Source organism: Oncorhynchus clarkii, chromosome 3, assembly GCF_045791955.1.
Source record: "Oncorhynchus clarkii lewisi isolate Uvic-CL-2024 chromosome 3, UVic_Ocla_1.0, whole genome shotgun sequence".
NCBI classification, from domain to species: Eukaryota; Metazoa; Chordata; class Actinopteri; order Salmoniformes; family Salmonidae; genus Oncorhynchus; species Oncorhynchus clarkii.
The window spans coordinates 3014367-3155473 of NC_092149.1; the positions used below are offsets into that span (position 1 = coordinate 3014367).

General features: G+C 47.9%; 2 protein-coding genes, 1 non-coding gene and 1 pseudogene across 5 annotated transcripts; 3 read left to right on the plus strand and 1 right to left on the minus strand.

The window, feature by feature from the left end:
- Positions 1 to 2: 2 nt before the first annotated feature.
- Positions 3 to 176, plus strand: LOC139406216 (U2 spliceosomal RNA; annotated as a pseudogene).
- A 59642-nt stretch (positions 177 to 59818) lies between these two features.
- On the plus strand, positions 59819 to 60009 carry LOC139406213 (U2 spliceosomal RNA). Its single transcript, XR_011633943.1, has one exon. It is a non-coding gene; the product is annotated as a U2 spliceosomal RNA (small nuclear RNA).
- A 2299-nt stretch (positions 60010 to 62308) lies between these two features.
- Positions 62309 to 118331, minus strand: LOC139386587 (NIPA-like protein 2). Of its 3 annotated transcripts, none has more exons than XM_071132259.1 (11): positions 118029 to 118331; positions 93473 to 93541; positions 92633 to 92804; positions 81609 to 81668; positions 80857 to 80978; positions 74842 to 74938; positions 74096 to 74231; positions 73264 to 73382; positions 67877 to 67940; positions 67304 to 67401; positions 62309 to 63332 (listed from the first exon to the last, which is right to left on the minus strand). In XM_071132259.1, the coding sequence occupies exons 1-11, from the start codon at positions 118143 to 118145 to the stop codon at positions 63226 to 63228; spliced, it is 1161 nt and encodes a 386-aa protein (XP_070988360.1). In that variant the 5' UTR covers positions 118146 to 118331; the 3' UTR covers positions 62309 to 63225. The 3 variants fall into 3 exon arrangements, with proteins under 3 accessions (XP_070988360.1, XP_070988370.1, XP_070988380.1); XM_071132269.1 differs by having other exon boundaries at positions 73264 to 73352; positions 118029 to 118297; XM_071132279.1 differs by lacking the exon at positions 118029 to 118331 and adding an exon at positions 117579 to 117782 and having other exon boundaries at positions 62315 to 63332.
- Positions 118332 to 128199: 9868 nt separating this feature from the next.
- Positions 128200 to 131434, plus strand: LOC139405640 (delayed-rectifier potassium channel regulatory subunit KCNS2-like). Its single transcript, XM_071148056.1, has 2 exons — positions 128200 to 128657; positions 129393 to 131434. The coding sequence occupies exon 2, from the start codon at positions 129433 to 129435 to the stop codon at positions 130870 to 130872; it is 1440 nt and encodes a 479-aa protein (XP_071004157.1). The 5' UTR covers positions 128200 to 128657; positions 129393 to 129432; the 3' UTR covers positions 130873 to 131434.
- The last annotated feature ends 9673 nt before the right edge of the window (positions 131435 to 141107 follow it).

The following is a 141107-nucleotide window of genomic DNA, read 5'->3' on the forward strand; positions in this document are numbered from 1 at the left end:
ATAAAACTTTTCCAAAAGAAAAATCTGTTCTTATCAGTTTAATATCTGATACGTCCCCTATCTGGGGACCATATATTAAATTGATTTTTGGAATAGGGAGATGGAATAGGGGCTTGCTCCGTCCACTCCACGCATCGACCTGGTATTGCAGTACCTCCAGGAACGGTGCACCCCCTTTCATTGTAAAGAGAAATCACAACGAGTTGCTTCGTTGATCTATATTGTATCTTCACATTGAGCAACTTCATTTCAATGTCAATAGTGCTGGTCAAATCGGTCACCGTTTTACTGACTACGATAGCTGTTGGGAATGGGGTGCGTTTATCTTATAATCAAAGATTTTTTGTCACACGGGATACTTACTTGCAAACTTTCCTCAACATTGCATGATCAAAAATATACACACAGAGCTAAGTAATAAAGTAGATCGCTTCTCGGCCTTTTGGCTAAGATCAAGTGTAGTCTTTGACAGTGCTGCAGTTGATCGGAGAAGCGATCGCAGGCCGGAGGGCGCCCGGGAAATGTGCCATTTATTTTTTTGTTGAAAATCATTATAGTTGTTTTGTTTTTCCTTGTCCTGGGTTAGGTGGTAGTTTATGCCGGTAACAGGTATGACCTACCAGCTTCAGTCCATACCGCACCAGGAGTAGAAACTCCCCAAATACAGGTGTACCAAGCCTGTAGCATCATCCCCAAGAAGACTCGAGGCTGTCATCGCTGCCAAAGGTGCTTCAACAAAGTACTGAGTAAATGGTCTGAATACTTCCAATGCATTCAAGATAACTGGGAACTCAGAAAAAAATATATATCATTTTCAATGGTCAACCAACTTGGAATTCCCAAGTTGGAAACTCCGGCATTTTTCCAAAGCTTTAACTTTTTGGACCTGATGTCACACCCTGGTCGAAGTATTTTGTGTTTATCTTTATTTATTTGGTCAGGCCAGGGTGTGGCATGGGTTTTTGTATGTGGTGTGTATGTATGGGGATTGTAGCTAGTAGGGTGTTCTAGCTAAGTCTATGGCTGTCTGAAGTGGTTCTCAATCAGAGGCAGGTGTTTATCGTTGTCTCTGATTGGGAACCATATTTAGGCAGCCATATTCTTTGAGTTTGTCGTGGGTGATTGTCCTTAGTGTTAGTTTGCACCAGTTTAGGCTGTTTCGGTTTTCATTACGTTTATTATTTTGCACTGTTTGTATTTAGATTCGTGTTGCTATAGTCACAATAAACATGGATCGTAATCTACACGCTGCATTTTGGTCCGACTCTCCTTCTCATCAAGAAAACCGTTACAGAATCACCCACCACAAAGGGACCAAGCAGCGTGTCAACAGGCAGGAACAGCCCAAAGTGGAGTACAGTATGGACTATACTTCTTGGGAGGAGATAGACAGGTGGGCGGTCGACCCAGGGAGAGTGCCGGAGCCCGCCTGGGATTCGATGGAGCAGTGCGCGGAAGGATATAGGAGAATGGAGTTTGCGAAGCAAGCAAGGCGGCGCGGACGGAGGCCCCAGAGTCAGCCCCAAACATTTCTTGGGGGGGGGCTCAGGGAGAGTGTGGCAGAGTCAGGAGCCAGACCTGAGCCAACTCTCCCTGTTTATCGTGAGGAGCCAAGGAGGAGACCAGAACCAGAGCCGGTGTTGGAGGTGAGCGAAACAGAGACTGTGAAGGAGTTAATGGGGAAATTGGAGGAGAGAGAAATGAGGGAGTTGCTGTGTTGGTGTTTTAAACATGGAATTCGCCCGACGGAGCGTGTCGGGGATTTGATGGCACCTGGGTCAGCGCTCCATACTCGTCCTGAGGTGCGTGTTAGTCGGCTGGTGAAGATGGTGCCAGTCTCACGTACCAGGCCTCCTGTGCACCTCCCTAGCCTTGTACGTCCTGTGCCAGCACCGCTCTCAAGATCTCCAGTACGCCTTCACGGTCTAACCCATCCTGTGCCACCTCCACACCCCAGCCCTCCGGTAGCAGCTCCCCGCACCAGGCTTCCCGTGCGTGTCCTCGGCCCAGTACCACCAGTGCCAGCACCACGCATCAGGCCTACAGTGCGCCTCGCCTGTCCAGCGCTGTCGGAGCCCTCCTCCTCTCCAGCGCTGTCGGAGTCTCCCGCCTGTTTAGCGCTGTTAGAGCCTTCCTTCTCTACAGCGCTGCCGGAGTCTCCCGCCTGTTCAGAGCTGCCAGTCTGCAAGGAGCTGCCAGTCTGCAAGGAGCTGCCAGTCTGCAAGGAGCTGCCAGTCTGCAAGGAGCTGCCAGTCTGCAAGGAGCTGCCAGTCTGCAAGGAACCGCCAGTCTGCAAGGAACCGCCAGAGCTGCCTGTCTGCAGGATGCCGCCAAAGCTGCCAGTCTGCAAGGAGCCGCCAGAGCTGCCAGTCTGCAAGGAGCCGCCAGAGCTGCCAGTCTGCAAGGAGCCGCCAGAGCTGCCAGTCTGCAAGGAGCCGCCAGAGCTGCCAGTCTGCAAGGAGCCGCCAGAGCCGCCAGTCAGCATGGAGCAGCCAGGGCCGCCAGTCAGCATGGAGCAGCCAGGGCCGCCAGTCAGCATGGAGCAGCCAGTCAGCATGGAGCAGCCAGAGCAGCCAGTCAGCATGGAGCAGCCAGAGCTGCCAGTCAGCATGGAGCAGCCAGTCAGCATGGAGCAGCCAGAGCTGCCAGTCAGCATGGAGCAGCCAGTCAGCATGGAGCAGCCAGAGCTGCCAGTCATCATGGAGCAGCCAGTCAGCATGGAGCAGCCAGAGCTGCCAGTCGACCAGACTCTTCCAGATCTGCCAGTCGACCAGACTCTTCCAGATCTGCCAGTCGACCAGACTCTTCCAGATCTGCCAGTCGACCAGACTCTTCCAGATCTGCCAGTCGACCAGACTCTTCCAGATCTGCCAGTCGACCAGACTCTTCCAGATCTGCCAGTCGACCAGACTCTTCCAGATCTGCCAGTCGACCAGACTCTTCCAGATCTGCCAGTCGACCAGACTCTTCCAGATCTGCCAGTCGACCAGACTCTTCCAGATCTGCCAGTCGACCAGACTCTTCCAGATCTGCCAGTCAGCCAGGATCTGCCAGCCAGCCAGGATCTGGTAGATTCATCAACCTGCCTGAGCTTCCTCTCACTCCTGAGCTTCCTCTCACTCCTGAGCTTCCCCTCAGTCCCGAGCTGCCTCAGTCCCGAGCTGCCCCTCAGTCCCGAGCTGCTCCTCAGTCCAGTGGGGTTCTGGATGAGGACTACTAGGCCATGGTCGGCGGCGAGGGTGGACTATCCAGGGACGCGAGGAGAGGGGACTAAGACATTGATTGAGTGGAGTCCACGTCCCGCGCCGGAGCCGCCACCATGGACAGACGCCCACCCGGACCCTCCCTATTGTTTTGAGGTGCGTTCGGGAGTCCGCACCTTAGGGTTCTGTCACACCCTGGTCGAAGTATTTTGTGTTTATCTTTATTTATTTGGTCAGGCCAGGGTGTGGCATGGGTTTTTGTATGTGGTGTGTATGTATGGGGATTGTAGCTAGTAGGGTGTTCTAGCTAAGTCCATGGCTGTCTGAAGTGGTTCTCAATCAGAGGCAGGTGTTTATCGTTGTCTCTGATTGGGAACCATATTTAGGCAGCCATATTCTTTGAGTTTGTCGTGGGTGATTGTCCTTAGTGTTAGTTTGCACCAGTTTAGGCTGTTTCGGTTTTCATTACGTTTATTATTTTGCACTGTTTGTATTTAGATTCGTGTTGCTATAGTCACAATAAACATGGATCGTAATCTACACGCTGCATTTTGGTCCGACTCTCCTTCTCATCAAGAAAACCGTTACACCTGAAGATCACTGACATTGATCTGTTTTTGTTTGTTTGTTCCCAGTTGTCTTAAAAGCAGAATCATTCTCTTTGCTGAGGCACGTTTTGACCTTGAATGTGAATTTGCACCACCTCATCTCAGCCAATCAGAAAACCGGACCGGCCCATCTTCGTAGGTCAGTCAGATGCTTAATACAGATTATTATGACAACAGAAAAATGGTGCAAAAGTCATTAAAACAGGCCCATGTCACGATTATTATTAATATATATATATATATATACACTGACTGGACAGAACATTAGGAACACCTGCTCTTTCCATGACAGACTGACCAGGTCAATGAGGAGTTCCTATAGGCCGATACACTGACTGGACAGAACATTAGGAACACCTGCTCTTTCCATGACAGACTGACCAGGTGAATCCAGGAGAAAGCTGCGATCCCTTAAATCCACTTCAGTGTAGATCAGAGCTGCCCAACCCTCTTCCTAGAGATCGACTGTTCTGTTGGTTTTCATTCCAAGTAGATCTCCAGGAAGAGGGTTGTACTGAAACCCACAGGACAGTAGATCTCCAAGGAGAGGGTTGTACTGAAAACCCACAGGACAGTAGATCTCCAGGAAGAGAGTTGGACTGAAAACCCACAGGACAGTAGATCTCCAGGAAGAGAGTTGGACTGAAAACCCACAGGACAGTAGATCTCCAGGAAGAGAGTTGGACTGAAAACCCACAGGACGGTAGCTCTCCAGGAAGAGGGTTGCGCTGGCCTGGTGTAGATGAAGGGGTGGAGACACGTTCAAGAAGAATTTTTAAGCCTCGATACAATTCAGACATGGACTGTTTGTGTGCCCCATTCAGTGGATGAACGGGGTATGGTAGTAGGTGCCAGGCGCACCGGTTTGTGTGAGTGTGTGTGTGTGAGAGAGAGTGTGTGGGGTGGGGGTTGGGTAGGTGTGTGGGTATTTAGTCCAAGTAATTCTGTGAGCAGCTCTGGAGGTTTTGTGGTTCGGGGGGTAATAACAGGACGACTCCAGACATGAGTGATTCAGAGAGAACAGTAGTTCCAACCAATTGTTTCCTGTTTTGTTTGTGTGAACCAGCCAACCTGGACTGTTTTGCAGTATGCCGACCTCTTTCATTTCATACTCTGGATTAGTCACCGAGTTGCCAGACTGGGTCACCGAGTTGCCAGACCGGGTCACCGAGTTGCCAGACCGGGTCACCGAGTTGCCAGACCGGGTCACCGAGTTGCCAGACCGGGTCACCGAGTTGCCAGACCGGGTCACCGAGTTGCCAGACCGGGTCACCGAGTTGCCAGACTGGGTCACCGAGTTGCCAGATTTGTGATCTCTTACCAAAGGCGTTGAGGGGGGAAAAAAACCTGGAGATTAAGAGCTCTAAAATAATTCAGATCAGACAACGTAAACTTTTAAATTATCTTTTTAATTCCACATACATGAAATAACATTTCCCTCCAGATAACAGTTATGCTTTAGGTGTTTCGTATGAAAATTTCCAAAAAAGACATGGACAAAGACAACCAGCCCAACAATAACCTCCCTTTTCTCCCCGTTAACTAGTTCTCAACCACAAGTATCAAAAGAAAACCTTAACTGGGGAAGGAAAGAAGAAGCAGCAACTAGATGAAGCAACGAGGGGAAATTCTTCCTTGCTCTGCTGGTTTTAAAACAGTCTGAGTATTAGGAGTCCTCTTTGTTCTAGACTTTTCCCAAACCTCCTACTTGACACAGAAATACAAAATGACGTTAGCAGGTCAGTGAAACTGAAGAAGAAGAAGAAGCTGGAGCAGAACAGTGACAGTTTAATGGAATGTAACATCACTATCCAAGGTTTCCCTCTCAGCTGGAACGCTATTCCCTACATAGTGCACGGGTGTTTGACCAAGGTCCATAGGGTTCTGGTCTAAAAGTAGTGTACTTTATAGGGAATAGGGTGCCATTTTGGGGAGCAGCACAACGACCACGCCAACCCACCATCGATAAGACGCCATCAGGACTATCCCCTAATGCTCCTGCCGTCAGTCGCCTGGCTACAGACTAAAACCGCTCGCTGCTGCCTCCTCCAATCAAGAGAGACTGATGTCGAACCACAAATGAATCAAGCAATGTTGTCAAGCACAAGATCTTTACCATGTAGACAGGTAGAGGACTAGACCAGGTTCATTCCCAACCTGAACACAGGTAGAGGACTAGACCAGGTTCATTCCCAACCTGAACACAGGTAGAGGACTAGACCAGGTTCATTCCCAACCTGAACACAGGTAGAGGACTAGACCAGGTTCATTCCCAACCTGAACACAGGTAGAGGACTAGACCAGGTTCATTCCCAACCTGAACACAGGTAGAGGACTAGACCAGGTTTATTCCCAACCTGAACACAGGTAGAGGACTAGACCAGGTTCATTCCCAACCTGAACACAGGTAGAGGACTAGACCAGGTTCATTCCCAACCTGAACACAGGTAGAGGACTAGACCAGGTTCATTCCCAACCTGAACACAGGTAGAGGACTAGACCAGGTTCATTGCATGAGTTGAGAAGTTCCCCTCCCCCGTCAACCTACATGTAACACCCTGTTGCTCCGCCCACAAATAATTATTTGCTCAGTAGACAAGTCCCTCCCCCCAACATACCATAATATACGTCCCAAAACCCCTCCCACAACCAAGTCCTGGAACGAAACCCCTCCCACAACCAAGTCCTGGAAAGCAACCCCCCCCACAACCAAGTCCTGGAAAGCAACCCCCCCCACAACCAAGTCCTGGAAAGCAACCCCCCCCCCCCACAACCAAGTCCAGGAAAGCAACCCCCCCCACAACCAAGTCCTGGAAAGCAACCCCCCCCCCCCCCCCCCCACAACCAAGTCCTGGAAAGCAAGCCCCCCCCACAACCAAGTCCTGGAAAGCAACCCCCCCCCCCCACAACCACGTCCTAGAAAGCAACCCCCCCCACAACCAAGTCCTGGAAAGCACCCCCCCCCCACAATGATTCCCGAAAGAAGAGTAAACGCATGGAGAGACGCCATGACAGACAGAACTAAAGAGAAGCGTTGGGCAGGATGAGGTGGTCAGTCTGTCTGTCTCAGTGTTGATAGATAGAGGATGATGACAGTCAGTCAGACAGACAGACCAGGAAACAGGAACCAGGTCAGTCTCTACCCTCCTCAGCTTCCTCTCCATCTCCCTGGTTGTCTGAGGTCCACAGCTACAGAGATGAGAGAGGACAGGGATTAACAACATGTTAAAAAAGACTGTAGGTCAACATTCACATGACATGTCAGTAGAGCTGACCTCGGACTGAGTACATTCGCTCATTCTACATTCTAATCATTTAGCAGACTCTCTGATCCAGAGACGCTAACAGTAGTGAGTCATTTAGTAGACTCTCTGATCCAGAGACGCTAACAGTAGTGAGTCATTTAGTAGACTCTCTGTTCCAGAGCCACTTACAGCAGTGAGTCATTTAGCAGACTCTCTGATCCAGAGCCACTAACAGCAGTGAGTCATTTAGCAGACTCTCTGATCCAGAGCCACTAACAGTAGTGAGTCATTTAGCAGACTCTCTAATCCAGAGCCACTAACCGCAGTGAGTCATTTAGCAGACTCTCTGATCCAGAGCCACTTACAGCAGTGAGTCATTTAGCAGACTCTCTGATCCAGAGCCACTAACAGTAGTGAGTCATTTAGCAGACTCTCTGATCCAGAGACACTTACAGTAGTGAGTCATTTAGCAGACTCTCTGATCCAGAGCCACTTACAGCAGTGAGTCATTTAGCAGACTCTCTGATCCAGAGCCACTAACAGTAGTGAGTCATTTAGCAGACTCTCTAATCCAGAGACATTTACAGTAGTGAGTCATTTAGCAGACTCTCTGATCCAGAGACACTTACAGTAGTGAGTCATTTAGCAGACTCTCTACTGTAGTGAGCAGAGTGCATACGTTTTCATATTTGTTCCTACTGGGTAGACAGGTTACATAGCTCCTCTACCTTTGTCTCAGTAATATGTGACCGAAACAAATGGAGTGAGAGACACCAGTGACTCTCCGACATCATAAGTCAACCCAGTGACAACAGGGAACTATGATTTCAGTACCCGACACTTACTGTCAAGTTGTCTCTCAGTAGCTGCATGATCAAGGTGCTGTCTTTGTAGGAGTCTTCACTCAGAGAATCCAGCTCTGCAATAGCGTCGTCGAAAGCCTGCAGGAGAACAGAAGTTAACAGTAAAAATAAAACAATCACAGTGTTGTTCTACATTTCATACTGGATGACTGCGTATCGTTGGGTTTGGAGCTGGAGAGAAAGGCATCTCTCACTGTTACTTGGTCACGTGACATTAAAACCTGGAAGGAGAGAGGGGGTCACGCGCTTAGCTAGAACCTTCTCACCTCGACTCTGATAGGCCCTCATGTCGTTCATCAGGTTCTCCTGTAGGTGACAGGGCGACGTGTGGACAGAAACCGGGTGGTTCACAAAGCACGATCAAATTAATTAGCCAGTCATTTTGAGAAACATTAAGAAAGTTTGGTTAATTTGACTAAAATAAAATAAATAGACCAGTTATCTACCTTTGATAAGCAGCTAGTTAACTCCCATACCAATTTCAAATGTTTCTGAACTAATATCTGACTAACTCAGAAATATGAAAGTGATTTCAGAATGAAAGTTAATTATGTTAGCTAGCTATCCCCAGTTAGATCATGCTCTGTTATGTTAGCTAGCTATCCCCAGTTAGATAACGCTCTGTGACATTATGTTAGCTTGCTATCCCCAGTTAGATAATGCTCTGTGACATGTTAGCTAGCTATCCCCAGTTAGATAATGCTCTGTGACGTTATGTTAGCTAGCTATCCCCAGTTAGATAACGCTCTGTTATGTTAGCTAGCTATCCCCAGTTAGATAACGCTCTGTGACATTATGTTAGCTAGCTATCCCCAGTTAGATCATGCTCTGTGATGTTATGTTAGCTAGCTATCCCCAGTTAGATAATGCTTTGTGACATTATGTTAGCTAGCATCAATTCCAATGATTTTACTGAGCTACGGTTCATATAAGTAAATAAGTAAATTGAAAATCAATTCATTAGGCCCTAACCTATGAATGTCACATGAATGGGAATAAAGATATCAATCGGTTGGTCACAGATCTCTTCAAAAAAACGTTAGGGGGCGTGGATCAGAAAACCAGTCAGTATTTGGCGTGACCAACATTTACCTCATGCAGCGAGACACATCTCCTTCACAGAGTTGATCAGGCTGTTGATTGTGGCCTGGGGAATGTTGGGTAGCCTGTCTGGTAAGTATGCAGGCCATGGAAGAACTGGGACAGGAATTGTGACCAGATCCTTGTGACATGGAGCCGTGGATAATCACGCTGAAACGTGAGGTGATGGCGGCGGATGAATGGCACGACAATGAGGCCTCGGGATCTCGTCACGGTATCTCTGTGCATTCATTATGCTGAAACATGAGGTGATGGAGGAGGATGAATGGCACGACAATGAGGCCTCGGGATCTCATCACGGTATCTCTGTGCATTCATTATGCTGAAACATGAGGTGATGGAGGAGGATGAATGGCACGACAATGAGGCCTCGGGATCTCGTCACGGTATCTCTGTGCATTCATTATGCTGAAACATGAGGTGATGGAGGAGGATGAATGGCACGACAACAGACCTCAGGATCTCGTCACGGTATCTCTGTGCATTCATTATGCTGAAACATGAGGTGATGGAGGAGGATGAATGGCACGACAACAGACCTCAGGATCTCGTCACGGTATCTCTGTGCATTCAAATTGACATCAATAAAAATGCCATTGTGTTCGTTGTCCGTAGCTTACGCCTGCCCCATACCATAACCCCACCACCACCATGGGACACTCTGTTTACAACGTTGACATCAGCAAACACCTCTCAAACACAACGCCACACTGCCCGGTACAGTTAAAACCGGAATTAATCCGTGAAGAGCACACAGGGTAGCCTAGTGGTTAAAGTGTAAAGGCGCCAGGGTAGCCTAGTGGTTAAAGTGTAAAGGTGCCAGGGTAGCCTAGTGGTTAGAGCGTTGGACTAGTAACTGAAAGGTTGCAAGTTCAAATCCCCGAGCTGACAAGGTACAGATCTGTCGTTCTGCCCCTGAACAGGCCGTCATTGAAATTAAGAATTTGTTCTTAACTGACTTACCTAGTTAAATAAAGGAAAACTTCTCCAGCGTACCAGTGGCCATCGAAGGTTGAGCATTTCCCCATTGAAGTCGGTTACAATGCCAAACTGCAGTCAGGTCAAGACCCTGGTGAGGACGACGAGCACACAGATGAGCTTCCCTGAGACGGTTTCTGACAGTTTGAGCAGAAATTCTTCAGTTGTGTCAACCCACGGTTTCGTCAGCTGTGCGGGTGGCTGGTCTCAGATGATCCCTGCGGTGAAGAAGCCGGATGTGGAGGTCCTGGGTTGGCGTGGTAACACGTGATCTGCGGTGAAGAAGCCGGATGTGGAGGTCCTGGGTTGGCGTGGTAACACGTGATCTGCGGTGAAGAAGCTGGATGTGGAGGTCCTGGGTTGGCGTGGTAACACGTGATCTGCGGTGAAGAAGCTGGATGTGGAGGTCCTGGGTTGGCATGGTAACACGTGATCTGCGGTGAAGAAGCCGGATGTGGAGGTCCTGGGTTGGCATGGTAACACGTGGTCTGCGGTGAAGAAGCCGGATGTGGAGGTCCTGGGTTGGCGTGGTAACACGTGATCTGCGGTTGTGAGGCCCGGTTGGACGTAGAGCAAACATTTTCTAAGACGACGTTGGAGGCGGCTTATGGTAGAGGAATTAACATTAAATTATGTTTTGTGACAAAACTGCAAATTCCCTCTAACCACTAGGCTACCTGCCTCCCCCCCTCTAACCACTAGACTACCTGCCTCCCCCCTCTAACCACCAGGCTACCTGCCTCCCCCCTCTAACCACTAGACTACCTGCCGCCCCCCTCTAACCACTAGGCTACCTGCCTCCCCCCTCTAACCACTAGACTACCTGCCTCCCCCCTCTAACCACTAGGCTACCTGCCTCCCCCCTCTAACCACTAGGCTACCTGCCTCCCCCCTCTAACCACTAGACTACCTGCCACCCCCCCTCTAACCACTAGACTACCTGCCTCCCCCCTCTAATCACTAGACTACCTGCCTCCTCCCTCTAACCACTAGGCTACCTGCCTCCCCCCTCTAACCACTAGGCTACCTGCCTCCCCCCTCTAACCACTAGGCTACCTGCCTCCCCCCTCTAACCACTAGGCTACCTGCCTCCCCCCTCTAAACACTAGACTACCTGCCTCCCCCCTCTAAACAATAGACTACCTGCCTCCCCCCTCTAACCACTAGACTACCTGCCTCCCCCCTCTAACCACTAGACTACCTGCCTCCCCCCTCCCGCTCTAACCACTAGACTACCTGTCCCCCCCCCCCTCTAACCACTAGACTACCTGGCCCCCCCCCCCCTAACCACTAGACTACCTACCTCCCCCCTCCCCCTCTAACCACTAGACTACCTGCCTCCCCCCTCTAACCACTAGCCTACCTGCCTCCCCCTCTAACCACTAGACTACCTACCTCCCCCCTCCCCCTCTAACCACTAGACTACCTGCCTCCCCCCTCTAACCACTAGACTACCTGCCTCCCCCCTCTAACCACTAGACTACCTGCCCCCCCCCCCCCCCCTCTAACCACTAGACTACCTACCTCCCCCCTCCCCCTCTAACCACTAGACTACCTGCCTCCCCCCTCTAACCACTACCCTACCTGCCTCCCCCCTCTAACCACTAGGCTACTTGCCTCCCCCCTCTAACCACTAGGCTACCTGCCTCCCCCTCTAACCACTAGACTACCTGCCTCCCCCCTCTAACCACTAGGCTACCTGCCTCCCCCCTCTAACCACTAGGCTACCTGCCTCCCTCCTCGAACCACTAGACTACCTGCCTCCCCACCTCTAACCACTAGACTACCTACCTCCCCCCTCCCCCTCTAACCACTAGACTACCTGCCTCCCCCCTCTAACCACTAGACTACCTACCTCCCCCCTCCCCCTCTAACCACTAGACTACCTGCCTCCCCCCTCTAACCACTAGACTACCGGCCTCCCCCCTCTAACCACTAGACTACCTGCCCCCCCCCCCCCCCTCTAACCACTAGACTACCTGCCTCCCCCCTCTAACCACTAGGCTACCTCCCCCCTCCCCCTCTAACCACTAGACTACCTGCCTCCCCCCTCTAACCACTAGCCTACCTGCCTCCCCCTCTAACCACTAGGCCACTTGCCTCCCCCCTCTAACCACTAGGCTACCTGCCTCCCCCTCTAACCACTAGACTACCTGCCTCCCCCCTCTAACCACTAGACTACCTGCCTCCCCCCTCTAACCACTAGACTACCTGCCACCCCCCCTCTAACCACTAGGCTACCTGCCTCCCTCCTCTAACCACTAGACTACCTGCCTCCCCCTTCTAACCACTAGACTACCTGCCTGCCCCTCTAACCACTAGGCTACCTGCCCCCCCCCCCCCCCCCCCCTCTAACCACTAGGCTACCTGCCTCCCTCCTCTAACCACTAGACTACCTGCCTCCCCCCTCTAACCACTAGGCTACCTGCCTCCCTCCTCTAACCACTAGACTACCTGCCTCCCCCCTCTAACCACTAGGCTACCTGCCTCCCTCCTCTAACCACTAGACTACCTGCCTCCCCCCTCTAACCACTTGACTACCTGCCTCCCCCCTCTAACCACTAGGCTACCTGCCTCCCTCCTCTAACCACTAGATTACCTGCCTCCCCCCTCTAACCACTAGACTACCCCCCCCCCCCGCCTCTAACCACTAGCCTACCTGCCTCCCCCCTCTAACCACTAGGCTACCTGCCTCCCTCCTCTAACCACTAGACTACCTGCCTCCCCCTCTAACCACTAGGCTACCTGCCCCCCCCCCTAACCACTAGGCTACCTGCCACCCCCCCTCTAACCACTAGACTACCTGCCTCCCCCTCTAACCACTAGACTACCTGCCTCCCCCTCTCTAACCACAAGGCTACCTGCCTCCCCCCTCTAACCACTAGACTACCTGCCTCCCCCTCTAACCACTAGGCTACCCGCCTCCCCCCTCTAACCACTAGACTACCTGCCTCCCCCCCTCTAACCACTAGGCTACCTGCCTCTCCCCCTCTAACCACTAGACTACCTGCCTCCCCCCTCTAACCACTAGGCTACCTGCCTCCCCCCTCTAACCACTAGGCTACCTGCCTCCCCACCTCTAACCACTAGGTAAATAGTCCGGGTGGCCATTTGAGTAATTGTTCAGCAGTTTTATGGCTTAAAAACAAATGGGGGGGGGGGGGTAAATAGTCCGGGTGGCCATTTGAGTAATTGTTCAGCAGTCTTATGGCTTGGGGGAAGGGCAATTAATCAAATGGCCATCGGACTATTTACATTGACCCCCCCACCCCCACTACCCCCCCCCATTTGTTTTTAAACTGCTGCTACTCACATTTGAGTAATTGTTCAGCAGTCTTATGGCTTGGGGGAAGAACGATTAATCAAATGGCCACCGCCCCCCTCCCCTGCCCCTCATGAACATTCCCATGACATTCTGATTCAGAATCTAGTGCTCACCAAAATTCATAGTGACAAACAGCATAGTGCTCAGCAACATTCTAATGACAAACAGAATAGTGCTCAGCAACATTCTAATGACAAACAGCATAGTGCTCAGCAACATTCTAATGACAAACAGCATAGTGCTCAGCAACATTCTAATGACAAACAGCATAGTGCTCAGCAACATTCTAATGACAAACAGCATAGTGCTCAGCAACATTCTAATGACAAACAGCATAGTGCTCAGCAACATTCTAATGACAAACAGCATAGTGCTCAGCAACATTCTAATGACAAACAGCATAGTGCTCAGCAACATTCTAATGACAAACAGCATAGTGCTCAGCAACATTCTAATGACAAACAGCGTACGAGAGCTTTTATACCGTGGCCCTACTTTCAGCGTTCTACGCCGTCCAATGGGAGCAGCCAGATCATGTTGGATACTTTTATACCGTGGCCCTACTTTCAGCGTTAAAACAACAACTGCCCCCCCCCCCCTCTAACCACTAGCCTACCTGCCTCCCCCCTCTAACCACTAGACTACCTACCTCCCCCTCCCCCTCTAACCACTAGACTACCTGCCTCACCCCTCTAACCAATAGACTACCTGCCTCCCCCCTCTAACCACTAGACTACCTGCCCCCCCCCCTCTAAACACTAGACTACCTACCTTCCCCCCTCCCCCTCTAACCACTAGACTACCTGCCTCCCCCCTCTAACCACTAGCCTACCTGCCTCCCCCCTCTAACCACTAGCCTACCTGCCTCCCCCCTCTAACCACTAGACTACCTGCCTCCCCCTCTAACCACTAGACTACCTGCCTCCCCCCCTCTAACCACTAGGCTACCTGCCTGCCCCTCTAACCACTAGCCTACCTGCCTCCCCCCTCTAACCACTAGACTACCTGCCTCCCCCTCTAACCACTAGACTACCTGCCTCCCCCCCTCTAACCAATAGACTACCTGCCTCCCCCCTCTAACCACTAGACTACCTGCCCCCCCCCCTCTAAACACTAGACTACCTACCTTCCCCCCTCCCCCTCTAACCACTAGACTACCTGCCTCCCCCCTCTAACCACTAGCCTACCTGCCTCCCCCCTCTAACCACTAGACTACCTGCCTGCCCCTCTAACCACTAGACTACCTGCCTCCCCCCTATAACCACTAGACTACCTGCCTCCCCCCTCCCGCTCTAACCACTAGACTACCCCCCCCCCCCCCCCACCTCTAACCACTAGACTACCTGCCCCCCCCCCCCCCCCCCTGGTGTTGAATATATGTCTAAAAATGTAACCGTTTCCAGACTGAGATTTACTAAAACAACAACAGATATACCTCATTGGTATTGTATTATTATGGAGCCCCATTAGTTCCTGCCAAGGCAGCAGCTACTCTTCCTGGGGTTTATTATGGATCCCCATTAGTTCCTGCCAAGGCAGCAGCTACTCTTCCTGGGGTTTATTATGGATCCCTATTAGTTCCTGCCAAGGCAGCAGCTACTCTTCCTGGGGTTTATTATGGATCCCTATTAGTTCCTGCCAAGGCAGCAGCTACTCTTCCTGGGGTTTATTATGGATCCCCATTAGTTCCTGCCAAGGCAGCAGCTACTCTTCCTGGGGTTTATTATGGATCTCCATTAGTTCCTGCCAAGGCAGCAGCTACTCTTCCTGGGGTTTATTATGGATCCCCATTAGTTCCTGTCAAGGCAGCAGCTACTCTTCCTGGGGTTTATTATGGATCCCCATTAGTTCCTGCCAAGGCAGCAGCTACTCTTCCTGGGGTTTATTATGGATCCCCATTAGTTCCTGCCAAGGCAGCAGCTACTCTTCCTGGGGTTTATTATGGATCCCCATTAGTTCCTGCCAAGGCAGCAGCTACTCTTCCTGGGGTATTATGGATCCCCATTAGTTCCTGCCAAGGCAGCAGCTACTCTTCCTGGGGTTTATTATGGATCCCCATTAGTTCCTGCCAAGGCAGCAGCTACTCTTCCTGGGGTTTATTATGGATCCCCATTAGTTCCTGTCAAGGCAGCAGCTACTCTCCCTGGGGTTTATTATGGATCTCCATTAGTTCCTGCCAAGGCAGCAGCTACTCTTCCTGAGGTTTATTATGGATCCCCATTAGTTCCTGTTAATACAGCAGCTACTCTTCCTGGGGTTTATTATGGATCCCATTAGTTCCTGCCAAGGCAGCAGCTACTCTTCCTGGGGTTTATTATGGATCCCCATTAGTTCCTGCCAAGGCAGCAGCTACTCTTCTTGGGGTTTATTATGGATCCCCATTAGTTCCTGTCAAGGCAGCAGCTACTCTTCCTGGGGTTTATTATGGATCTCCATTAGTTCCTGCCAAGGCAGCAGCTACTCTTCCTGAGGTTTATTATGGATCCCCATTAGTTCCTGCCAAGGCAGCAGCTACTCTTCCTGGGGTTTATTATGGAACCCCATTAGTTTCTGCCAAGGCAGCAGCTACTCTTCCTGGAGTTTATTATGGATCCCCATTAGTTCCTGCCAAGGCAGCAGCTACTCTTCCTGGGGTTTATTATGGATCCCAATTAGTTCCTGCCAAGGCATCAGCTACTCTTCCTGGGGTTTATTATGGATACCCAGTAGTTCCTGTCAAGGCAGCAGCTACTCTTCCTGGGGTTTATTATGGATCCCCATTAGTTCCTGCCAAGGCAGCAGCTACTCTTCCTGGGGTTTATTATGGATCCCCATTAGTTCCTGCCAAGGCAGCAGCTACTCTTCCTGGGGTTTATTATGGATCCCCATTAGTTTCTGCCAAGGCAGCAGCTACTCTTCCTGGGGTTTATTATGGATCCCCATTAGTTCCTGCCAAGGCAGCAGCTACTCTTCCTGGGGTATTATGGATCCCCATTAGTTCCTGCCAAGGCAGCAGCTACTCTTCCTGGGGTTTATTATGGATCCCCATTAGTTCCTGCCAAGGCAGCAGCTACTCTTCCTGGGGTTTATTATGGATCCCCATTAGTTCCTGCCAAGGCAGCAGCTACTCTTCCTGGGGTATTATGGATCCCCATTAGTTCCTGCCAAGGCAGCAGCTACTCTTCCTGGGGTTTATTATGGATCCCCATTAGTTCCTGCCAAGGCAGCAGCTACTCTTCCTGGGGTTTATTATGGATCCCCATTAGTTCCTGCCAAGGCAGCAGCTACTCTTCCTGGGGTTTATTATGGATCCCATTAGTTTCTGCCAAGGCAGCAGCTACTCTTCCTGGGGTTTATTATGGATCCCCATTAGTTTCTGCCATGTGTAACTCTGTGTTGTTGTTTTGTGTCACACTGCTTTGCTATATCAGGTCACAGTTGTAAATGAGAACTTGTTCTCAACTGGCCTACCTGGTTAAATAAAGGTGTTCTCACCCGGCCTACCTGGTTAAATAAAGGTGTTCACACCTGGCCTACCTGGTTAAATAAAGGTGTTCTCACCTGGCCTACCTGGTTAAATAAAGGTGTTCTCACCTGGCCTACCTGGTTAAATAAAGGTGTTCTCAACTAGCCTACCTGGTTAAATAAAGGTGTTCTCACCTGGCCTACCTGGTTAAATAAAGGTGTTCTCACCTGGCCTACCTGGTTAAATAAAGGTGTTCTCACCTGGCCTACCTGGTTAAATAAAGGTGTTCTCACCTGGCCTACCTGGTTAAATAAAGGTGTTCTCACCTAGCCTACCTGGTTAAATAAAGGTGTTCTCACCTGGCCTACCTGGTTAAATAAAGGTGTTCTCACCTGGCCTACCTGGTTAAATAAAGGTGTTCTCACCTGGCCTACCTGGTTAAATAAAGGTGTTCTCACCTGGCCTACCTGGTTAAATAAAGGTGAGATAAAATAATAAAACTCTTCCTGAGGTTCAGCAAAATGAAAGCCGTTATAGAATAGAAAAACATTACAATACAATGATGAATTTACTGTGTTTTAAGTGAGGCCTCACCTCCTGGTTACACTAGTGACCATATGCACCTGGAATTCCAACTTGGAAACTCCGGCATCTTTCCAGAGCTTTAACTTTTCGACCTAAAGATAATTTACATTGATTAGGTTTTCATTCCAACCCTCTTCCTAGAGATCTACCGTCCTGTAGGTTTACAGCCCAACCCTCTTCCTGGAGATCTACTGTCCTGTGGGTTTACAGTCCAACCCTCTTCCTGGATATCTACCGTCCTGTAGGTTTTCATTCCAACCCTCTTCCTGGAGATCTACTGTCCTGTAGGTTTACAGCCCAACCCTCTTCCTGGAGATCTACTGTCCTGTGGGTTTACAGTCCAACTCTCTTCCTGGAGATCTACCGTCCTGTAGTTTTACAGCCCAACCCTCTTCCTGGAGATCTACTGTCCTGTAGGTTTACAGCCCAACCCTCTTCCTGGAGATCTACCGTCCTGTAGGTTTACAGCCCAACCCTCTTCCTGGAGATCTACTGTCCTGTAGGTTTACAGTCCAACCCTCTTCCTGGAGATCTACTGTCCTGTAGGTTTACAGCCCAGCCCTCTTCCTGGAGATCTACCGTCCTGTGGGTTTACAGTCCAACCCTCTTCCTGGAGATCTACTGTCCTGTAGGTTTACAGCCCAACCCTCTTCCTGGAGATCTACTGTCCTGTGGGTTTACAGCCCAACCCTCTTCCTGGAGATCTACCGTCCTGTGGGTTTACAGTCCAACCCTCTTCCTGGAGATCTACTGTCCTTTAGGTTTACAGTCCAACCCTCTTCCTGGAGACCCACCTACCACCACCGTGCTCCCCTTCACCACCACCTGTGGGGTCTTGATTAAAATGGCAACACCGTCGTTCTTGTTAAAATTGGAACCACTCCAAATGGAGGGCCTGTGCTGCCACTTATCCTCCCATTTGCTGTAAGAGGATAAAAAGGGTAGACACTCCTGTAATAAAAACACATCCGAGTTAAACCTTTCTAAAAAGGCTAGAAAAAGTGAAATAGTGAAAACAGTGCTAAAAGAAAAGGCATTGAACAGTTAAAAGGGGGTTAGTTTTCAGGGACTTTCTCTCTCTCCCTCCGGGGTAAGGGGGTTAGTTTTCAGGGACTTTCTCTCTCTGCCTCCGGGGTAAAGGGGGTTAGTTTTCAGGGACTTTCTCTCTCTCCCTCCGGGGTAAAGGGGGTTAGTTTTCAGGGACTTTCTCTCTCTGCCTCCGGGGTAAAGGGGGTTAGTTTTCTTTCTCTCTCTGCCTCCGGGGTAAAGGGGGTTAGTTTTCAGGGACTTTCTCTCTCTCCCTCCAGGGTAAAGGGGGTTAGTTTTCAGGGACTTTCTCTCTCTCCCTCCGGGGTAAGGGGGTTAGTTTTCAGGGACTTTCTCTCTCTCCCTCCGGGGTAAAGGGGGTTAGTTTTCAGGGACTTTCTCTCTCTCCCTCCGGGGTAAAGGGGGTTCGTTTTCAGGGACTTTCTCTGTCTCCCTCCGGGGTAAGGGGGTTCGTTTTCAGGGACTTTCTCTCTCTCCCTCCGGGGTAAAGGGGGTTAGTTTTCAGGGACTTTCTCTCTCTCCCTCCGGGGTAAAGGGGTACGTTTTCAGGGACTTTCTCTCTCTCCCTCCGGGGTAAAGGGGGTTCGTTTTCAGGGACTTTCTCTCTCTCCCTCCGGGGTAAAGGGGGTTAGTTTTCAGGGACTTTCTCTCTCTCCCTCCGGGGTAAAGGAGTAAGTTTTCAGGGACTTTCTCTCTCTGCCTCCGGGGTAAACGGGGTTAGTTTTCAGGGACTTTCTCTCTCTCCCTCCAGGGTAAAGGGGGTTAGTTTTCAGGGACATTCTCTCTCTCCCTCCGGGGTAAGGGGGTTAGTTTTCAGGGACTTTCTCTCTCTCCCTCCGGGGTAAAGGGGGTTAGTTTTCAGGGACTTTCTCTCTCTCCCTCCGGGGTAAAGGGGGTTAGTTTTCAGGGACTTTCTCTCTCTCCCTCCGGGGTAAAGGGGGTTAGTTTTCAGGGACTTTCTCTCTCTCCCTCCGGGGTAAAGGGGTTTAGTTTTCAGGGACTTTCTCTCTCTCCCTCCGGGGTAAAGGGGTACGTTTTCAGGGACTTTCTCTCTCTCCCTCCGGGGTAAAGGGGGTTAGTTTTCAGGGACTTTCTTTCTCTCCCTCCGGGGTAAAGGGATAAGTTTTCAGGGACTTTCTCCCTCTCCCTCCGGGTTAAAGGGGGTTAGTTTTCAGGGACTTTCTCTCTTCTCTCTCCCTCCGTGGTAAAGGGGGTTAGTTTTCAAGGACTTTCTCTCTCCCTCCGGGGTAAAGGGGGTTAGTTTTCAGGGACTTTCTCTCTCTCCCTCCGGGGTATAGTGGTAAGTTTTCAGGGACTTTCTCTCTCTCCCTCCGGGGTAAAGGGGGTTAGTTTTCAGGGACTTTCTCTCTCTCCCTCCGGGGTAAAGGGGTAAGTTTTCAGGGACTTTCTCTCTCTCCCTCCGGGGTAAAGGGGGTTAGTTTTCAGGGACTTTCTCTCTCTCCCTCCGGGGTAAAGGGGTAAGTTTTCAGGGACTTTCTCTCTCTCCCTCCGGGGTAAAGGGGTTAGTTTTCAGGGACTTTCTCTCTCTCCCTCCGGGGTAAAGGGGGTTAGTTTTCAGGGACTTTCTCTCTCTCCCTCCGGGGTAAAGGGGTAAGTTTTCAGGGACTTTCTCTCTCTCCCTCCGGGGTAAAGGGGGTTAGTTTTCAGGGACTTTCTCTCTCTCCCTCCGGGGTAAAGGGGGATAGTTTTCAGGGACTTTCTCTCTCTCCCTCCGGGGTAAAGGGGGTTAGTTTTCAGGGACTTTCTCTCTCTCCCTCCGCTGTAAAGGGGTAAGTTTTCAGGGACTTTCTCTCTCTCCCTCCGGGGTAAAGGGGGTTAGTTTTCAGGGACTTTCTCTCTCACCCTCCGGGGTAAAGGGGTAAGTTTTCAGGGACTTTCTCTCTCTCCCTCCGGGGTAAAGGGGGTTTGTTTTCAGGGACTTTCTTTCTCTCCCTCCGGGGTAAAGGGATAAGTTTTCAGGGACTTTCTCCCTCTCCCTCCGGGTTAAAGGGGGTTAGTTTTCAGGGACTTTCTCTCTCTCCCTCCGGGGTAAAGGGGTAAGTTTTCAGGGACTTTCTCTCTCTCCCTCCGTGGTAAAGGGGGTTAGTTTTCAAGGACTTTCTCTCTCTCCCTCCGGGGTAAAGGGGGTTAGTTTTCAGGGACTTTCTCTCTCTCCCTCCGGGGTATAGTGGTAAGTTTTCAGGGACTTTCTCTCTCTCCCTCCGGGGTAAAGGGGGTTAGTTTTCAGGGACTTTCTCTCTCTCCCTCCGGGTAAAGGGGTAAGTTTTCAGGGACTTTCTCTCTCTCCCTCCGGGGTAAAGGGGGTTAGTTTTCAGGGACTTTCTCTCTCTCCCTCCGGGGTAAAGGGGTACGTTTTCAGGGACTTTCTCTCTCTCCCTACGGGGTAAGGGGGTTAGTTTTCAGGGACTTTCTCTCTCTCCCTCCGGGGTAAAGGGGGTTAGTTTTCAGGGACTTTCTCTCTCTCCATCCGGGGTAAAGGGGTAAGTTTTCAGGGACTTTCTCTCTCTCCCTCCGGGGTAAAGGGGGTTTGTTTTCAGGGACTTTCTCTCTCTCCCTCCGGGGTAAAGGGGTAAGTTTTCAGGGACTTTCTCCCTCTCCCTCCGGGGTAAAGGGGGTTAGTATTCAGGGACTTTCTCTCTCTCCCTCCGGGGTAAAGGGGTAAGTTTTCAGGGACTTTCTCTCTCTCCCTCTGGGGTAAAGGGGGTTAGTTTTCAGGGACTTTCTCTCTCTCCCTCCGGGGTAAAGGGGTAAGTTTTCAGGGACTTTCTCTCTCTCCCTCCGGGGTAAAGGGGGTTAGTTTTCAGGGACTTTCTCTCTCTCCCTCCGGGGTAAAGGGGTAAGTTTTCAGGGTCTTTCTCTCTCTCCCTCCGGGGTAAAGGGGTACGTTTTCAGGGACTTTCTCTCTCCCTCCGGGGTAAAAGGGGGTTAGTTTTCAGGGACTTTCTCTCTCCCTCCGGGGTAAAGGGGGTTAGTTTTCAGGGACTTTCTCTCTCTCCCTCCGGGGTATAGGGGTAAGTTTTCAGGGACTTTCTTGCTCTCCCTCCGGGGTAAAGGGGGTTAGTTTTCAGGGACTTTCTCTCTCGCCCTCCGGGGTAAAGGGGTAAGTTTTCAGGGACTTTCTCTCTCTCCCTCCGGGGTAAAGGGGGTTAGTTTTCAGGGACTTTCTCTCTCTCCCTCCGGGGTAAAGGGGTAAGTTTTCAGGGACTTTCTCTCTCTCCCTCCGGGGTAAAGGGGTAAGTTTTCAGGGACTTTCTCTCTCTCCCTCTGGGGTAAAGGGGTAAGTTTTCAGGGACTTTCTCTCTCTCCCTCTGGGGTAAAGGGGTAAGTTTGCAGGGACTTTCTGTCTCCCTCCGGGGTAAAAGGGGGTTAGTTTTCAGGGACTTTCTCTCTCTCCCTCCGGGGTAAAGGGGTAAGGTTTCAGGGACTTTCTCTCTCTCCCTCTGGGGCAAAGGGGGTTAGTTTTCAGGGACTTTCTCTCTCTCCCTCCGGGGTAAGGGGGTTAGTTTTCAGATAATTTCTCTCTCTCCCTCCGGGGTAAGGGGGTAAGTTTTCAGGGACTTTCTCTCTCTCCCTCCGGGGTAAAGGGGGTTAGTTTTCAGGGACTTTCTCTCTCTACCTCCGGGGTAAGGGGGTTCGTTTTCAGGGACTTTCTCTCTCTCCCTCCGGGGTAAGGGGGTTAGTCTTCAGGTACTTTCTCTCTCTCCCTCCGGGGTAAGGGGGTTAGTCTTCAGGGACTTTCTCTCTCTCCCTCCGGGGTAAGGGGGTTAGTCTTCAGGTACTTTCTCTCTCTCCCTCCGTGGTAAAGGGGTTAGTCTTCAGGTACTTTCTCTCTCTCCTTCCGGGGTAAAGGGGTTCGTTTTCAGGTACTTTCTCTCTCCCTCCGGGGTAAGGGGGTTAGTTTTCAGATAATTTCTCTCTCTCCCTCCGGGGTAAGGGGGTAAGTTTTCAGGGACTTTCTCTCTCTCCCTCCGGGGTAAAGGGGGTTAGTTTTCAGGGACTTTCTCTCTCTACCTCCGGGGTAAGGGGGTTCGTTTTCAGGGACTTTCTCTCTCTCCCTCCGGGGTAAGGGGGTTAGTCTTCAGGTACTTTCTCTCTCTCCCTCCGGGGTAAGGGGGTTAGTCTTCAGGGACTTTCTCTCTCTCCCTCCGGGGTAAGGGGGTTAGTCTTCAGGTACTTTCTCTCTCTCCCTCCGTGGTAAAGGGGTTAGTCTTCAGGTACTTTATCTCTCTCCTTCCGGGGTAAAGGGGTTCGTTTTCAGGGACTTTCTCTCTCTCCCTTCGGGGTAAAGGGGTTAGTTTTCAGGTACTTTCTCTCTCCCTCTGGGGTAAAGGGGTTAGTCTTCAGGGACTTTCTCTCTCCCTCCGGGGTAAAGGGGTTAGTCTTCAGGTACTTTCTCTCTCCCTTCGGGGTAAAGGGGTTAGTCTTCAGGGACTTTCTCTCTCCCTCCGGGGTAAAGGGGTTAGTCATCAGGGACTTTCTCTCTCCCTCCGGGGTAAAGGGGTTAGTTTTCAGGGACTTTCTCTCTCCCTCCGGGGTAAAGGGGTTAGTTTTCAGGTACTTTCTCTCTCCCTCTGGGGTAAGGGGGTTAGTTTTCAGGTACTTTCTCTCTCCTTCCGGGGTAAAGGGGTTAGTCTTCAGGGACTTTCTCTCTCCCTCCGGGGTAAAGGGGTTAGTCTTCAGGGACTTTCTCTCTCCCTCCGGGGTAAAGGGGTTTGTTTTCAGGTACTTTCTCTCTCCCTCCGGGGTAAAGGGGGTTAGTTTTCAGGGACTTTCTCTCTCTCCCTCCGGGGTAAAAGGGGTTAAGTTTTCAGGGACTTTCTCTCTCTCCCTCCGGGGTAAAAGGGGTTAAGTTTTCAGGGACTTTCTCTCTCTCCCTACAGCGTAAAAGGGGTTAGTTTTCGGGTACTTTCTCTCTCCCTCCGGGGTAAAGGGGTTAGTCTTCAGGGACTTTCTCTCTCCCTTCGGGGTAAAGGGGTTAGTTTTCAGGTACTTCTCTCACCCTCCGGGGTAAAGGGGTTAGTTTTCAGGTACTTTCTCTCTCTCCCTCCGGGGTAAAGGGGTTAGTTTTCAGGTACTTTCTCTCTCCCTTCGGGGTAAAGGGGTTAGTTTTCAGGTACTTTCTCTCACCATCCGGGGTAAAGGGGTTAGTTTTCAGGTACTTTCTCTCTCCCTCCGGGGTAAGGGGGTTAGTTTTCAGGTACTTTCTCTCTCCCTCTGGGGTAAAGGGGTTAGTTTTCAGGTACTTTCTCTCTCCCTCCGGGGTAAAGGGGTTAGTTTTCAGGTACTTTCTCTCACCCTCCGGGGTAAAGGGGTTAGTTTTCAGGTACTTTCTCTCTCCCTCCGGGTTAGGGGGTTAGTCTTCAGGGACTTTCTCTCTCCCTCCGGGGTAAAGGGGGTTCGTTTTCAGGGACTTTCTCTCTCTCCCTCCGGGGTAAAGGGGTAAGTTTTCAGGGACTTTCTCTCTCTCCCTCCGGGGTAAAGGGGTACGTTTTCAGGGACTTTCTCTCTCTCCCTCCGGGGTAAAGGGGTTTCGTTTTCAGGGACTTTCTCTCTCTCCCTCCGGGGTAAAGGGGTACGTTTTCAGGGACTTTCTCCCTCTCCCTCCGGCGTAAAGGGGGTTAGTTTTCAGGGACTTTCTCTCTCTCCCTCCGGGGTAAAAAGGTAAGTTTTCAGGGACTTTCTCTCTCTCACTCCGGGGTAAAGGGGGTTAGTTTTCAGGGACTTTCTCTCTCTCCCTCCGGGGTAAAGGGGTAAGTTTTCAGGGACTTTCTCTCTCTCCCTCCGGGGTAAAGGGGGTTAGTTTTCAGGGACTTTCTCTCTCTCCCTCCGGGGTAAAGGGGTAAGTTTTCAGGGACTTTCTCTCTCTCCCTCCGGGGTAAAGGGGTAAGTTTTCAGGGACTTTCTCTCTCTCCCTCCGGGGTAAAGGGGTAAGTTTGCAGGGACTTTCTGTCTCCCTCCGGGGTAAAAGGGGGTTAGTTTTCAGGTACTTTCTCTCTCTCCCTCCGGGGTAAAGGGGTTAGTTTTCAGGTACTTTCTCTCTCCCTTCGGGGTAAAGGGGTTAGTTTTCAGGTACTTTCTCTCACCATCCGGGGTAAAGGGGTTAGTTTTCAGGTACTTTCTCTCTCCCTCCGGGGTAAGGGGGTTAGTTTTCAGGTACTTTCTCTCTCCCTATGGGGTAAAGGGGTTAGTTTTCAGGTACTTTCTCTCTCCCTCCGGGGTAAAGGGGTTAGTTTTCAGGTACTTTCTCTCACCCTCCGGGGTAAAGGGGTTAGTTTTCAGGTACTTTCTCTCTCCCTCCGGTTTAGGGGGTTAGTCTTCAGGGACTTTCTCTCTCCCTCCGGGGTAAAGGGGGTTAGTTTTCAGGGACTTTCTCTCTCTCCCTCCGGGGTAAAGGGGTAAGTTTTCAGGGACTTTCTCTCTCTCCCTCCGGGGTAAAGGGGTACGTTTTCAGGGACTTTCTCTCTCTCCCTCCGGGGTAAAGGGGGTTAGTTTTCAGGGACTTTCTCTCTCTCCCTCCGGGGTAAAGGGGTAAGTTTTCAGGGACTTTCTCTCTCTCCCTCCGGGGTAAAGGGGTTAGTCTTCAGGTACTTTCTCTCTCCCTTCGGGGTAAAGGGGTTAGTCTTCAGGGACTTTCTCTCTCCCTCCGGGGTAAAGGGGTTAGTCATCAGGGACTTTCTCTCTCCCTCCGGGGTAAAGGGGTTAGTTTTCAGGGACTTTCTCTCTCCCTCCGGGGTAAAGGGGTTAGTTTTCAGGTACTTTCTCTCTCCCTCTGGGGTAAGGGGGTTAGTTTTCAGGTACTTTCTCTCTCCTTCCGGGGTAAAGGGGTTAGTCTTCAGGGACTTTCTCTCTCCCTCCGGGGTAAAGGGGTTAGTCTTCAGGGACTTTCTCTCTCCCTCCGGGGTAAAGGGGTTTGTTTTCAGGTACTTTCTCTCTCCCTCCGGGGTAAAGGGGGTTAGTTTTCAGGGACTTTCTCTCTCTCCCTCCGGGGTAAAAGGGGTTAAGTTTTCAGGGACTTTCTCTCTCTCCCTCCGGGGTAAAAGGGGTTAAGTTTTCAGGGACTTTCTCTCTCTCCCTACAGCGTAAAAGGGGTTAGTTTTCGGGTACTTTCTCTCTCCCTCCGGGGTAAAGGGGTTAGTCTTCAGGGACTTTCTCTCTCCCTTCGGGGTAAAGGGGTTAGTTTTCAGGTACTTCTCTCACCCTCCGGGGTAAAGGGGTTAGTTTTCAGGTACTTTCTCTCTCTCCCTCCGGGGTAAAGGGGTTAGTTTTCAGGTACTTTCTCTCTCCCTTCGGGGTAAAGGGGTTAGTTTTCAGGTACTTTCTCTCACCATCCGGGGTAAAGGGGTTAGTTTTCAGGTACTTTCTCTCTCCCTCCGGGGTAAGGGGGTTAGTTTTCAGGTACTTTCTCTCTCCCTCTGGGGTAAAGGGGTTAGTTTTCAGGTACTTTCTCTCTCCCTCCGGGGTAAAGGGGTTAGTTTTCAGGTACTTTCTCTCACCCTCCGGGGTAAAGGGGTTAGTTTTCAGGTACTTTCTCTCTCCCTCCGGGTTAGGGGGTTAGTCTTCAGGGACTTTCTCTCTCCCTCCGGGGTAAAGGGGGTTCGTTTTCAGGGACTTTCTCTCTCTCCCTCCGGGGTAAAGGGGTAAGTTTTCAGGGACTTTCTCTCTCTCCCTCCGGGGTAAAGGGGTACGTTTTCAGGGACTTTCTCTCTCTCCCTCCGGGGTAAAGGGGTTTCGTTTTCAGGGACTTTCTCTCTCTCCCTCCGGGGTAAAGGGGTACGTTTTCAGGGACTTTCTCCCTCTCCCTCCGGCGTAAAGGGGGTTAGTTTTCAGGGACTTTCTCTCTCTCCCTCCGGGGTAAAAAGGTAAGTTTTCAGGGACTTTCTCTCTCTCACTCCGGGGTAAAGGGGGTTAGTTTTCAGGGACTTTCTCTCTCTCCCTCCGGGGTAAAGGGGTAAGTTTTCAGGGACTTTCTCTCTCTCCCTCCGGGGTAAAGGGGGTTAGTTTTCAGGGACTTTCTCTCTCTCCCTCCGGGGTAAAGGGGTAAGTTTTCAGGGACTTTCTCTCTCTCCCTCCGGGGTAAAGGGGTAAGTTTTCAGGGACTTTCTCTCTCTCCCTCCGGGGTAAAGGGGTAAGTTTGCAGGGACTTTCTGTCTCCCTCCGGGGTAAAAGGGGGTTAGTTTTCAGGTACTTTCTCTCTCTCCCTCCGGGGTAAAGGGGTTAGTTTTCAGGTACTTTCTCTCTCCCTTCGGGGTAAAGGGGTTAGTTTTCAGGTACTTTCTCTCACCATCCGGGGTAAAGGGGTTAGTTTTCAGGTACTTTCTCTCTCCCTCCGGGGTAAGGGGGTTAGTTTTCAGGTACTTTCTCTCTCCCTATGGGGTAAAGGGGTTAGTTTTCAGGTACTTTCTCTCTCCCTCCGGGGTAAAGGGGTTAGTTTTCAGGTACTTTCTCTCACCCTCCGGGGTAAAGGGGTTAGTTTTCAGGTACTTTCTCTCTCCCTCCGGTTTAGGGGGTTAGTCTTCAGGGACTTTCTCTCTCCCTCCGGGGTAAAGGGGGTTAGTTTTCAGGGACTTTCTCTCTCTCCCTCCGGGGTAAAGGGGTAAGTTTTCAGGGACTTTCTCTCTCTCCCTCCGGGGTAAAGGGGTACGTTTTCAGGGACTTTCTCTCTCTCCCTCCGGGGTAAAGGGGGTTAGTTTTCAGGGACTTTCTCTCTCTCCCTCCGGGGTAAAGGGGTAAGTTTTCAGGGACTTTCTCTCTCTCCCTCCGGGGTAAAGGGGTTTCGTTTTCAGGGACTTTCTCTCTCTCCCTCCGGGGTAAAGGGGTAAGTTTTCAGGGACTTTCTCCCTCTCCCTCCGGGGTAAAGGGGGTTAGTTTTCAGGGACTTTCTCTCTCTCCCTCCGGGGTAAAAAGGTACGTTTTCAGGGACTTTCTCTCTCTCACTCCGGGGTAAAGGGGGTTAGTTTTCAGGGACTTTCTCTCTCTCCCTCCGGGGTAAAGGGGTAAGTTTTCAGGGACTTTCTCTCTCTCCCTCCGGGGTAAAGGGGGTTAGTTTTCAGGGACTTTCTCTCTCTCCCTCCGGGGTAAAGGGGTAAGTTTTCAGGGACTTTCTCTCTCTCCCTCCGGGGTAAAGGGGTAAGTTTTCAGGGACTTTCTCTCTCTCCCTCCGGGGTAAAGGGGTAAGTTTGCAGGGACTTTCTGTCTCCCTCCGGGGTAAAAGGGGGTTAGTTTTCAGGGACTTTCTCTCTCTCCCACCGGGGTAAAGGGGTAAGGTTTCAGGGACTTTCTCTCTCTCCCTCCGGGGTAAAGGGGGTTAGTTTTCAGGGACTTTCTCTCTCTCCCTCCGGGGTAAAGGTGGCTAGTTTTCAGGGACTTTCTCTCTCTCCCTCCGGGGTAAAAGGGGTTAAGTTTTCAGGGACTTTCTCTCTCTCCCTCCGGGGTAAAGGGGGTTAGTTTTCAGGGACTTTCTCTCTCTCCCTCCGGGGTAAAGGTGGTTAGTTTTCAGGGACTTTCTCTCTCTCCCTTCGGGGTAAAAGGGGTTAAGTTTTCAGGGACTTTCTCTCTCTCCCTCCGGGGTAAAAGGGGTTAAGTTTTCAGGGACTTTCTCTCTCTCCCTACAGCGTAAAAGGGGTTAGTTTTCGGGTACTTTCTCTCTCCCTCCGGGGTAAAGGGGTTAGTCTTCAGGGACTTTCTCTCTCCCTTCGGGGTAAAGGGGTTAGTTTTCAGGTACTTCTCTCACCCTCCGGGGTAAAGGGGTTAGTTTTCAGGTACTTTCTCTCTCTCCCTCCGGGGTAAAGGGGTTAGTTTTCAGGTACTTTCTCTCTCCCTTCGGGGTAAAGGGGTTAGTTTTCAGGTACTTTCTCGCACCATCCGGGGTAAAGGGGTTAGTTTTCAGGTACTTTCTCTCTCCCTCCGGGGTAAGGGGGTTAGTTTTCAGGTACTTTCTCTCTCCCTGTGGGGTAAAGGGGTTAGTTTTCAGGTACTTTCTCTCTCCCTCCGGGGTAAAGGGGTTAGTTTTCAGGTACTTTCTCTCACCCTCCGGGGTAAAGGGGTTAGTTTTCAGGTACTTTCTCTCTCCCTCCGGGTTAGGGGGTTAGTTTTCAGGGACTTTCTCTCTCTCCCTCCGGGGTAAAGGGGTAAGTTTTCAGGGACTTTCTCCCTCTCCCTCCGGGGTAAAGGGGGTTAGTTTTCAGGGACTTTCTCTCTCTCCCTCCGGGGTAAAAAGGTAAGTTTTCAGGGACTTTCTCTCTCTCACTCCGGGGTAAAGGGGGTTAGTTTTCAGGGACTTTCTCTCTCTCCCTCCGGGGTAAAGGGGTAAGTTTTCAGGGACTTTCTCTCTCTCCCTCCGGGGTAAAGGGGTAAGTTTTCAGGGACTTTCTCTCTCTCCCTCCGGGGTAAAGGGGTAAGTTTGCAGGGACTTTCTGTCTCCCTCCGGGGTAAAAGGGGGTTAGTTTTCAGGGACTTTCTCTCTCTCCCTCCGGGGTAAAGGGGTAAGGTTTCAGGGACTTTCTCTCTCTCCCTCCGGGGTAAAGGGGGTTAGTTTTCAGGGACTTTCTCTCTCTCCCTCCGGGGTAAGGGGGTTAGTTTTCAGGGACTTTCTCTCTCTCCCTCCGGGGTAAAGGGGGTTAGTTTTCAGGGACTTTCTCTCTCTCCCTCCGGGGTAAAGGGGTAAGTTTTCAGGGACTTTTTCTATCTCCCTCCGGGGTAAAGGGAGTTCGTTTTCAGGGACTTTCTCTCTCTCCCTCCGGGGTAAAGGGGTAAGTTTTCAGGGACTTTCTCCCTCTCCCTCCGGGGTAAAGGGGGTTAGTTTTCAGGGATTTTCTCTCTCTCCCTCCGGGGTAAAGGGGTAAGTTTTCAGGGACTTTCTCTCTCCCTCCGGGGTAAAAGGGGGTTAGTTTTCAGGGACTTTCTCTCTCCCTCCGGGGTAAAGGGGGTTTGTTTTCAGGGACTTTCTCTCTCTCCCTCCGGGGTAAAGGGGGTTAGTTTTCAGGGACTTTCTCTCTCTCCCTCCGGGGTAAGGGGGCTCGTTTTCAGGGACTTTCTCTCTCTCCCTCCGGGGTAAGGGGGTTAGTCTTCAGGTACTTTCTCTCTCTCCCTCCGGGGTAAGGGGGTTAGTCTTCAGGGACTTTCTCTCTCTCCCTCCGGGGTAAGGGGGTTAGTCTTCAGGTACTTTCTCTCTCTCCCTCCGGGGTAAGGGGGTTAGTCTTCAGGGACTTTCTCTCTCTCCCTCCGGGGTAAGGGGGTTAGTCTTCAGGGACTTTCTCTCTCCCTCCGGGGTAAAGGGGTTAGTCTTCAGGGACTTTCTCTCTCCCTCCGGGGTAAAGGGGTTAGTCTTCAGGGACTTTCTCTCTCCCTCCGGGGTAAAGGGGTTAGTCTTCAGGGACTTTCTCTCTCCCTCCGGGGTAAAGGGGTTAGTCTTCAGGGACTTTCTCTCTCCCTCCGGGGTAAGGGGGTTAGTTTTCAGGGACTTTCTCTCTCCCTCCGGGGTAAAGGGGTTAGTCTTCAGGGACTTTCTCTCTCCCTCCGGGGTAAAGGGGTTAGTCTTCAGGGACTTTCTCTCTCCCTCCGGGGTAAACGGGGTTAGTCTTCAGGGACTTTCTCTCTCCCTCCGGGGTAAAGGGGTAAGTTTTCAGGGACTTTCTCCCTCTCCCTCCGGGGTAAAGGGGGTTAGTTTTCAGGGACTTTCTCTCTCTCCCTCCGGGGTAAAGGGGTAAGTTTTCAGGGACTTTCTCTCTCCCTCCGGGGTAAAAGGGTGTTAGTTTTCAGGGACTTTCTCTCTCCCTCCGGGGTAAAGGGGGTTAGTTTTCAGGGACTTTCTCTCTCTCCCTCCGGGGTAAAGGGGGTTAGTTTTCAGGGACTTTCTCTCTCTCCCTCCGGGGTAAGGGGGTTCGTTTTCAGGGACTTTCTCTCTCTCCCTCCGGGGTAAGGGGGTTAGTCTTCAGGTACTTTCTCTCTCTCCCTCCGGGGTAAGGGGGTTAGTCTTCAGGGACTTTCTCTCTCTCCCTCCGGGGTAAGGGGGTTAGTCTTCAGGTACTTTCTCTCTCTCCCTCCGGGGTAAGGGGGTTAGTCTTCAGGGACTTTCTCTCTCTCCCTCCGGGGTAAGGGGGTTAGTCTTCAGGGACTTTCTCTCTCCCTCCGGGGTAAAGGGGTTAGTCTTCAGGGACTTTCTCTCTCCCTCCGGGGTAAAGGGGTTAGTCTTCATGGACTTTCTCTCTCCCTCCGGGGTAAAGGGGTTAGTTTTCAGGGACTTTCTCTCTCCCTCCGGGGTAAAGGGGTTAGTCTTCAGGGACTTTCTCTCTCCCTCCGGGGTAAAGGGGTTAGTTTTCAGGTACTTTCTCTCTCCCTCCGGGGTAAAGGGGTTAGTCTTTCATGGACTTTCTCTCTCCCTCTGGGGTAAAGGGGTTAGTCTTCAGGTACTTTCTCTCTCCCTCTGGGGTAAAGGGGTTAGTCTTCAGGGACTTTCTCTCTCCCTCCGGGGTAAAGGGGTTAGTCTTCAGGGACTTTCTCTCTCCCTCCGGGGTAAGGGGGTTAGTTTTCAGGGACTTTCTCTCTCCCTCCGGGGTAAAGGGGTTAGTTTTCAGGTACTTTCTCTCTCCCTCTGGGGCAAGGGGGTTAGTTTTCAGGTACTTTCTCTCTCCTTCCGGGGTAAAGGGGTTAGTCTTCAGGGACTTTCTCTCTCCCCCGGGGTAAAGGGGTTTGTTTTCAGGTACTTTCTCTCTCCCTCCTGGGTAAAGGGGGTTAGTTTTCAGGGACTTTCTCTCTCTCCCTCCGGGGTAAAAGGGGTTAAGTTTTCAGGGACTTTCTCTCTCTCCCTCCGGGGTAAAAGGGGTTAAGTTTTCAGGGACTTTCTCTCTCTCCCTCCGGGGTAAAAGGGGTTAAGTTTTCAGGGACTTTCTCTCTCTCCCTCCGGGTTAAAAGGGGTTAAGTTTTCAGGGACTTTCTCTCTCTCCCTCCAGGGTAAAATGGGTTAGTTTTCGGGTACTTTCTCTCTCCCTCCGGGGTAAGGGGGTTAGTTTTCAGGTACTTTCTCTCTCCCTTCGGGGTAAAGGGGTTAGTTTTCAGGTACTTTCTCTCACCCTCCGGGGTAAAGGGGTTAGTTTTCACGTACTTTCTCTCTCCCTCTGGGGTAAGGGGGTTAGTTTTCAGGTACTTTCCCTCTCCCTCCGGGGTAAGGGGTTAGTCTTCAGGGACTTTCTCTCTCCCTCCGGGGTAAAGGGGTTGGTTTTCAGGTACTTTCTCTCTCCCTCCGGGGTAAAAGGGGGTTAGTTTTCAGGGACTTTCTCTCTCTCCCTCCGGGGTAAAGGGGTAAGGTTTCAGGGACTTTCTCTCTCTCCCTCCGGGGTAAAGGGGGTTAGTTTTCAGGGACTTTCTCTCTCTCCCTCCGGGGTAAGGGGGTTAGTTTTCAGGGACTTTCTCTCTCTCCCTCCGGGGTAAAGGGGGTTAGTTTTCAGGGACTTTCTCTCTCTCCCTCCGGGGTAAAGGGGTAAGTTTTCAGGGACTTTTTCTATCTCCCTCCGGGGTAAAGGGGGTTCGTTTTCAGGGACTTTCTCTCTCTCCCTCCGGGGTAAAGGGGTAAGTTTTCAGGGACTTTCTCCCTCTCCCTCCGGGGTAAAGGGGGTTAGTTTTCAGGGACTTTCTCTCTCTCCCTCCGGGGTAAAGGGGTAAGTTTTCAGGGACTTTCTCTCTCCCTCCGGGGTAAAAGGGGGTTAGTTTTCAGGGACTTTCTCTCTCCCTCCGGGGTAAAGGGGGTTAGTTTTCAGGGACTTTCTCTCTCTCCCTCCGGGGTAAGGGGGTTAGTTTTCAGGGACTTTCTCTCTCTCCCTCCGGGGTAAGGGGGTTAGTCTTCAGGTACTTTCTCTCTCTCCCTCCGGGGTAAGGGGGTTAGTCTTCAGGGACTTTCTCTCTCTCCCTCCGGGGTAAGGGGGTTAGTCTTCAGGGACTTTCTCTCTCTCCTCCGGGTCTTCAGGGACTTTCTGTCTCCCTCCGGGGTAAAGGGGTTAGTTTTCAGGGACTTTTTCTCTCCCGGGGACTTTCTCTCTCTCCCTCCGTACTTTCTCTCTCTCCCTCCGGGGTAAGGGGGTTAGTCTTCAGGGACTTTCTCTCTCTCCCTCCGGGGTAAGGGGGTTAGTCTTCAGGGACTTTCTCTCTCCCTCCGGGGTAAAGGGGTTAGTCTTCAGGGACTTTCTCTCTCCCTCCGGGGTAAAGGGGTTAGTCTTCAGGGACTTTCTCTCTCCCTCCGGGGTAAAGGGGTTAGTCTTCAGGGACTTTCTCTCTCCCTCCGGGGTAAAGGGGTTAGTCTTCAGGGACTTTCTCTCTCCCTCCGGGGTAAGGGGGTTAGTTTTCAGGGACTTTCTCTCTCCCTCCGGGGTAAAGGGGTTAGTCTTCAGGGACTTTCTCTCTCCCTCCGGGGTAAAGGGGTTAGTCTTCAGGGACTTTCTCTCTCCCTCCGGGGTAAAGGGGTTAGTCTTCAGGGACTTTCTCTCTCCCTCCGGGGTAAAGGGGTAAGTTTTCAGGGACTTTCTCCCTCTCCCTCCGGGGTAAAGGGGGTTAGTTTTCAGGGACTTTCTCTCTCTCCCTCCGGGGTAAAGGGGTAAGTTTTCAGGGACTTTCTCTCTCCCTCCGGGGTAAAAGGGTGTTAGTTTTCAGGGACTTTCTCTCTCCCTCCGGGGTAAAGGGGGTTAGTTTTCAGTTTCTCTCTCTCCCTCCGGGGTAAAGGGGGTTAGTTTTCAGGGACTTTCTCTCTCTCCCTCCGGGGTAAGGGGGTTCGTTTTCAGGGACTTTCTCTCTCTCCCTCCGGGGTAAGGGGGTTAGTCTTCAGGTACTCCTCTCTCCCTCCGGGGTAAGGGGGTTAGTTTTCAGGGACTTTCTCTCTCTCCCTCCGGGGTAAAGGGGGTTAGTTTTCAGGGACTTTCTCTCTCTCCCTCCGGGGGTTAGTCTTCAGGGACTTTCTCTCTCTCCCTCCGGGGTAAGGGGGTTAGTCTTCAGGGACTTTCTCTCTCTCCCTCCGGGGTAAGGGGGTTAGTCTTCAACTTTCTCTCTCTCCCTCCGGGGTAAGGGGGTTAGTCTTTCTCTCTCTCCCTCCGGGGTAAGGGACTTTCTCTCTCTCCCTCCGGGGTAAGGGGGTTAGTCTTCAGGGACTTTCTCTCTCCCTCCGGGGTAAAGGGGTTAGTCTTCAGGGACTTTCTCTCTCCCTCCGGGGTAAAGGGGTTAGTCTTCATGGACTTTCTCTCTCCCTCCGGGGTAAAGGGGTTAGTTTTCAGGGACTTTCTCTCTCCCTCCGGGGTAAAGGGGTTAGTCTTCAGGGACTTTCTCTCTCCCTCCGGGGTAAAGGGGTTAGTTTTCAGGTACTTTCTCTCTCCCTCCGGGGTAAAGGGGTTAGTCTTTCATGGACTTTCTCTCTCCCTCTGGGGTAAAGGGGTTAGTCTTCAGGTACTTTCTCTCTCCCTCTGGGGTAAAGGGGTTAGTCTTCAGGGACTTTCTCTCTCCCTCCGGGGTAAAGGGGTTAGTCTTCAGGGACTTTCTCTCTCCCTCCGGGGTAAGGGGGTTAGTTTTCAGGGACTTTCTCTCTCCCTCCGGGGTAAAGGGGTTAGTTTTCAGGTACTTTCTCTCTCCCTCTGGGGCAAGGGGGTTAGTTTTCAGGTACTTTCTCTCTCCTTCCGGGGTAAAGGGGTTAGTCTTCAGGGACTTTCTCTCTCCCCCCGGGGTAAAGGGGTTTGTTTTCAGGTACTTTCTCTCTCCCTCCTGGGTAAAGGGGGTTAGTTTTCAGGGACTTTCTCTCTCTCCCTCCGGGGTAAAAGGGGTTAAGTTTTCAGGGACTTTCTCTCTCTCCCTCCGGGGTAAAAGGGGTTAAGTTTTCAGGGACTTTCTCTCTCTCCCTCCGGGGTAAAAGGGGTTAAGTTTTCAGGGACTTTCTCTCTCTCCCTCCGGGTTAAAAGGGGTTAAGTTTTCAGGGACTTTCTCTCTCTCCCTCCAGGGTAAAATGGGTTAGTTTTCGGGTACTTTCTCTCTCCCTCCGGGGTAAGGGGGTTAGTTTTCAGGTACTTTCTCTCTCCCTTCGGGGTAAAGGGGTTAGTTTTCAGGTACTTTCTCTCACCCTCCGGGGTAAAGGGGTTAGTTTTCACGTACTTTCTCTCTCCCTCTGGGGTAAGGGGGTTAGTTTTCAGGTACTTTCCCTCTCCCTCCGGGGTAAGGGGTTAGTCTTCAGGGACTTTCTCTCTCCCTCCGGGGTAAAGGGGTTGGTTTTCAGGTACTTTCTCTCTCCCTCCGGGGTAAAAGGGGGTTAGTTTTCAGGGACTTTCTCTCTCTCCCTCCGGGGTAAAGGGGTAAGGTTTCAGGGACTTTCTCTCTCTCCCTCCGGGGTAAAGGGGGTTAGTTTTCAGGGACTTTCTCTCTCTCCCTCCGGGGTAAGGGGGTTAGTTTTCAGGGACTTTCTCTCTCTCCCTCCGGGGTAAAGGGGGTTAGTTTTCAGGGACTTTCTCTCTCTCCCTCCGGGGTAAAGGGGTAAGTTTTCAGGGACTTTTTCTATCTCCCTCCGGGGTAAAGGGGGTTCGTTTTCAGGGACTTTCTCTCTCTCCCTCCGGGGTAAAGGGGTAAGTTTTCAGGGACTTTCTCCCTCTCCCTCCGGGGTAAAGGGGGTTAGTTTTCAGGGACTTTCTCTCTCTCCCTCCGGGGTAAAGGGGTAAGTTTTCAGGGACTTTCTCTCTCCCTCCGGGGTAAAAGGGGGTTAGTTTTCAGGGACTTTCTCTCTCCCTCCGGGGTAAAGGGGGTTAGTTTTCAGGGACTTTCTCTCTCTCCCTCCGGGGTAAAGGGGGTTAGTTTTCAGGGACTTTCTCTCTCTCCCTCCGGGGTAAGGGGGTTAGTCTTCAGGGACTTTCTCTCTCTCCCTCCGGGGTAAAGGGGGTTAGTTTTCAGGGACTTTCTCTCTCTCCCTCCGGGGTAAGGGGGTTAGTCTTCAGGGACTTTCTCTCTCTCCCTCCGGGGTAAGGGGGTTAGTCTTCAGGGACTTTCTCTCTCCCTCCGGGTTAAAGGGGTTAGTCTTCAGGGACTTTCTGTCTCCCTCCGGGGTAAAGGGGTTAGTCTTCAGGGACTTTCTCTCTCCCTCCGGGGTAAAGGGGTTAGTCTTCAGGGACTTTCTCTCTCCCTCCGGGGTAAAGGGGTTAGTCTTCAGGGACTTTCTCTCTCCCTCCGGGGTAAAGGGGTTAGTTTTCAGGTACTTTCTCTCTCCCTCCGGGGTAAAGGGGTTAGTCTTTCATGGACTTTCTCTCTCCCTCTGGGGTAAAGGGGTTAGTCTTCAGGTACTTTCTCTCTCCCTCTGGGGTAAAGGGGTTAGTCTTCAGGGACTTTCTCTCTCCCTCCGGGGTAAAGGGGTTAGTCTTCAGGGACTTTCTCTCTCCCTCCGGGGTAAGGGGGTTAGTTTTCAGGGACTTTCTCTCTCCCTCCGGGGTAAAGGGGTTAGTCTTCAGGGACTTTCTCTCTCCCTCCGGGGTAAAGGGGTTAGTCTTCAGGGACTTTCTCTCTCCCTCCGGGGTAAAGGGGTTAGTCTTCAGGGACTTTCTCTCTCCCTCCGGGGTAAAGGGGTAAGTTTTCAGGGACTTTCTCCCTCTCCCTCCGGGGTAAAGGGGGTTAGTTTTCAGGGACTTTCTCTCTCTCCCTCCGGGGTAAAGGGGTAAGTTTTCAGGGACTTTCTCTCTCCCTCCGGGGTAAAAGGGGGTTAGTTTTCAGGGACTTTCTCTCTCCCTCCGGGGTAAAGGGGGTTAGTTTTCAGGGACTTTCTCTCTCTCCCTCCGGGGTAAAGGGGGTTAGTTTTCAGGGACTTTCTCTCTCTCCCTCCGGGGTAAGGGGGTTCGTTTTCAGGGACTTTCTCTCTCTCCCTCCGGGGTAAGGGGGTTAGTCTTCAGGTACTTTCTCTCTCTCCCTCCGGGGTAAGGGGGTTAGTCTTCAGGGACTTTCTCTCTCTCCCTCCGGGGTAAGGGGGTTAGTCTTCAGGTACTTTCTCTCCCTCCGGGGTAAGGGGGTTAGTCTTCAGGGACTTTCTCTCTCTCCCTCCGGGGTAAGGGGGTTAGTCTTCAGGGACTTTCTCTCTCCCTCCGGGGTAAAGGGGTTAGTCTTCAGGGACTTTCTCTATCCCTCTGGGGTAAAGGGGTTAGTCTTCAGGGACTTTCTCTCTCCCTCCGGGGTAAAGGGGTTAGTCTTCAGGGACTTTCTCTCTCCCTCCGGGGTAAAGGGGTTAGTTTTCAGGTACTTTCTCTCTCCCTCCGGGGTAAAGGGGTTAGTCTTTCATGGACTTTCTCTCTCCCTCTGGGGTAAAGGGGTTAGTCTTCAGGTACTTTCTCTCTCCCTCTGGGGTAAAGGGGTTAGTCTTCAGGGACTTTCTCTCTCCCTCCGGGGTAAAGGGGTTAGTCTTCAGGGACTTTCTCTCTCCCTCCGGGGTAAAGGGGTTAGTCTTCAGGGACTTTCTCTCTCCCTCCGGGGTAAAGGGGTTAGTTTTCAGGTACTTTCTCTCTCCCTCCGGGGTAAAGGGGTTAGTCTTTCATGGACTTTCTCTCTCCCTCTGGGGTAAAGGGGTTAGTCTTCAGGTACTTTCTCTCTCCCTCTGGGGTAAAGGGGTTAGTCTTCAGGGACTTTCTCTCTCCCTCCGGGGTAAAGGGGTTAGTCTTCAGGGACTTTCTCTCTCCCTCCGGGGTAAAGGGGTTAGTTTTCAGGGACTTTCTCTCTCCCTCCGGGGTAAAGGGGTTAGTCTTCAGGGACTTTCTCTCTCCCTCCGGGGTAAAGGGGTTAGTCTTCAGGGACTTTCTCTCTCCCTCCGGGGTAAAGGGGTTAGTCTTCAGGGACTTTCTCTCTCCCTCCGGGGTAAAGGGGTTAGTTTTCAGGTACTTTCTCTCTCCCTCTGGGGTAAGGGGGTTAGTTTTCAGGTACTTTCTCTCTCCTTCCGGGGTAAAGGGGTTAGTCTTCAGGGACTTTCTCTCTCCCCCCGGGGTAAAGGGGTTTGTTTTCAGGTACTTTCTCTCTCCCTCCGGGGTAAAGGGGGTTAGTTTTCAGGGACTTTCTCTCTCTCCCTCCGGGGTAAAAGGGGTTAAGTTTTCAGGGACTTTCTCTCTCTCCCTCCGGGGTAAAAGGGGTTAAGTTTTCAGGGACTTTCTCTCTCTCCCTCCGGGGTAAAAGGGGTTAAGTTTTCAGGGACTTTCTCTCTCTCCCTCCGGGTTAAAAGGGGTTAAGTTTTCAGGGACTTTCTCTCTCTCCCTCCAGGGTAAAATGGGTTAGTTTTCGGGTACTTTCTCTCTCCCTCCGGGGTAAGGGGGTTAGTTTTCAGGTACTTTCTCTCTCCCTTCGGGGTAAAGGGGTTAGTTTTCAGGTACTTTCTCTCACCCTCCGGGGTAAAGGGGTTAGTTTTCAGGTACTTTCTATCTCCCTCTGGGAGTAAGGGGGTTAGTTTTCCGGTACTCTCTCTCTCCCTCCGGGGTAAGGGGTTAGTCTTCAGGGACTTTCTCTCTCCCTCCGGGGTAAAGGGGTTGGTTTTCAGGTACTTTCTCTCTCCCTCCGGGGTAAAGGGGTTAGTCTTCAGGGACTTTCTCTCTCCCTCCGGGGTAAAGGGGTTAGTTTTCAGGTACTTTCTCTCTCCCTCTGGGGTAAGGGGGTTAGTTTTCAGGTACTTTCTCTCTCCTTCCGGGGTAAAGGGGTTAGTCTTCAGGGACTTTCTCTCTCCCCCCGGGGTAAGGGGGTTAGTTTTCAGGTACTTTCTCTCTCCCTCCGGGGTAAAGGGGGTTAGTTTTCAGGGACTTTCTCTCTCTCCCTCCGGGGTAAAAGGGGTTAAGTTTTCAGGGACTTTCTCTCTCTCCCTCCGGGGTAAAAGGGGTTAAGTTTTCAGGGACTTTCTCTCTCTCCCTCCGGGGTAAAAGGGGTTAAGTTTTCAGGGACTTTCTCTCTCTCCCTCCGGGTTAAAAGGGGTTAAGTTTTCAGGGACTTTCTCTCTCTCCCTCCAGGGTAAAATGGGTTAGTTTTCGGGTACTTTCTCTCTCCCTCCGGGGTAAGGGGGTTAGTTTTCAGGTACTTTCTCTCTCCCTTCGGGGTAAAGGGGTTAGTTTTCAGGTACTTTCTCTCACCCTCCGGGGTAAAGGGGTTAGTTTTCAGGTACTTTCTCTCTCCCTCTGGGGTAAGGGGGTTAGTTTTCAGGTACTTTCTCTCTCCCTCCGGGGTAAGGGGTTAGTCTTCAGGGACTTTCTCTCTCCCTCCGGGGTAAAGGGGTTGGTTTTCAGGTACTTTCTCTCTCCCTCCGGGGTAAAGGTGGTTAGTTTTCAGGAACTTTCTCTCTCTCCCTCCGGGGTAAAAGGGGTTAAGTTTTCAGGGACTTTCTCTCTCTCCCTCCGGGGTAAAAGGGGTTAAGTTTTCAGGGACTTTCTCTCTCTCCCTACAGCGTAAAAGGGGTTAGTTTTCGGGTACTTTCTCTCTCCCTCCGGGGTAAAGGGGTTAGTCTTCAGGGACTTTCTCTCTCCCTTCGGGGTAAAGGGGTTAGTTTTCAGGTACTTTCTCTCACCCTCCGGGGTAAAGGGGTTAGTTTTCAGGTACTTTCTCTCTCCCTCCGGGGTAAGGGGGTTAGTTTTCAGGTACTTTCTCTCTCCCTCCAGGGTAAAGGGGTTAGTTTTCAGGTACTTTCTCTCTCCCTCCGGGGTAAAGGGGTTAGTTTTCAGGTACTTTCTCTCACCCTCCGGGTTAGGGGGTTAGTCTTCAGGGACTTTCTCTCACCCTCCGGGGTAAAGGGGTTAGTTTTCAGGTACTTTCTCTCTCCCTCCGGGTTAGGGGGTTAGTCTTCAGGGACTTTCTCTCTCCCTCCGGGGTAAAGGGGGTTAGTTTTCAGGGACTTTCTCTCTATCCCTCCGGGGTAAAGGGGTAAGTTTTCAGGGACTTTCTCTCTCTCCCTCCGGGGTAAAGGGGTAAGTTTTCAGGAACTTTCTCTCTCTCCCTCCGGGGTAAAGGGGGTTAGTTTTCAGGGACTTTCTCTCTCTCCCTCCGGGGTAAAGGGGGAAGTTTTCAGGGACTTTCTCCCTCTCCCTCCGGGGTAAAGGGGGTTAGTTTTCAGGGACTTTCTCTCTCTCCCTCCGGTGTAAAGGGGTTAGTTTTCAGGGACTTTCTCTCTCTCACTCCGGGGTAAAGGGGGTTAGTTTTCAGGTACTTTCTCTCTCTCCCTCCGGGGTAAAGGGGTAAGTTTTCAGGGACTTTCTCTCTCTCCCTCCGGGGTAAAGGGGGTTAGTTTTCAGGGACTTTCTCTCTCTCCCTCCGGGGTAAAGGGGTAAGTTTTCAGGGACTTTCTCTCTCTCCCTCCGGGGTAAAGGGGTAAGTTTTCAGGGACTTACTCTCTCCCTCCGGGGTAAAAGGGGGTTAGTTTTCAGGGACTTTCTCTCTCCCTCCGGGGTAAAGGGGTTAGTCTTCAGGGACTTTCTCTCTCCCTTCGGGGTAAAGGGGTTAGTTTTCAGGTACTTTCTCTCACCCTCCGGGGTAAAGGGGTTAGTTTTCAGGTACTTTCTCTCTCCCTCCGGGGTAAGGGGGTTAGTTTTCAGGTACTTTCTCTCTCCCTCCAGGGTAAAGGGGTTAGTTTTCAGGTACTTTCTCTCTCCCTCCGGGGTAAAGGGGTTAGTTTTCAGGTACTTTCTCTCACCCTCCGGGGTAAAGGGGTTCGTTTTCAGGTACTTTCTCTCTCCCTCCGGGTTAGGGGGTTAGTCTTCAGGGACTTTCTCTCTCCCTCCGGGGTAAAGGGGGTTAGTTTTCAGGCACTTTCTCTCTATCCCTCCGGGGTAAAGGGGTAAGTTTTCAGGGACTTTCTCTCTCTCCCTCCGGGGTAAAGGGGTAAGTTTTCAGGAACTTTCTCTCTCTCCCTCCGGGGTAAAGGGGGTTAGTTTTCAGGGACTTTCTCTCTCTCCCTCCGGGGTAAAGGGGTAAGTTTTCAGGGACTTTCTCTCTCTCCCTCCGGGGTAAAGGGGGTTCGTTTTCAGGGACTTTCTCTCTCTCCCTCCGGGATAAAGGGGTAAGTTTTCAGGGACTTTCTCTCTCTCCCTCCGGGGTAAAGGGGTTAGTCTTCAGGGACTTTCTCTCTCCCTCCGGGGTAAAGGGGTTAGTCTTCAGGGACTTTCTCTCTCCCTCCGGGGTAAAGGGGTTAGTTTTCAGGTACTTTCTCTCTCCCTCCGGGGTAAAGGGGTTAGTCTTTCATGGACTTTCTCTCTCCCTCTGGGGTAAAGGGGTTAGTCTTCAAGTACTTTCTCTCTCCCTCTGGGGTAAAGGGGTTAGTCTTCAGGGACTTTCTCTCTCCCTCCGGGGTAAAGGGGTTAGTCTTCAGGGACTTTCTCTCTCCCTCCGGGGTAAAGGGGTTAGTTTTCAGGGACTTTCTCTCTCCCTCCGGGGTAAAGGGGTTAGTCTTCAGGGACTTTCTCTCTCCCTCCGGGGTAAAGGGGTTAGTCTTCAGGGACTTTCTCTCTCCCTCCGGGGTAAAGGGGTTAGTCTTCAGGGACTTTCTCTCTCCCTCCGGGGTAAAGGGGTTAGTTTTCAGGTACTTTCTCTCTCCCTCTGGGGTAAGGGGGTTAGTTTTCAGGTACTTTCTCTCTCCTTCCGGGGTAAAGGGGTTAGTCTTCAGGGACTTTCTCTCTCCCCCCGGGGTAAAGGGGTTTGTTTTCAGGTACTTTCTCTCTCTCCCTCCGGGGTAAAGGGGGTTAGTTTTCAGGGACTTTCTCTCTCTCCCTCCGGGGTAAAAGGGGTTAAGTTTTCAGGGACTTTCTCTCTCTCCCTCCGGGGTAAAAGGGGTTAAGTTTTCAGGGACTTTCTCTCTCTCCCTCCGGGGTAAAAGGGGTTAAGTTTTCAGGGACTTTCTCTCTCTCCCTCCGGGTTAAAAGGGGTTAAGTTTTCAGGGACTTTCTCTCTCTCCCTCCAGGGTAAAATGGGTTAGTTTTCGGGTACTTTCTCTCTCCCTCCGGGGTAAGGGGGTTAGTTTTCAGGTACTTTCTCTCTCCCTTCGGGGTAAAGGGGTTAGTTTTCAGGTACTTTCTCTCACCCTCCGGGGTAAAGGGGTTAGTTTTCAGGTACTTTCTCTCTCCCTCTGGGGTAAGGGGGTTAGTTTTCAGGTACTTTCTCTCTCCCTCCGGGGTAAGGGGTTAGTCTTCAGGGACTTTCTCTCTCCCTCCGGGGTAAAGGGGTTGGTTTTCAGGTACTTTCTCTCTCCCTCCGGGGTAAAGGGGTTAGTCTTCAGGGACTTTCTCTCTCCCTCCGGGGTAAAGGGGTTAGTCTTCAGGGACTTTCTCTCTCCCTCCGGGGTAAAGGGGTTAGTTTTCAGGTACTTTCTCTCTCCCTCTGGGGTAAGGGGGTTAGTTTTCAGGTACTTTCTCTCTCCTTCCGGGGTAAAGGGGTTAGTCTTCAGGGACTTTCTCTCTCCCCCCGGGGTAAAGGGGTTTGTTTTCAGGTACTTTCTCTCTCCCTCCGGGGTAAAGGGGGTTAGTTTTCAGGGACTTTCTCTCTCTCCCTCCGGGGTAAAAGGGGTTAAGTTTTCAGGGACTTTCTCTCTCTCCCTCCGGGGTAAAAGGGGTTAAGTTTTCAGGGACTTTCTCTCTCTCCCTCCGGGGTAAAAGGGGTTAAGTTTTCAGGGACTTTCTCTCTCTCCCTCCGGGTTAAAAGGGGTTAAGTTTTCAGGGACTTTCTCTCTCTCCCTCCAGGGTAAAATGGGTTAGTTTTCGGGTACTTTCTCTCTCCCTCCGGGGTAAGGGGGTTAGTTTTCAGGTACTTTCTCTCTCCCTTCGGGGTAAAGGGGTTAGTTTTCAGGTACTTTCTCTCACCCTCCGGGGTAAAGGGGTTAGTTTTCAGGTACTTTCTCTCTCCCTCTGGGGTAAGGGGGTTAGTTTTCAGGTACTTTCTCTCTCCCTCCGGGGTAAGGGGTTAGTCTTCAGGGACTTTCGCTCTCCCTCCGGGGTAAAGGGGTTGGTTTTCAGGTACTTTCTCTCTCCCTCCGGGGTAAAGGTGGTTAGTTTTCAGGAACTTTCTCTCTCTCCCTCCGGGGTAAAAGGGGTTAAGTTTTCAGGGACTTTCTCTCTCTCCCTCCGGGGTAAAAGGGGTTAAGTTTTCAGGGACTTTCTCTCTCTCCCTACAGCGTAAAAGGGGTTAGTTTTCGGGTACTTTCTCTCTCCCTCCGGGGTAAAGGGGTTAGTCTTCAGGGACTTTCTCTCTCCCTTCGGGGTAAAGGGGTTAGTTTTCAGGTACTTTCTCTCACCCTCCGGGGTAAAGGGGTTAGTTTTCAGGTACTTTCTCTCTCCCTCCGGGGTAAAGGGGTTAGTTTTCAGGTACTTTCTCTCTCCCTCCAGGGTAAAGGGGTTAGTTTTCAGGTACTTTCTCTCTCCCTCCGGGGTAAAGGGGTTAGTTTTCAGGTACTTTCTCTCACCCTCCGGGGTAAAGGGGTTCGTTTTCAGGTACTTTCTCTCTCCCTCCGGGTTAGGGGGTTAGTCTTCAGGGACTTTATCTCTCCCTCCGGGGTAAAGGGGGTTAGTTTTCAGGGACTTTCTCTCTATCCCTCCGGGGTAAAGGGGTAAGTTTTCAGGGACTTTCTCTCTCTCCCTCCGGGGTAAAGGGGTAAGTTTTCAGGAACTTTCTCTCTCTCCCTCCGGGGTAAAGGGGGTTAGTTTTCAGGGACTTTCTCTCTCTCCCTCCGGGGTAAAGGGGTAAGTTTTCAGGGACTTTCTCTCTCTCCCTCCGGGTTAAAGGGGGTTCGTTTTCAGGGACTTTCTCTCTCTCCCTCCGGGATAAAGGGGTAAGTTTTCAGGGACTTTCTCCCTCTCCCTCCGGGGTAAAGGGGGTTAGTTTTCAGGGACTTTCTCTCTCTCCCTCCGGGGTAAAGGGGTTAGTTTTCAGGGACTTTCTTTCTCTCACTCCGGGGTAAAGGGGGTTAGTTTTCAGGGACTTTCTCTCTCTCCCTCCGGGGTAAAGGGGTAAGTTTTCAGGGACTTTCTCTCTCTCCCTCCGGGGTAAAGGGGGTTAGTTTTCAGGGACTTTCTCTCTCTCCCTCCGGGGTAAAGGGGTAAGTTTTCAGGGACTTTCTCTCTCTCCCTCCGAGGTAAAGGGGTAAGTTTTCAGGGACTTACTCTCTCCCTCCGGGGTAAAAGGGGGTTAGTTTTAAGGGACTTTCTCTCTCCCTCCGGGGTAAAGGGGTTAGTCTTCAGGGACTTTCTCTCTCCCTTCGGGGTAAAGGGGTTAGTTTTCAGGTACTTTCTCTCACCCTCCGGGGTAAAGGGGTTAGTTTTCAGGTACTTTCTCTCTCCCTCCGGGGTAAGGGGGTTAGTTTTCAGGTACTTTCTCTCTCCCTCCAGGGTAAAGGGGTTAGTTTTCAGGTACTTTCTCTCTCCCTCCGGGGTAAAGGGGTTAGTTTTCAGGTACTTTCTCTCACCCTCCGGGGTAAAGGGGGTTCGTTTTCAGGTACTTTCTCTCTCCCTCCGGGTTAGGGGGTTAGTCTTCAGGGACTTTCTCTCTCCCTCCGGGGTAAAGGGGGTTAGTTTTCAGGCACTTTCTCTCTATCCCTCCGGGGTAAAGGGGTAAGTTTTCAGGGACTTTCTCTCTCTCCCTCCGGGGTAAAGGGGTAAGTTTTCAGGAACTTTCTCTCTCTCCCTCCGGGGTAAAGGGGGTTAGTTTTCAGGGACTTTCTCTCTCTCCCTCCGGGGTAAAGGGGTAAGTTTTCAGGGACTTTCTCTCTCTCCCTCCGGGGTAAAGGGGGTTCGTTTTCAGGGACTTTCTCTCTCTCCCTCCGGGACAAAGGGGTAAGTTTTCAGGGACTTTCTCCCTCTCCCTCTGGGGTAAAGGGGGTTAGTTTTCAGGGACTTTCTCTCTCTCCCTCCGCGGTAAGGGGTTAGTTTTCAGGGACTTTCTCTCTCTCACTCCGGGGTAAAGGGGGTTAGTTTTCAGGGACTTTCTCTCTCTCCCTCCGGGGTAAAGGGGTAAGTTTTCAGGGACTTTCTCTCTCTCCCTCCGGGGTAAAGGGGGTTAGTTTTCAGGGACTTTCTCTCTCTCCCTCCGGGGTAAAGGGGTAAGTTTTCAGGGACTTTCTCTCTCTCCCTCCGGGGTAAAGGGGTAATTTTTCAGGGACTTTCTCTCTCCCTCCGGGGTAAAAGGGGGTTAGTTTTCAGGGACTTTCTCTCTCCCTCCGGGGTAAAGGGGGTTAGTTTTCAGGGACTTTCTCTCTCTCCCTCCGGGGTAAAGGGGTTAGTTTTCAGGTACTTTCTCTCTCCCTTCGGGGTAAAGGGGTTAGTTTTCAGGTACTTTCTCTCTCCCTCCGGGGTAAGGGGGTTACTTTTCAGGTACTTTCTCTCTCCCTCCGGGTTAAAGGGGTTAGTTTTCAGGTACTTTCTCTCTCCCTCCGGGGTAAAGGGGTTAGTTTTCAGGTACTTTCTCTCACCCTCCGGGGTAAAGGGGTTAGTTTTCAGGTACTTTCTCTCTCCCTCCGGGGTAAAGGGGGTTAGTTTTCAGGGACTTTCTCTCTCTCCCTCCGGGGTAAAGGGGTAAGCTTTAGGGGACTTTCTCTCTCTCCCTCCGGGGTAAAGGGGGTTCGTTTTCAGGGACTTTCTCTCTCTCCCTCCGGGGTAAAGGGGTACGTTTTCAGGGACTTTCTCTCCCTCCGGGGTAAAGGGGGTTAGTTTTCAGGGACTTTCTCTCTCTCTCCCTCCGGGGTAAAGGGGTAAGTTTTCAGGGACTTTCTCTCTCTCCCTCCGGGGTAAGGGGGTTAGTCTTCAGGTACTTTCTCTCTCTCCCTCCGGGGTAAGGGGGTTAGTCTTCAGGTACTTTCTCTCTCTCCCTCCGGGGTAAAGGGGTTAGTCTTCAGGTACTTTCTCTCTCCTTCCGGGGTAAAGGGGTTAGTTTTCAGGGACTTTCTCTCTCTCCCTCCGGGTTAAAGGGGTTAGTTTTCAGGTACTTTCTCTCTCCCTCCGGGGTAAAGGGGTTAGTCTTCAGGTACTTTCTCTCTCCCTCCGGGGTAAAGGGGTTAGTCTTCAGGGACTTTCTCTCTCCCTTCGGGGTAAAGGGGTTAGTTTTCAGGTACTTTCTCTCACCCTCCGGGGTAAAGGGGTTAGTTTTCAGGTACTTTCTCTCTCCCTCCGGGGTAAAGGGGTTAGTTTTCAGGTACTTTCTCTCTCCCTCCAGGGTAAAGGGGTTAGTTTTCAGGTACTTTCTCTCTCCCTCCGGGGTAAAGGGGTTAGTTTTCAGGTACTTTCTCTCACCCTCCGGGGTAAAGGGGTTCGTTTTCAGGTACTTTCTCTCTCCCTCCGGGTTAGGGGGTTAGTCTTCAGGGACTTTATCTCTCCCTCCGGGGTAAAGGGGGTTAGTTTTCAGGGACTTTCTCTCTATCCCTCCGGGGTAAAGGGGTAAGTTTTCAGGGACTTTCTCTCTCTCCCTCCGGGGTAAAGGGGTAAGTTTTCAGGAACTTTCTCTCTCTCCCTCCGGGGTAAAGGGGGTTAGTTTTCAGGGACTTTCTCTCTCTCCCTCCGGGGTAAAGGGGTAAGTTTTCAGGGACTTTCTCTCTCTCCCTCCGGGTTAAAGGGGGTTCGTTTTCAGGGACTTTCTCTCTCTCCCTCCGGGATAAAGGGGTAAGTTTTCAGGGACTTTCTCCCTCTCCCTCCGGGGTAAAGGGGGTTAGTTTTCAGGGACTTTCTCTCTCTCCCTCCGGGGTAAAGGGGTTAGTTTTCAGGGACTTTCTTTCTCTCACTCCGGGGTAAAGGGGGTTAGTTTTCAGGGACTTTCTCTCTCTCCCTCCGGGGTAAAGGGGTAAGTTTTCAGGGACTTTCTCTCTCCCTCCGGGGTAAGGGGGTTACTTTTCAGGTACTTTCTCTCTCCCTCCGGGTTAAAGGGGTTAGTTTTCAGGTACTTTCTCTCTCCCTCCGGGGTAAAGGGGTTAGTTTTCAGGTACTTTCTCTCACCCTCCGGGGTAAAGGGGTTAGTTTTCAGGTACTTTCTCTCTCCCTCCGGGGTAAAGGGGGTTAGTTTTCAGGGACTTTCTCTCTCTCCCTCCGGGGTAAAGGGGTAAGCTTTAGGGGACTTTCTCTCTCTCCCTCCGGGGTAAAGGGGGTTCGTTTTCAGGGACTTTCTCTCTCTCCCTCCGGGGTAAAGGGGTACGTTTTCAGGGACTTTCTCTCCCTCCGGGGTAAAGGGGGTTAGTTTTCAGGGACTTTCTCTCTCTCTCCCTCCGGGGTAAAGGGGTAAGTTTTCAGGGACTTTCTCTCTCTCCCTCCGGGGTAAGGGGGTTAGTCTTCAGGTACTTTCTCTCTCTCCCTCCGGGGTAAGGGGGTTAGTCTTCAGGTACTTTCTCTCTCTCCCTCCGGGGTAAAGGGGTTAGTCTTCAGGTACTTTCTCTCTCCTTCCGGGGTAAAGGGGTTAGTTTTCAGGGACTTTCTCTCTCTCCCTCCGGGTTAAAGGGGTTAGTTTTCAGGTACTTTCTCTCTCCCTCCGGGGTAAAGGGGTTAGTCTTCAGGTACTTTCTCTCTCCCTCCGGGGTAAAGGGGTTAGTCTTCAGGGACTTTCTCTCTCCCTTCGGGGTAAAGGGGTTAGTTTTCAGGTACTTTCTCTCACCCTCCGGGGTAAAGGGGTTAGTTTTCAGGTACTTTCTCTCTCCCTCCGGGGTAAAGGGGTTAGTTTTCAGGTACTTTCTCTCTCCCTCCAGGGTAAAGGGGTTAGTTTTCAGGTACTTTCTCTCTCCCTCCGGGGTAAAGGGGTTAGTTTTCAGGTACTTTCTCTCACCCTCCGGGGTAAAGGGGTTCGTTTTCAGGTACTTTCTCTCTCCCTCCGGGTTAGGGGGTTAGTCTTCAGGGACTTTATCTCTCCCTCCGGGGTAAAGGGGGTTAGTTTTCAGGGACTTTCTCTCTATCCCTCCGGGGTAAAGGGGTAAGTTTTCAGGGACTTTCTCTCTCTCCCTCCGGGGTAAAGGGGTAAGTTTTCAGGAACTTTCTCTCTCTCCCTCCGGGGTAAAGGGGGTTAGTTTTCAGGGACTTTCTCTCTCTCCCTCCGGGGTAAAGGGGTACGTTTTCAGGGACTTTCTCTCTCTCCCTCCGGGTTAAAGGGGGTTCGTTTTCAGGGACTTTCTCTCTCTCCCTCCGGGATAAAGGGGTAAGTTTTCAGGGACTTTCTCCCTCTCCCTCCGGGGTAAAGGGGGTTAGTTTTCAGGGACTTTCTCTCTCTCCCTCCGGGGTAAAGGGGTTAGTTTTCAGGGACTTTCTTTCTCTCACTCCGGGGTAAAGGGGGTTAGTTTTCAGGGACTTTCTCTCTCTCCCTCCGGGGTAAAGGGGTAAGTTTTCAGGGACTTTCTCTCTCTCCCTCCGGGGTAAAGGGGGTTAGTTTTCAGGGACTTTCTCTCTCTCCCTCCGGGGTAAAGGGGTAAGTTTTCAGGGACTTTCTCTCTCTCCCTCCGGGGTAAAGGGGTAAGTTTTCAGGGACTTACTCTCTCCCTCCGGGGTAAAAGGGGGTTAGTTTTAAGGGACTTTCTCTCTCCCTCCGGGGTAAAGGGGTTAGTCTTCAGGGACTTTCTCTCTCCCTTCGGGGTAAAGGGGTTAGTTTTCAGGTACTTTCTCTCACCCTCCGGGGTAAAGGGGTTAGTTTTCAGGTACTTTCTCTCTCCCTCCGGGGTAAGGGGGTTAGTTTTCAGGTACTTTCTCTCTCCCTCCAGGGTAAAGGGGTTAGTTTTCAGGTACTTTCTCTCTCCCTCCGGGGTAAAGGGGTTAGTTTTCAGGTACTTTCTCTCACCCTCCGGGGTAAAGGGGGTTCGTTTTCAGGTACTTTCTCTCTCCCTCCGGGTTAGGGGGTTAGTCTTCAGGGACTTTCTCTCTCCCTCCGGGGTAAAGGGGGTTAGTTTTCAGGCACTTTCTCTCTATCCCTCCGGGGTAAAGGGGTAAGTTTTCAGGGACTTTCTCTCTCTCCCTCCGGGGTAAAGGGGTAAGTTTTCAGGAACTTTCTCTCTCTCCCTCCGGGGTAAAGGGGGTTAGTTTTCAGGGACTTTCTCTCTCTCCCTCCGGGGTAAAGGGGTAAGTTTTCAGGGACTTTCTCTCTCTCCCTCCGGGGTAAAGGGGGTTCGTTTTCAGGGACTTTCTCTCTCTCCCTCCGGGACAAAGGGGTAAGTTTTCAGGGACTTTCTCCCTCTCCCTCTGGGGTAAAGGGGGTTAGTTTTCAGGGACTTTCTCTCTCTCCCTCCGCGGTAAGGGGTTAGTTTTCAGGGACTTTCTCTCTCTCACTCCGGGGTAAAGGGGGTTAGTTTTCAGGGACTTTCTCTCTCTCCCTCCGGGGTAAAGGGGTAAGTTTTCAGGGACTTTCTCTCTCTCCCTCCGGGGTAAAGGGGGTTAGTTTTCAGGGACTTTCTCTCTCTCCCTCCGGGGTAAAGGGGTAAGTTTTCAGGGACTTTCTCTCTCTCCCTCCGGGGTAAAGGGGTAATTTTTCAGGGACTTTCTCTCTCCCTCCGGGGTAAAAGGGGGTTAGTTTTCTTTCTCTCTCCGGGGTAAAGGGGGTTAGTTTTCCCTCCGGGGTAAAGGGGTAATTTTTCTCTCCCTCCAGGGTAAAGGGGTTAGTTTTCAGGTACTTTCTCTCTCCCTCCGGGGTAAGGGGGTTACTTTTCAGGGGGTTAAAGGGGTTAGTTTTCTTTCTCTCTCCCTCCGGGGTAAAAGGGGGTTAGTTTTCAGGGACTTTCTCTCTCCCTCCGGGGTAAAGGGGGTTAGTTTTCAGGGACTTTCTCTCTCTCCCTCCGGGGTAAAGGGGTTAGTTTTCAGGTACTTTCTCTCTCCCTTCGGGGTAAAGGGGTTAGTTTTCAGGTACTTTCTCTCTCCCTCCGGGGTAAGGGGGTTACTTTTCAGGTACTTTCTCTCTCCCTCCGGGTTAAAGGGGTTAGTTTTCAGGTACTTTCTCTCTCCCTCCGGGGTAAAGGGGTTAGTTTTCAGGTACTTTCTCTCACCCTCCGGGGTAAAGGGGTTAGTTTTCAGGTACTTTCTCTCTCCCTCCGGGGTAAAGGGGGTTAGTTTTCAGGGACTTTCTCTCTCTCCCTCCGGGGTAAAGGGGTAAGCTTTAGGGGACTTTCTCTCTCTCCCTCCGGGGTAAAGGGGGTTCGTTTTCAGGGACTTTCTCTCTCTCCCTCCGGGGTAAAGGGGTACGTTTTCAGGGACTTTCTCTCCCTCCGGGGTAAAGGGGGTTAGTTTTCAGGGACTTTCTCTCTCTCTCCCTCCGGGGTAAAGGGGTAAGTTTTCAGGGACTTTCTCTCTCTCCCTCCGGGGTAAGGGGGTTAGTCTTCAGGTACTTTCTCTCTCTCTCCCTCCGGGGTAAGGGGGTTAGTCTTCAGGTACTTTCTCTCTCTCCCTCCGGGGTAAAGGGGTTAGTCTTCAGGTACTTTCTCTCTCCTTCCGGGGTAAAGGGGTTAGTTTTCAGGGACTTTCTCTCTCTCCCTCCGGGTTAAAGGGGTTAGTTTTCAGGTACTTTCTCTCTCCCTCCGGGGTAAAGGGGTTAGTCTTCAGGTACTTTCTCTCTCCCTCCGGGGTAAAGGGGTTAGTCTTCAGGGACTTTCTCTCTCCCTCCGGGGTAAAGGGGTTAGTCTTCAGGGACTTTCTCTCTCCCTCCGGGGTAAGGGGGTTAGTTTTCAGGGACTTTCTCTCTCCCTTCGGGGTAAAGGGGTTAGTCTTCAGGGACTTTCTCTCTCCCTCCGGGGTAAAGGGGTTAGTCTTCAGGGACTTTCTCTCTCCCTCCGGGGTAAAGGGGTTAGTCTTCAGGGACTTTCTCTCTCTCCCTCCGGGGTAAAAGGGGTTAAGTTTTCAGGGACTTTCTCTCTCTCCCTCCGGGGTAAAAGGGGTTAAGTTTTCAGGGACTTTCTCTCTCTCCCTCCGGGGTAAAAGGGGTTAAGTTTTCAGGGACTTTCTCTCTCTCCCTCCGGGTTAAAAGGGGTTAAGTTTTCAGGGACTTTCTCTCTCTCCCTCCAGGGTAAAATGGGTTAGTTTTCGGGTACTTTCTCTCTCCCTCCGGGGTAAGGGGGTTAGTTTTCAGGTACTTTCTCTCTCCCTTCGGGGTAAAGGGGTTAGTTTTCAGGTACTTTCTCTCACCCTCCGGGGTAAAGGGGTTAGTTTTCAGGTACTTTCTCTCTCCCTCTGGGGTAAGGGGGTTAGTTTTCAGGTACTTTCTCTCTCCCTCCGGGGTAAGGGGTTAGTCTTCAGGGACTTTCTCTCTCCCTCCGGGGTAAAGGGGTTGGTTTTCAGGTACTTTCTCTCTCCCTCCGGGGTAAAGGTGGTTAGTTTTCAGGAACTTTCTCTCTCTCCCTCCGGGGTAAAAGGGGTTAAGTTTTCAGGGACTTTCTCTCTCTCCCTCCGGGGTAAAAGGGGTTAAGTTTTCAGGGACTTTCTCTCTCTCCCTACAGCGTAAAAGGGGTTAGTTTTCGGGTACTTTCTCTCTCCCTCCGGGGTAAAGGGGTTAGTCTTCAGGGACTTTCTCTCTCCCTTCGGGGTAAAGGGGTTAGTTTTCAGGTACTTTCTCTCACCCTCCGGGGTAAAGGGGTTAGTTTTCAGGTACTTTCTCTCTCCCTCCGGGGTAAGGGGGTTAGTTTTCAGGTACTTTCTCTCTCCCTCCAGGGTAAAGGGGTTAGTTTTCAGGTACTTTCTCTCTCCCTCCGGGGTAAAGGGGTTAGTTTTCAGGTACTTTCTCTCACCCTCCGGGGTAAAGGGGTTCGTTTTCAGGTACTTTCTCTCTCCCTCCGGGTTAGGGGGTTAGTCTTCAGGGACTTTCTCTCTCCCTCCGGGGTAAAGGGGGTTAGTTTTCAGGGACTTTCTCTCTATCCCTCCGGGGTAAAGGGGTAAGTTTTCAGGGACTTTCTCTCTCTCCCTCCGGGGTAAAGGGGTAAGTTTTCAGGAACTTTCTCTCTCTCCCTCCGGGGTAAAGGGGGTTAGTTTTCAGGGACTTTCTCTCTCTCCCTCCGGGGTAAAGGGGTAAGTTTTCAGGGACTTTCTCCCTCTCCCTCCGGGGTAAAGGGGGTTAGTTTTCAGGGACTTTCTCTCTCTCCCTCCGGGGTAAAGGGGTTAGTTTTCAGGGACTTTCTCTCTCTCACTCCGGGGTAAAGGGGGTTAGTTTTCAGGGACTTTCTCTCTCTCCCTCCGGGGTAAAGGGGTAAGTTTTCAGGGACTTTCTCTCTCTCCCTCCGGGGTAAAGGGGGTTAGTTTTCAGGGACTTTCTCTCTCTCCCTCCGGGGTAAAGGGGTAAGTTTTCAGGGACTTTCTCTCTCTCCCTCCGGGGTAAAGGGGTAAGTTTTCAGGGACTTACTCTCTCCCTCCGGGGTAAAAGGGGGTTAGTTTTCAGGGACTTTCTCTCTCCCTCCGGGGTAAAGGGGTTAGTCTTCAGGGACTTTCTCTCTCCCTTCGGGGTAAAGGGGTTAGTTTTCAGGTACTTTCTCTCACCCTCCGGGGTAAAGGGGTTAGTTTTCAGGTACTTTCTCTCTCCCTCCGGGGTAAGGGGGTTAGTTTTCAGGTACTTTCTCTCTCCCTCCAGGGTAAAGGGGTTAGTTTTCAGGTACTTTCTCTCTCCCTCCGGGGTAAAGGGGTTAGTTTTCAGGTACTTTCTCTCACCCTCCGGGGTAAAGGGGTTCGTTTTCAGGTACTTTCTCTCTCCCTCCGGGTTAGGGGGTTAGTCTTCAGGGACTTTCTCTCTCCCTCCGGGGTAAAGGGGGTTAGTTTTCAGGCACTTTCTCTCTATCCCTCCGGGGTAAAGGGGTAAGTTTTCAGGGACTTTCTCTCTCTCCCTCCGGGGTAAAGGGGTAAGTTTTCAGGAACTTTCTCTCTCTCCCTCCGGGGTAAAGGGGGTTAGTTTTCAGGGACTTTCTCTCTCTCCCTCCGGGGTAAAGGGGTAAGTTTTCAGGGACTTTCTCTCTCTCCCTCCGGGGTAAAGGGGGTTCGTTTTCAGGGACTTTCTCTCTCTCCCTCCGGGATAAAGGGGTAAGTTTTCAGGGACTTTCTCTCTCTCCCTCCGGGGTAAAGGGGTTAGTCTTCAGGGACTTTCTCTCTCCCTCCGGGGTAAAGGGGTTAGTCTTCAGGGACTTTCTCTCTCCCTCCGGGGTAAAGGGGTTAGTTTTCAGGTACTTTCTCTCTCCCTCCGGGGTAAAGGGGTTAGTCTTTCATGGACTTTCTCTCTCCCTCTGGGGTAAAGGGGTTAGTCTTCAAGTACTTTCTCTCTCCCTCTGGGGTAAAGGGGTTAGTCTTCAGGGACTTTCTCTCTCCCTCCGGGGTAAAGGGGTTAGTTTTCAGGGACTTTCTCTCTCCCTCCGGGGTAAAGGGGTTAGTCTTCAGGGACTTTCTCTCTCCCTCCGGGGTAAAGGGGTTAGTCTTCAGGGACTTTCTCTCTCCCTCCGGGGTAAAGGGGGTTAGTTTTCAGGGACTTTCTCTCTCTCCCTCCGGGGTAAAAGGGGTTAAGTTTTCAGGGACTTTCTCTCTCTCCCTCCGGGGTAAAAGGGGTTAAGTTTTCAGGGACTTTCTCTCTCTCCCTCCGGGGTAAAAGGGGTTAAGTTTTCAGGGACTTTCTCTCTCTCCCTCCGGGTTAAAAGGGGTTAAGTTTTCAGGGACTTTCTCTCTCTCCCTCCAGGGTAAAATGGGTTAGTTTTCGGGTACTTTCTCTCTCCCTCCGGGGTAAGGGGGTTAGTTTTCAGGTACTTTCTCTCTCCCTTCGGGGTAAAGGGGTTAGTTTTCAGGTACTTTCTCTCTCCCTTCGGGGTAAAGGGGTTAGTTTTCAGGTACTTTCTCTCACCCTCCGGGGTAAAGGGGTTAGTTTTCAGGTACTTTCTCTCTCCCTCTGGGGTAAGGGGGTTAGTTTTCAGGTACTTTCTCTCTCCCTCCGGGGTAAGGGGTTAGTCTTCAGGGACTTTCTCTCTCCCTCCGGGGTAAAGGGGTTGGTTTTCAGGGACTTTCTCTCTCCCTCCGGGGTAAAGGGGTTAGTCTTCAGGGACTTTCTCTCTCCCTCCGGGGTAAAGGGGTTAGTCTTCAGGGACTTTCTCTCTCCCTCCGGGGTAAAGGGGTTAGTTTTCAGGTACTTTCTCTCTCCCTCTGGGGTAAGGGGGTTAGTTTTCAGGTACTTTCTCTCTCCTTCCGGGGTAAAGGGGTTAGTCTTCAGGGACTTTCTCTCTCCCCCCGGGGTAAAGGGGTTTGTTTTCAGGTACTTTCTCTCTCCCTCCGGGGTAAAGGGGGTTAGTTTTCAGGGACTTTCTCTCTCTCCCTCCGGGGTAAAAGGGGTTAAGTTTTCAGGGACTTTCTCTCTCTCCCTCCGGGGTAAAAGGGGTTAAGTTTTCAGGGACTTTCTCTCTCTCCCTCCGGGGTAAAAGGGGTTAAGTTTTCAGGGACTTTCTCTCTCTCCCTCCGGGTTAAAAGGGGTTAAGTTTTCAGGGACTTTCTCTCTCTCCCTCCAGGGTAAAATGGGTTAGTTTTTGGGTACTTTCTCTCTCCCTCCGGGGTAAGGGGGTTAGTTTTCAGGTACTTTCTCTCTCCCTTCGGGGTAAAGGGGTTAGTTTTCAGGTACTTTCTCTCACCCTCCGGGGTAAAGGGGTTACTTTTCAGGTACTTTCTCTCTCCCTCTGGGGTAAGGGGGTTAGTTTTCAGGTACTTTCTCTCTCCCTCCGGGGTAAGGGGTTAGTCTTCAGGGACTTTCTCTCTCCCTCCGGGGTAAAGGGGTTGGTTTTCAGGTACTTTCTCTCTCCCTCCGGGGTAAAGGTGGTTAGTTTTCAGGAACTTTCTCTCTCTCCCTCCGGGGTAAAAGGGGTTAAGTTTTCAGGGACTTTCTCTCTCTCCCTCCGGGGTAAAAGGGGTTAAGTTTTCAGGGACTTTCTCTCTCTCCCTACAGCGTAAAAGGGGTTAGTTTTCGGGTACTTTCTCTCTCCCTCCGGGGTAAAGGGGTTAGTCTTCAGGGACTTTCTCTCTCCCTTCGGGGTAAAGGGGTTAGTTTTCAGGTACTTTCTCTCACCCTCCGGGGTAAAGGGGTTAGTTTTCAGGTACTTTCTCTCTCCCTCCGGGGTAAGGGGGTTAGTTTTCAGGTACTTTCTCTCTCCCTCCAGGGTAAAGGGGTTAGTTTTCAGGTACTTTCTCTCTCCCTCCGGGGTAAAGGGGTTAGTTTTCAGGTACTTTCTCTCACCCTCCGGGGTAAAGGGGTTCGTTTTCAGGTACTTTCTCTCTCCCTCCGGGTTAGGGGGTTAGTCTTCAGGGACTTTCTCTCTCCCTCCGGGGTAAAGGGGGTTAGTTTTCAGGGACTTTCTCTCTATCCCTCCGGGGTAAAGGGGTAAGTTTTCAGGGACTTTCTCTCTCTCCCTCCGGGGTAAAGGGGTAAGTTTTCAGGAACTTTCTCTCTCTCCCTCCGGGGTAAAGGGGGTTAGTTTTCAGGGACTTTCTCTCTCTCCCTCCGGGGTAAAGGGGTAAGTTTTCAGGGACTTTCTCTCTCTCCCTCCGGGGTAAAGGGGGTTCGTTTTCAGGGACTTTCTCTCTCTCCCTCCGGGATAAAGGGGTAAGTTTTCAGGGACTTTCTCCCTCTCCCTCCGGGGTAAAGGGGGTTAGTTTTCAGGGACTTTCTCTCTCTCCCTCCGGGGTAAAGGGGTTAGTTTTCAGGGACTTTCTTTCTCTCACTCCGGGGTAAAGGGGGTTAGTTTTCAGGGACTTTCTCTCTCTCCCTCCGGGGTAAAGGGGTAAGTTTTCAGGGACTTTCTCTCTCTCCCTCCGGGGTAAAGGGGGTTAGTTTTCAGGGACTTTCTCTCTCTCCCTCCGGGGTAAAGGGGTAAGTTTTCAGGGACTTTCTCTCTCTCCCTCCGGGGTAAAGGGGTAAGTTTTCAGGGACTTACTCTCTCCCTCCGGGGTAAAAGGGGGTTAGTTTTCAGGGACTTTCTCTCTCCCTCCGGGGTAAAGGGGTTAGTCTTCAGGGACTTTCTCTCTCCCTTCGGGGTAAAGGGGTTAGTTTTCAGGTACTTTCTCTCACCCTCCGGGGTAAAGGGGTTAGTTTTCAGGTACTTTCTCTCTCCCTCCGGGGTAAGGGGGTTAGTTTTCAGGTACTTTCTCTCTCCCTCCAGGGTAAAGGGGTTAGTTTTCAGGTACTTTCTCTCTCCCTCCGGGGTAAAGGGGTTAGTTTTCAGGTACTTTCTCTCTCCCTCCGGGGTAAAGGGGGTTAGTTTTCAGGGACTTTCTCTCTCTCCCTCCGGGGTAAAGGGGTAAGTTTTCAGGGACTTTCTCTCTCTCCCTCCGGGGTAAAGGGGGTTCGTTTTCAGGGACTTTCTCTCTCTCCCTCCGGGATAAAGGGGTAAGTTTTCAGGGACTTTCTCCCTCTCCCTCTGGGGTAAAGGGGGTTAGTTTTCAGGGACTTTCTCTCTCTCCCTCCGGGGTAAAGGGGGTTCGTTTTCAGGGACTTTCTCTCTCTCCCTCCGGGATAAAGGGGTAAGTTTTCAGGGACTTTCTCCCTCTCCCTCTGGGGTAAAGGGGGTTAGTTTTCAGGGACTTTCTCTCTCTCCCTCCGCGGTAAAGGGGTTAGTTTTCAGGGACTTTCTCTCTCTCACTCCGGGGTAAAGGGGGTTAGTTTTCAGGGACTTTCTCTCTCTCCCTCCGGGGTAAAGGGGTAAGTTTTCAGGGACTTTCTCTCTCTCCCTCCGGGGTAAAGGGGGTTAGTTTTCAGGGACTTTCTCTCTCTCCCTCCGGGGTAAAGGGGTAAGTTTTCAGGGACTTTCTCTCTCTCCCTCCGGGGTAAAGGGGTAATTTTTCAGGGACTTTCTCTCTCCCTCCGGGGTAAAAGGGGGTTAGTTTTCAGGGACTTTCTCTCTCCCTCCGGGGTAAAGGGGGTTAGTTTTCAGGGACTTTCTCTCTCTCCCTCCGGGGTAAAGGGGTTAGTTTTCAGGTACTTTCTCTCTCCCTCCGGGGTAAGGGGGTTACTTTTCAGGTACTTTCTCTCTCCCTCCGGGTTAAAGGGGTTAGTTTTCAGGTACTTTCTCTCTCCCTCCGGGGTAAAGGGGTTAGTTTTCAGGTACTTTCTCTCACCCTCCGGGGTAAAGGGGTTAGTTTTCAGGTACTTTCTCTCTCCCTCCGGGGTAAAGGGGGTTAGTTTTCAGGGACTTTCTCTCTCTCCCTCCGGGGTAAAGGGGTAAGCTTTAGGGGACTTTCTCTCTCTCCCTCCGGGGTAAAGGGGGTTCGTTTTCAGGGACTTTCTCTCTCTCCCTCCGGGGTAAAGGGGTACGTTTTCAGGGACTTTCTCTCCCTCCGGGGTAAAGGGGGTTAGTTTTCAGGGACTTTCTCTCTCTCCCTCCGGGGTAAGGGGGTTAGTCTTCAGGTACTTTCTCTCTCTCCCTCCGGGGTAAGGGGGTTAGTCTTCAGGTACTTTCTCTCTCTCCCTCCGGGGTAAAGGGGTTAGTCTTCAGGTACTTTCTCTCTCCTTCCGGGGTAAAGGGGTTAGTTTTCAGGGACTTTCTCTCTCTCCCTCCGGGTTAAAGGGGTTAGTTTTCAGGTACTTTCTCTCTCCCTCCGGGGTAAAGGGGTTAGTCTTCAGGTACTTTCTCTCTCCCTCCGGGGTAAAGGGGTTAGTCTTCAGGGACTTTCTCTCTCCCTCCGGGGTAAAGGGGTTAGTCTTCAGGGACTTTCTCTCTCCCTCCGGGGTAAAGGGGTTAGTCTTCAGGGACTTTCTCTCTCCCTCCGGGGTAAAGGGGTAAGTTTTAAGGGACTTTCTCTCTCTCCCTCCGGGGTAAAGGGGGTTCGTTTTCAGGGACTTTCTCTCTCTCCCTCCGGGGTAAAGGGGTACGTTTTCAGGGACTTTCTCTCTCTCCCTCCGGGGTAAGGGGGTTAGTCTTCAGGTACTTTCTCTCTCTCCCTCCGGGGTAAGGGGGTTAGTCTTCAGGTACTTTCTCTCTCTCCCTCCGGGGTAAAGGGGTTAGTCTTCAGGTACTTTCTCTCTCCTTCCGGGGTAAAGGGGTTAGTTTTCAGGGACTTTCTCTCTCTCCCTCCGGGGTAAAGGGGTTAGTTTTCAGGTACTTTCTCTCTCCCTCCGGGGTAAAGGGGTTAGTCTTCAGGGACTTTCTCTCTCCCTCCGGGGTAAAGGGGTTGTTTTCAGGTACTTTCTCTCTCCCTCCGGGGTAAAGGGGTTAGTCTTCAGGTACTTTCTCTCTCCCTCCGGGGTAAAGGGGTTAGTCTTCAGGGACTTTCTCTCTCCCTCCGGGGTAAAGGGGTTAGTCTTCAGGGACTTTCTCTCTCCCTCCGGGGTAAGGGGGTTAGTTTTCGAGTACTTTCTCTCTCCCTCCGGGGTAAGGGGGTTAGTTTTCGGGTACTTTCTCTCTCCCTCTGGGGTAAGGGGGTTAGTTTTCAGGGACTTTCTCTCTCTCCCTCCGGGGTAAAGGGGTTAGTTTTCAGGTACTTTCTCTCTCCCTCCGGGGTAAGGGGGTTAGTTTTCAGGTACTTTCTCTCACCCTCCGGGGTAAAGGGGTTAGTTTTCAGGTACCTTCTCTCTCCCTCCGGGGTAAGGGGGTTAGTTTTCAGGTACTTTCTCTCTCCCTCCGGGGTAAAGGGGTTAGTTTTGCCTCCTCCACCACCACCACCGGCTCCACTACTGCCTCCTCCTCCACCACCACTACCGGCTCCACTACTGCCTCCTCCACCACCACTACCGGCTCCACTACTGCCTCCTCCACCACCACTACCGGCTCCATTACTGCCTCCTCCACCACCACCACCGGCTCCACTACTGCCTCCTCCACTACTGCCTCCTCCACCACCACCACCGGCTCCACTACTGCCTCCTCCACTACTGCCTCCTCCACCACCACTACCGGCTCCACTACTGCCTCCTCCACCACCACCGGCTCCACTACTGCCTCCTCCACCACCACCGACTCCTCCTCCTCTACCACCTCGGCAACTGCCGTTCCAGCCCTCTGGCGCTCGAAAGCCCAGGCCGCGGCCGCCCACTCCCTCCCTCCAGCCTTGACCCTGTTGGCCCAGGAGGAGGGGCAGTCGCGGATGAGGTGGGACCGCTCGCCACGGAGGTTGCTCGACCTTCCGTTCGTGCACTCCTCGTAGCGGTGGCCCACCTCCGGGCACTTCATGCAGACGACCTTCTGACAGGCGTCTGCAAGGTGGCCATGTTCACCACACTTACGGCACAGCTTGGGCTGGTCCTGGTAGTGAACATGGCCCCTGTTCTCTCCGAGGACTATGGTGGATGGGATGGCTTTCAACCCACCATAGCCCCCAAGGTCCCCCCTTTGCGGGACAGTGACCCTCCAGGCCCCTGTCCAGATCCCATCGAGGTCTTTTACCTGGATCAGGGGACCCTTCACGTTGCAGTACCTGCCCAGCCATACTGCAACGTCCTCCGGCTGTACGGTTTCATTGTACATACGGACAATAACGGTTTTAATGCTATTATCCGTCAGCTTGGTCACCTCAAACATCGCTGTGAGGGACCCCTGGGTGTTCAGGGCGTTCTGGAGTTTTCCCCAGAACTCCCTCAGAAAGCTGGCATTGGCAAAGCTGACATCGATTAAATGTGGTTAATGTAGGGCTCATTAAATGTGGTTAATGTAGGGCTCATTAAATGTGGTTAATGTAGGGCTCATTAAATGTGGTTAATGTAGGGTTCATTAAATGTGGTTAATGTAGGGCTCATTAAATGTGGTTAATGTAGGGCTCATTAAATGTGGTTAATGTAGGGCTCATTAAATGTGGAAACTACCAGGTTATTTATTATCCTATAATACAGGGGAAATATTCAACTTTAATGCACATACAGGTTGATTCACAAGACACCAATCAAGTAACTTACATATATTGTATCTTCATTAGGCCTAATGGCATTTTATGAAGTTAGTTATAGTGACTGAGTAAGTCTACAAAAGAGAGGCTATTTTTATTGGTCACGTTATTTTCGTTGACGATGTCTTGAAGTCAAGTGGTTCAATATTGAAATGCATTTTTCTGTACCACACAGGACAACCACAGGACAACCAGGAAAAAGCGACGGTCGGTGGAACTCTGGCACCACCAAGTGGACAATTGCTTCAGTTCGTTTGCGGCAGCAATGCTACCAGATATACTTGATACAAGATTAAATGTTACGTCAACATTATTATCTCCAAATTGCCCCCCCCCCCCACACACAAACACACACGTAATAAATTATTATTCCAATTTGGCTGTTGATCTGGTTTTAACTTAACAACTCTTTCTCTCATTTCTGATTGGAGGGCGGACGACCACGTGTTCTTAGAACCTACAAATGTGTTACATTGTAACAGTCAAACGTGGTCATTCCTGGCGTTGATCAACTCTCCCTCCAAGTCACCATTTATTGAAAGCATTCTATTTTTTATGGAAAACAAAAAGCATACAGAGCTCATTGTGACGTAAACATATTCGAATTTAACGTGTCGGAGAACGGCGACTTCGTCCCGAAACCATTGTGGGTATCGCTTCTCGGCCTTTTGGCTAAGATCAAGTGTAGTATCTGTTCTTATCAGTTTAATATCTGATACGTCCCCTATCTGGGGACCATATATTAAATTGATTTTTGGAATAGGGAGATGGAATAGGGGCTTGCTCCGTCCACTCCACGCATCGACCTGGTATTGCAGTACCTCCAGGAACGGTGCACCCCCTTTCATTGTAAAGAGAAATCACACAGAGTTGCTTCGTTGATCTATATTGTATCTTCACATTGAGCAACTTCATTTCAATGTCAATAGTGCTGGTCAAATCGTTCACCGTTTTACTGACTACGATAGCTGTTGGGAATGGGGTGCGTTTATCTTATAATCAAAGATTTTTCGTCACACGGGATACTTACTTGCAAACTTTCCTCAACATTGCATGATCAAAAATATACACACAGAGCTAAGTAATAAAGTAGTTAAAACATTAATATACACACAGAGCTAAGTAATAAAGTAGATCGCTTCTCGGCCTTTTGGCTAAGATCAAGTGTAGTCTTTGACAGTGCTGCAGTTGATCGGAGAAGCGATCGCAGGCCGGAGGGCGCCCGGGAAATGTGCCATTTATTTTTTTTGTTGAAAATCATTATAGTTGTTTTGTTTTTCCTTGTCCTGGGTTAGGTGGTAGTTTATGCTGGTAACAGGTATCGCCAACCAGCTTCAGTCCATACCGCACCAGGAGTAGAAACTCCCCAAATACAGGTGTACCAAGCCTGTAGCATCATACCCAAGAAGACTCGAGGCTGTCATCGCTGCCAAAGGTGCTTCAACAAAGTACTGAGTAAATGGTCTGAATACTTCCAATGCATTCAAGATAACTGGGAACTCAGAAAAAAAAATATATAATTTCCAATGGTCAACCAACTTGGAATTCCCAAGTTGGAAACTCCGGGAACTTTCCAAAGCTTTAACTTTTTGGACCTGAAGATCACCGACATTGATCCGTTATTGTTTGTTTGTTCCCAGTTGTCTTAAAAGCAGAATCATTCTCTTTGATGAGGCACGTTTTGACCTTGAATGTGAATGTGCACCAACTCATCTCAGCCAATCAGAAAACCGGACCGGCCCATCGTCGTAGGTCAGTCAGATGCTTAATACAGATTATTATGACAACAGAAAAATGGTGCAAAAGTCATTAAAACAGGCCCATGTCACGATTATTATTAATATATATATATATATATATATATATATATATATACACACACACACACACACAATAACAAGGCAATTTATTAGTACACCATCCCGCTCACGAAAATGGTTTGCTCCATCAGACAGTGAGTCATGTGGCCATGGCTTGCTATATAAAGCAGGCAGACAGGCATCAAGGCATTCAGTTACTGTTTGAATGAACATTAGAATGGGCAAACAACTCATAGGTTCTTGTCACGGATGGGCTATTGCAGCAGATGACCACACCGGGTTCCTATCAGATAAAAACAACAAGAAGAGGCTCCAGTGGGCACGTGATCATCAACACTGGAAAACTGAGGAGTGGAAAAGCATTGTCTGCTCCAACGAATCCTGGTTCCTGTTGCGTCATGCTGATGACAGGGTTCGGCGTAAGCAGCATGAGTCCATGGCCACATCCTGCCTGGTGTCAACGGAACAGGCTGGTGGTGTAATGGTGTGGGGAATGTTTTCCTGGCACACGTTAGGTCCCTTGATACCAATTCAGCAAACATTTCCATGCCACAAACAATTCAGGCTGTTCTGGAGGCAGAGGTACTCACTTTGTTTATATTTAAGTGCAGGAACTCTGTAATACTGTTGAGATACTATTATAGAAGAGGAACAGGAACTCCAATACTGTTGAGATACTATTATAGAAGAGGAACAGGAACTCTCTAATACTGTTGAGATAATATTCTAGAAGAGGAACAGGAACTCTGAACTCTGTTGAGATAATATTCTAGAAGAGGAACTCTGTAATACTGTTGAGATAATACGGGGTATTATCAGGTGCCAGGAGCACCTGTTTGAATGTGTCAAGAACTGCAACGGTGCTGGGTTTTTCCCCGCTCAACAGTTTCCCAATGGAAGTCATTGGAGTCAACATGGGCCAGCATCTTCGTGGAACGCTGTCGACACCTAGAGTCCATGCCCCGACCGTCAAGAGGAATGTCTGTTTTGTACACTGTGTCCATTGTGTCATTCACATTTAAGTCGTACTGGTCCCCCGTTGGGAATCGAACCCACAACCACGGCAAGGCAAGTGCCCTGCTCTACCAACTGAGCCACACAGGACCCCCATTCCTCTCTACATCACACCTGCTGTTACTAGACTATTATATTGTGGCTTCCTGTATTCTACTGATGCTAAAATGTTTCCTATTCTACCGAGACATTTACGTCATTCTCCTATTTGTATCTATTATTGTTGTGAAGTAGGAGCCTGCAGTAAGCATTTCAGTGGACGATATATCCCGTACATACGACTAATAAAACTCAGCTGGCTTTCTACTCTCATGTGTTTTTATTTTTTTCTATTACCAAGATAAATTGTCTAACATTGACAGATCATTTTTACTTTTAAGTCAAAATAAAACGAGTGTTTTTCTTACCGATATACCTTTTCCTAAGTTCATTGTCATAAAATGGAGGTGAGGGGTTGAAGACGTTAGCTCAGCCATACCTGTCAGTTAAACTGTATTACGCCACTGCTCTTTGGAATGCAATTCAGAAAACGACGTTTTGATTTGAAAAAGGGTGAAGCTGTAGTTGTCATATTAAAATGTCTGTGTGGTCCTGAGGCCATCCTCCCCGAAGCCTGGTCCGTATTTATTAGCTTAAAACAAAGAACGTCTGACGTTTAAAAAACACCTCACATTTAAATGGTAATTCTTGTCGCGACCAGTAGAGTGCGCTGGTGCACCTCCTTTACCAGCCAGGAGTTTCTTGGGAGCTCGAGAAACACTTTAAATATCACATTCCAGTTTATTAACAAATCAATGATTGAAACCATCTCATCAGAAATTCGATCCAACAGTTGCGTTCGTATTAACAGAGAATATCAGGTGGTTCCTCCAGACAGCCACCTCCTTGAGAATTAAATTACGTTTTATTTGTGTCTGTAGTGCATTTGGGTTCGATCCTGAGACGTCTCCTCAGTATCTGTAGCACCTGAGTTCAATTCCCTGACAATTGTAACTTTCCCAAAGATGTCCAGGTTTTTCCCAGAAATCCTGCTTCTGGCAAGTCTCCTGGAATCAGGAGCGAGTTAGAAGATACTAGGATTTCTGGAAAATCTGGGGAATTTTTTGCTAATGGAGACAGTGCTCTCACTTTGTCCCTGTAGTCAGTCAGTCTGGCAACCCAGGAGAGAGATGTGTACTGTTGACACAGGTAGTCTCTGTACACAGACAGACAGGTGTGGCTGATATTAGGAGTCGTCCTGTGGGCCAGGTTTGTTACACATGAGTTTAGCTGCCAGAGATCCGTACGCGTTGCTTTTAGCCTCCGGCTGGACCTTGTCTTTACATTTTCTCCCTGTAGCAGAGACAAGAGACATATAGATCATTAGAGAGGTGGTCTACATTCACCATGTTATTCTACTGCTGGGGATAATGCACATTCACCATGTTATTCTACAGCTGGGGATAATGTACATTCATGTTTTGTTGCTGGGGATAATGTACATTCACGATGTTATTCTGCTGCTGGGGATAATGGACATTCACCATGTTATTCTACTGCTGGGGATAATGGACATTCACCATGTTATTCTGTTGCTGGGGATAATGGACATTCACCATGTTATTCTACTGCTGGGGATAATGTACATTCACCATGTCATTCTACCGCTGGGGATAATGCACATTCACCATGCTATTCTGCTGCTGGGGATAATGGACATTCACCATGTTATTCTGCTGCTGGGGATAATGTACATTCATGTTCTGCTGCTGGGGATAATGGACATTCACCATGTTATTCTGTTGCTGGGGATAATGTACATTCACCATGCTATTCTGCTGCTGGGGATAATGGACATTCACCATGTTATTCTGCTGCTGGGGATAATGTACATTCATGTTCTGCTGCTGGGGATAATGTACATTCATGTTCTGCTGCTGGGGATAATGGACATTCACCATGTTATTCTGTTGCTGGGGATAATGTACATTCACCATGTTATTCTGCTGCTGGGGATAATGTACATTCATGTTCTGCTGCTGGGGATAATGGACATTCACCATGTTATTCTGCTGCTGGGGATAATGGACATTTATGTTCTGTTGCTGGGGATAATGCACATTTACCATGTTATTCTGTTGCTGGGGATAATGTACATTCACCATGTTATTCTACTGCTGGGGATAATGGACATTCACCATGTTATTCTGCTGCTGGGGATAATGTACATTCACCATGTTATTCTACTGCTGGGGATAATGTACATTCACCATGTCATTCTACCGCTGGGGATAATGCACATTCACCATGCTATTCTGCTGCTGGGGATAATGGACATTCACCATGTTATTCTGCTGCTGGGGATAATGTACATTCATGTTCTGCTGCTGGGGATAATGGACATTCACCATGTTATTCTGTTGCTGGGGATAATGTACATTCACCATGCTATTCTGCTGCTGGGGATAATGGACATTCACCATGTTATTCTGCTGCTGGGGATAATGTACATTCATGTTCTGCTGCTGGGGATAATGGACATTCACCATGTTATTCTGTTGCTGGGGATAATGTACATTCACCATGTTATTCTGCTGCTGGGGATAATGTACATTCATGTTCTGCTGCTGGGGATAATGGACATTCACCATGTTATTCTGCTGCTGGGGATAATGGACATTTATGTTCTGTTGCTGGGGATAATGCACATTTACCATGTTATTCTGTTGCTGGGGATAATGTACATTCACCATGTTATTCTACTGCTGGGGATAATGGACATTCACCATGTTATTCTGCTGCTGGGGATAATGTACATTCACCATGTTATTCTGCTGCTGGGGATAATGTACATTCATGTTCTGTTGCTGGGGATAATGCACATTCACCATGTTATTATACTGCTGGGGATAATGTACATTCACCATGTTATTCTGTTATCGGGATTATGCACATTCACCACGGTAACAGAGTTACCCACACCTCCTTGCTATTGAGAGATGTCTGAACAGGTTTACTGTAGAGTAAGACATTAAGCACCTCCTGGCTATTGAGAGATGTCTGAACAGGTTTACTGTAGAGTAAGCACCTCCTGGCTATTGAGGGATGTCTGAACAGGTTTACTGTAGAGTAAGACACTAAGCACCGTGGTAGTAGAGATGAGACAACAGGACCGTTAGAGAGGTGGTCTGATGGAGCCTCTGCCGAGTCTCCAACCAATCGGATGTTCCAGGTTTCAGGAGAAAGATGGACTTCCTCTTTTGGACGGTAACTAGGCGACACACCATCTGAACTCCTCCACATTTACTGGATTGGTTGAACAGTTTTTTAAATTCTCGTCAAGCCCCAGTATGTAGGGCATTGTTTCCCAACTCCGGTCCTCCAGTACCCCCCAACGGCCCAACTCCGGTCCTCCAGTACCCCCCAACGGCCCAACTCCGGTCCTCCAGTACCCCCCAACGGCCCAACTCCGGTCCTCCAGTACCCCCCAACGGTCCAACTCCGGTCCTCCAGTACCCCCCAACGGCCCAACCCCGGTCCTACAGTAACCCCCCAACGGCCCAACTCCGGTCCTCCAGTACCCCCCAACGGCCCAACTCCGGTCCTCCAGTACCCCCCAAACAGCCCAACTCCGGTCCTCCAGTATCCCCAAACAGCCCAACTCCGGTCCTCCAGTACCCCCCAACAGCCCAACTCTGGTCCTCCAGTATCCCCAAACAGCCCAACTCCGGTCCTCCAGTACCCCCCAACAGCTCAACTCCAGTACCCCCCCAACCCTCGTCCTCTAGAACCCCCAACAGCCCAACCCTGGTCCTCCAGAACCCCCCCAACGGCCCAACTCCAGTACCCCCCAACCCCGGTCCTCCAGTACCCCCAACGGCCCAACTCCAGTACCCCCCAACCCCGGTCCTCCAGTACCGCCCAACCCCGGTCCTCCAGTACCCCCCAACGGCCCAACTCCGGTCCTCCAGTACCCCCCAACGGCCCAACTCCGGTCCTCCAGTACCCCCCAACGGCCCAACTCCGGTCCTCCAGTACCCCCCAACGGCCCAACTCCGGTCCTCCAGTACCCCCCAACAGCCCAACTCCGGTCCTCCAGTACCCCCCAACAGCCCAACTCTGGTCCTCCAGTATCCCCCAACAGCCCAACTCCGGTCCTCCAGTACCCCCCAACAGACCAACTCCAGTACCCCCCCAACCCTCGTCCTCTAGAACCCCCAACAGCCCAACCCTGGTCCTCCAGAACCCCCCCAACGGCCAAACTCCAGTACCCCCCAACCCCGGTCCTCCAGTACCCCCAACGGCCCAACTCCAGTACCCCCCCAACCCCGGTCCTCCAGTACCCCCCAATGGCCCAACTCCGGTCCTCCAGTACCCCCAAACAGCCCAACTCCGGTCCCCCAACAGCCCAACTCTGGTCCTCCAGTATCCCCCAACAGCCCAACTCCGGTCCTCCAGTACCCCCCAACAGCCCAACTCCAGTACCCCCCCAACCCTCGTCCTCTAGAACCCCCAACAGCCCAACCCTGGTCCTCCAGAACCCCCCCAACGGCCCAACTCCAGTACCCCCCAACCCCGGTCCTCCAGTACCCCCAACGGCCCAACTCCAGTACCCCCCAACCCCGGTCCTCCAGTACCCCCCAATGGCCCAACTCCAGTACCCCCCAACCCCGGTCCTCCAGAACCCCCAACAGCCCAACCCCGGTCCTCCAGTACCCCCCAACGGCCCAACCCCGGTCCTCCAGTACCCCCCAACGGCCCAACCCCGGTTCTCCAGTACCCCCCAACGGCCCAACTCCGGTTCTCCAGTACCCCCCAACGGCCCAACCCCGGTCCTCCAGTACCCCCCAACGGCCCAACTCCGGTCCTACAGTACCCCCCCCCCCCCAACAGTTACAGTTTCGTTGTAACCCTTGCCAAACACTTCATTCAACTAATTGAGGGCTTGATGATTAGTGGACAGGTTGAATCAGATGTGCTTGTCCAGGGTTACAATACAAATGGGTACTGTTGGACCGGGGATTGGGGGTACTGTTGGACCGGGGATTGGGGGTACTGTTGGACCGGGGATTGGGGGTACTGTTGGACTGGGGGATTTAGTTTCAGGTGTTTCTGGTACCCCTGCTACGTGTGGTTAGCTGGGGCCAAACCAGTAATACCATGTTAAAATATCACAGAGAATTACCTGCTTCAAATGCAACTTGTTTAGGCAAAAAAATGGTTGATTTGTGTTTCCTTGTAGAAATCTAGTCTTGGATATTAAATCAAGATGTTTCAAATGCTCTCATCCATTTCTATTTGTTGTAGGAGAAGTATATAGTTACCTGGTATTTTCCCCATGGCTATGAAGGTTATGTTTTCAGTCTTGATCTTGGGTCTGTCTCTGGCTATCAGGAAGACTCCAATGAATGAGAGCAGGCAGCTGGAAGAGTTCAGAGAGAAGGTTATGTTCAGATATCACTCCAAAATCAAGGAGTTGGAATCACAGTGTTTACAATTTTGGTGTCATCTGAACCCTCAGTGATACGGTCTCTGGAGTTCATTGGGACGGTGTACTAAACTCCACTGAGAGTTCATTGGGACGGTGTACTAAACTCCACTGAGAGTTCATTGGGACGGTGTACTAAACTCCACTGAGAGTTCATTGGGACGGTGTACTAAACTCCACTAAGAGTTCATTGGGACGGTGTACTAAACTCCACTAAGAGTAACCAGATACAGGGACTGAAAATAGTATCCACAGCCCCTACTCAAGGCCCCTACTCTGAGCGTCAAGGCCCCTACTCTGAGCGCCAAGGCCCCTACTCAGAGGGAACGTCAAGGCCCGCATTCAGGTGGAATGTCATGGCCTGTATTCTTAAAAAGACAGTACTAATGGGGTTTTGCATACTACTTACCCAAAGAGAAACATTAAAATATTGAGCAAAGCCAAGCCCTGGAATTCCTGGTAAAATACTATTCCTGCAAAAGAAAAGTAGTTTAACACCAAGCCAAAACAACAACAACAACAACAACAACAACAACAACAACAACACAGAGAGAGAGAGGCAGAGGGAGAGATGCAGAGAGGCAGAGGGAGAGATGCAGAGGGAGAGATGCAGAGAGGCAGAGGGAGAGATGCAGAGGGAGAGATGCAGAGAGGCAGAGGGAGAGATGCAGAGGGAGAGATGCAGAGGGGCAGAGGGAGAGAGAGAGAGATGCAGAGGGAGAGATGCAGAGATACAGAGAGGCAGAGAGAGAGAGAGAGAGAGGGGGGCAGAGGCAGAGAGAGGGGCAGAGGCAGAGAGAGGGGCAGAGGCAGAGAGAGGGGCAGAGGCAGAGAGAGAGGCAGAGGCAGAGAGAGAGGCAGAGGCAGAGAGAGAGAGAGGCAGAGGGACAGGGAGGCAGCTGTCCATATCTGGAGGATAAACTCTAATTAGTATGGAGCACCAGACCATGAAACATTTTGGGATGCGTCCCCAAATGCCATCCGTGTCTTTATTTAGTGCCCTACTTTTGACCAGGGCCCATAGGAAGTAGTGTACTAGCTAGGGAATAGGGTGTCATTTGGCATGCAAGTCTCTGGCTCTTTTAGGTTTTCAGTGGAGTTGCACGGAGTTAGCCTGGCAGAGTCACAGAACAACAAAAAGAAGTCCTCCGGAGAAGGGAAAACAGAGCGAGCCAGGCCGAGTGATTATTTTACCTCCAATTTCTTGTCTCATCGCTGCAACTCCCCTGAGTTCTGAAACATGACCCGCCAAACCACACTTCACAACACCTGCCTGCTTAACCCGGAAGCCAGCTGCACCAATGTGTCGGTGGAAACGCCGTTCGTCTGAGGTCAGCCTGCAGGCACCCGGCCCGCCACAAGGAGTCGCTAGAGCGCCATGAGCCAAGTAAAGCCCCCTCCCAGCCAAACCCTCCCCTAACCCCGGACGACGCTGGGCCAAACCCTCCCCTAACCCCGGACGACGCTGGGCCAAACCCTCCCGTAACCAGGACGACGCTGGGCCAAACCCTCCCCTAACCCCGGACGACGCTGGGCCAAACCCTCCCCTAACCCCGGACGACGCTGGGCCAAACCCTCCCCTAACCCCGGACGACGCTGGGCCAAACCCTCCCCTAACCCGGACGACGCTGGGCCAAACCCTCCCCTAACCCGGACGACGCTGGGCCAAACCCTCCCCTAACCCCGGACGACGCTGGGCCAAACCCTCCCCTAACCCCGGACGACGCTGGGCCAAACCCTCCCCTAACCCCGGACGACGCTGGGCCAAACCCTCCCCTAACCCCGGACGACGCTGGGCCAAACCCTCCCCTAACCCCGGACGACGCTGGGCCAATTGTGTGCCGCCCTATGGGACTCCCGGTCACGGCCAGTTGTTAAACAGCCTGGGATCGAACCCCAGGCTGTAGTGACGCTGTGCCACTCGGGAGGCCGCAAGACTGAGTGATTCTGTTGGACCTTTTTGAAGAGACAGCAGTGATTCTAGAGTCCCCAGAGAGAAAGAGGAATGGATAGAGACAGTGAGAGGGAGAAAGGGGGATGGAGAGAGACAGAAAGGAGGGGCAGAGACAGTGAGAAAGGAAAAAGCAGACAAAGAAATAATTCCCTAGTTCACGTCAGTGAGTCACCAACACTGAGCGTGTTACCCATAGACTTCTGATGTTATCCCAGCAGAGCTATAGGAACCAAAACATTCATTTTATTTTTTCCAACAGAGCTCATCTCAACTGGAACAGTCACAGAGGGAAATCTGAGCTGGAACGGTCACAGAGGGAAATCTGAGCTGGAATAGTCACAGAGGGAAATCTGAGCTGGAACGGTCACAGAGGGAAATCTGAGCTGGAACGGTCACAGAGGGAAATCTGAGCTGGAATAGTCACAGAGGGAAATCTGAGCTGGAACGGTCACAGAGGGAAATCTGAGCTGTAACAGTCAGAGGGAAATCTGAGCTGGAACAGTCACAGAGGGAAATCTGAGCTGGAATAGTCACAGAGGGAAATCTGAGCTGGAACAGTCAGAGGGAAATCTGAGCTGGAACAGTCACAGAGGGAAATCTGAGCTGGAACAGTCACAGAGGGAAATCTGAGCTGGAATAGTCACAGAGGGAAATCTGAGCTGGAACAGTCAGAGGGAAATCTGAGCTGGAACAGTCACAGAGGGAAATCTGAGCTGGAATAGTCACAGAGGGAAATCTGAGCTGGAACAGTCACAGAGGGAAATCTGAGCTGGAACAGTCACAGAGGGAAATCTGAGCTGGAACAGTCACAGAGGGAAATCTGAGCTGGAACAGTCAGAGGGAAATCTGAGCTGGAACAGTCACAGAGGGAAATCTGAGCTGGAATAGTCACAGAGGGAAATCTGAGCTGGAACAGTCACAGAGGGAAATCTGAGCTGTAACAGTCAGAGGGAAATCTGAGCTGGAACAGTCACAGAGGGAAATCTGAGCTGGAATAGTCACAGAGGGAAATCTGAGCTGGAACAGTCAGAGGGAAATCTGAGCTGGAACAGTCACAGAGGGAAATCTGAGCTGGAACAGTCACAGAGGGAAATCTGAGCTGGAATAGTCACAGAGGGAAATCTGAGCTGGAACAGTCAGAGGGAAATCTGAGCTGGAACAGTCACAGAGGGAAATCTGAGCTGGAATAGTCACAGAGGGAAATCTGAGCTGGAACAGTCACAGAGGGAAATCTGAGCTGGAACAGTCACAGAGGGAAATCTGAGCTGGAACAGTCACAGAGGGAAATCTGAGCTGGAACAGTCAGAGGGAAATCTGAGCTGGAACAGTCACAGAGGGAAATCTGAGCTGGAACAGTCACAGAGGGAAATCTGAGCTGGAACAGTCACAGAGGGAAATCTGAGCTGGAACAGTCAGAGGGAAATCTGAGCAGGAATAGTCACAGAGGGAAATCTGAGCTGGAATAGTCACAGAGGGAAATCTGAGCTGAAATAGTCACAGAGGGAAATCTGAGCTGGAATAGTCACAGAGGGAAATCTGAGCTGGAATAGTCACAGAGGGAAATCTGAGCTGGAATAGTCCCAGATGGGAGAGATGGATGGGTGATAACAGTCAATGCTGGTTGGTGTCTGTTGATAGATGATAACAATGGAATAATGTCAAGCTCAGGGATCCCCCTAGATCTCCTTGGGCGTCCCAAATGGCACCCTATTCCCTATATAGTGCACTATTTTTAACAAGGGCCCCATAAGGCTCTGGTCGGGAGTAGTTGGCCATTTCCATCCAAAACAATTAATTGAAAGCCACGCCCCCACTAAGCCACACCTCCAATATAATTTCCTTTGAGTGAATTGTAGAGTTGGTTGTTGAACTCGTTCATTTTAAGTCCTGTGGACTTCAAGTGAGTTCCTAGGCGTAGAATCTAATTGGAATTAAATTAACTCTTTAGGACAATTACATTATATATATCATAAGGCCTTAGTTTTATCCTAACACAGTGGTGTTAGGAAACTCCTGGTTTACAAGTCACATGATGCTGGCTTGATGTGTAATTCCTATTGGAATCCAGCCAGAGTTAGGTTGTTAATGAAGCGCTAGGTAACACTGGCAGATTAACACGGGCAGATTAACACTGGGTAACACTGGCAGATTAACACTAGGTAACACTGGCAGATTAACACTGGGTAACACTGGCAGATTAACACTGGGTAACACTGGCAGATTAACACTGACAGATTAACACTGGCAGATTAACACTAGGTAACACTGGCAGATTAACACTGGCAGATTAACACTAGGTAACACTGGCAGATTAACACTAGGTAACACTGGCAGATTAACACTGGGTAACACTGGCCAATTAGCTGTAAATGGCAGATTAACACTAGGTAACACTGGCAGATTAACACTAGGTAACACTGGCAGATTAACACTAGGTAACACTGGCAGATTAACACTGGGTAACACTGGCCAATTAGCTGTAAATGGCAGATTAACACTAGGTAACACTGGCAGATTAACACTGGGTAACACTGGCAGATTAACACTGGGTAACACTGGCAGATTAACACTGGGTAACACTGGCAGATTAACACTGGGTAACACTGGCAGATTAACACTGGGTAACACTGGCAGATTAACACTGGGTAACACTGGCAGATTAACACTGGGTAACACTGGCAGATTAACACTGGGTAACACTGGCAGATTAACACTAGGTAACACTGGCAGATTAACACTGGGTAACACTGGGTAACACTGGCAGATTAACACTGGGTAACACTGGCAGATTAACACTGGGTAACACTGGCAGATTAACACTGGCAGATTAACACTTGCAGATTAACACTGGGTAACACTGGCAGATTAACACTGGCAGATTAACACTGGGTAACACTGGCAGATTAACACTGGCAGATTAACACTGGGTAACACTGGGTAACACTGGCAGATTAACACTGGGTAACACTGGCAGATTAACACTGGCAGATTAACACTTGCAGATTAACACTGGGTAACACTGGCAGATTAACACTGGCAGATTAACACTGGGTAACACTGGCAGATTAACACTGGGTAACACTGGCAGATTAACACTGGGTAACACTGGCAGATTAACACTGGGTAACACTGGCAGATTAACACTGGGTAACACTGGCAGATTAACACTGGGTAACACTGGCAGATTAACACTGGGTAACACTGGCAGATTAACACAGGTAACACTGGCAGATTAACACTAGGTAACACTGGCAGATTAACACAGGTAACACTGGCCAATTAGCTGTAAATGGCAGATTAACACTGGGTAACACTGGTCAATTAGCTGTAAATGAAAGATTAACACTGGTCAATCAGCTGTAAATGGCTGATGTGTAATTCCTATTGGAATCCAGCCAGAGTTAGGTTGTTAATGAAGCGCTAGGTAACACTGGCAGATTAACACTGGGTAACACTGGCAGATTAACACTGGGTAACACTGGCAGATTAACGCTGGGTAACACTGGCAGATTAACGCTGGGTAACACTGGCAGATTAACACTGGGTAACACTGGCAGATTAACACTGGGTAACACTGGCCAATTAGCTGTAAATGGCAGATTAACACTAGGTAACACTGACCAATTAGCTCTAAATGGCAGATTAACACTGGCGAATTAGCTGTAAATGGCAGATTAACACTGGGTAACACTGGCCAATTAGTGCTGCTCAGAGTTCTGGTTAAACATAATCTATATAGAATATTAAACTCCCGGTGACAGTGCTGCTCAGAGTTCTGGTTAAACAACGTACCTGCGGTAATGGCACTGGCCAATTAGCTGAGTTCTGGTTAAACAACGTACCTGCGGTAATGGCACTGGCAGTGAAGAACACAAAGTTGATGGGGACGACCTCCGTGGCAGCAAACACCTTCATGGCTTGATTAAGGAACCTGAGAACAGAGAAGGTTAAAGAGAGGCCTCTGAGGGCCATGTGAATGATATGACCATCATACTACTGGAGCATCATCCCATCACACGGTGGATTCATCCACCACACAGTGGATTCATCCACCATACTACCGGAGCTTCATCCGATCACACAGTGGATTCATCCATCACACGGTGGACTCATCCATCATACTACCGGAGCATCATCCCATCACACAGTGGATTCATCCACCATACTACCGGAGCATCATCCCATAACACAGTGGACTCATCCATCATACTACCAGAGCATCATCCCATCACACAGTGGATTCATCCACCATACTACCGGAGCTTCATCCGATCACACAGTGGATTCATCCATCACACGGTGGACTCATCCATCATACTACCAGAGCATCATCCCATCACACAGTGGATTCATCCACCATACTACCGGAGCATCATCCCATCACACAGTGGATTCATCCATCATAATACCGGAGCATCATCCCATCACACCGTGGGTTCATCCATCATAATACCGGAGCTTCATCCCATCACACAGTGGATTCATCCATCATACTACCGGAGCTTCATCCCATCACACAGTGGACTCATCCATCACACTACCGGAGCTTCATCCCATCACAGTTCTGCTCTGACAAGATCACAATGTCCAATACATTTTTACACTTCACATTTACTTCAATACTCTGTAGAAATGAATCTGCTGTCAGGGGAAGTGGAGAAACATTGGACTTACTTTATCTGGAAGGCACAGGAGGCCACCATGACCACCACCATGACGTAGAAGATGGGGTAGGTGAGCTGGAGATCTCCCTTTATGGACTCCGTGATCATCCCAGACACAGCTTTGACGGAGATCACCGTCAGCGAGGCTAAAACAACAGGGACAACGTGACTATTTCCTGGAGTAATGCATCCCATTCTGAAATGTGATAACCATGATCCCCCATAGAGTCTGTCAGAGTTCTTACCCAGCAGAGCCACCAGCAGCATCACTATGGTTACATGCTTGATACCCCCCATAGAGTCTGTCAGAGTTCTTACCGAGCAGAGCCACCAGCAGCATCACTATGGTTACATGCTTGATACCCCCCATAGAGTCTGTCAGAGTTCTTACCGAGCAGAGCCACCAGTAGCATCACTATGGTTACATGCTTGATACCCCCCATAGAGTCTGTCAGAGTTCTTACCCAGCAGAGCCACCAGCAGCATCACTATGGTTACATGCTTGATACCCCCCATAGAGTCTGTCAGAGTTCTTACCCAGCAGAGCCACCAGTAGCATCACTATGGTTATGTGCTTGATACCCCCCATAGAGTCTGTCAGAGTTCTTACCCAGCAGAGCCACCAGTAGCATCACTATGGTTATGTGCTTGATACCCCCCATAGAGTCTGTCAGAGTTCTTACCCAGCAGAGCCACCAGCAGCATCACTATGGTTACATGCTTGATACCCCCCATAGAGTCTGTCAGAGTTCTTACCCAGCAGAGCCACCAGCAGCATCACTATGGTTATGTGCTTGATATTCCTCCTCTTGTACAAATAGAGCAGGATAGAAAACACTATGACCTCTAGAAACTGGAGAGAGCGAGAGGGAAGGAGAGAGAGGGAAGGAGAGAGAGAGGGAAGGAGAGAGAAGGAGAGAGGGAAGGAGAGAGAGAAGGAGAGAGGGAAGGAGAGAGGGAAGGAGAGAGGGAAGGAGAGAGGGAAGGAGAGAAGGAGAGAGAGGGAAGGAGAGAAGGAGAGAGAGGGAAGGAGAGAGAGGCAGATGATAAAAAACGTCAACATCAATAATACTGAACTGGTTTCCATCAACAGTCCATCTCAAAGCTTCACAGTGATAACCTCCCCCTCTCTCCCCCCTACCCCCCTCTCCCTCGCCCTCTCTCTCTCCCTCCCCCCTGCCCCCCTCTCCCTCCCCTACCCCTCTCGCTCTCCCTCCCCTACCCCTCTCGCTCTCCCTCCCCTACCCCTCTCGCTCTCCCTCCCCTACCCCTCTCTCCCCTACCCCCCTCGCTCTCCCTCCCCTACCCCTCTCTCCCCTACCCCCCTCTCCCTCCCCTACCCCCCTCTCGCTCTCCCTCCCCTACCCCTCTCGCTCTCCCTCCCCTACCCCTCTCGCTCTCCCTCCCCTACCCCTCTCGCTCTCCCTCCCCTACCCCTCTCACTCTCCCTCCCCTACCCCTCTCTCCCCTACCCCTCTCGCTCTCCCTCCCCTACCCCTCTCTCTCCCTCCCCCTCTATTCCAGACCTGAGCCATTCATTTACAACACTGATGTCTACCCCATCTGTTCCAGTAAAGAGCTCAGCCAAACACACATCTCAGACAGGTATCTGATCTCAGTAACTGAGTCCTCAGCCAGCAGCAACACGGATATCTGATTGCAGTAACAGAGTCCTCAGCCAGCAGCAGCACGGGTATCTGATCGCAGTAACAGAGTCCTCAGCCAGCAGCACAGATATCTGATCGCAGTAACAGAGTCCTCAGCCAGCAGCAGCACGGGTATCTGATCGCAGTAACAGAGTTCTCAGCCAGCAGCACGGGTATCTGATCGCAGTAACAGAGTCCTCAGCCAGCAGCACAGATATCTGATCGCAGTAACAGAGTCCTCAGCCAGCAGCAGCACAGATATCTGATCGCAGTAACAGAGTCCTCAGCCAGCAGCAGCACGGATATCTGATCGCAGTAACAGAGTCCTCAGCCAGCAGCACAGATATCTGATTGCAGTAACAGAGTCCTCAGCCAGCAGCACGGATATCTGATTGCAGTAACAGAGTCCTCAGCCAGCAGCAGCACGGGTATCTGATCGCAGTAACAGAGTCCTCAGCCAGCAGCACAGATATCTGATCGCAGTAACAGAGTCCTCAGCCAGCAGCAGCACGGGTATCTGATCGCAGTAACAGAGTCCTCAGCCAGCAGCACAGATATCTGATCGCAGTAACAGAGTCCTCAGCCAGCAGCACAGATATCTGATCGCAGTAACAGAGTCCTCAGCCAGCAGCACGGATATCTGATCACAGTAACAGAGTCCTCAGCCAGCAGCACAGATATCTGATCGCAGTAACAGAGTCCTCAGCCAGCAGCACAGATATCTGATCGCAGTAACAGAGTCCTCAGCCAGCAGCACGGATATCTGATCGCAGTAACAGCAGCGAGCAGCACGAGTATCTGATCGCAGTAACAGCAGCGAGCAGCACGGGTATCTGATCGCAGTAACAGCAGCGAGCACATGGCTTTAATTGAAACAAATTACCCTTGTAGAGAAAAGCACAATTTAAATAATTTATTTGAATGAGAATGAACCAAAACAGAGTCGTCCAGAGATCAATAAGTACTCCAGCATCCTGTGTGTGTTTTCAATAGTACTCTATATAGTTTAATAGTACTCTATATAGGGAATAGTACTCTATATAGGGAATAGTACTCTATATAGGGAATAGTACTCTATATAGGGAATAGTACTCCAGCATCCTGTGTGTGTTTTCAATAGTACTCTATATAGTTTAATAGTACTCTATATAGGGAATAGTACTCTATATAGGGAATAGTACTCCAGCATCCTGTGTGTGTTTTCAATAGTACTCTATATAGTTTAATAGTACTCTATATAGGGAATAGTACTCCAGCATCCTGTGTGTGTTTTCAATAGTACTCTATATAGTTTAATAGTACTCTATATAGGGAATAGTACTCCAGCATCCTGTGTGTGTTTTCAATAGTACTCTATATAGTTTAATAGTACTCTATATAGTTTAATAGTACTCTATATAGGGAATAGTACTCTATATAGGGAATAGTACTCCAGCATCCTGTGTGTGTTTTCAATAGTACTCTATATAGTTTAATAGTACTCTATATAGTTTAATAGTACTCTATATAGGGAATAGTACTCTATATAGGGAATAGTACTCCAGCATCCTGTGTGTGTTTTCAATAGTACTCTATATAGTTTAATAGTACTCTATATAGGGAATAGTACTCTATATAGGGAATAGTACTCCAGCATCCTGTGTGTGTTTTCAATAGTACTCTATATAGTTTAATAGTACTCTATATAGGGAATAGTACTCTATATAGGGAATAGTACTCCAGCATCCTGTGTGTGTTTTCAATAGTACTCTATATAGTTTAATAGTACTCTATATAGTTTAATAGTACTCTATATAGTTTAATAGTACTCTATATAGTTTAATAGTACTCTATATAGGGAATAGTTTAATAGTACTCTATATAGTTTAATAGTACTCTATATAGTTTAATAGTACTCTATATAGGGGAATAGTTTAATAGTACTCTATATAGGGAATAGTACTCTATATAGGGAATAGTACTCTATATAGGGAATAGTACTCTATATAGGGAATAGTACTCTATATAGGGAATAGTACTCTATATAGGGAATAGTACTCCATATAGGGAATAGTACTTCATATAGGGAATAGTACTCCATATAGGGAATAGTACTCAATATAGGGAATAGTACTCCATATAGGGAATAGTACTCTATAGTACTCTATATAGGGAATAGTGTAATAGTACTCTATATAGGGAATAGTTTAATAGTACTCTATATAGGGAATAGTTTAATAGTACTCTATATAGGGAATAGTACTCTAAATAGGGAATAGTACTCTATATAGGGAATAGTACTCTATATAGGGAATAGTTTAATAGTACTCTATATAGGGAATAGTTTAATAGTACTCTATATAGGGAATAGTTTAATAGTACTCTATATAGGGAATAGTTTAATAGTACTCTATATAGGGAATAGTTTAATAGTACTCTATATAGGGAATAGTACTCCATATAGGGAATAGTACTCCATATAGGGAATAGTACTCTATATAGGGAATAGTTTAATAGTACTCTATATAGGGAATAGTACTCTATATAGGGAATAGTTTTCAATAGTACTCTATATAGGGAATAGTGTAATAGTAATCTATATAGGGAATAGTTTAATAGTACTCTATATAGGGAATAGTTTAATAGTACTCTATATAGGGAATAGTACTCTATATAGGGAATAGTACTCCATATAGGGAATAGTTTTCAATAGTACTCTATATAGGGAATAGTTTAATAGTACTCTATATAGGGAATAGTACTCTATATAGGGAATAGTTTTCAATAGTACTCTATATAGGGAATAGTGTAATAGTAATCTATATAGGGAATAGTTTAATAGTACTCTATATAGGGAATAGTTTAATAGTACTCTATATAGGGAATAGTACTCTATATAGGGAATAGTACTCCATATAGGGAATAGTTTTCAATAGTACTCTATATAGGGAATAGTTTAATAGTACTCTATATAGGGAATAGTACTCTATATAGGGAATAGTTTTCAATAGTACTCTATATAGGGAATAGTTTAATAGTACTCTATATAGGGAATAGTACTCTATATAGGGAATAGTACTCCATATAGGGAATAGTACTCCATATAGGGAATAGTACTCCATATAGGGAATAGTACTCCATATAGGGAATAGTACTCCATATAGGGAATAGTACTCCATAAAGGGAATAGTTTTCAATAGTACTCTATATAGGGAATAGTTTTCAATAGTACTCTATATAGGGAATAGTTTTCAATAGTACTCTATATAGGGAATAGTTTTCAATAGTACTCTATATAGGGAATAGTTTAATAGTACTCTATATAGGGAATAGTACTCTATATAGGGAATAGTACTCTATATAGGGAATAGTTTAATAGTACTCTATATAGGGAATAGTACTCTATATAGGGAATAGTACTCTATATAGGGAATAGTTTAATAGTACTCTATATAGGGAATGGTACTCTATATAGGGAATAGTTTAATAGTACTCTATATAGGGAATGGTACTCTATATAGGGAATAGTACTCTATATAGGGAATAGTACTCTATATAGGGAATAGGGTGCCATTTGGGACCTATAGCTATAAACATCATCCGTCAGGACTGTCAGCGACTAACATGTTAAAAGGTCTCCCTTTCCATGGCTGTAGTCTGTTGACACAACACATGTGTCACCTTCCCTCCCGCCCTCTCTCTCCCCTCTCTCCCTCTTGTTCCAGTCTAAGTACATTGAGGCCTCGCTCAGTAAATAAGACAGATTCTGGAGCAGGATGTGATGAATATGGGTGTGACCTGATATACAAGACAGACAGGCAGCATTAACTCCACTGGGCGCTGTCTGGCTGGGCGACCACCTGATCATCTGGATGGCTTTAGAGTAGGTCCTCTAAAACCATGTTAGGGTACATACCAGGTGTACATACCAGGTGTGGGTTAGGGTACATACCAGGAGTACATACCAGGGGTACATACCAGGTGTGGGTTAGGGTACATACCAGGTGTGGGTCGGGGTACATACCAGGTGTACATACAAGGTGTGGGTTAGGGTACATACCAGGTGTACATACCATGCGTGGGTTAGGGTACATACAAGGGGTACATACCAGATGTGGGTCAGGGTACATATCAGACGTACATACCCGGGGTACATACCAGGTGTTGGTTAAGGTACATACCAGGGGTACATACCAGGTGTGGGTTAGGGTACATACCAGGTGTACATACCAGGTGTGGGTTAGGGTACATGCAAGGAGTACATACCATGGGTACATACCAGGTGTGGGTTAGGGTACATACCAGATGTGGGTAAGGGTACATACCACGTGTGGGCTAGGGTACATATCAGGCGTACATATCAGGTGTGGGTTAGGGTACATACCAGGTGTACATACCAGGTGTGGGTTAGGGTACATGCAAGGAGTACATACCAGGGGTACATACAAGGGGTGGGTTAGGGTACATACCACGTGTGGGCTAGAGAACATATCAGGCGTACATATCAGGTGTGGGTTAGGGTACATACCAGGTGTGGGTTAGGGTACATACCAGGGGTACATACTGGGTGTGTGCTAGGGTACATACCAGGAGTGGGTAAGGGTACATACCAGGAGTGGGTAAGGGTACATACCACATGTGGGTTGGGGTACATACCACATGTGGGTTAGGGTACATACCAGGTGTGGGTCAGGGTACATACCAGGGGTACATACCGGGTGTGTGCTAGGGTACATACCAGGAGTGGGTCAGGGTACATGCCACATGTGGGCTAGGGTACATACCAGGTGTGGGTTAGGGTACATACCAGGTGTGGGTTGGGGTACATACAAGATGTGGGTTAGGGTACATACCAGGGGTACATACCATGTGGGTTAGGGTACATACCAGGGGTACATACCAGGTGTGGGTCAGGGTACATACCAGGTGTGGGTCAGGGTACATACCCAGTGTGGGTCAGGGTACATACCAGGTGTGGGTTAGGGTACATACCAGGTGTGGGTCAGGGTACATACCCGGTGTGGGTCAGGGTACATACCAGGGGTACATACCAGGCGTGGGTTAGGGTACATACCAGGGGTACATACCAGGCGTGGGTTAGGGTACATACCAGGGGTACATACCAGGTGTGGGTTAGGGTACATACCAGGTAAATCAGGAACTGCCAGCTGACAGCGTATCTCTGGACCAGGTGGGCGGTGATGTGGGTGGAGGTGTGGGGGGCAAAGGTGACCAGGAGATAGGTTCCCACCACTGCTAGTGCACCACCTGTAGGTCAGGAAGAGATTCACACGAGTATTGGACCATCCTATTCACCTGAGTATCATACGGCACGGAGTAACTGTTTTGTAACGTGGGAACTCATACCTAGCCAGCTCCTCTCTCCTCCTAGACGTCAACCAGACATAATGTTTTGTAACGTGGGAACTCATACCTAGCCAGCTCCTCTCTCCTCCTAGACGTCAACCAGACATAATGTTTTGTAACGTGGGAACTCATACCTAGCCAGCTCCTCTCTCCTCCTAGACGTCAACCAGACATAATGTTTTGTAACGTGGGAACTCATACCTAGCCAGCTCCTCTCTCCTCCTAGACGTCAACCAGACATAATGTTTTGTAACGTGGGAACTCATACCACACATCTTTATGGGGCGGTGGTTAGAGGCGTTAGACAAGTAACCGAACGGTTGCAAGATTGAACCCCCGAGCTGACAAGGCACAAATCTGTCGTTCTGCCCCTAAAACAAGGCAGTTAACCCACTGTTCCTAGGCCGTCATTGAAAATAAGGATTTGTTCTTAACTGACTTGCCTAGTTAAATACAAAATAAAATCAACACCACAATGATTATGTCCTGAGGGGTTTGATTAGCGATGTGTGTGTGTGTGTACAAACTTACCAACAATATCAGAGGCTCGTAGCGTCTCTTTAAGGAACACCACAGAGATGACCGCACTGGCTGAAAGAGAAGGCAGACATTAAGGCACACCACAGAGATGACTGACATTAAGGAACACCACAGAGATGACTGACATTAAGGAACACCACAGAGAAGACTGACATTAAGGAACACCACAGAGATGACTGAAAGAGAAGGCAGACATTAAGGCACACCACAGAGATGACTGACATAAAGGAACACCACAGAGATGACTGACATTAAGGAACACCACAGAGATGACTGACATTAAGGAACACCACAGAGATGACTGACATTAAGGAACACCACAGAGAAGGCTAAGGAACACCACAGAGAAGGCAGACATTAAGGAACACCACAGAGATGACTGACATTAAGGAACACCACAGAGATGACTGACGTTAAGGAACACCACAGAGATGACAGACATTAAGGAACACCACAGAGATGACAGACATTAAGGAACACCACAGAGATGACTGACATTAAGGCACACCACAGAGATGACAGACATTAAGGCACACCACAGAGAAGGCAGACATTAAGGCACACCACAGAGAAGGCAGACATTAAGGCACACCACAGAGAAGGCAGACATTAAGGCACACCACAGAGAAGGCAGACATTAAGGCACACCACAGAGAAGGCAGACATTAAGGCACACCACAGAGAAGGCAGACATTAAGGCACACCACAGAGAAGGCAGACATTAAGGCACACCACAGAGAAGGCAGACATTAAGGCACACCACAGAGAAGACTGACATTAAGGCACACCACAGAGAAGACTGAAAGAGAAGGCAGACATTAAGGAACACCACAGAGATGACTGACATTAAGGAACACCACAGAGAAGACTGACATTAAGGAACACTACAGAGATGACTGACATTAAGGCACACCACAGAGATGACTGACATTAAGGAACACCACAGAGAAGACTGACATTAAGGAACACCACAGAGATGACTGACATTAAGGAACACCACAGAGATGACAGACATTAAGGCACACCACAGAGAAGACTGACATTAAGGCACACCACAGAGAAGACTGAAAGAGAAGGCAGACATTAAGGAACACCACAGAGATGACTGACATTAAGGAACACCACAGAGAAGACTGACATTAAGGAACACTACAGAGATGACTGACATTAAGGCACACCACAGAGATGACTGACATTAAGGAACACCACAGAGAAGACTGATATTAAGGAACACCACAGAGATGACTGACATTAAGGAACACCACAGAGATGACAGACATTAAGGCACACCACAGAGAAGACTGAAAGAGAAGGCAGACATTAAGGAACACCACAGAGATGACTGAAAGAGAAGGCAGACATTAAGGAACACCACAGAGATGACTGACATTAAGGAACACCACAGAGATGACTGACATTAAGGCACACCACAGAGATGACTGACATTAAGGAACACCACAGAGATGGTCTCAAAGCAAGGTGAAAGAAGGTGAAAGAAGGTGAACCCAATAGTCTCAAAGCAAGGTGAAAGAAGGTGAACCCAATAGACTCAGAGCCACCATTACAATCTGATCTATAGACTGACATTGTTGTTATGTGCGCCAAAGCTCATATCAACACATTAAATGTGAAGTATGTCATACAATGAAACCATAACTATTGACACGTTGATTTACTGATCTAATAGGAGATGTTGACTGGTTGGTTGATCCTTACCACCAGGTGGCTGATAACATCCCATACAGAGAGCTCATCTCACGGTTAAGGTTTCCCTCTACCTTTGGGACAGACTAGATCCATCTCCTGTAACCATAGCAACTCCTTATGAAGCCAGATTTAAGAGTCTCGTCGCCGAGAGAAGCTCTCGTGTCGCAGATTCCTACAGTCTCTTCCTCTGTCTGTCCTTGGTTAGATATACTAATAATAATATTAATATTTAGTAAATCATATATAGTAGCAGTAGTAGTGTAGTTGTAGTAATACTAGTAGTAGTAGCAGTAGTAGTAGTGGTAGTAACAGTAAAATCAAATCAAATCAAATTTTATTTGTCACATACACATGGTTAGCAGATGTTAATGCGAGTGTAGCGAAATGCTTGTGCTTCTAGTTCCGACAATGCAGTAATAACAAGTAATCTAACTAACAATTCCAAACTACTGTCTTGTACACAGTGTAAGGGGATAAAGAATATGTACATAAGGATATATGAATGAGTGATGGTACAGAGCAGCATAGGCAAGATACAGTAGATGGTATCGGGTACAGTATGTACAAATGAGATGAGTATGTAAACAAAGTGGCATAGTATAGTATAAAGTGGCTAGTGATACATGTATTACATAAGGATACCGTCGATGATATAGAGTACAGTATATACGTATGCGTATGAGATGAATAATGTAGGGTAAGTAACATTTATATAAGGTAGCATTGTTTAAAGTGGCTAGTGATATATTTACATCATTTCCCATCAATTCCCATTATTAAAGTGGCTGGAGTTGAGTCAGTGTCAGTGTGTTGGCAGCAGCCACTCAGTGTTAGTGGTGGCTGTTTAACAGTCTGATGGCCTTGAGATAGCAGCTGTTTTTCAGTCTCTCGGTCCCAGCTTTGATGCACCTGTACTGACCTCGCCTTCTGGATGATAGCGGGGTGAACAGGCAGTGGCTCGGGTGGTTGATGTCCTTGATGATCTTTATGGCCTTCCTGTGACATCGGGTGGTGTAGGTGTCCTGGAGGGCAGGTAGTTTGCCCCCGGTGATGCGTTGTGCAGACCTCACTACCCTCTGGAGAGCCTTACGGTTGAGGGCGGTGCAGTTGCCATACCAGGCGGTGATACAGCCCGCCAGGATGCTCTCGATTGTGCATCTGTAGAAGTTTGTGAGTGCTTTTGGTGACAAGCCGAATTTCTTCAGCCTCCTGAGGTTGAAGAGGCGCTGCTGCGCCTTCTTCACAATGCTGTCTGTGTGAGTGGACCAATTCAGTTTGTCTGTGATGTGTATGCCGAGGAACTTAAAACTTGCTACCCTCTCCACTACTGTTCCATCGATGTGGATAGGGGGGTGTTCCCTCTGCTGTTTCCTGAAGTCCACAATCATCTCCTTAGTTTTGTTGACGTTGAGTGTGAGGTTGTTTTCCTGACACCACACTCCGTAGTAGTGGTAGTAGTAGTAGTGTAGTTGTAGTAATAATAGTAGTAGTAGCAGTAAGAGTAACAGTGGTAGTAATACTACAGCATCCATTCTAATACTACAGCATCCATTAATACCACAGCATCCATTCTAATACCACAGCATCCATTCTAATAACACAGCATCCATTCTAATACTACAGCATCCATTAATACCACAGCATCCATTCTAATACCACAGCATCCATTCTAATAACACAGCATCCATTCTAATACTACAGCATCCATTAAAATACTACAGCATCCATTGAAATACTACAGCATCCATTCTAACACTACAGCATCCATTCTAACACTACAGCATCCATTGTAACACTACAGCATCCATTCTAACACTACAGCATCCATTCTAACACTACAGCATCCATTCTAACACTACAGCATCCATTCTAACACTACAGCATCCATTGTAATACTACAGCATCCATTGTAATACTACAGCATCCATTGTAACACTACAGCATCCATTAATACTACAGCATCCATTAATACTACAGCATCCATTGTAATACTACAGCATCCATTCTAATAACACAGCATCCATTCTAATACCACAGCATCCATTCTAATAACACAGCATCCATTCTAATACTACAGCATCCATTAAAATACTACAGCATCCATTGAAATACTACAGCATCCATTCTAACACTACAGCATCCATTGTAACACTACAGCATCCATTGTAATACTACAGCATCCATTAATACTACAGCATCCATTGTAATACTACAGCATCCATTCTAACACTACAGCATCCATTGTAACACTACAGCATCCATTCTAACACTACAGCATCCATTAATACTACAGCATCCATTGTAATACTACAGCATCCATTCTAACACTACAGCATCCATTCTAACACTACAGCATCCATTCTAATACTACAGCACCCATTCTAACACTACAGCATCCATTAATACTACAGCATCCATTGTAATACTACAGCATCCATTCTAACACTACAGCATCCATTCTAACACTACAGCATCCATTCTAACACTACAGCATCCATTCTAACACTACAGCATCCATTGTATTACTACAGCATCCATTGTAACACTACAGCATCCATTCTAACACTACAGCATCCATTCAGCATCCATTCTAACACTACAGCATCCATTCTAACACTACAGCATCCATTCAGCATCCATTCTAACACTACAGCATCCATTCTAACACTACAGCATCCATTGAAATACTACAGCATCCATTGAAATACTACAGCATCCATTAATGCTACAGCATCCATTCTAACACTACAGCATCCATTCTAACACTACAGCATCCATTAATGCTACAGCATCCATTGTAATACTACAGCATCCATTGTAATACTACAGCATCCATTAATACTACAGCATCCATTGTAACACTACAGCATCCATTAATACTACAGCATCCATTGTAACACTACAGCATCCATTAATGCTACAGCATCCATTCTAACACTACAGCATCCATTCTAACACTACAGCATCCATTAATGCTACAGCATCCATTGTAATACTACAGCATCCATTGTAACACTACAGCATCCATTAATACTACAGCATCCATTAATACTACAGCATCCATTAATACTACAGCATCCATTGTAACACTACAGCATCCATTAATACTACAGCATCCATTGTAACACTACAGCATCCATTAATACTACAGCATCCATTGTAACACTACAGCATCCATTAATACTACAGCATCCATTAATACTACAGCATCCATTAATACTACAGCATCCATTGTAACACTACAGCATCCATTAATACTACAGCATCCATTAATACTACAGCATCCATTAATACTACAGCATCCATTAATACTACAGCATCCATTGTAATACTACAGCATCCATTGTAATACTACAGCATCCATTCTAATACTACAGCATCCATTCTAACACTACAGCATCCATTCTAACACTACAGCATCCATTGTAACACTACAGCATCCATTCTAATACTACAGCATCCATTAATACTACAGCCTCCATTCTAATACTACAGCATCCATTAAAATACTACAGCATCCATTAATACTACGGCATCCATTCTAATACTACAGCATCCATTCTAATACTACAGCCTCCATTGCCGTAGCAGCAGCCTGAAGAGAAGTGGGGAATAGGTCTATAAGTACCTGTAGTCGTTACTGGTGGTTAACATGTGGAAACACCTGATGCAGTTTTCCATGTGTTCTCTCCAAGTCCTTCCACGTTAAACTGTCAGTAAGGCCAGTCTATGACATCACTCTTGCAGCTTACAGATCCTCTTTCACGCCCCCTCCATCTCTCTCCTTCACACCCCTCTCCATCTCTCTCCTTCACACCCCTCTCCATCTCTCTCCTTCACACCCCTCTCCATCTCTCTCCTTCACACCCCCCTCCATCACACCCCTCTCCATCTCTCTCCATCACACCCCTCTCCATCTCTCTCCATCACACCCCTCTCCATCTCTCTCCATCTCTCTCCTTCACACCCCTCTCCATCTCTCTCCTTCACACCCCCCTCCATCTCTCTCCTTCACACCCCTCTCCTTCTCTCTCCTTCACACCCCTCTCCTTCTCTCTCCTTCACACCCCTCTCCTTCTCTCTCCTTCACACCCCTCTCCTTCTCTCTCCTTCACACCCCTCTCCTTCTCTCTCCTTCACACCCCTCTCCTTCTCTCTCCTTCACACCCCTCTCCTTCACACCCCTCTCCTTCACACCCCTCTCCTTCACACCCCTCTCCTTCTCTCTCCTTCACACCTCTCTCCTTCACACCCCTCTCCTTCTCTCTCCTTCACACCACTCTCCTTCTCTCTCCTTCACACCACTCTATATCTCTCTCCATCACACCCCTCTCCATCACACCCCTCTCCATCTCTCTCCTTCACACCCCTCTCCTCTCTCCTTCACACCCCTCTCCATCTCTCTCCTTCACACCCCTCTCCATCTCTCTCCTTCACACACCTCTCCTTCTCTCTCCTTCACACCCCTCTCCTTCTCTCTCCTTCACACCCCTCTCCTTCTCTCTCCTTCACACCCCTCTCCTTCTCTCTCCTTCACACCCCTCTCCTTCTCTCTCCTTCACACCCCTCTCCTTCACACCCCTCTCCTTCTCTCTCCTTCACACCCCTCTCCTTCTCTCTCCTTCACACCCCTCTCTCTCTCCATACCCCTCTCTTTCACACCCCTCTCCATCACACCCCCCTCCTTCACACCCCTCTCATTCACACCCCTCTCATTCACACCCCTCTCATTCACACCTCTCTCCTTCACACCTCTCTCCATCACAACCCTGTCATCACAACCCTGTCATCAAACCTTCCCTCCTACATGCATCATTCCTGGACAAACGTCAGGTGTGTTTCTCAGGGTCACATGTCTTCAGTCCAGCAAGACATTTTCCCAGAGAGATGTTAAATATACCAACACCAAATCTTTGAATTTAATGAAGATAATAACCCTTCTAAAATCTGACATCACTACTCACAATACCATGTGTCATCCTCTGTGATTTCCCATGGTCCTCTTCTCTCTCGGTTTCTGTATCGACTATGAGCTGTTCTACAGGATGACAGTCCTCTCCAAACAATTCCCCAGCCTGATAATACGCTCATTAGTTACCATGGTGAGGACTGATCACTCTGCAGACCGCAGCCTGGAGCTGGGAGGAATAGTCTGTTTAAATGAAGAGTATAAAACAAATCAGAATGGAGAAAACACCCATTGAAGTCACCCTGGGATCACTCACGACTCCTAAAGCACCCTGGGATCACTCACGACTCCTAAAGCACCCTGGGATCACTCACGACTCCTAAAGCACCCTGGGATCACTCACGACTCCTAAAGCACCCTGGGATCACTCACGACTCCTAAAGCACCCTGGGATCACTCACGACTCCTAAAGCACCCTGGGATCACTCACGACTCCTAAAGCACCCTGGGATCACTCACGACTCCTAAAGCACCCTGGGATCACTCACGACTCCTAAAGCACCCTGGGATCACTCACGACTCACACCCTGGGATCACTCACGACTCCTAAAGCACCCTGGGATCACTCACGACTCCTAAAGCACCCTGGGATCACTCACGACTCACTAAAGCACCCTGGGATCACTCACGACTCCTAAATCACTCACGCACCCTGGGATCACTCACGACTCCTAAAGCACCCTGGGATCACTCACGACTCCTAAAGCACTCACTCACTACTCCTAAAGCACCCTCACTCAGCACCCTGGGATCACTCACTAAAGCACCCTGGGATCACTCACGACTCCTAAAGCACCCTGGGATCACTCACGCACCCTGGGATCACTCACGACTCCTAAAGCACCACTCCTAAAGCACCCTGGGATCACTCACGACTCCTAAAGCACCCTGGGATCACTCACGACTCCTAAAGCACCCTGGGATCACTCACGACTCCTAAAGCACCCTGGGATCACTCACGACTCATAAAGCACCCTGGGATCACTCACGACTCCTAAAGCACCCTGGGATCACTCACGACTCCTAAAGCACCCTGGGATCACTCACGACTCATAAAGCACCCTGGGATCACTCACGACTCACAAAGCACCCTGGGATCACTCACTACTCACAAAGCACCCTGGGATCACTCACGACTCCTAAAGCACCCTGGGATCACTCACTACTCCTAAAGCACCCTGGGATCACTCACTACTCCTATAGCACCCTGGGATCACTCACGACTCCTAAAGCACCCTGGGATCACTCACGACTCCTAAAGCACCCTGGGATCACTCACGACTCCTAAAGCACCCTGGGATCACTCACTACTCCTAAAGCACCCTGGGATCACTCACTACTCCTAAAGCACCCTAGGATCACTCACGACTCCTAAAGCACCCTGGGATCACTCACTACCCCTAAAGCACCCTGGGATCACTCACTACTCTTAAAGCACCCTGGGATCACTCACTACTCCTAAAGCACCCTGGGATCACTCACTACTCTTAAAGCACCCTGGGATCACTCACTACTCCTAAAGCACCCTGGGATCACTCACTACTCCTAAAGCACCCTGGGATCACTCACTACTCTTAAAGCACCCTGGGATCACTCACTACTCCTAAAGCACCCTGGGATCACTCACTACTCCTAAAGCACCATGGGATCACTCACGACTCCTAAAGCACCCTGGGATCACTCGCTACTCCTAAAGCACCCTGGGATCACTCACGACTCCTAAAGCACCCTGGGATCACTCACGACTCCTAAAGCACCCTGGGATCACTCACGACTCCTGCCCTAGCCTGGTCCCAGGTCTGTTTATGCTGTGATACGATATCTTGACCATATTGCCCTAGCCTGGTCCCAGGTCTGTTTATGCTGTGATACGATATCTTGGCCATATTGCCCTAGCCTGGTCCCAGGTCTGTTTATGCTGTGATACGATATCTTGGCCATATTGCCCTAGCCTGGTCCCAGGTCTGTTTATGCTGTGATACGATATCTTGGCCATATTGCCCTAGCCTGGTCCCAGGTCTGTTTATACTGTGATACGATATCTTGGCCATATTGCCCTAGCCTGGTCCCAGGTCTGTTTATACTGTGATACGATATCTTGGCCATATTGCCCTAGCCTGGTCCCAGGTCTGTTTATACTGTGATACGATATCTTGGCCATATTGCCCTAGCCTGGTCCCAGGTCTGTTTATACTGTGATACGATATCTTGGCCATATTGCCCTAGCCTGGTCCCAGGTCTGTTTATACTGTGATACGATATCTTGGCCATATTGCCCTAGCCTGGTCCCAGGTCTGTTTATGCTGTGATACGATATCTTGGCCATATCGCCCTAGCCTGGTCCCAGGTCTGTTTATACTGTGATACGATATCTTGACCATATTGCCCTAGCCTGGTCCCAGGTCTGTTTATGCTGTGATACGATATCTTGGCCATATTGCCCTAGCCTGGTCCCAGGTCTGTTTATGCTGTGATACGATATCTTGGCCATATTGCCCTAGCCTGGTCCCAGGTCTGTTTATACTGTGATACGATATCTTGGCCATATTGCCCTAGCCTGGTCCCAGGTCTGTTTATGCTGTGATACGATATCTTGGCCATATTGCCCTAGCCTGGTCCCAGGTCTGTTTATACTGTGATACGATATCTTGGCCATATTGCCCTAGCCTGGTCCCAGGTCTGTTTATACTGTGATACGATATCTTGGCCATATTGCCCTAGCCTGGTCCCAGGTCTGTTTATACTGTGATACGATATCTTGGCCATATTGCCCTAGCCTGGTCCCAGGTCTGTTTATACTGTGATACGATATCTTGGCCATATTGCCCTAGCCTGGTCCCAGGTCTGTTTATACTGTGATACGATATCTTGGCCATATTGCCCTAGCCTGGTCCCAGGTCTGTTTATGCTGTGATACGATATCTTGACCATATTGCCCTAGCCTGGTCCCAGGTCTGTTTATGCTGTGATACGATATCTTGGCCATATTGCCCTAGCCTGGTCCCAGGTCTGTTTATGCTGTGATACGATATCTTGGCCATATTGCCCTAGCCTGGTCCCAGGTCTGTTTATACTGTGATACTTGATATTGCCCTAGCCTGGTCCCAGGTCTGTTTATGCTGTGATACGATATCTTGGCCATATTGCCTAGCCTGGTCCCAGGTCTGTTTATACTGTGATACGATATCTTGGCCATATTGCCCTAGCCTGGTCCCAGGTCTGTTTATACTGTGATACGATATCTTGGCCATATTGCCCTAGCCTGGTCCCAGGTCTGTTTATACTGTGATACGATATCTTGGCCATATTGCCCTAGCCTGGTCCCAGGTCTGTTTATACTGTGATACGATATCTTGGCCATATTGCCCTAGCCTGGTCCCAGGTCTGTTTATACTGTGATACGATATCTTGGCCATATTGCCCTAGCCTGGTCCCAGGTCTGTTTATACTGTGATACGATATCTTGGCCATATTGCCCTAGCCTGGTCCCAGGTCTGTTTATGCTGTGATACGATATCTTGGCCATATTGCCCTAGCCTGGTCCCAGGTCTGTTTATACTGTGATACGATATCTTGGCCATATTGCCCTAGCCTGGTCCCAGGTCTGTTTATACTGTGATACGATATCTTGGCCATATTGCCCTAGCCTGGTCCCAGGTCTGTTTATGCTGTGTTGCCAACCTTAAGAGTTGGCCAGACAGATCTGAGACCAGGCTAGGATAAAAGGAGAGGACTGCACCCGAAGGTCAATATTTAACCTGCCATTAGAATGTTTACACTGAACACGTGACAGCTGCACCTGTGCCGGGGTAGAGAACGGCTTCACAGGGATTGGTGGATTACAGAAACCAGCAAGCCATCCGATTGGCTAAAAATGGGATGTGTCACCTGGAGGTATATTAGGGCGGCTCTCTAGACGCTGCATCATGATCTGAGGTCAGTTTTGTGTTTTTCCCCTTCTGAGGGTTAAGGTCAGGATAAGCTGATCCTAGACCTGTCCTTATACAGGTCTAGGGTCAGGATTGGAGAGGATAAGCTGATCCTAGACCTGTCCTTATACAGGTCTAGGGTCAGGATTGGGGAGGATAAGCTGATCCTAGACCTGTCCTTATACAGGTCTAGGGTCAGGATTGGAGAGGATACGCTGATCCTAGACCTGTCCTTATACAGGTCTAGGGTCAGGATTGGAGAGGATAAGCTGATCCTAGACCTGTCCTTATACAGGTAAATTCTACCAGGAAAGTGGCAATTATAAGAGGGGTTTCATGTTGATGCTTAATGCAAGAAATTATATAAAATTGTCCATAAAATCTAGATAAATAAACAATAATCCTATTACCTATGACTGAAACGCAGCCCAGTGGTGCGATGAGGGAGGCCGGGGCGAAGCCGTAGGCTGCGAAGTTCCCCAGCTCCCCTAGTCCCATCAGAACCACGCCACTCCACCACAGCACTGACGTGTAGTAGGGCCTGGAGTCGCCGAGCTGGGACTGGCGCATGTGGGCGTATTTCTGACAGCGAGAGGACAGGGCACAGAGTCAAAAGAACAGCACTTCATTCACATGTTAAGAGGAGCATTGGGAAAATACACAAATAATACAGTAGCTAACATAACATCAGTAAACACTAGTGTTGTTTCTCATAGTACTGTATACGGTCTCCTAAAACACTAGTGTTGTTTCTCATAGTACTGTACACAGCCTCCTAAAACACTAGTGTTGTATCTCATAGTACTGTACACAGTCTCCTAAAACACTAGTGTTGTATCTCATAGTACTGTACACGGCCTCCTAAAACACTAGTGTTGTATCTCATAGTACTGTACGGTCTCCTAAAACACTAGTGTTGTTAGTGTTGTATCTCATAGTACTGTACAGGGCCTCATTAAAACACTAGTGTTGTTTCTCATAGTACTGTACAGGGTCTCCTAAAACACTAGTGTTGTTAGTGTTGTATCTCATAGTACTGTACACAGTCTCCTAAAACACTAGTGTTGTTTCTCATAGTACTGTACACGGCCTCCTAAAACACTAGTGTTGTATCTCATAGTACTGTACACAGTCTCCTAAAACACTAGTGTTGTATCTCATAGTACTGTACGGTCTCCTAAAACACTAGTGTTGTTAGTGTTGTATCTCATAGTACTGCACACGGCCTCCTAAAACAAACACGCCCTTACCTGTATATTCAGAGAAATGCTGATGAGGAAGTTCCCACATATTGAAATGATGATTCCCAGGAGATACGTCTGAAAAACAACAGCAAAACAGATCAGAAGGAAACCTCTGAGTATCATCCCATAGAGAACGCCACTGGACGAGTGACCTCATCCCATAGAGAACGCCACTGGACGAGTGACCTCATCCCATAGAGAACGCCACTGGACGAGTGACCTCATCCCATAGAGAACGCCACTGGACGAGTGACCTCATCCCATAGAGAACGCCACTGGACGAGTGACCTCATCCCATAGAGAACGCCACTGGACGAGTCACCTCATCCCATAGAGAACGCCACTGGACGAGTCACCTCATCCCATAGAGAACGCCACTAGACGAGTGACATCATCCCATAGAGAACGACAGTGGACGAGTGACATCATCCCATAGAGAACACCACTGGACGAGTGACATCATCCCATAGAGAACGACAGTGGACGAGTGACATCATCCCATAGAGAACACCACTGGACGAGTGACATCATCCCATAGAGAACGCCAGGGGTCTGCTATAGCCAATCATTGGAGGGGGGGGGGGGGGTCTGCTATAGCCAGTCATTGGAGGGGGGGGTCTGCTATAGCCAGTCATTGGAGGGGGGGGTCTGCTATAGCCAGTCATTGGAGGGGGGGGGGTCTGCTATAGCCAGTCATTGGAGGGGGGGGGTCTGCTATAGCCAGTCATTGGAGGGGGGGGGTCTGCTATAGCCAGTCATTGGAGGGGGGGGGTCTGCTATAGCCAGTCATTGGAGGGGGGGGGGTCTGCTATAGCCAGTCTGCTATAGCCAGTCATTGGAGGGGGGGGGTCTGCTATAGCCAGTCATTGGAGGGGGGGGGTCTGCTATAGCCAGTCATTGGAGGGGGGGGGTCTGCTATAGCCAGTCATTGGAGGGGGGGGGGGGGGGGGTGTCTGCTGTAGCCAGTCATTGGAGGGGGGGGGGGGGGGGGATCTATGTATCTATCTACTGGATCTATTACCTGGGCTACTGGGGGAGGGTCTGCTGTAGCCAGTCTATCTACTGGATCTATTACCTGGGCTACTGGGGGAGGGTCTGCTGTAGCCAGTCATTGGAGGGGGGGGGGGGGGGGGGTCTATGTATCTACTGGATCTATCACCTGGGCTACTGGGGGAGGTTGAGGCCTTAAACAGGAATGGATTACAGTAATAAAATGATGGAAGAGAGGAAAACTAGACATTTAAAACTGGACTCCCTAAAAGACACCACAGACAGGCTACGGTACGATTATAAAACAATGAAAGCTGAATGACTTGATCTAGTGTATAGAAGAATGAAGAATAATATTGTTATGAAGGAGAATAAAGGAGAATAATATTGTCATGGAAGGAGAATAATATTGTTATGAAGGAGAATAATATTGTCATGAAGGAGAATAAAGGAGAATAATATTGTCATGAAGGAGAATAATATTGTTATGAAGGAGAATAAAGGAGAATAATATTGTTATGAAGGAGAATAATATTGTTATGAAGGAGAATAAAGGAGAATAATATTGTCATGGAGGAGAATAATATTGTTATGAAGGAGAATAAAGGAGAATAATATTGTCATGAAGGAGAATAATATTGTCATGAAGGAGAATAATATTGTCATGAAGGAGAATAATATTGTCATGAAGGAGAATAATATTGTCATGAAGGAGAATAATATTGTCATGAAGGAGAATAATATTGTCATGAAGGAGAATAATATTGTCATGAAGGAGAATAAAGGAGAATAATATTGTTATGAAGGAGAATAAAGGAGAATAATATTGTTATGAAGGAGAATAATATTGTCATGAAGGAGAATAATATTGTCATGAAGGAGAATAATATTGTCATGAAGGAGAATAATATTGTCATGAAGGAGAATAATATTGTTATGAAGGAGAATAAAGGAGAATAATATTGTCATGAAGGAGAATAAAGGAGAATAATATTGTCATGAAGGAGAATAAAGGAGAATAATATTGTTATGGAAGGAGAATAATATTGTTATGAAGGAGAATAAAGGAGAATAATATTGTCATGAAGGAGAATAAAGGAGAATAATATTGTTATGGAAGGAGAATAATATTGTTATGAAGGAGAATAAAGGAGAATAATATTGTCATGAAGGAGAATAAAGGAGAATAATATTGTTATGGAAGGAGAATAATATTGTTATGAAGGAGAATAATATTGTCATGAAGGAGAATAAAGGAGAATAATATTGTCATGAAGGAGAATAAAGGAGAATAATATTGTTATGGAAGGAGAATAATATTGTTATGAAGGAGAATAAAGGAGAATAATATTGTCATGGAAGGAGAATAATATTGTTATGAAGGAGAATAATATTGTCATGAAGGAGAATAAAGGAGAATAATATTGTTATGAAGGAGAATAATATTGTCATGAAGGAGAATAAAGGAGAATAATATTGTTATGAAGGAGAATAATATTGTCATGAAGGAGAATAAAGGAGAATAATATTGTTATGAAGGAGAATAAAGGAGAATAATATTGTCATGAAGGAGAATAATATTGTTATGAAGGAGAATAATATTGTCATGAAGGAGAATAATATTGTCATGAAGGAGAATAAAGGAGAATAATATTGTTATGAAGGAGAATAAAGGAGAATAATATTGTTATGAAGGAGAATAAAGGAGAATAATATTGTCATGAAGGAGAATAAAGGAGAATAATATTGTCATGGAAGGAGAATAATATTGTTATGAAGGAGAATAAAGGAGAATAATATTGTTATGAAGGAGAATAATATTGTTATGAAGGAGAATAATATTGTCATGAAGGAGAATAAAGGAGAATAATATTGTCATGAAGGAGAATAAAGGAGAATAATATTGTTATGGAAGGAGAATAATATTGTTATGAAGGAGAATAAAGGAGAATAATATTGTCATGGAAGGAGAATAATATTGTTATAAAGGAGAATAAAGGAGAATAATATTGTTATGAAGGAGAATAATATTGTTATAAAGGAGAATAAAGGAGAATAATATTGTTATGGAAGGAGAATAATATTGTTATAAAGGAGAATAAAGGAGAATAATATTGTTATGAAGGAGAATAATATTGTCATGAAGGAGAATAAAGGAGAATAATATTGTTATGAAGGAGAATAATATTGTTATGAAGGAGAATAAAGGATAATAATATTGTTATGAAGGAGAATAATATTGTTATGAAGGAGAATAATATTGTCATGAAGGAGAATAAAGGAGAATAATATTGTCATGAAGGAGAATAAAGGAGAATAATATTGTCATGAAGGAGAATAAAGGAGAATAATATTGTTATGAAGGAGAATAATATTGTTATGAAGGAGAATAATATTGTCATGAAGGAGAATAAAGGAGAATAATATTGTTATGAAGGAGAATAAAGGAGAATAATATTGTCATGAAGGAGAATAATATTGTCATGAAGGAGAATAATATTGTTATGAAGGAGAATAATATTGTCATGAAGGAGAATAAAGGAGAATAATATTGTTATGAAGGAGAATAATATTGTCATGAAGGAGAATAAAGGAGAATAATATTGTTATGAAGGAGAATAATATTGTCATGAAGGAGAATAATATTGTCATGAAGGAGAATAAAGGAGAATAATATTGTCATGAAGGAGAACACAGGAGAATAATATTGTTATGAAGGAGAATAAAGGAGAATAATATTGTTGTGAAGGAGAATAAAGGAGAATAATATTGTCATGAAGGAGAATAATATTGTTGTGAAGGAGAATAAAGGAGAATAATATTGTCATGAAGGAGAACACAGGAGAATAATATTGTTATGAAGGAGAATAAAGGAGAATAATATTGTTGTGAAGGAGAATAAAGGAGAATAATATTGTCATGAAGGAGAATAATATTGTTGTGAAGGAGAATAAAGGAGAATAATATTGTCATGAAGGAGAATAATATTGTTATGAAGGAGAATAAAGGAGAATAATATTGTCATGAAGGAGAATAAAGGAGAATAATATTGTTATGAAGGAGAATAATATTGTTATGAAGGAGAATAATATTGTTATGAAGGAGAATAATATTGTCATGAAGGAGAATAAAGGAGAATAATATTGTTATGAAGGAGAATAATATTGTCATGAAGGAGAATAATATTGTTATGAAGGAGAATAATATTGTTATGAAGGAGAATAAAGGAGAATAATATTGTTATGAAGGAGAATAATATTGTCATGAAGGAGAATAATATTGTTATGAAGGAGAATAATATTGTCATGAAGGAGAATAAAGGAGAATAATATTGTTATGAAGGAGAATAATATTGTCATGAAGGAGAATAAAGGAGAATAATATTGTTATGAAGGAGAATAAAGGAGAATAATATTGTTATGAAGGAGAATAAAGGAGAATAATATTGTTATGAAGGAGAATAAAGGAGAATAATATTGTTATGAAGGAGAATAATATTGTCATGAAGGAGAATAAAGGAGAATAATATTGTTATGAAGGAGAATAATATTGTTATGAAGGAGAATAATATTGTCATGAAGGAGAATAAAGGAGAATAATATTGTTATGAAGGAGAATAAAGGAGAATAATATTGTTATGAAGGAGAATAATATTGTCATGAAGGAGAATAAAGGAGAATAATATTGTTATGAAGGAGAATAATATTGTTATGAAGGAGAACAAAGGAGAATAATATTGTCATGAAGGAGAATAATATTGTCATGAAGGAGAATAATATTGTCATGAAGGAGAATAAAGGAGAATAATATTGTTATGAAGGAGAATAATATTGTTATGAAGGAGAATAATATTGTCATGAAGGAGAATAATATTGTCATGAAGGAGAATAATATTGTCATGAAGGAGAATAATATTGTTATGAAGGAGAATAAAGGAGAATAATATTGTTATGAAGGAGAATAAAGGAGAATAATATTGTTATGAAGGAGAATAAAGGAGAATAATATTGTCATGGAAGGAGAATAATATTGTTATAAAGGAGAATAAAGGAGAATAATATTGTTATGAAGGAGAATAATATTGTTATGGAAGGAGAATATAGGAGAATAAAATTGTTATGAAGGAGAATAATATTGTTATGAAGGAGAATAATATTGTTATGAAGGAGAATAATATTGTCATGAAGGAGAATAATATTGTCATGAAGGAGAATAATATTGTTATGAAGGAGAATAATATTGTCATGAAGGAGAATAAAGGAGAATAATATTGTTATGAAGGAGAATAAAGGAGAATAATATTGTTATGAAGGAGAATAAAGGAGAATAATATTGTCATGAAGGAGAATAAAGGAGAATAATATTGTTATGAAGGAGAATAAAGGAGAATAATATTGTTATGAAGGAGAATAAAGGAGAATAATATTGTTATGAAGGAGAATAAAGGAGAATAATATTGTCATGAAGGAGAATAAAGGAGAATAATATTGTTATGAAGGAGAATAATATTGTTATGAAGGAGAATAATATTGTTATGAAGGAGAATAATATTGTCATGAAGGAGAATAAAGGAGAATAATATTGTTATGAAGGAGAATAAAGGAGAATAATATTGTTATGAAGGAGAATAAAGGAGAATAATATTGTTATGAAGGAGAATAAAGGAGAATAATATTGTCATCACTTCATTTCCTCATCGATCCATGGAGCCTTTAACAGTTCTGACAGTCAGTTTCTTCATTTCCTCATCGATCCACAGAGCCTTAACAGTTCTGACAGTCAGTTTCTTCATTTCCTCATCGATCCACAGAGCCTTAACAGTTCTGACAGTCAGTTTCTTCATTTCCTCATCGATCCACGGAGCCTTAACAGTTCTGACAGTCAGTTTCTTCATTTCCTCATCGATCCACAGAGCCTTAACAGTTCTAACAGTCAGTTTCATGTTTATCAATAATTTGAAAAGGCAATTTTATAAATTCATCAAGTGCAGCGTCTGGATGCTCCTTATAAATCACATCAGACCAAAAAATAACATCCACATAAGAGTCACAGCCATATCTTGTATGATCTCTTGTATACTATTTTAGGCCCAGCTGTTGGAACTTTGTCCTTCCTGTATATAGCCACTATATTGTGATCACTGCATCCAGATACAGCTCCAGAACAAAGTTCTATAGTATTAGTGCAAATGTGATCGATACATGTGGATGATCTTGTTCCTGTAGTGTTTGTAAACACCCTGGTAGGTTGATTAATAACCTGAACCGGATTACAGACACTGGTTGCAGTGAGAAGCTTCCTCTTTAAGGAGGACAGCTTGATGAAAACCAGTCAATATATTCAAGGTCCCCAAGAAAGTAGACCTCTCTGTTTACATCACATACACTTTCAAGCATTTCACACATTATTTAGATACTGACTGTTAGCACTTGGTGGCCGACAGCAACACCCCAAAAGAAAAGGCTGTAGATGAAGTGCCAAGTGAACCTGCAACCACAACACATCAATAACACTTGACATAAGATCTCCTCTAAGCATTACAGGGAATATGGCTCTGAATACATACAGCAACACCTCCCCCCCATAAGCATTCCTGTCTCTTCTATAGATGTTATATCCTTGTATGTATCATCAAATTAACTATCTAAGTGAGTCTAAGAAATGGCTAATGTATTAATGTTATTTGATGTTAGGAAGTTAGAGTTCATGAACCTTATTTGTAAGGCTACAGATAGTAATATGGGCTATTTTCAGCACCTTTCCTGAGTAGCTTATCACAGATAGACATAATATGGAAAAGAGCAGACAAAGAAAGAGAAACAAATATACACATTCAGCTGTCCATTAAATCAATTGGTGTGTGTGTGTGTGTGTGTGTGTGTGTGTGTGTGTGTGTGTGTGTGTGTGTGTGTGCAGCGGGGTTGAAGCTACGAACCCATAGGCTTGGCTCTCTCATGGCCAATGAGCCTGTCGTAGGTAGGGTGGACAATGAGCCTGTCGTAGGGAGGGTGGCCAATGAGCCTGTCGTAAGGAGGGTGGCCAACGAGCCTGTCGTAGGGAGGGTGGCCAATGAGCCTGTCGTAGGGAGGGTGGACAATGAGCCTGTCGTAGGGAGGGTGGACAATGAGCCTGTCGTAAGGAGGGTGGACAATGAGCCTGTCGTAGGGAGGGTGGCCAATGAGCCTGTCGTAGGGAGGGTGGCCAATGAGCCTGTCGTAGGGAGGGTGGCCAATGATCCTGTCGTAAGGAGGGTGGACAATGAGCCTGTCGTAGGGAGGGTGGACAATGAGCCTGTCGTAGGGAGGGTGGCCAATGAGCCTGTCGTAAGGAGGGTGGACAATGAGCCTGTCGTAGGGAGGGTGGACAATGAGCCTGTCGTAAGGAGGGTGGACAATGAGCTTGTCGTAAGGAGGGTGGACAATGAGCCTGTCGTAGGGAGGGTGGCCAATGAGCCTGTCGTAGGGAGGGTGGACAATGAGCCTGTCGTAGGGAGGGTGGCCAATGAGCCTGTCGTAGCGACTGTAAGCAATGTCCCTACGTGCTCTGGCAGCTTTCATGGCTGGGAAAAATGATTTCCTATTCTGGCAGATAGCTTCAGGATAGTCCTCGCTGAGGAAGATATACGTTCCTCTTAAGTTCTTGGCTCTTTCCAGAACAGTTACTTTTGTCCTTGAACCTGAGGAACTTGACTACTATCGGCCTGGGCATCTCACCTTGGCCGGTGGTGGGTTTTCCAGTCCTGTGGGCGTGGTCCATCTCCAAAATCATTTCCCTCACTTTGTCCTCAGACTCCGTCCAGGTCTCGTGGAGATTCTGCAATTCCGTCCACAACCATGTCGTTCCACCTTGATTGTCCCTCGAGATAATCTGATTTCTCGGTCATTGTTATCATGGATTCACACACCGAACTGATGTCCTCTCTCACGGACTTACAGACTGCATTCAACTTGCCCGTTCTCTTGTTTAAACTCGTCAAGCTGACCCTGGGAGAACTGCAAACTGTTCTTCGGTTCCTGCACCTCTCTGATCAGGTCGTCCATTCTTTTATTAGTTGAATGCTCCACCAGCATTTGGACAAAACACTTGAAGCTACAGTATTTTGTTGTTGCAACAACTGCTTGTACAACTCTTTTTGTTCGTTTAACAGATGCTTCACCTCAAATGATACTCCTGCCGGCTTTGATGTTTGTGTGTCACGTCTACTCCCTCTCCTCTCCTTCGGGCGTTCGAGGTCGCCGGTTTACTAACCACCGGTCCTGGGAACCATCATTACGCGCACCTGCGCTTCATCATCACGCGCACCTGCGCTTCATCATCACGCGCACCTGCGCTTCATCATCACGCGCACCTGCACTCCATTCAGTTTCTTAATTTCCTCATCGATCCACGGAGCCTTAACAGTTCTAACAGTCAGAGCAAACATACCGGAGAGCTATTGTCACCGGTCTTCCTCCTCATCACCCCTGGGACTGTGCCATCGACCTGCAGACGCATCTACCCTCTGTCGGTGGCTGAAACCCAGGCCATGGAGGAGTACATCTATGAGGCGCTCCAACAAGGTTTCATCCGCAAGTCCACTTCTCCAGCGTTGGCTGGTTTCTTCTTTGTGGCCAAGACGTACGGAGGGTTAACACCCATGTAGTGATTACAGAGGACTCAATGAAGTCACCACCAAGTACCGTTACCGGAGCTGGACCTGCGGAGTGCATACAATCTCATCCGCATTTGGGAGGGTGATGAATGGAAGACAGATTTTAGCAAGATGTCTGGTCTCGACGAGTACTTGGTGATGCCATTTGGCTTAGCCAATGCTCTGTCAGTGTTCCAGGCATTTGTCAACAAGGTGCTCCCGGTACAGGCTCGGACGCCAGGAGGTTGTTTATACGGATGACATTCTGGTCTACTCGGCTACCTTGGAAGATCACATCGCTCACGTCCGAGTAGTTCTGGAACGCCTCCCGGCTAACCACCTGTTTGTCAAGGCTGAGAAGTGCCAGTTTCATCAGGAGGCTCCTTCCCAGGCTACCAAATCAGCCCGTAAAGAGTGAAGATGGATGTCAAGAAGGTAGATGCAGTCAGATCATGGGCAGTCCCAACCACCATAAAAGGGGTTACAGCGGTTTTTGGGTTTTGCCAACTTCTACCGCCGTTTCATCAGGTATTTGAGCTCGATCACCGCTCCTCTCACCCTTCTCCTTAAGGGTGGTCCCCGTAGGTTGGTCCGGAGTCTAGCAGCCGACGAGGCCTTCAGTCTACCGGAGTCTAGCAGCCGACGAGGCCTTCAGTCTACCGGAGTCTAGCAGCCGACGAGGCCTTCAGTCTACCGGAGTCTAGCAGCCGACGAGGCCTTCAGTCTACCGGAGTCTAGCAGTCGACGAGGCCTTCAGTTTCACCCTCCGCCCCATTGCTCAAACATCCAGATCCCACAATATAATTTGTGGTGGACGCTTCAGAGGTGGGCGTGGGGGCAGTTCTGTCTCAACGACAAGGTCATCCACAGAAATTGTATCCGTGTGCTTATTACTCTTAAAAACTGTCTCCCCGCAGAGAGGAATTACGACGTCGGTGATCGAGAGCTCCTGGTGGTGAAATTGGCATTAGGGGTGGAGGCACTGGCTGGAGGGCGCCAAGGACCCATTCGTCATCCTCACCGACCATCGGAACCTGGAGTACATACGGACAGAAAAGGAGGCTGAATCCGCGCCAAGCAAGGTGGGCCCTTTACTTCACAAGATTCTCCCAGGTTAATAAAAATAAAAAAAAACACCAAAGCCGATGCCTTGTCACGTCTCTACGATTCGGGAGAGGGTCCTGCCCAGAATGCACCTGTAATCCCTTCCTCTCGAGTTGTAGCCCCTGTGGTCTGGGACGTAGATGTGGACGTTCGCCAGGCTCAGGAGATAGAGCCAGCACCTCCTTCCCCTTCCCGTTATGGCCTTCCGGAGGACATCGTCTCTGACCCAATTCACATTACGGGTGTGCAAAGCCTTTATAGAGAAGCTCAGGGTCACGGTCAGCCTCACTTCCAGGTACCGACCTCAGTCCAACGAGCAGGTGGAGAGGATGAACCAGGAGCAGGGGATGTTCCCGAGGAGTCACTATCAGGACCGGCAGGGAGAGTGGGCCCGATTCCTTCCATGGGCGGAGTACGCCAGTGAAAGGGAGGACAGTAGCAGGAGACCCAACTGTGGTTTGTGACTGCTATCATTTCCCAGTACAATTGCAGTAATTCCGTTACTGATTTTCGGGAAATTCTGTTACCGATCCGCAACAGAATTACAAGTTTTAAATCTCTTATTAATTAATAAACAAGTTTGATATCAGTAAAAGCACAAACGAATTGGTAGCTTTACCTTTACTTGTTAGTTCTGTGAACATTCATGATCCTCCCTCTTCACGAGGCAGAGAAATTAGAACATATCTGAAAGGGTTTCTGGTAATGGAATTATAAGGCATAAAGCAATGTTTCTTAAACGTACAGGAGGCAAATCATTTCTCCAAAACGATACTGAACAAAAATATAAAAAAAGTATCTGAAATTGTGAAACAATTTGTTTACATCCCTGTTAAGCCACCTCCAATGTCATTTTAGAGAATTTGGCAGTACGTCCAACCGGCCTCACAACCGCAATGGCGTCGTGTGGTCGAGCGGTTTACTGATGTCAACATTGTGAACAGAGTGCCCCATTGTGGAGTTATGGTATGGCCAGGCATAAACTACAGACAACTAACAACTGTATTTTATCTATGGTCATTTGAATGCACAGAGATACCGTGACGAGATCCCGAGGCCCCATTGTCGTGCCATTCATCCTCCGCCATCACCTCATGTTTCAGCATGATAATGCACGGCCCCATGTCGCAAGGATCTATACACTTCCTGGAAGCTGACATTTTTTCCCCAGTTCTTCCATGGTCTGCATTCTCACTAGACATGTCACCCCATTGAAGAGGAGTGGGGACAACATTCCACAGGCCACAATCAACAGCCTGATCAACTCTATGTGAAGGAGATGTGTCACGCTGCATGAGGTAAATGGTGGTGACACCAGATACTGACTGGTTTTCTGATCACACCATACTGACTGGTGTTCTGATCTACTGACTGGTTTCTGATCCACACCAGATACTGACTGGTGTTCTGATCCACACCAGATACTGACTGGTGTTCTGATCCACACCAGATACTGACTGGTGTTCTGATCCACACCAGATACTGACTGGTTTTCTGATCCCACCAGATACTGACTGGTTTTCTGATCCCACCAGATACGGACTGGTTTTCTGATCCACACCAGATACTGACTGGTTTTCTGATCCACACCAGATACTGACTGGTTTTCTGATCACACCAGATACTGACTGGTGTTCTGATCACACCAGATACTGACTGGTGTTCTGATCACACCAGATACTGACTGGTTTTCTGATCCACACCAGATACTGACTGGTTTTCTGATCCCACCAGATACTGACTGGTTTTCTGATCCCCGCCCCCTACCTTATTTTGAAGGGATCTGTGACCAACAGATGCATATCTGTAATGTGATGTTAGATTAGGGCCTCATGAATTTATTTACATTGACTGATTTCTTTATTTGATAAAATCAGTAAAATCTTTTGCAATTGTTGTTTGTTTATATTTTTGTTCAGTTTAAAATATGTAGATTTTTGTTGGCAGTTACTTCAATATTATTTAATTTTAAATGCATTTCTAAAAATATTTTAGAAGACTTTTATGTTGACCCCTTTCCCATCTTTTAGATTTTTAGACTGGTTGAATATATATATGCCTTAATTCGTTTTAAAAAAATATATAAAAAATATAGACTCCTAGCTTTCATTTGACACCCAATTTAACACGTTTCTATGATCTTCACATGTTGGTTCTCATGGGTCCTTTTACATGGAATTGCACAGTAGTATTCATCAGCCCATTCACTCAGAGGGAACAGAGGTTTGGCTTCCTTGTAGCAGGAAGGGCAAACATAACAAAGGCCACAAGCAGGCTGGCACACTAGGGAGTGTCCTACTCGACAAACATGACCTAATTGGCCTGGCAGGTCCGTTCTGGTCAGGGTGCTTCTTACAGTAGACTGCCCAGTTGGAAGACGTTCCACTACTAAGAGAAACATTTGTATCCAACAACACACAGAGGTCTACTATAATCTGCTAATCCATGGACTGTGGTGTACTGTATGTCCTGTACAGGAGGAGGTCATCTGATACTTGTAACCTGCATAATGAGGTCAATATTTTACCAACAGATTACATGTAACAGCACATAACAATGATGATTTTGTTTTCCACTCAGATAGACTCTGCAGTTGTTTCAAAGACCCCCAAGAAGTTCCACCTTCATTCCTGACTATTCTGTCCCTAACATTCTACCCCAGAGTGTTCTAACTCTGTCCCTAACATTCTACCCCAGTGTTCTAACTCTGTCCCTAACATTCTACCCCAGTGTTCTAACTCTGTCCCTAACATTCTACCCCAGTGTTCTAACTCTGTCCCTAACATTCTACCCCAGAGTGTTCTAACTCTGTCCCTAACATTCTACCCCAGTGTTCTAACTCTGTCCCTAACATTCTAGCCCAGAGTGTTCTAACTCTGCCCCTAACATTCTAGCCCAGAGTGTTCTAACTCTGCCCCTAACATTCTAGCCCAGAGTGTTCTAACTCTGTCCCTAACATTCTAGCCCAGTGTTATAACTCTGTCCCTAACATTCTACCCCAGAGTGTTCTAACTCTGTCCCTAACATTCTACCCCAGAGTGTTCTAACTCTGTCCCTAACATTCTAGCCCAGAGTGTTCTAACTCTGTCCCTAACATTCTAGCCCAGAGTGTTCTAACTCTGTCCCTAACATTCTAGCCCAGAGTGTTCTAACTCTGCCCCTAACATTCTAGCCAGAGTGTTCTAACTCTGTCCCTAACATTCTAGCCCAGAGTGTTCTAACTCTGTCCCTAACATTCTAGCCCAGAGTGTTCTAACTCTGCCCCTAACATTCTAGCCCAGAGTGTTCTAACTCTGCCCCTAACATTCTACCCCAGAGTGTTCTAACTCTGTCCCTAACATTCTAGCCCAGAGCGTTCTACCCCAGAGTGTTCCAACTCTGTCCCTAACATTCTAGCCCAGAGCGTTCTAACTCTGTCCCTAACATTCTAGCCCAGAACATTCTAACCCAGAGTGTTCTAACTCTGTCCCTAACATTCTACCCCAGAGTGTTCTCTATAGGGCCTAACATTCTACCCCAGAGTGTTCTCTATAGGGCCTAACATTCTACCCCAGAGTGTTCCCTATAGGGCCTAACATAATCGAATGTGAGTGCTGCTTCCTGCATCTCCTCTCTCTGGGTCTGACCAGGTCTGAAGAGGTGACAGAACAGAACTCTCTCTCTGGGTCTGACCGGGTCTGAAGAGGTGACAGAACAGAACTCTCTCTCTGGGTCTGAAGAGGTGACAGAACAGAACTCTCTCTCTCTGGGTCTGAAGAGGTGACAGAATAGAACTCTCTCTCTCTGGGTCTGAAGAGGTGACAGAACAGAACTCTCTCTCTCTGGGTCTGAGGAGGTGACAGAACAGAACTCTCTCTCTGGGTCTGACCGGGTCTGAAGAGGTGACAGAACAGAACTCTCTCTCTGGGTCTGAAGAGGTGACAGAACAGAACTCTCTCTCTGGGTCTGAAGAGGTGACAGAACAGAATGAGACTGATGTTCTCCTCCCCCACTGTCTCCCTCTCTCTCTCGGTGTCCAGGGGGGCGGACAGCGTGTTTCTTTGTGCTACGTGACAATGAAGAACTGTGACGGGCTGGGGATGGAGGAGGGGGTAAAGAGATGGGCTGATCCGTGGCCTCTGACCTGGGGGGGGAGGAGGGAAGGGAGAGAGCAGGCTGGGGTATTGAGTTATCTCACAGCTGCCAGCTGTTCAACCCTTATAGTACAGTAAACCCATTCTCCTGCAGAACAGTCTCTTCTCCTATTTCTACAGTATATGCCTCACACCTCATCACTGCCCAGGCCCCGCTGACAACGTGGCTGACAAAATTCACCTCGGTCCTCATCTCTGCCCAGGCCCTGACAACGTGGCTGACAGAATTCCCCTCAGTCCTCATCTCTTCCCAGGTCCCCCTGACAACGTGGCTGACAGAATTCACCTCAGTCCTCATCTCTGCCCAGGTCCCCCTGACAACGTACCTGACAGAATTCACCTCAGTCCTCATCTCTGCCCAGGTCCCCCTGACAACGTACCTGACAGAATTCACCTGAGTCCTCATCTCTGCCCAGGCCCTAACAACGTGGCTGACAGAATTCACCTCAGTCCTCATCTCTGCCCAGGCCCCCCTGACTACGTGGCTGACAGAATTCACCTCAGTCCTCATCTCTGCCCAGGTCCCCCTGACTACGTGGCTGACAGAATTCACCTCGGTCCTCATCTCTGCCCAGGTCCCCCTGACTACGTGGCTGACAGAATTCACCTCGGCCCTCATCTCTGCCCAGGTCCCCCTGACAACGTGGCTGACAGAATTCCCTGCCTGGGACAGATGGGAAGATGAGTATGAGGAGGAAGTGTATCTGCGTGCAGAGGGGAGGAAGTGTATCTGTCTGCAGAGGAGGAAGTGTATCTGCGTGCAGAGGGGAGGAAGTGTATCTGTGTGCAGAGGAGGAAGTGTATCTGTGTGCAGAGGAGGAAGTGTATCTGTGTGCAGAGGAGGAAGTGTATCTGTGTGCAGAGGAGGAAGTGTATCTGTGTGCAGAGGAGGAAGTGTATCTGTGTGCAGAGGAGGAAGTGTATCTGTGTGCAGAGGAGGAAGTGTATCTGTGTGCAGAGGAGATAGGAGGACAAGAGGCCATCATGTACTCTGTAGGCTATACATGGTTTCAGAGGGAGCCTGTAGAAATATCCTCTCTCGTGGACAGAGGCATGTAACATAGAATGATACGCACCATTTTAACTTAGGGTTTCCAAGACGACTGGAAATAAACCATGTCAATATAGTGATTCATTTATTCCAACCTCAGCCTTGAAAACAGGTACCACAGCGGCTTAGAGAACTCCTCACGGTCCAACAGAGAATACCACACAAAGCACCAATTACTAAAACAAACTGTGTGTTGGCTTCCAAGATACTGTGAATGACCAGGAAGTAGCTAGCTACTGACATGATCTCACTGGCCATGAACTTGAACTTCCTGCACTAGACACAAAACACTTGGAAGGAATGTGGCCGAGGGGTGAAAACCTTCTCCCTGACGCTGTGAAGGACCAGAACACTACTATAGTGACAGATTACTACCCTGACGCTGTGAAGGACCAGAACACTACTATAGTGACAGATTACTACCCTGACGCTGTGAAGGACCAGAACACTACTATAGTGACAGATTACTACCCTGACACTGTGAAGGACCAGAACACTACTATAGTGACAGATTACTACCCTGACACTGTGAAGGACCATAACACTACTATAGTGACAGATTACTACCCTGACACTGTGAAGGACCAGAACACTACTATAGTGACAGATTACTACCCTGACGCTGTGAAGGACCAGAACACTACTATAGTGACAGATTACTACCCTGGCACTGTGAAGGACCAGAACACTACTATAGTGACAGATTACTACCCTGACGCTGTGAAGGACCAGAACACTACTATAGTGACAGATTACTAGCCTGACGCTGTGAAGGACCAGAACACTACTATAGTGACAGATTACTACCCTGACGCTGTGAAGGACCAGAACACTACTATAGTGACAGATTACTACCCTGACGCTGTGAAGGACCAGAACACTACTATAGTGACAGATTACTACCCTGACGCTGTGAAGGACCAGAACACTACTATAGTGACAGATTACAACCCTGACACTGTGAAGGACCAGAACACTACTATAGTGACAGATTACTACCCTGACACTGTGAAGGACCAGAACACTACTATAGTGACAGATTACAACCCTGACACTGTGAAGGACCAGAACACTACTATAGTGACAGATTACTACCCTGACACTGTGAAGGACCAGAACACTACTATAGTGACAGATTACTACCCTGACACTGTGAAGGACCAGAACACTACTATAGTGACAGATTACTACCACTAACGCTGATGAAGGACCAGAACACTACTATAGTGACAGATTACAACCCTGACGCTGTGAAGGACCAGAACACTACTATAGTGACAGATTACTACCCTGACACTGTGAAGGACCAGAACACTACTATAGTGACAGATTACTACCCTGACGCTGTGAAGGACCAGAACACTACTATAGTGATAGATTACTAGCCTGACACTGTGAAGGACCAGAACACTACTATAGTGACAGATTACTACCCTGACGCTGTGAAGGACCAGAACACTACTATAGTGACAGATTACTACCCTGACGCTGTGAAGGACCATAACACTACTATAGTGGTAATGAGGGTCGGGCAAACAATATAAACCTTCATCTGTGAACAATAATATGTCACCACTAATCACTTTGATGAAATCCAATGTCTGTTTTTTACATGCACGCTGAGAATTCAACCACAGCTTTTTGAGAAAACATGAAAAATAAATGCACAACCCAAGCCTTATTATCGCAGATCAGGGAATCTTGAAAAAAAACCTAAATGTATATTTTCACATTTTTCACAAATATTTTTCTTAAAATTAACATTTGAAATATATATTTTGATCGATCAAAGTATCAGCTCTCTCATCATGTAAAATAAACAACCTCATTCTTACATGTTTTCATAAAAAGGCAACTAAATGGATTTATGTCAACTCTGTCACACACCATAAAAAGTCAGCTAAATGGATTTATGTCAACTCTGTCACCCACCATAAAAAGTCAACTAAATGGATTTAGGTCGACTCTTCATTTTTACATGCGTTTGTCCAAAACGTGTTTAAAGACGTTTTAAAGACCAATCTAACCACTAGGCTACCCTGCCGTCCTTGATTGTTTTAATTAAAAACATTTGATTATTCAAATGTGTAATTCCACGGTAACGGAATTGCGCTGACACTCAGATTCTTTACCAAAAAAAACCCCACTGATTTAAAAAGTTGAACAAACCATACATACACAAGGACTATTTTTAACAATTTATATTGAACATTTTACAAAAACACTTTTTACTGGAAGAAGTTTGGTAACAGAATTTCTGTAAAATCTCCCTCAGTATCCAAATTTTCCAATAAATAATTGATTAGGTCTATTTTAACTTGTTACTTCTGTGAACGTTCATTATCCTCCCTCCTCGCGAGGGAAAGAAATGAGAAAATATCTTAAAGATGTGGGTTTTTTTTTTGGTAACGGAGTTTCAAGCAGCAAGGCAATGTTTCTTAAATTTACAGAAGGCAAAAAAATGTCTAAGTATTGATTTTAGTTGGCAGGAGTCTTCAACATGACTGTGTTGATGTAGCCTGTATAGTAGATGTTTCCTAAGTCAGGAGTCTTCAACATGACTGTGTTGATGTAGCCTGTATAGTAGATGTTTCCTAAGTCAGGAGTCTTCAACATGACTGTGTTGATGATGTACCCTGTATAGTAGATGTTTCCTAAGGCAGGAGTCTTCAACATGACTGTGTTGATGTAGCCTGTATAGTAGATGTTTCCTAAGACAGGAGTCTTCAACATGACTGTGTTTGATGTACCCTGTATAGTAGATGTTTCCTAAGTCAGGAGTCTTCAACATGACTGTGTGTTGATGTAGCCTGTATAGTAGATGTTTCCTAAGACAGGAGTCTTCAACATGACTGTGTGTTGATGTAGCCTGTATAGTAGATGTTTCCTAAGTCAGGAGTCTTCAACATGACTGTGTTGATGTAGCCTGTATAGTAGATGTTTCCTAAGGCAGGAGTCTTCAACATGACTGTTTTGATGTAGCCTGTATAGTAGATGTTTCCTAAGACTCCTTTCCATCAGTTGGTCTAGAAATCAAAGCCTTTGCTTTATTTCTGCATTTTTAGGATAGAAAATGGTTGAAATATTTATTTATGCCTTAATTTCTCTAAAATATTAGGACTGCTAGCTTTCATTTGACCCCCAATTTAAATATGCTTCTATCAACTTCACGTTGGTGCTCATGGGTCATTTTTAAAATGAACTAATTCAAATCTCCAAACGTCTTTTTGTTTTATTGCACTATATCAATGCTCCAGGGATTATTTCAGTTAGCGTTTCTGTCATGTTTCTTCTAGATTTACAACACAAAACAACATTTATACAGAAAACAGTATCCCTTAGGTTTAGTACAGACAACACTAAAACAGTATCCCTTAGGTTTAGTACAGACAACACTAAAACAGTATCCCTTAGGTTTAGTACAGACAAGTACAGACAACACTAAAACAGTATCTATCCCTTAGGTTTAGTACAGACAACACTATATCCCTTAGGTTTAGTACAGACAACACTAAAACAGTATCCCTTAGGTTTAGTACAGACAACACTAAAACAGTATCCCTTAGGTTTAGTACAGACAACACTAAAACAGTATCCCTTAGGTTTAGTACAGACAACACTAAAACAGTATCCCTTAGGTTTAGTACAGACAACACTAAAACAGTATCCCTTAGGTTTAGTACAGACAACACTAAAACAGTATCCCTTAGGTTTAGTACAGACAACACTAAAACAGTATCCCTTAGGTTTAGTACAGACAACACTAAAACAGTATCCCTTAGGTTTAGTACAGACAACACTAAAACAGTATCCCTTAGGTTTAGTACAGACAACACTAAAACAGTATCCCTTAGGTTTAGTACAGACAACACTAAAACAGTATCCCTTAGGTTTAGTACAGACAACACTAAAACAGTATCCCTTAGGTTTAGTACAGACAACACTAAAACAGTAGACAACACTAAAACAGTCCCTTAGGTTTAGTACAGACAACACTAAAACAGTATCCCTTAGGTTTAGTACAGACAACACTAAAACAGTATCCCTTAGGTTTAGTACAGACAACACTAAAACAGTATCCCTTAGGTTTAGTACAGACAACACTAAAACAGTATCCCTTAGGTTTAGTACAGACAACACTAAAACAGTATCCCTTAGGTTTAGTACAGACAACACTAAAACAGTATCCCTTAGGTTTAGTACAGACAACACTAAAACAGTATCCCTTAGGTTTAGTACAGACAACACTAAAACAGTATCCCTTAGGTTTAGTACAGACAACACTAAAACAGTATCCCTTAGGTTTAGTACAGACAACACTAAAACAGTATCCCTTAGGTTTAGTACAGACAACACTAAAACAGTATCCCTTAGGTTTAGTACAGACAACACTAAAACAGTATCCCTTAGGTTTAGTACAGACAACACTAAAACAGTATCCCTTAGGTTTAGTACAGACAACACTAAAACAGTATCCCTTAGGTTTAGTACAGACAACACTAAAACAGTATCCCTTAGGTTTAGTACAGACAACACTAAAACAGTATCCCTTAGGTTTAGTACAGACAACACTAAAACAGTATCCCTTAGGTTTAGTACAGACAACACTAAAACAGTATCCCTTAGGTTTAGTACAGACAACACTAAAACAGTATCCCTTAGGTTTAGTACAGACAACACTAAAACAGTATCCCTTAGGTTTAGTACAGACAACACTAAAACAGTATCCCTTAGGTTTAGTACAGACAACACTAAAACAGTATCCCTTAGGTTTAGTACAGACAACACTAAAACAGTACACAGACAACACTAAAACAGTATCCCTTAGGTTTAGTACAGACAACACTAAAACAGTATCCCTTAGGTTTAGTACAGACAACACTAAAACAGTATCCCTTAGGTTTAGTACAGACAACACTAAAACAGTATCCCTTAGGTTTAGTACAGACAACACTAAAACAGTATCCCTTAGGTTTAGTACAGACAACACTAAAACAGTATCCCTTAGGTTTAGTACAGACAACACTAAAACAGTATCCCTTAGGTTTAGTACAGACAACACTAAAACAGTATCCCTTATCCCTTAGGTTTAGTACAGACAACACTAAAACAGTATCCCTTAGGTTTAGTACAGACAACACTAAAACAGTATCCCTTAGGTTTAGTACAGACAACACTAAAACAGTATCCCTTAGGTTTAGTACAGACAACACTAAAACAGTATCCCTTAGGTTTAGTACAGACAACACTAAAACAGTATCCCTTAGGTTTAGTACAGACAACACTAAAACAGTATCCCTTAGGTTTAGTACAGACAACACTAAAACAGTATCCCTTAAAACAGTATCCCTTAGGTTTAGTACAGACAACACTAAAACAGTATCCCTTAGGTTTAGTACAGACAACACTAAAACAGTATCCCTTAGGTTTAGTACAGACAACACTAAAACAGTATCCCTTAGGTTTAGTACAGACAACACTAAAACAGTATCCCTTAGGTTTAGTACAGACAACACTAAAACAGTATCCCTTAGGTTTAGTACAGACAACACTAAAACAGTATCCCTTAGGTTTAGTACAGACAACACTAAAACAGTATCCCTTAGGTTTAGTACAGACAACACTAAAACAGTATCCCTTAGGTTTAGTACAGACAACACTAAAACAGTATCCCTTAGGTTTAGTACAGACAACACTAAAACAGTATCCCTTAGGTTTAGTACAGACAACACTAAAACAGTATCCCTTAGGTTTAGTACAGACAACACTAAAACAGACAACAGACTAAAACAGTATCCCTTAGGTTTAGTACAGACAACACTAAAACAGTATCCCTTAGGTTTAGTACAGACAACACTAAAACAGTATCCCTTAGGTTTAGTACAGACAACACTAAAACAGTATCCCTTTTAGTACAGACAACACTAAAACAGTACAGACAACACTAAAACAGTATCCCTTAGGTTTAGTACAGACAACACTAAAACAGTATCCCTTAGGTTTAGTACAGACAACACTAAAACAGTATCCCTTAGGTTTAGTACAGACAACACTAAAACAGTATCCCTTAGGTTTAGTACAGACAACACTAAAACAGTATCCCTTAGGTTTAGTACAGACAACACTAAAACAGTATCCCTTAGGTTTAGTACAGACAACACTAAAACAGTATCCCTTAGGTTTAGTACAGACAACACTAAAACAGTATCCCTTAGGTTTAGTACAGACAACACTAAAACAGTATCCCTTAGGTTTAGTACAGACAACACTAAAACAGTATCCCTTAGGTTTAGTACAGACAACACTAAAACAGTATCCCTTAGGTTTAGTACAGACAACACTAAAACAGTATCCCTTAGGTTTAGTACAGACAACACTAAAACAGTATCCCTTAGGTTTAGTACAGACAACACTAAAACAGTATCCCTTAGGTTTAGTACAGACAACACTAAAACAGTATCCCTTAGGTTTAGTACAGTACAGACAGGTTTAGTACAGACAACACTAAAACAGTATCCCTTAGGTTTAGTACAGACAACACTAAAACAGTATCCCTTAGGTTTAGTACAGACAACACTAAAACAGTATCCCTTAGGTTTAGTACAGACAACACTAAAACAGTATCCCTTAGGTTTAGTACAGACAACACTAAAACAGTATCCCTTAGGTTTAGTACAGACAACACTAAAACAGTATCCCTTAGGTTTAGTACAGACAACACTAAAACAGTATCCCTTAGGTTTAGTACAGACAACACTAAAACAGTATCCCTTAGGTTTAGTACAGACAACACTAAAACAGTATCCCTTAGGTTTAGTACAGACAACACTAAAACAGTATCCCTTAGGTTTAGTACAGACAACACTAAAACAGTATCCCTTAGGTTTAGTACAGACAACACTAAAACAGTATCCCTTAGGTTTAGTACAGACAACACTAAAACAGTATCCCTTAGGTTTAGTACAGACAACACTAAAACAGTATCCCTTAGGTTTAGTACAGACAACACTAAAACAGTATCCCTTAGGTTTAGTACAGACAACACTAAAACAGTATCCCTTAGGTTTAGTACAGACAACACTAAAACAGTATCCCTTAGGTTTAGTACAGACAACACTAAAACAGTATCCCTTAGGTTTAGTACAGACAACACTAAAACAGTATCCCTTAGGTTTAGTACAGACAACACTAAAACAGTATCCCTTAGGTTTAGTACAGACAACACTAAAACAGTATCCCTTAGGTTTAGTACAGACAACACTAAAACAGTATCCCTTAGGTTTAGTACAGACAACACTAAAACAGTATCCCTTAGGTTTAGTACAGACAACACTAAAACAGTATCCCTTAGGTTTAGTACAGACAACACTAAAACAGTATCCCTTAGGTTTAGTACAGACAACACTAAAACAGTATCCCTTAGGTTTAGTACAGACAACACTAAAACAGTATCCCTTAGGTTTAGTACAGACAACACTAAAACAGTATCCCTTAGGTTTAGTACAGACAACACTAAAACAGTATCCCTTAGGTTTAGTACAGACAACACTAAAACAGTATCCCTTAGGTTTAGTACAGACAACACTAAAACAGTATCCCTTAGGTTTAGTACAGACAACACTAAAACAGTATCCCTTAGGTTTAGTACAGACAACACTAAAACAGTTTCCCTTAGGTTTAGTACAGACAACACTAAAACAGTATCCCTTAGGTTTAGTACAGACAACACTAAAACAGTATTCCCTTAGGTTTAGTACAGACAACACTAAAACAGTATCCCTTAGGTTTAGTACAGACAACACTAAAACAGTATCCCTTAGGTTTAGTACAGACAACACTAAAACAGTATCCCTTAGGTTTAGTACAGACAACACTAAAACAGTATCCCTTAGGTTTAGTACAGACAACACTAAAACAGTATCCCTTAGGTTTAGTACAGACAACACTCCCTTAGGTTTAGTACAGACAACACTAAAACAGTATCCCTTAGGTTTAGTACAGACAACACTAAAACAGTATCCCTTAGGTTTAGTACAGACAACACTAAAACAGTATCCCTTAGGTTTAGTACAGACAACACTAAAACAGTATCCCTTAGGTTTAGTACAGACAACACTAAAACAGTATCCCTTAGGTTTAGTACAGACAACACTAAAACAGTATCCCTTAGGTTTAGTACAGACAACACTAAAACAGTATCCCTTAGGTTTAGTACAGACAACACTAAAACAGTATCCCTTAGGTTTAGTACAGACAACACTAAAACAGTATCCCTTAGGTTTAGTACAGACAACACTAAAACAGTATCCCTTAGGTTTAGTACAGACAACACTAAAACAGTATCCCTTAGGTTTAGTACAGACAACACTAAAACAGTATCCCTTAGGTTTAGTACAGACAACACTAAAACAGTATCCCTTAGGTTTAGTACAGACAACACTAAAACAGTATCCCTTAGGTTTAGTACAGACAACACTAAAACAGTATCCCTTAGGTTTAGTACAGACAACACTAAAACAGTATCCCTTAGGTTTAGTACAGACAACACTAAAACAGTATCCCTTAGGTTTAGTACAGACAACACTAAAACAGTATCCCTTAGGTTTAGTACAGACAACACTAAAACAGTATCCCTTAGGTTTAGTACAGACAACACTAAAACAGTATCCCTTAGGTTTAGTACAGACAACACTAAAACAGTATCCCTTAGGTTTAGTACAGACAACACTAAAATAGTTTAAGCACGTTGCAGAACAGTGATTCAGATATTTTTCCAGAATATAAAAGACAGAGAAATAACACATCTTTAAGAGGCTTAGCCATCAGCGACTGGAGTTGACAAGCCACTGATGGAGTTAACAGATAGTCTGACATGTTTTTTTTTCCCACTAGAAATTAAAAAGTTAAAATGCAAACATTTGTAAAAATATGGAAAATTATGAATAAGAAAATCGTCAATAAAAACAAAAGCTTTTTTTTTCTCCATTCAAGTGGTATACAAAGTTGCATTTGAGTTTTTTTCTCAGTTGATTCATGACTAAAACCTAATGAAAATAAACACATTTGAACCAAAAATCATATCTTAATCTATCAGGTAGTTGGAGTTGATAGTTTATGGTTGTGATCATGGTGACTTGAATATTGGTTGTTTAAATTGAAGTAGAGAATTTACCAGAACATGAAGGTCCTTATGGTGTCGCGCACCTGATTCATTTAGGACTCCGACGTTAATGTCCAAATCTCTAAACACATGTTTTGTAGGAAATCACAGTTCTGAGAGAAATATTCTTCAAAGTCACAGAGAGGGATTTGCAAGAAACTTCATAAGATCATTTCCCAGTTAATATTCATTATTGACCGTTTTTAGAATTGTACAACTTTCTTTTGAGAGTTCGGAATTGGGATCGTTTGTCCCAGACAAGGGCATATCCGGTCCCAGAGCGGACATGGAAATAATAATAATAATAATATTGAAAATATTAGGACAATTCCTAAAAATAAAAATAAATCTTTCCCCTTAAAAAAATCGATAAATATGTTTAATCTCGAATAATAATACAAAATAATGTTTGTTTCAACTATAAGAAATAAAGTTTCCCTGCAGAACAAGAATTGTGCGGACTTTTAAGAGTCAGTGAGTTACTAGTTGCCTACCTTCAGCGGATTCTCCCGGATTTCAGTGAACGGAGACGGTTGAGATGAATTCTGTCTTGTTCTGTTAGAAAACACGCTGTCTAAAGTTGAGTTGTTCGCCATCTTTTCCTCTATCATAGCCTTTCCTTCCAACTAGGCTACTTAATCGCAACTCAAGATTCCTCTTTTCACATGTTTGTCCGGTTCCAGCCTTGACATCCCGTGAGTTTGAGTCTTTCCTGCCCGGTCAACCGGCAGAAGTGTCAGTCTGCTCGTCACCACGTCAGAACGAGTTAACGAGGCGGGGATGCAGCTGGAGAGCACAGCGTTCCCCGGATGTGACCAGTGGCAGACAGTTGTCACTTGTGCACAGAATACATGTCATCTAATCTTTTAGAATATAATAATAATATAATATTTTGGCGAACGAGAAGCAAACACTGGATTTTGGCGTGAAAGGCGGACATCCCACGCATCACGCCGATAGGTGTTTCCCACTTGATGGGAATTGTAACGTGGCTCATATAGCGAGGATCGTTACAATATAATACAATGGACTACCAAAGAACGTTTTAGCGAGTTATGCTTCACGTTTATTTAATTAATAAATAAACCAAATCAACATAATCTACCATTATGCCACTGATTGCTATTGAACATCATAGCAGTCGCCATCTGGCGGACAATTAGAGAAACGTGAACAGAATTTGACAGAATCTATAGCGGTATAGACCCAAATAATATCTGTCAAGAATGAATGACACAATCTAAAGCGGTATAGACCCAAATAATACAGTCATATAGAATACAGTCATATAGAATACAGCCCTGTAGAATACAGTCCTTTAGAATACAGCCCTATAGAATACAGTCCTTTAGAATACAGTCATGTAGAATACAGTCATGTAGAATACAGTCCTTTAGAATACAGTCCTTTAGAATACAGTCCTATAGAATACAGCCCTGTAGAATACAGTCCTATAGAATACAGTCCTATAGAATACAGCCCTGTAGAATACAGTCCTATAGAATACAGTCCTATAGAATACAGTCCTATAGAATACAGTCCTTTATAATACAGTCCTATAGAATACAGTCATATAGAATACAGTCCTTTAGAATACAGTCCTATAAAATACAGTCCTTTAGAATACAGTCCTATAGAATACAGTCATATAGAATACAGTCCTTTAGAATACAGTCCTTTAGAATACAGTCCTTTAGAATACAGTCCTTTAGAATACAGTCATATAGAATACAGTCCTATAGAATACAGTCATATAGAATACAGTCATATAGAATACAGTCCTTTAGCAACCTGCACTCAGGGGTAGACGTAACATAGTAAACGTAATTCCGTGACATTAATTAGTATGATATGTTTTGTATGGTACGTATTCATTTGTGGATGTCTGTCACCCATTTAGTATGATATGTTACGAATTAATATTTGTTGTTTGCTAACCTTAACTAGGTGGCTAACACGAATGTTAGCTATGTGGATAACATTAGCTAGGCTACGGTTAGGAGTTAGGTTAAAATTTTAAGTCTAGGGTTAGGGGAAGGGTTAGCTAACATGCTAAGTAGTTGCAAAGTAGCTAATGATCTAAAATGGTAAAGTTCTCCATGATGAGATTTGAACACGCAACGTTTGGGTTAGCTAACATGCTAAGTAGTTGCAAAGTAGCTAATGATCTAAAATGGTAAAGTTCTCCATGATGAGATTTGAACACGCAACGTTTGGGTCCTAGATGTTCGCGTTATACCGCCCGACCAACCCCCATACTTTTGTTTTTGCCTTAAGTAACCTTCTGTCTTAGGTAACCATACTAAACATGTCATAGCAATTTCAGTGTCCCGGATTGACGTTGACTGTGCTACGTCTAGCCTATGAGACCAGACTGGTATGTGTGTGTCCAGTTTGTAGTTTGCATCACACTCAGACAGCCTCCATTACCATCAGGTATAATGTGAGGTGATTATCTACCTGTGAAGGAGAGGAGAAGGAATCATAGAGCAGCTTTTTATTTCACAGACATATGTTCAGTCCGAACCCCCCCTCCACCCCCCAGTCCCAACCCCTCCACAACCCCCCAGTCCCAACCCCCCCCCCTCCACCCCCCAGCTCCAATCCCCCCAGTCCCAACCCCCCCACCACCCCCCAGCTCCAACCCCTCCACAACCCCCCAGTCCCAACCCCCCCCCCTCCACCCCCCAGCTCCAATCCCCCCAGTCCCAACCCCCCCACCACCCCCCAGCTCCAACCCCCCCACCATCCCCCAGTCCCAACCCCCCCACCACCCCCCACCACCCCCCAGCTCCAACCCCCCCAGCTCCCCCCACCCCCACCCCCCCAGCTCCAGCCCCCCCACCCCCACCCCCCCAGCCCCCACCACCCCCACCTCCCCAGCTCCAACCCCCCCACCCCCACCACTCCCCAGCCCCCCCACCCCCACCCCTCCCCAGCTCCCCAGCTCCCCCCACCCCCACCCCCCCAGCTCCAGCCCCCCCACCCCCCCAGCTCCAGCCCCCCCACCCCCACCACTCCCCAGCTCCCCCCACCCCCACCCCCCCAGCCCCCCCACCCCCACCTCCCCAGCTCTATCCCTGGCCTCAGGTTATGATGATGTGAGCTATTGGCAGCAGTTCAGAATACAACATATGGAAACCTTTATTGACAACATATATCATCCACAGGGCCCTTAGCAGCCTAATCTGACTGTAGTTAAAATGTCTTGGGGGTTAAATCTGAACCTTGTGATGTGAGTGGTTCTGGAATGGCGATCTGACAGCTGTGCTCACAGATGAGGTCAGTATATTGTTGACCTTCAGCAATTCATCTGGGTCTATTCTGAGAGGGAGGAGAGGGAGATGGGGGAGGAGAGAGAGGGGGAGGAGAGATAGATGGGGAAGGAGAGAGAGGGGGTAGGAGAGATATATGGGGGGAGGAGAGAGAGAGATGGACAGGGAGGAGAGAGAGAGGTAGAGAGAGATAGAGATGGACAGGGAGGAGAGAGAGAGAGGTAGAGAGAGAGATGAATGGACAGGGAGGAAAGAGAGGTGGAGAGAGATGGATGGACAGGGAGGAGAGAAAGAGAGGTAGAGAGAGAGATGGACAGGGAGGAGAGAGAGAGGTAGAGCGAGAGAGATGGACAGGGAGGAGAGAGAGGTGGAGAGAGAGAGATGGACAGGGAGGAGAGAGAGAGGTAGAGAGAGAGAGATGGACAGAGGAGAGAGAGAAAGGTAGAGAGAGAAAGAGGTAGAGAGAGAGAGAGATGGACAGGGAGGAGAGATAGATGGGGGAGGAGAGAAAGAGAGATGGACAGGGAGGAGAGAGAGGTTGAGAGAGAGAGAGGTAGAGAGATGGACAGGGAGGAGGTAGAGAGAGAGATGGACAGGGAGGGTAAAATATTCCGGGGAACTGCAGATGGAGAACAGCAGTCAGTGGATGAGGTCCACATCAAAACTCATAAACACACTGCAGACACCCCCTCACACCTCTCTCCCCCTCACACCTCTCTCTATCTCTCTCCCCCTCTCTCTCTCCCCTCTCTTTCTCTCTGGTCCACATCAAAACTCATAAACACACTGCAGACACCCCCTCACACCTCTCTCCATCTCTCTCCCCCTCTCCTTCTCTCTCTCTCCCCTCTCTTTCTCTCTGGTCCACATCAAAACTCCTAAACACACTGCAGACACCCCCTCACACCTCTCTCCTTCTCTCTCCCCCTCTCCTTCTCTCTCCCTCCTCTCTTTCTCTCTCTCTCCCCCTCTCCTTCTCTCTCCCCCCTCTCCTTCTCTCTCCCCCCTCTCTTTCTCTCTCTCCATTTTCTCCCTCAATCTCTTTGTACAGCTGACAGGCTACGAGGGGAAACTCATCTGAAGCCTGACAAATGAACGTCCTCCCAGCCAGGACCATATGATTGTAGAATATAAAGAGCCAAGTTAAGGAGGGGAACTTCCAATAAGGGAAGGACCCTTAAAGACACAGCATGATGGATGGAGCTCCACACTGAGGATACCCCCCCCCCCCCCAAAATCCCCCGTTCTGAAATCTTTCTTCAACGTCTCCACCATCTCAAAACCCCTTAAATCATTTTAACTGGGCTTCTGGAGATTTACTTAAGGAGGGTAGATTGGCACAGGGACCTTAGTCTGCATCCACAATGGCACCCTATTCCCTATATATAGGGCACTACTGGCAGACCATGGACCTATTCCCTATATATAGGGCACTACTGCAGACCATGGCCCTATTCCCTATATATAGTGCACTACTGCAGACCAGGGCCCTATTCCCTATATATAGAGCACTACTGCAGACCAGGGCCCTATTCCCTATATAGGGCACTACTGCAGACCAGGGCCCTATTCCCTATATATAGGGCACTACTGCAGACCATGGCCCTATTCCCTATATAGAGCACTACTGCAGACCATGGCCCTATTCCCTATATATAGAGCACTACTGCAGACCATGGCCCTATTCCCTATATAGGGCACTACTGGCAGACCATGGCCCTATTCCCTATATATAGGGCACTACTGGCAGACCATGGCCCTATTCCCTATATATAGGGCACTACTGCAGACCATGGCCCTATTCCCTATATATAGGGCACTACTGGCAGACCATGGCCCTATTCCCTATATATAGGGCACTACTGGCAGACCAGAGCCCTATTCCCTACGTAGTGCACTACTGCAGACCATGACCCTATTCCCTATATATAGAGCACTACTGCAGACCAGAGCCCTATTCCCTATATAGTGCACTACTGCAGACCATGGCCCTATTCCCAATATAGAGCACTACTGCAGACCATGGCCCTATTCCCTATATATAGAGCACTACTGCAGACCATGGCCCTATTCCCTATATAGGGCACTACTGCAGACCATGGCCCTATTCCCTATTTAGGGCACTACTGCAGACCATGGCCCTATTCCCTATATATAGAGCACTACTGCAGACCATGGCCCTATTCCCTATATATAGGGCACTACTGCAGACCATGGCCCTATTCCCTATATATAGGGCACTACTGGCAGACCATGGCCCTATTCCCTATATATAGGGCACTACTGGCAGACAATGGTCCTATTCCCTATATATAAGGCACTATTGCAGACCGTGGCCCTATTCCCTATATATAGGGCACTACTGGCAGACCATGACCCTATTCCCTATATATAGGGCACTACTGGCAGACCATGGCCCTATTCCCTATATAGGGCACTACTGGCAGACCATGGCCCTATTCCCTATATATAGGGCACTACTGGCAGACCATAGCCCTATTCCCTATATATAGGGCACTACTGGCAGACCAGGGGAGGGGAGAGGACAGGAGAGGAGGGGAGATGACAGGAGAGGAGGGGACAGGACAGGAGGGGAGAGGAGAGGAGAGGAGGGGAGAGGACAGGAGAGGAGGGGAGAGGACAGGAGAGGAGGTGAGAGGACAGGACAGGAGAGGAGAGGAGAGGAGAGGAGAGGAGAGGAGAGGAGAGGAGAGGAGAGGAGAGGAGAGGAGAGGAGAGGAGGGGAGAGGACAGGAGAGGAGAGGAGGGGAGAGGACAGGAGAGGAGAGGGCAGGAGAGGACAGGACAGGAGAGGAGGGGAGAGGACAGGACAGGAGAGGAGAGGAGGGGAGAGGACAGGACCTATTCCCTATATAGAGCACTACTGCAGACCATGGCCCTATTCCCTATATATAGGGCACTACTGGCAGACCATGGCCCTATTCCCTATATATAGGGCACTACTGCAGACCATGGCCCTATTCCCTATATATAGGGCACTACTGGCAGACCATGGCCCTATTCCCTATATATAGGGCACTACTGGCAGACCAGAGCCCTATTCCCTATTTAGGGCACTACTGCAGACCATGGCCCTATTCCCTATATATAGAGCACTACTGCAGACCATGGCCCTATTCCCTATATATAGGGCACTACTGCAGACCATGGCCCTATTCCCTATATATAGGGCACTACTGGCAGACCATGGCCCTATTCCCTATATATAGGGCACTACTGGCAGACAATGGTCCTATTCCCTATATATAAGGCACTATTGCAGACCGTGGCCCTATTCCCTATATATAGGGCACTACTGGCAGACCATGACCCTATTCCCTATATATAGGGCACTACTGGCAGACCATGGCCCTATTCCCTATATAGGGCACTACTGGCAGACCATGGCCCTATTCCCTATATATAGGGCACTACTGCAGACCATGGCCCTATTCCCTATATATAGTGCACTACTGCAGACCAGGGCCCTATTCCCTATATATAGAGCACTACTGCAGACCAGGGCCCTATTCCCTATATAGGGCACTACTGCAGACCAGGGCCCTATTCCCTATATAGTGCACTACTGCAGACCAGGGCCCTATTCCCTATATAGTGCACTACTGCAGACCAGGGCCCTATTCCCTATATATAGGGCACTACTGGCAGACCATAGCCCTATTCCCTATATATAGGGCACTACTGCAGACCATGGCCCTATTCCCTATATAGAGCACTACTGCAGACCATGGCCCTATTCCCTATATATAGAGCACTACTGCAGACCATGGCCCTATTCCCTATATAGGGCACTACTGGCAGACCATGGCCCTATTCCCTATATAGGGCACTACTGCAGACCATGGCCCTATTCCCTATATATAGGGCACTACTGCAGACCATGGCCCTATTCCCTATATATAGGGCACTACTGCAGACCATGGCCCTATTCCCTATATATAGGGCACTACTGCAGACCATGGCCCTATTCCCTATTTAGGGTACTACTGCAGACCAGGGCCATATTCCCTATATAGAGCACTACTGCAGACCATGGCCCTATTCCCTATAGATAGGGCACTACTGGCAGACCATGGCCCTATTCCCTATATAGGGCACTACAGCAGACCATGACCCTATTCCCTATATATAGGGCACTACTGCAGACCATGGCCCTATTCCCTATATATAGGGCACTACTGCAGACCATGGCCCTATTCCCTATATAGGGTACTACTGCAGACCATGGCCCTATTCCCTATATAGGGTACTACTACAGACCAGGGCCCTATTCCCTATATAGAGCACTACTGCAGACCATGGCCCTATTCCCTATATAGGGTACTACTGCAGACCATGGCCCTATTCCCTATATAGGGTACTACTGCAGACCAGGGTCCTATTCCCTATATAGTGCACTACTGCAAACCAGGGCCCTATTCCCTATATAGAGCACTACTGCAGACCATGGCCCTATTCCCTATATATAGGGCACTACTGGCAGACCATGGCCCTATTCCCTATATATAGGGCACTACTGCAGACCATGGCCCTATTCCCTATATATAGGGCACTACTGGCAGACCATGGCCCTATTCCCTATATATAGGGCACTACTGGCAGACCAGAGCCCTATTCCCTATATAGTGCACTACTGCAGACCATGGCCCTATTCCCTATATAGAGCACTACTGCAGACCATGGCCCTATTCCCTATATATAGAGCACTACTGCAGACCATGGCCCTATTCCCTATATAGGGCACTACTGCAGACCATGGCCCTATTCCCTATTTAGGGCACTACTGCAGACCATGGCCCTATTCCCTATATATAGAGCACTACTGCAGACCATGGCCCTATTCCCTATATATAGGGCACTACTGCAGACCATGGCCCTATTCCCTATATATAGGGCACTACTGGCAGACCATGGCCCTATTCCCTATATATAGGGCACTACTGGCAGACAATGGTCCTATTCCCTATATATAAGGCACTATTGCAGACCGTGGCCCTATTCCCTATATATAGGGCACTACTGGCAGACCATGACCCTATTCCCTATATATAGGGCACTACTGGCAGACCATGGCCCTATTCCCTATATAGGGCACTACTGGCATACCATGGCCCTATTCCCTATATATAGGGCACTACTGGCAGACCATAGTCCTATTCCCTATATATAGGGCATTACTGGCAGACCAGGGGAGGGGAGAGGACAGGAGAGGAGGGGAGATGACAGGAGAGGAGGGGACAGGACAGGAGGGGAGAGGAGAGGAGAGGAGGGGAGAGGACAGGAGAGGAGGTGAGAGGACAGGACAGGAGAGGAGAGGAGAGGAGAGGAGGGGAGAGGACAGGAGAGGAGAGGGCAGGAGAGGACAGGACAGGAGAGGAGGGGAGAGGACAGGACAGGAGAGGAGAGGAGGGGAGAGGACAGGACCTATTCCCTATATAGAGCACTACTGCAGACCATGGCCCTATTCCCTATATATAGGGCACTACTGGCAGACCATGGCCCTATTCCCTATATATAGGGCACTACTGCAGACCATGGCCCTATTCCCTATATATAGGGCACTACTGCAGACCATGGCCCTATTCCCTATATATAGGGCACTACTGGCAGACCATGGCCCTATTCCCTATATATAGGGCACTACTGGCAGACCAGAGCCCTATTCCCTATTTAGGGCACTACTGCAGACCATGGCCCTATTCCCTATATATAGAGCACTACTGCAGACCATGGCCCTATTCCCTATATATAGGGCACTACTGCAGACCATGGCCCTATTCCCTATATATAGGGCACTACTGGCAGACCATGGCCCTATTCCCTATATATAGGGCACTACTGGCAGACAATGGTCCTATTCCCTATATATAAGGCACTATTGCAGACCGTGGCCCTATTCCCTATATATAGGGCACTACTGGCAGACCATGACCCTATTCCCTATATATAGGGCACTACTGGCAGACCATGGCCCTATTCCCTATATAGGGCACTACTGGCAGACCATGGCCCTATTCCCTATATATAGGGCACTACTGGCAGACCATAGCCCTATTCCCTATATATAGGGCACTACTGGCAGACCAGGGGAGGGGAGAGGACAGGAGAGGAGGGGAGATGACAGGAGAGGAGGGGACAGGACAGGAGGGGAGAGGAGAGGAGAGGAGGGGAGAGGACAGGAGAGGAGGGGAGAGGACAGGAGAGGAGGTGAGAGGACAGGACAGGAGAGGAGAGGAGAGGAGAGGAGAGGAGAGGAGGGGAGAGGACAGGAGAGGAGAGGAGGGGAGAGGACAGGAGAGGAGAGGGCAGGAGAGGACAGGACAGGAGAGGAGGGGAGAGGACAGGACAGGAGAGGAGAGGAGGGGAGAGGACAGGAGAGGACAGGAGAGGAGGGGAGAGGACAGGAGAGGAGGGGAGAGGAGGGGAGAGGACAGGAGAGGACAGGAGAGGACAGGAGAGGAGGGGAGAGGACAGGAGAGGACAGGAGAGGAGGGGAGAGGACAGGACAGGACAGGAGGAGACGAGACAAGACAAGACGAGACTAGAAAAGAGGTCAGAGATGTGTCTCTGCTAAGACATATTTCCAACTCAATGGTCACACAAAGCGCACACACAATGTTTTGGGCATTACTGTTTTATTTTGTGCTAACCGTTAAGTAAGGTCATCTAGAAGGGTCTGTGACTGTTCATATGGATGTGCTGGGTGAAGGATGCTTGGTTTGACATGGGACTTTTAAATCCCCTGTCCCCATTGGTGCACAAGATAACCCGTCATGTCTCAGAGGAGCCAGAGGGAAGTCACTGGATGTTTTCTCTCTCAGGATGTCGATCCTAACCCCACCGTCTGGAAGTGATCCATCCACTTACCCAGGAACCATTTCTCCATGGAGATTATGTATATATATATATATATATATATTTTAAACTGTAGTTTTGATTTCATATAATCCTATTCCTGCGTATAACAGTAATCCATCATTCAGACACACTGAAATTCTAACCAGTCAGAGTACATGATATCTAATCATTCAATTGATTTGACAACGGATTAGTTAAAAACAAACCCACGTTTTCTGCCTCACGAATCAATCCTAACCTTTACACGTCTCATCCGTCTTCACTAAAGGCTCAGCTGGAGAGCTCTCAGCCGGTTAACGGTGAACGGTTACCTCATTTGAAGATGACGGCCTCTGTATAACGCTCGGGCGCACACGCTTTTAATGATTCGTGACTTCTCCTCCCTCGCGGAGAGCAGAGTAAAGGAGTCGGTCCTTTCTGCACCTTTCTCCGAGAAGAGGGAGGTGCTGAATTCGCTCGGGAAGGCGAGGGCGGAACGGTAGTTTACAGAAAGTGGTTGCTACTGCACGGCAACAGAGCTGAGGTCTAACCGCTACTAGACGTCACAATGGAGATTCATCCGAGGAATTCCCTCACTACGGAAACGGAAGCATCTGGAGCGTGTTAGTTACAACGGGAGATTAAGATGTGGCGCGAGCGCTCATGATTTAACGGTGTAAATAGTCTATGGGGGAGTCTGTCTGTGGGGCGGACACGTTTTATGTCTGGAGAAGAGAGAGACAACCTTGTTCCGCGCTGACGGCTCCGTTGAAACCCCTCTATCTAACCTGGGCAGTAACGCATGACTGACTGACAGACAGACAGACAGCATTGGTTCAGTCTTCCACGCTAGCTGGAGGAGGCACAGAGAGGAGGCATCTATCTACGTCTATCCAAATTGCTCAGCAGCTCGGTGAAGCCCAATGCCCTCGTAGGAGCTGATATGCAGACGCGTTGTGTAGGAGACTCGGGAAAAGGGCGTTGAATAAAGTAAGGAATATGTGATGTTTTGTAGTATATTGTACCGTTATAATACAACAGTATTACATGCATTGATTGGTGTATTATTTAATGCATAGAGGTAGCCTAGCCAAGATTTAAAAAAAATATAAAAAATAACACAACTGTTTGACTCGAGTTATTTTTCTTTATCATAAGCGCGGGCGTGAGATTTTGAGGGAAATCCAACGAGATGTTGTAATGTGAAAGACGCAACATGTTACTAAACGACCAGAGTGTGTGATCTCATTCAGAGACACTGTATAATTTACCTGTTGTGTCATGTGATAAAGCACACCCCCCCCCCTCCCCCCTCCCATTTATTCCTGTATTAGTTTTGTTCTGGTTCTGGTTCCTGAAGGGAATAGATTAAGGAGGAACCCGATATGATGTCTGACTGTCCATGTTTTCTCTCTCTTAGAAATGAGAGGATTCAAACTGCTCTCTCTCTCTCTCTCTCTCTCTCTCTCTCTCCCTCTCTCTCTCCCCCTCTCACTCTCTCTCTCTCCCTCTCTCTCTCCCCCTCTCTCTCTCTCTCTCTCTCTCCTCTCTCCTCTCTCTCTCTCTCTCTCTCCCTCTCTCTCTCCCCCTCTCTCTCTCTCTCTCTCTCTCTCTCTCTCTCTCTCTCTCTCTCTCTCTCTCTCTCTCCCTCTCTCTCTCCCCCCCTCTCTCTCTCTCTCTCCTCTCTCTCTCTCTCTCTCTGTCTCTCTCTCTCTGTGTGTGCAGGTACTTCTCCACTCCCCAGTCCGTTCACCCCTCGCCAGACATGACGGGTCAGAGCCTGGAGGAGCTGACAGCAGCCTACGAGGATCACACCGTGCGTATCAATGTGGGAGGGTTCAAGAAGAGGCTATTCTCCAACACTCTGTCTCGCTTCCCGGAGACCCGTCTGGCTCGGCTGCTACAGTGCCAATCAAAAGAGTCGATACTAGAACTCTGCGACGACTACGACGACGCGGAAAATGAGTTTTATTTCGACAGGAACCCGGCTCTCTTTCCTTACGTGTTGAATTTCTACAACACCGGGAAGCTGCACGTCATGGCAGAGTTGTGCATCTTCTCCTTCAGCCAGGAGATCGAGTACTGGGGCATCAATGAATTCTTCATCGACTCGTGTTGCAGCGGCGCCTACCACTGCCGAAAGATGGATCCTAACCGCGGGGAGGACTGGGACGACTGCCGGAGCGACGAGGGCAGCACCGCGTCATCGTTCGACGAGATTCTAGAGTTCTATAACGACGCCACTAAGTTCGATAAGCAGCCGTTGGGGAGCGTCCGCAGGCGGATCTGGTTGATCCTGGATAACCCGGGGTACTCCGTCGCCAGCCGAGTCATCAGTATCCTCTCCATCCTGGTCGTGTTGGGTTCCATAACCACCATGTGCATGAACAGCATGGCTGAGTTCACCCTGGTGGACAGGGAGGGGACGCCTCACGAGGACCCCAGGTTTGAAACGGTGGAACACTTTGGTATCGGCTGGTTCACCTTGGAGCTGGTGGCCCGGTTCACAGTCGCCCCAGATCGTATCCATTTCTTCAAGCATCCGTTGAACTTAATAGACCTCGTGTCGATATTACCGTTCTACCTGACACTCTTCATCGACCTGGTGGCCGAGAGCAGCCCGGCGCTGGCCAACCTGGGGCGCGTGGCACAGGTGCTACGGCTGATGAGGATCTTCCGTATCCTGAAGCTGGCGCGTCACTCCACGGGGCTGCGCTCTCTGGGCGCCACGCTGAGAAACAGCTACAAGGAGGTGGGGTTGCTCCTGCTCTACCTGGCGGTGGGCGTGTCTTTCTTCTCTGTCATGGCCTACACCGTGGAGAAGGACAGCGAGGACTTCTCTACCGTCCCAGCATGCTGGTGGTGGGCCACGGTGAGCATGACCACGGTGGGGTACGGAGACGTGGTCCCGGTATCTATAGCCGGCAAGATGACGGCCTCGGCCTGTATCCTGGCAGGCATCCTGGTGGTTGTGCTTCCCATCACCCTCATATTCAACAAGTTCTCCCTCTTCTACAAGAGACAGAAACAGTTAGAGATCGCTATGCGCAGCTGTGACTTCGACCAGGAGATCAAAGAGAACCTTCCCTCTGTCAATCTGAGGAACTACTATGCACACAAGGTGAAATCTCTCATGGCCAGTCTGTCCAATATCAACCGGAGCCTGCCCAGTGTACACAGTCTGAACGAGATGTCAATACATTAAGATCTGTGGATCAACAGACTGCCCCCCACCCCGCTGGCCTTATAAGGAAGGACGTGACCGAAGGAGAGGAGAAACATGGTGCAAGAGGTAGTGCTGTTTCTGTGTAGCCCTTGTTGTTGAATAGAGCTACATGGGAAGCTGAAGTTTAGTTTGACTGACAGGCGAGGGCGTGGTCGGGCCAACCAACATCACAACCTTTCTATTGGGAGAATCTCATCGAATCCTCTCTCTCTTTTACATTCTTCTCAAATCCCATTGGATGAGAAAGCCAGAGGTCCTTCCCCTCTGACCTTTCTAATCCAATGGGTTTTTTGAGAAGGCTTTTCGAGGAGAGAGGACACAAGATATCAAAGAAAAACAATGGAGATTCTCCCAATGATTCCTCTTCCACCTTTTCATTCACCTCAAGTGTTTTAACAGTGTGGTTCACCACTAGGGGTCAACCCTAGGACATGGGGTTCATCACTAGTCACGAGGGGTCAACCCTAGGACATGGGGTTCATCACTAGTCACGAGGGGTCAACCCTAGGACATGGGGTTCATCACTAGGGGTCAACCCTTGGTCATGGACTTTGTCACTAGTCACTAGGGGTCAACCCTAGGACATGGGGTTCATCACTAGGGGTCAACCCTAGGTCATGGACTTCATCACTGGTCACTAGGGGTCAACCTTAGGCCATGGACTACATCACTATTCACTCGGGGTCAACCCTAGGACATGGGGTTCATCACTAGGGGTCAACCCTAGGTCATGGACTTCATCACTAGTCACTAGGGGTCAACCCTAGGACATGGGGTTCATCAATAGGGGTCAACCCTAGGACATGGGTTTCATCACTAGGGGTCAACCCTAGGTCATGGACTTCATCACTAGGGGTCAACCCTAGGACATGGACTTCATCACTAGGGGTCAACCCTAGGACATGGGGCTTCATCACTAGGGGTCAACCCTAGGACATGGGGTTCATCAATAGGGGTCAACCCTAGGAGATGGGGCTTCATCACTAGGGGTCAACCCTAGGACATGGACTTCATCACTAGGGGTCAACCCTAGGACATGGGGCTTCATCACTAGGGGTCAACCCTAGGACATGGACTTCATCACTAGGGGTCAACCCTAGGACATGGGGCTTCATCACTAGGGGTCAACCCTAGGACATGGGGTTCATCACTAGGGGTCAACCCTAGGACATGGGGTCAACCCTATGACATGTGGTTCATCACTAGGGGTCAACCCTAGGACATGGGGTTCATCACTAGGGGTCAACCCTAGAACATGGGGTTCATCACTAGTCACTAGGGGTCAACCTTAGGCCATGGACTTCATCACTAGTCACTAGGGGTCAACCTTAGGCCATGGACTTCATCACTAGTCACTAGGGGTCAACCCTAGGACATGGGGTTCATCAATAGGGGTCAACCCTAGGACATGGGTTTCATCACTAGGGGTCAACCCTAGGTCATGGACTTCATCACTAGGGGTCAACCCTAGGACATGGACTTCATCACTAGGGGTCAACCCTAGGACATGGGGCTTCATCACTAGGGGTCAACCCTAGGACATGGGGTTCATCAATAGGGGTCAACCCTAGGACATGGACTTCATCACTAGGGGTCAACCCTAGGACATGGGGCTTCATCACTAGGGGTCAACCCTAGGACATGGGGTTCATCACTAGGGGTCAACCCTAGGACATGGGGTCAACCCTATGACATGTGGTTCATCACTAGGGGTCAACCCTAGGACATGGGGTTCATCACTAGGGGTCAACCCTAGAACATGGGGTTCATCACTAGTCACTAGGGGTCAACCTTAGGCCATGGACTTCATCACTAGTCACTAGGGGTCAACCCTAGGACATGGGGTTCATCAATAGGGGTCAACCCTAGGACATGGGTTTCATCACTAGGGGTCAACCCTAGGTCATGGACTTCATCACTAGGGGTCAACCCTAGGACATGGACTTCATCACTAGGGGTCAACCCTAGGACATGGGGCTTCATCACTAGGGGTCAACCCTAGGACATGGACTTCATCACTAGGGGTCAACCCTAGGACATGGGGCTTCATCACTAGGGGTCAACCCTAGGACATGGACTTCATCACTAGGGGTCAACCCTAGGACATGGGGCTTCATCACTAGGGGTCAACCCTAGGACATGGACTTCATCACTAGGGGTCAACCCTAGGACATGGGGTTCATCACTAGGGGTCAACCCTAGGACATGGGGTTCATCACTAGGGGTCAACCCTAGGTCATGGGGTTCATCACTAGGGGTCAACCCTAGGACATGGGGTTCATCACTAGGGGTCAACCCTAGGCCATGGGGTTCATCACTAGGGGTCAACCCTAGGACATGGGGTTCATCACTAGGGGTCAACCCTAGGACATGGGGTTCATCACTAGGGGTCAACCCTAGGACAATGGGTTCATCACTAGGGGTCAACCCTAGGACATGGGTTTCATCACTAGGGGTCAACCCTAGGACATGGGGTTCATCACTAGGGGTCAACCCTAGGACATGGGGTTCATCACTAGGGGTCAACCCTAGGACATGGGGTTCATCACTAGGGGTCAACCCTAGGTCATGGACTTCATCACTAGTCACTAGGGGTCAACCCTAGGACATGGGGTTCATCAATAGGGGTCAACCCTAGGACATGGGTTTCATCACTAGGGGACAACCCTAGGACATGGACTTCATCACTAGGGGTCAACCCTAGGACATGGGGTTCATCACTAGGGGTCAACCCTAGGACATGGGGTTCATCACTAGGGGTCAACCCTAGGACATGGAGTTCATCACTAGGGGTCAACCCTAGGTCATGGACTTCATCACTAGTCACTAGGGGTCAACCCTAGGACATGGGGTTCATCAATAGGGGTCAACCCTAGGACATGGGTTTCATCACTAGGGGTCAACCCTAGGACATGGGGTTCATCACTAGGGGTCAACCCTAGGACATGGACTTCATCACTAGGGGTCAACCCTAGGACATGGGGTTCATCACTAGGGGTCAACCCTAGGACATGGGGTTCATCACTAGGGGTCAACCCTAGGACATGGACTTCATCACTAGGGGTCAACCCTAGGACATGGGGTTCATCACTAGGGGTCAACCCTAGGACATGGGGTTCATCACTAGGGGTCAACCCTAGGACATGGGGTTCATCACTAGGGGTCAACCCTAGGACATGGGATTCATCACTAGGGGACAACCCTAGGACATGGACTTCATCACTAGGGGTCAACCCTAGGACATGGGGTTCATCACTAGGGGTCAACCCTAGGACATGGGGTTCATCACTAGGGGTCAACCCTAGGACATGGGGTTCATCACTAGGGGTCAACCCTAGGTCATGGACTTCATCACTAGTCACTAAGTGTCCCCTAAAGTTTAGTCATTGTGATTTTGTCCAAAGTAGAGCTTTTCTCATGTTCTCCTGTTATGAGGTACTGTTGATGTGTAACTGTTGTACTGCAATGAGATGATCAATACAAGATGTTGATACCTTCAGATGTCTAGAAACCCATATTAAAGATCAATACAAGATGTTGATACCTTCAGATGTCTAGAAACCCATAGTAAAGATCAATACAAGATGTTGATACCTTCAGATGTCTAGAAACCCATATTAAAGATCAATACAAGATGTTGATACCTTCAGATGTCTAGAAACCCATATTAAAGATCAATACAAGATGTTGATACCTTCAGATGTCTAGAAACCCATATTAAAGATCAATACAAGATGTTGATACCTTCCGATGTCTAGAAACCCATATTAAAGATCAATACAAGATGTTGATACCTTCAGATGTCTAGAAACCCATATTAAAGATCAATACAAGATGTTGATACCTTCAGATACCACATACCACAATCCATGTCTCAAGGCTTAAAAATCCTTCTTTAACCCGTCTCCTTCCCTTCATCTACACTGAGTGAAGTGGATTTAACAAGTGATATCAATCAGGGATCACAGCTTTCACCTGGATTCACCTGGTCAGTCTGTCATGGAAAGAGCAGGTGTTCCTAATATTCTGTCCAGTCAGTGTATCGGCCTATAGGAACTCCTCATTGACCTGGTCAGCCTATCATGGAAAGGGCAGGTGTTCCTAATGTTCTGTCCAGTCAGTGTATCGGCCTATAGGAACTCCTCATTGACCTGGTCAGCCTATCATGGAAAGAGCAAGTGTTCCTAATGTTCTGTCCGGTCAGTGTATCGGCCTATAGGAACTCCTCATTGACCTGGTCAGCCTATCATGGAAAGAGCAAGTGTTCCTAATGTTCTGTCCGGTCAGTGTATCGGCCTATAGGACCTCCTCATTGACCTGGTCAGCCTATCATGGAAAGAGCAGGTGTTCCTAATATTCTGTCCAGTCAGTGTATCGGCCTATAGGAACTCCTCATTGACCTGGTCAGCCTATCATGGAAAGAGCAGGTGTTCCTAATGTCAGTGTATCGGCCTATAGGAACTCCTCATTGACCTGGTCAGCCTATCATGGAAAGAGCAAGTGTTCCTAATGTTCTGTCCGGTCAGTGTATCGGCCTATAGGAACTCCTCATTGACCTGGTCAGCCTATCATGGAAAGAGCAAGTGTTCCTAATGTTCTGTCCGGTCAGTGTATCGGCCTATAGGAACTCCTCATTGACCTGGTCAGCCTATCATGGAAAGAGCAAGTGTTCCTAATGTTCTGTCCGGTCAGTGTATCAGCCTATAGGAACTCCTCATTGACCTGGTCAGCCTATCATGGAAAGAGCAAGTGTTCCTAATGTTCTGTCCGGTCAGTGTATCAGCCTATAGGAACTCCTCATTGACCTGGTCAGCCTATCATGGAAAGAGCAAGTGTTCCTAATGTTCTGTCCGGTCAGTGTATCAGCCTATAGGAACTCCTCATTGACCTGGTCAGCCTATCATGGAAAGAGCAAGTGTTCCTAATGTTCTGTCCGGTCAGTGTATCAGCCTATAGGACCTCCTCATCGTTCATCTGTCATTCGTTATAGTAGTGCTACTTCTTCCTTTCAGACACACCATGAGTCCCAAATGGCACCCTATTCCCTTTATAGTGCACTACTTTTGATCAGAACCCTATGGGCTCTGGCGCCCTATTCCCTATGGCGCCCTGGTCCAAAGTAGTGCACTATAACGGGAATAGGGTGCCATTTGGGAAGGCGCCATGGTAACCAGCCATCATAATCCATTGAGTTCCACTGATGTTCTTCTTCTGTTGTTTCCACACCGCAGGCAGCTGACACACCAGGTGACTCATAGCCTCCAATAAACTATCAGCTATCAAAACAATCCGCCTCAATGGATCACGGTGACCGATTGCTCGTTGCTATCAGATATCCACACGTTACAGCACAGTATACAGGAGGAGTTTACAGAGGGGAGATCATTTCATGACTCTTTAAACAAGAATTCAAGGTTTCAGTGTCGACTTCTTTCTCTCCTCTCAGACAGCTTGTTGCAGAGAACGTAGCTACTGGAAAAGCTCCTGAAAACGGGTGAATTTTGTAGTGAAGGCTATGCGTACTCCAAGCCACACGACGTTAACTGAGCTAGCTGCTGTAAAATATGTCTAGCTAGTGCTAACATGTCATATCCGTTTCCACAGCAACACAGTACGTCTGACCAGTGGATTTGCCTGAGCAGAAATATCACTCATCGTGTTTGACAGAAGACAAACCAAAGACACTGAATCCTGACAATATAACTTAAAAAAAAAAAAAGTCTTCCTCTTTGATTTGACTATCTACAGTGGCCATCACTCCTTCCTTACCACAGATGCCCAGAGCTCTTATTCCACACAAGGATTTCCTGGAAGCTCCTGGAAGATGACAAGAATTAGAAAACGGGTTGTTTTGATCCTGGATGCTGATTGGTTGATAGCAGGGAGTTATCGCACGATAATTCCCTGCAAAGTACCATCCCTGTCTCCAGCCAATTGAATTAGTTTATGTTGTTTACTGACATGTCTTCAGGGAACAGATGCTACAGAACAAACAGAATACAACAGGGGTTCTAAACATTACCTCAGAAAACAACAATACAAACAGAAAACAACAGGGGTTCTAAACATTACCTCAGAAAACAACAATACAAACAGAAAACTACAGGGGTTCTAAACATTACCTCAGAAAACAACAATACAAACAGAAAACTACAGGGGTTCTAAACATTACCTCAGAAAACAACAGGGGTTCTAAACATTACCTCAGAAAACAACAGGGGTTCTAAACATTACCTCAGAAAACTACAGGGGTTCTAAACATTACCTCAGAAAACAACAGGGGTTCTAAACATTACCTCAGAAAACAACAGGGGTTCTAAACATTACCTCAGAAAACAACAATACAAACAGAAAACTACAGGGGTTCTAAACATTACCTCAGAAAACAACAGGGGTTCTAAACATTACCTCAGAAAACAACAGGGGTTCTAAACATTACCTCAGAAAACTACAGGGGTTCTAAACATTACCTCAGAAAACAACAGGGGTTCTAAACATTACCTCAGAAAACTACAGGGGTTCTAAACATTACCTCAGAAAACAACAGGGGTTCTAAACATTACCTCAGAAAACAACAGGGGTTCTAAACATTACCTCAGAAAACAACAATACAAACAGAAAACTACAGGGGTTCTAAACATTACCTCAGAAAAAAACAATACAAACAGAATACAACAGAGGTTCTAAACATTACCTCAGAAAACAACAATACAAACAGAAAACAACAGGGGTTCTAAACATTACCTCAGAAAACAACAATACAAACAGAAAACAACAGGGGTTCTAAACATTACCTCAGAAAACAACAATACAAACAGAAAACAACAGGCGTTCTAAACATTACCTCAGAAAACAACAATTAACCATGTGACAGTTGGTGCCATTTTTTTGTTGTTGACCATATTACCTGAAGAACAAGGGAAGATTAAAAACCAATAGTCAAGGATCCCCTGAGATTCAAAATAATTTTAGCTCTGTGAAGCCCTCTGTCCATCCTCTTAGACTCTCTGCTTCGTGTGTCTAATTTCAGGCACAGCAATAAACAACACTAGAGAACAGACTTTAAGGCACACATTTCATCACAACTTTCACATGAATGTTTAAAACATTCATATATTCACATCTTCTATATCTGAGTGAAAATGTTGAATAATATGATTCTAGGGTACACATAATAAGCATGAACAGGCATGATAAATGCTCCAAAACACATTAGATAGTACAGTTTGAATAAATAAAAATATCTGTCTATATTAGCATATATTATTAGTATATAAAGTAATAAAGTGTTGTATATTTGCTGGCTTCGTCCATGAAGTTCTAGGGTGCCAGGGAGGGAACTGCAAATACCGTGGACAAGGAATGAAATACATCAGGGGGAGTGTGCAAGTACACACTCCAGGAAGAGGGGACAGCTTACAGTGTGTTCCCCAGGGAGAGGGGACAGCTTACAGTACATTCTCCAGGGAGAGGGGACAGCTTACAGTACATTCTCCAGGGAGAGGGGACAGATTACAGTACATTCTCCAGGGAGAGGGGACAGCTTACAGTACATTCTCCAGGGAGAGGGGACAGCTTACAGTGTGTTCCCCAGGGAGAGGGGACAGCTTACAGTACATTCTCCAGGGAGAGGGGACAGCTTACAGTACATTCTCCAGGGATAGGGGACAACTTACAGTACATTCTCCAGGGAGAGGCGACAGCTTACAGTACATTCTCCAGGGAGAGGGGACAGCTCACAGTACATTCTCCAGTGAGAGGGGACAGCTTACAGTGTGTTCCCCAGGGAGAGGGGACAGCTTACAGTACATTCCCCAGGGAGAGGGGACAGCTTACAGTACATTCTCCAAGGAGAGGGGACAGCTTACAGTACATTCCCCAGGGAGAGGGGACAGCTTACAGTACATTCTCCAGGGAGAGGGGACAGCTTACAGTACATTCTCCAGGGAGAGGGGACAGCTTACAGTACATTCTCCAGGGAGAGGGGACAGCTTACAGTACATTCTCCAGGGAGAGGGGACAGCTTACAGTACATTCTCCAGGGAGAGGGGACAGCTTACAGTACATTCTCCAGGGAGAGGGGACAGCTTACAGTGTGTTCCCCAGGGAGAGGGGACAGCTTACAGTACCTTCTCCAGGGAGAGGGGACAGCTTACAGTACATTCTCCAGGGAGAGGGGACAGCTTACAGTACCTTCTCCAGGGAGAGGGGACAGCTTACAGTACATTCTCCAGGGAGAGGGGACAGCTTACAGTACATTCTCCAGGGAGAGGGGGCAGCTTACAGTACCTTCTCCAGGGAGAGGGGACAGCTTACAGTACCTTCTCCAGGGAGAGGGGACAGCTTACAGTACATTCCCCAGGGAGAGGGGACAGCTTACAGTACATTCTCCAGGGAGAGGGGACAGCTTACAGTACCTTCTCAAGGGAGAGGGAACAGCTTACAGTACCTTCTCCAGGGAGAGGGGACAGCTTACAGTACATTCCCCAGGGAGAGGGGACAGCTTACAGTACATTCTCCAGGGAGAGGGGACAGCTTACAGTACCTTCTCCAGGGAGAGGGGACAGCTTGCAGTACCTTCTCCAGGGAGAGGGGACAGCTTACAGTACATTCCCCAGGGAGAGGGGACAGCTTACAGTACATTCTCCAGGGAGAGGGGACAGCTTACAGTACCTTCTCCAGGGAGAGGGGACAGCTTACAGTACCTTCTCCAGGGAGAGGGGACAGCTTACAGTACATTCTCCAGGGAGAGGGGACAGCTTACAGTACCTTCTCCAGGGAGAGGGGACAGCTTACAGTACCTTCTCCAGGGAGAGGGGACAGCTTACAGTACATTCCCCAGGGAGAGGGGACAGCTTGCAGTACATTCTCCAGGGAGAGGGGACAGCTTACAGTACCTTCTCCAGGGAGAGGGAACAGCTTACAGTACATTCCCCAGGGAGAGGGGACAGCTTACAGTACATTCTCCAGGGAGAGGGGACAGCTTACAGTACCTTCTCCAGGGAGAGGGGACAGCTTGCAGTACCTTCTCCAGGGAGAGGGGACAGCTTACAGTACATTCCCCAGGGAGAGGGGACAGCTTACAGTACATTCTCCAGGGAGAGGGGACAGCTTACAGTACATTCTCCAGGGAGAGGGGACAGCTTACAGTACCTTCTCCAGGGAGAGGGGACAGCTTACAGTACCTTCTCCAGGGAGAGGGGACAGCTTACAGTACATTCCCCAGGGAGAGGGGACAGCTTACAGTACATTATCCAGGGAGAGGGGACAGCTTACAGTACCTTCTCCAGGGAGAGGGGACAGCTTACAGTACCTTCTCCAGAGAGAGGGGACAGCTTACAGTACGTTCGGAAAGCATTCAGACCCCTTGACTTATTCCACATTTTGTTACGTTACAGCCTTATTCTAAAATTGATTAAATAGGTTTTATCTTATTAATCTACACACAATACACCATAATTAATCACAATACAGCATAATGACATCACAACACTAAAAAATGACAAAGAAAAAACAGGTTTTTAGAAATTTGAGCACATTTAAAAATAAAACAAACCCAGAATGACCTTTTTACATAAGTATTCAGACCCTTTGCTATGAAACTCGAAATGTAGCTCAGGTGCATCCCGTTTCCATTGACCAACCTTGAGATGTTTCTACAACTTGATTGGAGTCCACCTGTGGTAAATTCAATTGATTGGACATGATTTGGAAAGGCACAGACCTGTCTATATAAGGTCCCACAGTTGACAGTGCATGTCAGAGTAAAAACCAAGCCATGAGGTCGAAGGAATTGTCCGTAGGAATTGTCCCTGTCTCCCTTCCTCCCTCCCTCCTGTCTTCTACTCCCTCCCTCCTGTCTCCCTACCTCCTGTCTCCATGTGTTCCCTGTCTCCCTACCTCCTGTCTCCCTGTGTTCCCTGTCTCCCTACCTCCTGTCTCCCTGTGATCCCTGTCTCCCTACCTCCTGTCTCCCTGTGTTCCCTGTCTCCCTACCTCCTGTCTCCCTGTCTCCCTACCTCCTGTCTCCCTGTGTTCCCTGTCTCCCTACCTCCTGTCTCCCTGTGTCCCCTGTCTCCCTACCTCCCTCCCTGTGTTCCCTGTCTCCCTACCTCCTGTCTCCCTGTCTCCCTACCTCCTGTCTCCTGTCTCCCTACCTCCCTCCCTGTGTTCCCTGTCTCCCTACCTACCTCCCTGTGTTCCCTGTCTCCTGT

Bases quoted from the DNA above. Each gene is read 5' to 3' on its own strand.
- LOC139386587 (XM_071132259.1), bottom strand. From the start codon at position 118,145: ATGATAGAGGAAAAGATGGCGAACAACTCAACTTTAGACAGCGTGTTT. The intron at 80,979-81,608 runs GTAAGTTTGTAC...CCTGACCTACAG, and splicing joins ACGAGCCTCTGATATTGTTG to GTGGTGCACTAGCAGTGGTG. The intron at 74,232-74,841 runs GTAAGAACTCTG...CTGTTGTTTTAG, and splicing joins GCTGCTGGTGGCTCTGCTGG to CCTCGCTGACGGTGATCTCC.
- LOC139405640 (XM_071148056.1), top strand. From the start codon at position 129,433: ATGACGGGTCAGAGCCTGGAGGAGCTGACAGCAGCCTACGAGGATCAC.